Raw genomic sequence first — 141,792 nt, forward strand, 5'->3', positions numbered from 1 at the left:
GCCCAGATCTTCTTCCAGGCCGTTGCACCTGCTGATGGGTTGCAATCAAGGGTATTTTTTGAAGGAAGGAGAGGAGGTAGCTGGGAGCTGTTTGGGTCAGAAAGCAGGTCCTTGGGATATAAAATGTGCTGATGGCAGCACCTCACCTTCCCACCTCCAGAGCTTTGTGGTCCCCAGGGCCATGGAGAGCCTTGCTGGCAGCAGCAGCACAAGGGGTCACCTCTGCATGGATCAGGAAGGAAGGAGTGCGGGCAACAAGGAGATGAAGTGGCTAAAATGAAGCTAGCACTTCATTTTAAAATCCTGATATCATTAATCCCATCAGTTTCAAAAAAAAAGTTTTTTTCTACCCTATGTTTGAATTTTTGTTTCCCTTTTCTCTTCTAAGTGTTTCCTCTTCTAAGTGTTTTCTCCCCCTTTCACCATCCTGTGCCTTGCTACCAAAACACTGTACCCTGGAAAGGATGAAAGCAAGACCCCAAAACTGCCTTTTCTTCATGCCAATTTTGTCAAATTGGAAATGTAAAAGATAAGCTTCTCCAGGCTCTTTTCCCCCTCATTTAACCAAAGGCACTGTGGCAGGGGAACATCCCTCTGAGCAGCTGTGCTTCCAGGCTGCTCAGCGTGTCTCCTACCTGTGGAAGCAGATGGAGGCCCATGGCACCTGTGAGGCGTTCAGCTCCTATCTGTTGTTCTCTCTCTTTTTCATGAGCATCATGTGTTTATTCCCTCTTTCAGACTCCCAAGTCCCACTGGAGCTGCCCCATATTTTGCCTTATTTTGACACTTCCATTTTTCCCACATCCCATCCATATCCTGATATGAACTCACGCATCAGCAGATTGTTCTGTCTAGGATTTTTTCTATGGGCTTGTTGTTACTCCCTTACTAAAATTCCCCCAGGTTTTCAGCTCCACACTGCTCAGAGTGCTTCTCTTCCCATGCTTAAGCTGCCACAGCTGCTCCCAGACACAGTCTCTTGGAAAGTGTCTGATCTCCGAGCACCTCCTAAAGCTCATCTCATTTTGCCCTTCCCACACAGACACATCATATTCCTCTGGATTATCAGTGGGAAATCCCTGCTGGACACACTCCACAATGCCATGAGCAGCCACAAGCTCAGCTCATCACTATTTTTCCCCTAAAATAAAGAGCTCTTTAAAAAAGAGCAATTTTTTGATTTTCAGCCACTGCATGAACACTACTCCAGTGTCTTCTCCACCACGAGATTCGGGTCAAAAAGGGACCTGCCCTTCCCTGACCTGCTGAGGACCAGGGGAGTTTTTCTTTCCTTCACATCAGGAGCACCCCTCACCTCCTGCTCATCTGGCTCATTTCCCTAATTTTTGGAAAGCAGGAGCAGGAACTCAAGGAACTGGCAGTGCCCATTCTCCTGCCTCCCATAGGCTCCAAGGCTCCATGTTCAGCATCCTGAAAATCTCATGTCTCTGGCACAGTTGGTGACACTGTAATAAACACTGAAACTAATAGCAGGTATTTGTGAGCCATGTTTTGTTCTCTGCAAAATGTTAATAGAGAAAAATCTGCAGCACCATGCCAGGAAATCTTTTTATATCTTATTTCCAGGCTACCCTAATATCAATTTATATCTGCAATTCAATTAATGTTCTGGGAGAGGCAAATTAGCATCCCTGGGTCCCTCCTGTCTCAGCAAAGCAAGTTCCCATGGAGAGAGAAAGTCTGGCACAGCCTTTCTCAGGGGCTCAGAGTGGATCAGTGCAAGACCCCAAACACACAGAGATCCCCCAAATAACCAGGGGGTAGCTTCAGACATGCCCCAAAACACCTTTTGTATCATAGAACAGCACTTAACCCCCCCTGAAGCTGGTAGTGGGGTGCATGACGCTTCACCTGTAAATCTGCCTGCTATTAAGTGCATCGTGTTTGAACTCTAGAGATTTTAAAATATGATTTAGATCAGATGATGTCACTCAGCTGTGCATGCATCCACTGGATTTTATGCTCACAGAAGCAGCAGGATGCTGCAATTTTAATTTAAGCGGAACTAGGGAGCTGGTCTTAAAAGATAATCAGGGCCCATTCTGAGCCTTCTGAGGACACTGCCTCGAGTTGTGCTAGGGGAGGTTTAAATTGGATTATAGGAAAAAGGGTGAAAGGGTGGTCAGGCATTAGAACAAGCTGCCCAGGGCATTGGTGGAGTCACCATCCCTGGAAGTGTTCAAAAAATATGTGGATATGGCACATGGGGGCACGTCTGAGTGGTGGCCCTGGCAGTGCCACAGTCCGAAGTGTAGGGGATAGGAAAACCCCACCTCCCTTCAAAATCCCTACACATCACAACCCACTGCAGGCAGGGTGGGACCCTCTGCTCCACACTTTGGGCAGAGGCAAAGCCCTGGAAATTAAAAAAGCTCCTCATGCAAGTCTCCTCAGCATGCTGGCAGCGTCCCGAGGAGAGCGAAGACGTTACATAGGAAAAGCACTTTTGAAAGCAAACAGCTCCATTCCATACTGAACAGCCCGATCTCTGATCTCCGAGTTCATGTCCTGAAATAGCCCCGGAGCCATTTCCCAGCAGGATTGCACAGGAACCTCCCCCTTTCTCCAGCACAGTCTCTGTGCTCTTACCTGTATTGAAGGGCAATAAATAACCCAGCGACACATCTGCAGGAAAACACAGGGTGCCCTGGAAAACGCTCCAAGCCCAGGAGCTGCCCATGGCCCCCGGTGCCCACGTGTGTGGGAGCCGTGTCCCAGAGAGCCCAGCCACCCGTTAATAATCGTAATGAACAACTCACAAATTAATTCACCAAAATGATTTTCCAACCGGCTTCGAGCTGAGCACGCAGTCAAGGATCTGCTGCAAGTGGTGATGAGGAAAAGGCAAATGCAAGGTGGAAATTGTTGCCAGCTGATGCTCCAGGGAGTGGGCAAGTTGGGTGGGAGCAGCCCTGCTGCACCATGGTGGTGCTGCTGGAGCAAGGAGCCTGCAGTGGAATTCGAGCACTTCCCTGCAGAAGAGCAGTGGAATCCAAGCCCTTCCAGCCCCACAGGAATGACCAAGGGCTGGTCCTGCTTTCCCACCATCACTAGGTATAGGATCTACCCACCACAGAGAAAAGGAAAATGGCTGAGGTCTCTTGACCTGGGAGAAGCTCATCACATGCAAATGGGAAATAATTCTATTTCATTTAGAAGACATGAATGGGCTGTGTGGCTATTTCTGAAAAAAAAAAAAAAAAAAAAAAAAGACAAAAAACACAGAAGGACTGCAAAAATGAAAGCCAAAGTAACTGTTAGAGACCACTTACTGCAACTTTTATGTGTCACAAGACTCACCCAAACACTCTCTGCTGAGCCCAAAGACTGTAGTGAAGCTGAATGTTTCAATCTTGTAAAACTCAGCTGTCAGAAGAAAGGGACCAGCAGGGCCACTGGAAGGGGTGGGATCCACCATGATCCCCCCCCAGATGAACATGGTAAACCACATGCTTCAAGTGAGATGTAAGCCCTTCAGGTCCCTGTCAGCCTGAGGAGCAGGTTCCTCCCAGGGTTCGTGCTCCATTAAAAGACATAATAGATAATTCAGGGCCAGTGGAAACTCTCTGTCACAGGTGAAAGCTCCATACTCCACCATGCTCCACCATACTCCAAAGCTCCATACTGCACCTCTGGGTGGGACAGACCTGCAATCATTTGGAGAAAGGAAAACGCAGAAAGGCAGGACAAGTGTTTCTGCAGATACAAACAGAAGCTCAGTGTGTGCTATTTAAACGTGATCCCTGCTCTAGGGCAGGAACTCATCTCTTCAGCCAGGATCAGTGTGAAGGGGGAGAGTCCCAGAGTGAGAAGCTCAGCTTCCCTGGCCCCAGTTCAGGCCCCCCCTGGCACTGACATCTCTCCCCTCTCTGCATCATCCCTGTTTTCATTCCCAGCCCCTCCATCTCATTCCAGCTGCTTCCACACGAGCGGGGCACACACCATGGCAAAGATCCTTCAGCTTCCTGTGCCAAGCATGAAGAACTCCTTGACCTCAAGTCAAGGAGGTTTTCTAGCCCTCAAAAGATGCTTTTTTTTCCAGCTATCTTTGTGCTTCTACAAGCCCTGTCAGAGGCTGACAGCAGAGCTGCCGTGTTGTTCCTGGAATAGCTTTTCCAATGCCGTGTGAAGGATCTAGGTCACTCCTGACTCCTTGCTCTTCCCCTTTTTATAAACCCAGTGTCAGGCAGATACATAGAACAACTCTGAAGCTGCCCTGAATGATGCTTTGTGAGACAGAGTCTCTCATCTTGGGGTATGCATTTTCCAGGCTCTCCGGGGTGGATTGGTGGATGGCTCTTCAAATACAGCGGCTGGACTGGGGCTATTTAACAGTCCCAAGGGTTTGGCAGCCATAACCTGCCCTGCTCGGGATTTTTGTCACCTGCAAACCTTACTGTAGATTTTATGATTGTCATCATCTTTACTAAAATTACTTCACAGCTCTGTCTTCCTAATTTCCAGTCCCAGTAGGAGCAGCACCTCTCCTTCATCTCAGTGCGTTGGCGTTGGTCAGAGGCTCTGTCACAAAGCCAGGCACAGCTGATATTTAACATGCCTGGTTTACAGCATTAATGATTTTCTTGCTGGTGCTGGTTCCTCAGGGATTTGTATCCAGCCTCCCCAGTCCATGGTGCTGCCAAGGTGCTACTTAGAACTGCTCGGACATGACCTGGACCAGTGTGGATATTTTCACCAGCCCAAATCTTTCACAGCAAAGCTCACGAGTCTGTCCAGCCAGAGCGACTTTCCATACCAAAAGCCATTAACTGTGCCAGTGTGTAGCTGCAGGAACTCAGTTATCCCTCCTACCATCTGATCTGGGTTTGTGGCTTCCTTTCTCAAACCATTATGACAATTGTGTAGATCCCCAGTCCTCTGGGATTTTCCAGGTTTTCAAGGCTTGCTAAATCTCATGGTTCCCAACTCAAGCAGCTTCCCCGCTGACGCCTTTGTGTATCCCAGGTTTAGACTTTCCAGAGTGTCAACCTGAAAATATTGATGTCATTGGGCTTCCACCCTCCTTAGTTCAGCATGACAGATTTTCCAAGGAAAACCAGGTGAACCGGAGCAGTATTTCATAGAATCACAGAACCACAAATTGGTTTGGGTTAGAAGAGACCTTAAACGCCATCTCATTCCAACCCCCTGCCATGGCAGGGACACCTCCCACTGTCCCAGGCTGCTCCGAGCCCCAGTGTCCAGCCTGGCCTTGGGCACTGCCAGGGATCCAGGGGCAGCCACAGCTGCTCTGGGCACCCTGTGCCAGGGCCTCAGCACCCTCCCAAGGAACAATTCCTGCCCAAGATCCCATCCAGCCCTGCCCTCTGGCAGTGGGAAGCCATTCCCTGTGTCCTGTCACAAAGAAAATCTTCCCAGGAAGACACATACAACTTTCAGTCACATGTGGACTCTACATTCTGGTTTGTTGATTATGTATTCCTTCAGTTAGCTAAATTAATTAATATTATTTTGCATTCTAAAGGGATATTCTGTTCTGAAGGGAATAGAAAGCTGCCACACTCGCTGGAGGGTGAGTCCAGCCAGCAGCTGATGAAGGAGGTGTGAGCTATTGGCCGTATGTTTTAGGAGCAAAATTTAGTCAGAAAAATTGAATGGAGATGGAGACTTCCTGGTGAAACTTTTTTTCAGGTACTCAAAATGGTCACATCATTGTAAGGAGAGCAACAGCTGCAATCCATCCTATTTCACTGGAAAAGGAAGGGGGAAAATAGTAAATTGATAATCCCAAATTGAGATGTATGTGTCAAAGAGCAGTAAGGGCAAACAAATAGCAAGACATATAAATAATAACATTTTATATTGATCAGTGAGTCCAAGATGACCCTGAATCTGAGCAATGCCAGAAATTCAATGGGTGGTTTGAGAAAAGATGACTCAAATTGAATCAATACCTTGAGCTCTTTCCTCTGCCCAATAGTTTATTACGATCCTGAAAAATCTCTTGCTTGAAATTTTTTACAGTAATTCAAGAAGCTGAGCAGGTGCTGTGTTGGAGAAAATGGCAAAAAGGAAAGAAGGGAGAAAGCTCAAGAGGAAGCCTGAACGTGAGGTCTTCTCAATTAAATTAAATTAAATTAAATTAAATTCCTCAAACAGTTGGTTTCAAAGTTTGGGTGGGAATGGAAAGGTCAAAAAGTGATGAGAATTTTCTCCCAGCTCTGACCTGCTGGGTGTCACGGGACAGGACTTAGGGATGTGATTTACACTCTCCCACATGCCTTGGGAAGGTTCCCTCCACTCTCCTGGCACGAACAAGGCACAGTCACTGGATACTGAGCAGTGAGTGCCCAGCTCTCCCATGTCCCTGCTGCTCCATCCCCTCTGCCCCCACCCCTTCCCTGCACCCCAGTGCTGCTGGCTGGGAGCCCACCAGCAGCCACCACGCTAATGACCTATCACAGCAGCTTGTCAAGTCCCGGGGAACGGCGTCTCCTTCTGATATGTGGATCAAAGAGGACTCTGGAGCCGTGAATCCCTCCGGGAGGATGAGAGGTCGGCTCGGATTAAGACGTGCAGTAATTTGTGAAGGGTACGAACAGAAGAAATGAGCTATTAGGGGAAGGATTCGTGGCTGGCAGGATCAAAGAGCACCAGTAGGAAATGTTTAGAAGGCGCTGGGAACAAAGGGAATTCAAGCCCATATGAGTCTATTAATAGACACAGGAAATTTATTAACAGCAGCAACAAATCAAGTGTTCAATAACTTCCTGAATTCTGCTTTTGCAGAGAAACCAGATCTTTTTTCATAAAGCTGATGAAGGACTTGCAAGACTGCTATTAGCCAAGAAATTTAAACAACATATCTCAAAATAAACTGATATTTTACACCAATACCTGGATAACCCAAACACAATCATCCTTAAAGTGTTGACAGAGGTATATAGCAGGCTTTGGAAATACCAGACAACTGCTGAGTTAGGACTGAGCTATTGTGACAGTCTGAAATCAGATAATTATGGGTTGTATATTGATATTAAATAATAATAAGATAATAATTTCATATTAGAATAACAGAAGGATTATAAATATGTACCCAAGCTTGGTGAGGTGCTAAGCAGCAAAGGTGGGGTGGGATCAAGAAAGCAGCAACTCCGGGAAGAAGTTCAGGATGAGCAGAGCAGACCTGAACTGCAAGGAGTGACTCTGTAACAGAGGGGGCTTAGCTTAAATTTGGGTGTATATACTGACAGGAACAGGCATATTTAACCAGGACAGGGGGTGCGAGCCCTGGACATGGCACAGTGACACCCTGGCACTTTGGACCCAGTCTTGGCATCCACCTGGGATGTGGAAAAGAGAAATAATTGCAAAGAGCCATGAGAAACAGGAGAAACAGATGTGTTATGATGAGAAAATATGTTCTTTCACCTCACAAGGATATTGGGGGCTCACAGGGGTCTGCAGCGGGCAGCTTCGTCAGAGGGTCACTGTGCAATTGGACAGGGAAAGGCAGAACTGCCTGTAAATGTCTGGCACATGAGGCCAGGAGATTTCCCACTACCAAGAGAGCGTTCTGGTATTCACAAAGGTGATTTTCTAGGCCATGAAGTCTTCAGAACAAAAATGGGCTCTTTGGGGCAGACAGACCCAAAAATTCAACAGCTGGTCTCAATATGAGATTGCTTTGGGAAAGGAAACTTATGGCAGGCCCTGCAAAGTGATCTGCTGATTGTTGGGGCTTTAATCTCTGTAAATAACCTTTTCCTCTGCCTTTTTGAGGCATGGGGAGGAGCTTCCCACCTCCCCTCCCCAAGAATGATGTCAGGTCAAAGAACATATCTATGAGAGAACCAGGAATACTGGGTGCACATGTTCCTTTAGATCTTCCTCCTCTACATCCATGCCTGTGCCCTCTTCTTTACCTTTTTATTAAGTATCGTATTCAGGATAAAAAGGTCATGGACTAGGGGACATTAGGCTTTTTCTTTCAAGTAGAACATGCTTTATATTTTCATCCATGCCAGACTGAGGATCAGTTTGTGACAGAAAACAAAGTTACTGATGGGGACACTGCAAAGAGTGGGATCCAGCCTAGGAGGATATTTGGTGCCAGATCGCTGCAAGGCACTAATGGGGGAGGAAGAGGGAGGGGAGAAGGGAAGACAGCAGGAGATTTTCTTCCTTATATCACATTTCCTTATATCCCACTCCACCCTCTCCTCCTGCAGGCCCTGCTCCAGTGTGTCCAACACCCCATGCATCAGGGGGTGCCCCTGTGAGGGAATTCCCTCCCAGCCGTTCATCCCCAGGAGCTGGCCCAAACCAGGCTGCAAATGTGCTGAGCTTTTCTGGCAACACTTCAGAATAAATGGCAAATCATTTCTGCAGCTCGTTTCCATTGTAGTATTAATCAAACTGTATTCCTGTGGTGCTCATATGGATGTCATATGTAAATCCCACTGAACTTGGCTGCTGCTCATTCCACATTAAAGCCAATGGGGAAATTTCACTCCTGTCTCCATCTTGCATCTCTGAGCTCTTGCACATTTATTCCATTCATGAAATCCTGACTACTGTGGACATGAGGGAATACCAGAGTTGATGACATCCATGAGAAGCGTTGGTAATGCTTGGGAATTTATAGAGAAGGTGCTCAGGTGCAAGGTTGAAGCAAACATTCTTCCATGTCCTACCTCAACCAAGTACTCCTCATCTTAAAACAGAAGCCCTCACCAGCATTTCAAGCTGTCCATCCCTCAGTGTGAGTTTTTCAGAACAAGAGGCTTTCCAGGCCAGTACTGGCCCTCAGTAGTGGCCAGTGCCACCATTCAGAAGAAGACATGAAAAACCTCCAAACAGCAGCTCTGGAACAGTTTCAAAGAGTTTTCTCTCCCACTATTAAAAATCCCACCCTGTTTGATGAAGTATATGTCTTTCTTTATAATTTTTTTTTGTGGTGAGAGACAGGCAAACACAGGTTTATTTTGCTCTGAGAGTACTGATCCATTTTTTCTCTCCTTGAGAAGGGGGTCAAAGACCTGTGGACTAATTGCTGGACCTCAGAAGCTAGCTGCCACTCAGGCAGAAGCCTTGGGCTGGACTTTCAGCCTTGCACCTGCTGAACCAAGTCCAGCATCTGAACTAGGACAGAGTGAGCACCTACAGGGTGTCTCTTGACTTCAGTCCAGCCATCAGTTTCAGTCCCTTGGGAGCACTGCAGCCTTCAGCCCATCACAGTGATGCCATTCATTTCCCAGAGGAAAAGGGAGGAACACAGGAATGGGCTGAGGTGCTTCCAGCCCTTCCTGAAAGGCTGGGTAGTGGTGGGAAGGTCCCACCCTGGAGCCCTTGCCCACCCTGTGCTCCCCTGGCTGGCATCAGATTTGGCAGTGGGCAGTGAGCAGATGACTCACGGCTTGGCCTTCTCTCTGTCACTGACAACAAAGCCATTTACTGCAGGAAGCCACACATATTGCAGGGCTTTCCAGAACAACCTTTCCAGACTCCAGCAAGCCCTGTCCACACCACGGGTGTTTCCTTCTGATCTTCTGCCTCACTTTTGACCCAAGCCACTCAAGTTTCCATGTAATCCTCCAGAACAAGAAATCATTCAGGGGGAGACTCCTACATTAGCCATGTCACTACAAGTACTTTGGAAATTGTTCAGGTGCTTTCTCCCTGAGAGGACTTGTCGCACTTGTCTATGTCACTCCAAAAATACGTAGGAAAATATATCAGGAAAAAGCTATTCCCTAGGAGGGTGGGGAGGCCGTGGCACAGGGTGCCTAGAGAAGCTGTAGCTGCCCCATCCCTGGCAGTGTCCAAGACCAGATTAGACAGGGCTTGGAGCAACCTGGGACATTAGTAGGTGTCCCTGCCCATGGCAGAGAGGTGGAACTGGATGATCTCTGCCTCTTCCAACCCAAACCATTCTGTGATTCTATGGTGTCTCCCCTGTCCCAGTGAAATACCTGGGTCATGAGAAATCACTGCTACCCCAGAGGTCTTTTAGATTCACTGACCACTCACTTGAGTAGCTTAAAAGATGTGAACTGAATCTCCAAAACACAGGAATTTTGTTGGGATATTTTTTCTGGGCAATCCAGCAAGCAGAGCAAGGACAGAATCTCCTGCTCTGTGTCCAGCTGCAGTGTGACCTGGTTGCTATTTAAGATGAACAGCTTCCTTCAGCTGTGATCCCTACAGTGGAAGCAGGGTGCTCAGCACAGCAAACCCAGCAGCCAGGATACTGCACAGAGCAAATGGGAAATGGCATCCTCAGCTGGGAACCTGGAACATTGTGTCCCGACTGGCAAGGGTGGGAGATGGCTGCACCAGGCGTAGGGTGCAGGGCTTGGGGGGAACAGAGGGTGGGCTCTGCTACAGACAGATGTGTTGGTGAGGCGGCTGGGGGGGTGTTGGTGCACGGGCTAAAGGGATGGGGGGGACGACACTGGTGGGGGCTGTGGGGACAAAAGTGGCTCTTGCAGTAGCCCATGTCACACAGAATCACCAATTGTTTGGGTCAGAAAAGCCCTCTAAGATCAAATCCAACAGTTACCCTGGCACTGCCAAGGCCACCACTAACCCATGTCCCCAAGTGCCACATCTACATGTCTTAAATCCCTCCAGGGATGGTAACTCCACCACTGCCCTGGGCATCCTGTGCCAGGGCTGGACAATCCTTTCCATGGCAATATTTTTCTCAATATCCAATCTAAACCTCCCCTGGCACAACCTGAGGCTGCTCTTGTTCTGTGGCTTGTTACCTGGGAGTTCCCAAGATAGGGGGTGACAGGGCATGATTTTGGGGTACCATGCGTAGGCTCTGATTGTTCTACAGGACAGAGAAGGTCCCCAGCGAGGTCCAAGTCTGGTCAGGAGACAGCACCAAGGATGCTCATGGGGCCAGCTTGCACAGGGTTCTCTCCAGATGGAACCTGGAGATGGTGTGTGAAGGTAATGAGGTACAACAGTGGTATGAGGGATCATTTTAGCTTTAGGACTCCTTTAGGGAGTCACAGGGGTCTTACTCTGGTGGGGGGGGGAGGACGACACTGAGTCCCCAAATACATGTGTACATCTATGGTGTCTCTGGCTGGGATGGCACGGCAGGGAGAGGTCCTGCCCAGTCTGGGAGGCAAGAGAGTATCTGGGGGTTGCCTGTCCCAGCATTTGGCTGTGCTGCATGGAGTCCAGGCCAATCCTGGCCAGCCCCAGTGGGGAGCCAGACAAGGATGGACATGGCTCTGCACTACCCGAGGGGGTCTCAGGTGGGAACAGGGGGTCCCTCAGGTCACAGTGGGGCTCGGCCCTATGCCCAGAGGGTCCTGATTGGGCACTGGGGCATCCACTCCCAAGTGTGGAGATCATGGTGGGGGTCTGCCCCATGCCCATGTGTCCCGGGTGGGCATGGGGGGTCTATCCCAAGGCTGGGGCTCGTGGCAGGGAGCAAGTCTGTCCTGTGCCAAGGGTCCGAGCACAGGGGAGTCTGCCGCCAGGTTGGGGTTCACAGTTAGGGTCTGCCCCGTGCCCAGAGGGTCCTGAAGCATGGGGAGGGCTGTTCCCAGGCTGAAGATCATGGCTGGGGGTCTGCCCTGAGCCTGGAGGGTCTCTTGAGGGCACAGGACACTGAGGGTCTGCCCAGTGCCCAGACTGCGGGGTGAGGACAGTGGTCTGTCCCTGCGTGAGGACGAGCCCGAGCGGGCATGGCCGGGGACGGCCCGCGGGGCGCAGCGACGGTGCGGGGGATTGTGAGGGCCGAGCCGAGCCGAGCCGGGCCGGGCCGGGCCGAGCCGAGCCCGAGCGGAGCTGCGCCGAGACAAGCCGAGAGGAGCCGAGTGGAGCTGAGTGGAGCTGCACGGAGCCAGCCGAACCTCGCCGAGCCTCGGCCGATCAGCTGCCGGGCCCCGGCGCTGGCCGTGCCGGTGGCGGGGGCGGCGCGGGGCCGGACCGGGCCGCCGGTCCCTCCTCCCCGATCCCCCGCCGCTCCCCCTTCGCTCCCCCCCGTTCCCTCCCCGCCTCCCTGCGCAGCGCGAACATGGCGGCGGCGGCGGCGGCGAGGGACTGAGCAGCGCCAGCGCTCGGCGGCCGCGCAGGTGAGGGGGCGGCCCGGGGCGGGCGGCTCGGCTGGGCCCGGTCCGGCCCGGCGCGGGGAGGCGCGGCGAGGGTCGGGCGGGGGTCGGGCTCGCAGCCCGGCCCGGATCTCATCCCTCCTGTTAGCGCGGCCCGGCCGCCGCCTCAGCGCGGTGCCCGGGCCGGGGGCGGCTGTCACCGCCCGCACCTGCTGGTGCCCGTCCGGCACCGGCCCTCCCGGCGGCGGGGCAGCGCCCCAGGGGCGCCCCGGCCCCGCGGCTGCCCGGCCGGGCTGTGCCTCCCAGAGAAGCCTCTTCCAGGGCTTTGTTGTTCTGCCGGGTGTCCCCGGGCAGGGCCTCGGGCAGCCGCGGTCCCGCCTCGCCCCGAGGCCTCGGAGCGGTTCTTGAACCGGCCGGAGCCGCCCCCCTCCCCGGCGCCGTTCGGTATCAGCCGGACGCTCCTGGCAGGAAAGGGGAAGCGGGACCGAGCTGCCGGAGGTTTGCAGGAGGTGGCCCTCGGCTGCGGGCTGTGCCCGGGGGGGTTTTGTGCCCCTTCTCCCCCACGAGCCCTTCGGGGCTCGGAGACACCCCGTTGTCACTCCAGTGCGTGGAGCTGGTCCCCGGTGCTCCGAGCAGGACCCCCACGAGATCCTGCTGCTGGAGGTGTCAGGGGTGACCTCGGGGACCAGCCGGAGTAATCCCATAACCAGCATGCCTGGGGAAAAGCTGCGCCTCCTTCGCAGCCGCCCCGAGTCGAGTGCTGGGATAGAGCTGGGAGTGAGGCAAGATTTGAGCGTTTCGTGCACAGTGAGGTGTTTAAAAATAACCCTGGTGACGGCTGGCTCCTGCCGCGCAGGTTTAATCCGCAAGCTCTTTGAAGCTCCCGTGTAAAACTGTGGCAGCACTTTGGAGTCTGGATGACTGAAGGTAGAGCTGGCAAATCCGAACAGGTGGCTTGAGTTTGGGATGCACTGAGCAGCTTGGCTCCCTTGGGCCTCGGATTGTTTAGGTTCAGCAGCTGAACATGAAACTGATTATTTCGGTGGGGAAAGTTGGGATGTGGAGACCCAGCTCTGGGGTCCCTGGCTTTGATTTTTTGGCTGAGTTTCTGTTTACTGTTGTTGTTTATAGTAAACAGCGTGCACTGAGTGGCTGGGAACAGCCATGTGGTCGCTGCAGTTCGCAGCCAGTAATATTGGGGGAAAATGTTCTCCCACTTCGTTTCAACGCCTGAGCGATGGCTGCGGCAGGCTGGGCCTCCTCCTCTCGCCTTCCTCTCCTCTTACTCTCAGCTTCTGCTGGCCAGACTGTGTTGTCCATATGTGTTTGCTGGGAATATTTGGAGTATGGGATGGTGGTTTCATTCCTTGTGCTTCATCTCAGGCACTGGCCTGTGGCTTGGTGTTAATATAGGGAACAAAACTTGGCTCATGGGGGGCTCAGCTTGGGACAAGCTGCCATGGGATACCGCCCTCATGTGCTGGTGGGTAGTTCAGGATCTGCCCAGTAGATGGTATGAAAATGCAGATGGAAATCAGGGAGTCCCTTGCAATGGGCACAAGGGAAATGCAAATATTTCTAAGCTATTTAAAGTATTTATTTCGTTTAAAGTTTGAGTGTGTTTTATTTGAGAGAGTTATGCTGAGCCTTGGTCCTCCTGGTTTGGCTATTTACATCTTAGCAAGTGACAATTCTGCATCTTGATAATCTGCTTTTCTTGAGGCACTTCTGTGGAAACCAGATGACTTTTGCAGGACAATATGGAGTCTTTAAGTGAAAGATGCTGTTAGGGTATTAAATGATAATCTTATTCATAGAGTAGCTGTGCTTCAGTCTAGAGGTGAGTGCTCTGGGATCTGTATCCCTGCCCTATGTCTAATTTAAAGGAAACTCTGAAACTTTGTTTCATAGCCTCACACATTGAGGACCTCCAGAGATGTCCTCCTTGTATCCCATCTCTGGTTAAGGTCAGATAGACTTCTAAACCCTTCCTGAGTAACAGTTCTTTTAAGGCTCTTCCTGCTGGCAATTCCACATCCTGTGTAGCTGATGTATGCCAGCACTTAGGCCTCCTCATCATTGGAGAGACTTCTCAGGATGTTTAATCTAAATCTTTGTCTTGCAGTTTAAACCTGTTCTTTTTCTGATCTCCAGAGCACATGGAGAACACCCTACTCCCCACATCACTCCACTTCTTACATGTCTGCAGCTCAGTTTGAAGCATTTGAAGACTTTTTTTCCTCTCCCCGAGCTGACCAAGATCAGTTTCTCTGTTCTTCTCACATGGGCATGTCAGCCTAGCTGACCTCTGCCTCTCACTTGGGTTCTGCTTTCATTCATACTTCACCTAAGGCGCCGTGGTCAGTCAGGGTAGGACTGTGTTAGTGGGGCTTCTGCAGAGCAGTTGTAATAAGTGGGCTCAAATGACCCTATTTTGGGTATGTCTCAGCACTGTTATGTGACAAGGAGTGCAGATCACATGTTTGCATATTTGTGCTTTTAACTGTGTCTTTGTGACAGAGGTCTTGGCGTGCTTGGTGAGCTCCTGTTTGCAAGTCTGGAGTAGTGTACTAGCAACAGGCTAAGTTAAACCTTGGCATGTTTGGGGCTCATGTCTGAGCTGTAATGTTTGCATCTAGTACCCTGTCTTTTCTCCTTTTCTTTTCCTTGCCTGCAACTGAAACTCAGTTTTTGCAATGAGACAAGCAGATTCTGAGTCGTTTATACATCCATTTATGTTTGAAAAGTTTCCTAACAAGGAGGGGTCCCTGAGACATGCAGGAAGTTGTATTGAGGACAGAGCAGCAACTCTGGCTGTCAGCTTCTCTTGTGAGGTGGTTAATCTCCTGCATATCTGTAATTCAGAGACATGCCAAGGTAAAAATCGTCTCCACAACTGAACTCTCAGTGTAGCAGAACTGTAACTCTGGCCCTTCCTTCATCCCAGGTGTAGCACCTGCACTCCAAGCTGGGACATGAACGTTTCATCCCACTTCGTCTGCAGAATAACAGAGCCTAATCCTAAAGGAAATGTTTTTTCTGGGTTTAATGCAGTTGTAAAGAACTGCTTTCTTACCCAGCTTAAATATCTACCAATTGAAGCTGTTGCAAAACATTTGCACAACGTTTAAACTGATAGTGCAAATCTGAGAGCAGCAGGAAGCACAAGAAAATTTCCCTGTGTATCACCAGGTCTCACTGGGCTTGGAGTGAACAAGTACAGTGACCTGGACTAGTGGTATCAGAATGGTATCTGCTGGGGGCACCTGAGCCCTGGAGATCAGCACCTCCTCCTCTTTGCAAAGTTGTGCCCTGTCCTGGGTGGCACTCTCCCTTAGCAGAACATTTCAGAGGTGGTTTCAATTGTGAGCAGAAGAACAGATCAGTACAGGGACATCACTGCAGCCTGGTTGGTGCTGAAAACACTTAATTCCCAGAGATCTCTATCTTCATTCAATTCCCTTTAAAAAACAGTGTAATATTTAGCTCTTTTACCGAGGTTTCTGACACGCACCACCTCTAGCACATTTAGACACTGTGATATACTGTTTGTAGTCTGCAGGGTTCATTCAGGCATCTACAAAATGTTTCTGCCTCTCTGGCAGGGATTTAAGCAGAGTTTGTGTCTGTGCCTCTGCTCTTTCTGGGCTGAGTCTCACACTTTTATGCAGACTCATCCTGAACAAAAAAATCAAGAATTTGGCTGAGAACTGAAGGAAAAGATGAACGTCCGTTTCGCTGCCTCTGCTGTTTGCGTGGCAGCCTCGTCCAACAGGCCAGATGGACGGGTGATGTCTGAGCTGCTGTAGAGGAGTCTAAAGCACTTGGCTTCCTGAGAGCTGACTTGATCAGAGGAGGGAAGTCACCCCTGCAGCTCCACTGTCTGGTTGGTAACAGGTCACTGGAGATAAGGAAAAAGAGCAGAATTGATGTGGCCATTGCCAACACAAGGGAGCTGACACGGGAGTTCAGAGCAGGACTGTTTTTCCCTGGGACCAGCTTGTGTTTCTGCCCCTCTCTATTTCTTGCTCAGAAGTTTTTCTGTTTGTGTTATAAATTGACTGGTGTTATCACCAGTCAGAAACTAAACTCCTGCTGGAGGTGCCTGTTCCCAGCCGATGTGCTTGGAGTTACCCAGCTCCAATTAGCTTGTACATTTTCCAGACTGCCACAGCGGGAACAGCCCAGAAACCTCCCCGTGGCTCGGGTTTGTTTTCAGCAACGGAAACTGTAGGAATAGATGCCAGTGGAAATTTGTGATGCTCAGTCTTTGCCCACTGAGTTTCGTGCAATTCCAGTTTCACTGGACACTGGGCCGGGTCCTTTCTCCTGGGTATCGTGGCAAGGGAACAAGTTTGGTTCTTCCATTGCTGGAGTGACATCTGCTGCAGTTTGCTTGGGGATGGGGGGAAGTAGGTGCACCCTTCTGATTCCCCAGGGTGCTGCTGATGTTTGACTCCAGGAAAAGGTCCTACCATGAAAAATGGGATTCGTGCCTGGGGGTAGCTGGAGGACACTTAAGATGTTCGAATTCAGTGTTGGCAGAGGCTGCGCAGGGTGAAGCCCAGCTGTGCTCCACTGAGTGAGCCATGGTCCCATCAGCTGCCACTTGCAGTCACCTCCCTGTTGCCCGCCTGGACAAGGCAGTGCTGGAACTCCTGCCACCCGCGCCTGACCAGCTTTCATCCCCTCTGCCCTCCCCGTGCCACTGCTGCACCGTATCCCTGCTCCTGGGCCTCCCTCCCTTCCCGTTTGGAGCAGCCCCTGCCTCCTCCCCCGACGCTGAGCCCTCAGCGGTGGGATGCGCATCCAGCTGTGTCTGCAGTGAGCGGGAGGGCAGCCTGTGTTCCATTCCCCCTCGCTCCCTCCTGTCTGTGGGAGCCTCCCTGGGCCGCTGCCAGGGCCTGCCTGCCCTCCCTGCGTCCCTGCAGCTGCGGGGAGGCCAGGCCAGGCCAGGGGGCCGGGCTGGGCTGCACACACCATGGGGGACACAGACGAGCAGCACTTTGGGGCAGGAACCCGGGCTTAGCTCTGGCTCCTGGTGGCACAAAACATCCCCACAGTGCAGCTGAATGTCCCTGAAACCAGCTGCTCTGAGAGGTGATTGCTCAGGGTGAGGGTGGCTACCCGAGCTCGGGCTGAACGCACTGGGGGGACTCTGCAGCACGTTGGGCATCTCCCAGCAGTGCTGTCTCCCTGCGGTCACTGCCGCAGGGCCCCTCCCTCCCCACGTTTGCCTTTCCTGCCCAGCTGGCACACATAAGGTAGGAGAAATTTCTGCTCTATACTCGTTAGTTAAGTGAAGGCGTAGTGAGCAGGCAGAAGAGCTGATGGAGTCTGATGTGGACCGAGGAGGAAGTTGTACCAATTCCACTTTCTAAAAATAAGTTGAGTGACTTATTCATGCAGCCTGGAGACTGCTGCTCTCTGTACGCTGACTGTACGCTGTGGTTGCTTTTATTTTTTCTTTGTCTTGTTGCAGCAAATCTTAGATGCACAGTCCGTTAAAATTGTGCAGTGGCTGTGTGATCAGAGAAGTGCCTATGGAGAAAGTCTTGTGGTTTCAGTGTTTCTAGAAGTGACCTTGAAGGATCACCTATACATAATGTTTCCTAGCGGTTTCTCTAAGGTGTTCTAAGATTTCCAGTGATGGTGATTCTGAATTTCCTCAGCAATCCACTCCGGTGCCTGACTATTCTGAGATTAAGGAGCTTTGACTGATTTCAGGCTGGTATTGCTGCGCTTTAACCCCATCATTTTGACATTTCACCTTCTGGCAAGCTACCAAAGAGAAGAAAAATTCTGTAAATGTAAAAGTAATCATTATGTAGGGTTCAATCTTCTTTTCTGCCTTTCCCTTCTGTGCTCAGAGAGCATCTGCTGGCTCTTGGGCAGTGCTGTGGATTTAATGACACGTGTGTGGCAGCTGGGCAGCCCCAGTCCCACCTCCCCCTGTTGTGTTGGCCATGACTAACAGTTCTTGATCTGCGCTGATGTCACTGAAAATAGGGTGCTTGAGGTGGCATGGGTTTTATTAAAATTGTATATCATGAATTCCTGAGTTGTCTTACACTTCGGTAGCAAAATCTGTGTCTCGAACATTTTTAAAGAGTTTTTGGTTAGTGGTACATTTTATAAAAAGCAACAAGATTACATTAAAAGTTACATTATTTCAAAACGTGTTTTGTTGCCCAGAGAAGCTGTGGCTGCCCCCGGATCCCTGTAAGTGTCCGAGGCCAGGTTGGATGGGGCTTGGAGCAAGCTGGAATAGTGGGAGGTGTCCCTGCCCATGGCAGGGGTGGAACCGGATGAGCTTTAAGGTCCATCCCAGCCCAGGCCATTCAATGATTCTGTGTGTGCATATGCCAGCTCTCCAGACCTGTGAGATTGGTGGGAAGTACCAGGCAGGGGCCCAGCTCCCTGTTTTTTGCTGGTAGCAGGTCAGTGTGAGGCAGCGCTGACCCAGGAGCCATGGAGCTGTGTGCTGCTGCCTCTGGGCTGAGCAGTGCTGATTGCAGTTGTATGATTTCAGCTCAAAGTTTCTGTGCCTGCCTTGAAAAAGACCAGGGAGACATTCTTATCATCAGCTGGTGTCCTAAGTTTTTACTCAGACTCTTACAGAAAATAACTCTTGAGGTAGTACAGCATCATTGAAGAATGTTTTCAGGTGTGGTGTCTGTTAGAGTATCAGCTGCAAGTGGAGTACTGTAACCTGCTGATGTGGTGAAGGGCCATCAGCCACCAAGTGTTGTGATTGTTGTTCCTTTATATCCGTTGTGTCAGGAGTGGTTCCTAGTTCAGAAACAGTGTGTCATACATGGTTCCTATGTAGTTCCCTAGGTGATAGAAGTTTAGCTCTTTCAGGTTTTGGTCCTAGCTGTATTTCTGTCCTTGTGTGCAGATTACTCAGTGAAATGTCAATTTTTTTCCTATAGCTGAATACCTGCTGTACCTCGTTATGTACAGTTGACATTATCTAGCAGATATTGGCCACTAATGGGCAGCAGGTATCAATTCTAGCCAGCAAAGCCACCACCTTCCTGCTCACCTGTAGCCCTTAACTCCTACCACGAGTGGTTTGAGCGGAGTAAACCACGACAGCTGGGCGACCTCCTGGTTTGCCATGTGACTCCAGAGGTGAAGTCCATGTTGTCATTTCCACAGCCCCAGGCTGGAGGGCTTTGGGTGGCTGCACAATGCCACTGTCCCCAGCATGGCAGGAGGTAGCAGCTCACTTGATGGCGAATTGCTGTGCCTGGAGAGGGCAGGCAGAACTTGTTTCCTTTGGGCATTATCCAAGCCCTGCACTGTAGATCTGGGCGGTCCCACTGTTGTTCCAGTATTATGGTGGGGCTGAGGGATGGCTTTTGAATCTCAGCTCCTTTTCCATCACCGTGAGCTTTGGTCTCATCTTGTACACTGCTGGCAGTCTCCAGTTGCGTTAGTTGTGTGTGTGTGTGTGTGTGGTAGTATCTGTTCAGCATTACCTTGTGCCTGACCAGAGTACTCGGTGTGTTCTGGAGCTGCTCAGTTATTTCATATTGTTGTCAGCTGGAAAATCTGTAAATGCCCTGTGATATTTTATGACTTTATAAGCTGTACAAAATGTCCAGCAGGTACTTGAATGTCAAGCAGATACAGTCTGTAAGAGTGCCTTGTTTTCATTAGCTCCTTGGCAGACACTGAACATACTTGCAAAGCTGCAGGATGGACTTTTGGTTGCTTGTGGTCATGGTTTGGGGTTTTTTTATTGGCATCTACCATGTGTTGTACAGAAAACAGTGAAGGGCCTCACAGTATATTTTTTAGTTGTCCAAACTCTTGGCCCTTCAGGAATGTAAAGCAGCCTAACAACTTTTTCTTTACATAATTAACAGCAATCTGTTCAGGGTTTCCTGCAGGAACTGGATAGTGATTTTTCCTCTCTGGGAGTAATTCTCCTGAGCTAATATTTCTGTCCACGTCTAGACTGCTCTTTCTTTTGTTATTAAAATTGAGTATAATCTTGATGGGCATGTTAGAATTTTTCTGTATCCAGACTTTGTACCCAGTAGAGGATATTTCTTCTATTTGAGTAGATACATGGTTTTGAATCCTGGGATTTTAGCTTCTTAAGTCACAGACGAGACCAGAGTTATACGCAGGATAAAAATAGCAAGCAGTAATTAATACCCATCCTCGGTGAGCCTGGCTCTTCTGGTTTCTCTTGACATGTTGCTCTGTAGCAATTTCCTTTCTTTTTCCTAAGAAATAGATGAATTAATATCTCTCTACATGAGTGAGAAAATAAAACAAAGATGCTTGTTTCCTGCCTTAGCAGACCATTCCCTTGGGGTACAGTGAGTTTGTGGGAGCTCTTCTCCTGGGCAGCCCTTTGCCTTGATTGGGCTGGAGCACTCCAGGGCCAGGCACCAGGAGGAATGGCACAGCCTCTCCCTTCACTCTCCCAGACATCCCTCTTCCCTTCTATCAGGGCTGGATTATCTCTGTCTCAGTGCTCCAAGCAGCAGAGACCAACTCCTCTTCCGCTCTAACAGGGGTAAATCCAGGTTTTGTGGCTCTGCTCCATACCCTGAGGGTTTGGAGATTTTATCTTTCTCATTTTTTTTAGCAGATGGGGCAGATCAGTAGGAACTATTTCTCATCTGTCCTTTGTTTCCACAAAAACAATCAGCTGCTGGAAGTGTTGGAGGGGAGTCTGGCTGTGCTGCATGGCAGGGAGACCCTGAGTTTTGTCAGTCTAAGGGTAGATTTTTATTTTCATATATATATAAAGGGATCGTTTCACCTTGCCTTCTCTGAGAGAGCAGGTTCAGGAGGGTGGAGAGAGTTCTGTTTGGAAGGTTTGGGAAGATTGACTGTATGGATGCCAGGGACAGGGATTTGTATATGGATCTATGAAGGATTCAGCCTTGAGTGTGACTGGAGTCATGTCCACCTTCTGTCAGTAGGGATGTGTCTGTGTTGGTGCTGGACCCCAGGAAGGTAAGAAATACTTAACTCCATGGAAGGTCATTCCTTTGTGCTGGATGAGGAAAGAGAGCACTTTAGGCACTCCAGTAACATGCTCAGCAATTGTTTTGATGCCACGTGAGGCTTGAGGGTGAGTTTTCATCCAGTGTGTTTTCCCAAGGGATATTGCTAAGCATTCCATTTAATTGTTAGGATTGGTTACAGAAGGAAAGCAGAAGGAAAATGCAATTGTAGGTGTATGTAACCATCATCATCCCCCACGCCTCAGTATTTAGCTCATTAGAGAATGGTGATTTTGTCCCTCATCTTTTCTTCTGGACTGGTTTGTTCTCCTCAGCTCCCTGAGCTCTCGTCTCCTTCCCTGCCATTTCAGTGGAAACCCTTGCCCGTGTGTCTCTCCCTGGAAATCACCCTCCTCCTTTGTGAGATACAGGGTACTTTAAGGGATTGGGTCATCTCCTTCCCCTCTCTTTCCAAGGTTTTCCTCATTTACATTTCTGTTGTGTCCCCTAATTACCATCCCTTTGGTTTTTTATTCCCCCTCAAGCTGCCTTTCCCTGTTTATGGTCTCCTGAGGATGTTCTGCTGAAACTTTATCAAACTTACATTACTAGAAATAGTTAATGCAAAATTTTCTTTGAGGAATTCTCACATCCTGCTTGCAGCATCACTGCACAGTCTGTCGTGAGATTTCCAATAGAAACACAACTGGAATTTGTCCTTTCCTTCTGGATTGCCTCCTGTTTCCCCTTGCATAGGGACATAGGAATACATTGTCCTCCCCTATCTTTCATCCCATAAAGAGTTTATTTTTTAATAGAGTCCAGTAGAGAATTAAGTATAAAGATTAAACATTTTATATATACACGTATCTACTGGGTGTCAGCCAGAGACCCATGAAGAGTGTACGCACTGGAGCCCGTTCTGGGGCCACATACATCACATATGTAACTGCTGTCTGGGAAAGCAGCCATGGCTGACTCTGCAAGGGGGGCTGTACTTGCCTGTCTAGGTGTGATATGGAAACCATGCACTGGTTTTTAATGTAGCCCTGTTTAAATTCTTATTTAAAGGCTTTGAAGCATCCTATTGTGTGCTTTTGTGATGGGTGACTTTGTAATTGCCTTGGGCAGAATCCCATTTCAAGGTCTCCTGTAAGCCATCTGCTTTCAGTAACAGCTCTTAGCTTTGGCATGTGTCTCAGTGCAGGCTGAAATAGCCACATTGCTGCAAAACTGTCTTTACTGCCTGCACCGGTTTGGGCTCCCCACTGTGCCTGTGCAGGCTGAATGCAGCCTCGGGGTGTTCTGCATCGAGCCTGCCCTTGGGGTGCACCCTCCAGCTTGTCCCCAGGGGAGGGGGGCCATGACCCAGCACAGGAGTGTGGGGTGCACAGTCCTGCACCTGTCTGTGTTCTGGGATTGCCATGTAAGGAAACTCAGGTGCTTCCTAAACTGGCCTATGGCCTGGTTCCCAGTCACCGGGGTGTCAGGGTATGATCAGAACATGCTGGGATCAGGCTACAGAGCCCCCCATCTGTGATAAACCTTCTGTACTTGCAGATGTCCTCAGTGGATTGGGTACACTGCTGTGCCAATCTGCAACCCAGGCCATTCCTCTTCTAAAGTCAGGAGACTTTAACTTTTAGCTATGGGAGTCCTGCTGACACAAAGTAGCTGTAACACAGCTGGTTCAGTGTTAGAAACAGCAGCCTTAAGCACAAAGATTCAATTCCTTGCTTTGGCATGTTCTTCCCATATGGCACTGAAGTCCATCAGTTCTTTGCTTTTCTATATGTAACAGGCACCTTACCTGCCCAAAAAGCCAGTCTCTGTGTTAAGTTTTGTTACAGTGCCTTTGGGAGAGCTCCATGGAGGTACAGTGGTGGTACAGGTCAGAAATGTCTCTGCTTAACACCCAGGAACAGAGATCTGCAGCTTTTCCCAAAACTCCTTCAGAACACTTATGGAGAGCAATGGTAGTGGTGGCATCTTTCACACTGGGATGTGGGACACAGGCATTGCTCACCTCAGAGGCAGAACCTCAAAGTGACTTCAACAGTAGGACCAGCCATGAAGGATTTGCTGAAATAATTCTGGAGCGCAGTGAAGCTTCCTTAACCCCAGCTGTTATCACAGGGGGTTTGTATGATTAGCTAAATCTGTGCCATATCATCCTGTGTTCATGGTGGGCCACTCGCTGTCCCTGGAAATGGGAGGCAGCCCAGGCCTTGGCTCCAAGCCTTGAACATGGTACTGTCTGGGGAGGAGCAGCACAGGATCCTCTGTGTGCTGTGAATCCCTGCCTGTGTCAAGGGGGTTGGAACAAGAGGATCCTTGAGATCCTGTCTGACCCAAACCACTCCATGATTCCATGTTACCCTGCATGGGAAGGCTTTAGGTTTGGCACTGTTACCTTTCTATTTGAGTGGGCAGAGGTTTCTAAGAAACTAATCAATACCAGTCTTAAAAGCAGCTCTGATTTTTCAACAGTGTGTGGACTTACAGTCGAGCAGCAGCTGAGCCCCATCTTCCCAAGGAGGATTTGCAGGGCTGGAGTGCTCACCCCCCTCACTACAGAAATGGCAGCCACGGAGCTGTAACTCCCAGCTCATCAGTAAACATGTCTGTATTGAGAAAACTCAGTCTGTTAAGGGTCTTCCTTTAGCAGACTCAGCAGATTTAGCAGATTATTTTATTTGGCTTTTATTTTAAGCCCTTTCATCTCTCCATTTCTCTCAGCCTGGGTATCCTGTTCCTGGAGTGTGCCAAATATGTTGTCTTTATTGCAACCTCTTCAGTCTTCATGGAGAGCAAGATCTGCTCACAGTGATACATGTCAGGATGTTTTTGGTTTGATCCAAGGCCCATGCTGGTTTTGTTGGGTTGTTTTTGGGGTGGATTTTTTTGGATAGGGAAGGAAACCTTCATTGAAATCCTGCAAGGTTTTATTTCATTTCCTCCATGATCATGAGCAGTGGTAACTGTTGTAGCTTTGCTCACGGTGGTCCCTGGTTTTCATACTCACCCTGAGGGTGATCTCTTGAGCTTGACTCAGCAGTGTCTGATGGTCCAGCTGCCATTTCCTGGGAGGATGACCTATCTCCTCTCCCCAGCAACCTGAAGGTGTTCAAAAGGAAGTCATGAAGTCAGTATTTTCATTGTAGAAACATAGTCTATCTGAGTTTTTCACGTGTTTTTGTCTTTTAAAATATGTACTCCCATGAGACTTGGCTCAGGGACTGAGGAAGTGTGTTACTTGTGATCACATCTTTGAGACACCTCAGTGTGTTAACACAAGAATGTGTTTGTGAGGAGCCTGTCACAAAGTCTGGAGTTTATCAGTCTACTTCTTACACTGTAGAAAGATAAAATTAATTCCAGAGAATGAGAGATGTTGGAAATGACAGAATATCCTTCTGGTAGAAAGAGGAGTACTGGTTTGCAGCCATCAGGTATTTCAGATCACACAAGGGGATCAGTACTGCAGATGGAAATACCAGCATTCATTGTACAGTGTTACTTAGAAATATTCCCTGCTATGAATGTCAGGACTCTCTAGACCTGATGAGGGGAGATGCTTCCAGAGGTGCTGTTTCTTCATCAGCCTTCGTTTGGAGCTGCCAAAAATGTGACTTTGCACAGACAGGGAGAAATAAAACTCCAGTCTTGCCCAGGAGGATGGTAACAGGGAGGTGGAAGGAAATAAAATCATTGGTTAAGATAAATTCTGACTCACCTTTTCAAACATGGAAGCTGCTCACTCCCAAGAGTTTCCTTCAGGTCCCACGTAAGCATTCATTTGGCATTTTGGTCTAGGACTCCTTGCCTGCATGTCTGGCTCTGAGAAGGCTGGTGCTCAGTCCTGGGAGCTGGTCTTTGGCTTCTGCCCAGGAAAGGGGTCAGTCAGCCAGCTCATCAGAGCATGCCTTGAGAGAAGGAACCGTGCTTTAGACCAGCAAAAGTTCTGGTGTCCACAGGTCAGGCAGAAATCTGAGGAGCCAAGTCCGGTGTGAAAACCAAAAGCAGTAAGAGGTGTCAGATCGTGCACTGACAGCCCTCTGATTTCTCAGGTAGGCTTAAAGTGCTTTTCTTTCTCCACCATAGAAACTAAAAATGGCAAAAAATATATTAAATGAGAAACCAGGCTGAGTTCAGAAAAGGTTCTTCCCCTAGAGGGTGGTTGGGCACTGAACAGGCTTCCAGGGAATTGTCACAGCTCCAAGGCTGCCAGAGCTCCAGGAACATTTGGAAAATGCTCTCAGGGACAGGGTGAGATTGTTGGGGTGTCTGCAGGGCCAGGAGTTGGACTCAATGATCCTTATGGATCCCTCCCAACTCAGGATATTCTGTAATTCACATAACGTGCTCATCACATGCCTGGTTTTCTGATTGGGTTGAGATGCCACTGGATGCTCCCATGGTCACATAGGGGCTTCCAGAATGGAGCTGAAACACTCCAGCAGAGAGGATAGAATGGCAGCACCGCCATCACCCACAATAGGAGGGAGCTTACAGTGCTGCCCTCACATTTCCTGAGGGAATTTGTAAGGGACAGCTCTTTACTGCTGGAAACATTGATGGTGTTTGATGGAAAGATAACTGTGAAGAAAACCTCAACTGAAGCAGGGGTTACATGGAAGGGATTTTTAGTGGCTGCAGTGGTCATGGTGCTCCAGACCCATGCTTTTGTGGGGAACAAATCAATGACTGCAGGCACTTTGCGTCGTGAGAAACTGTCAGGATTCTCTTGTGGCAGCCCCATGGGATTTCCAAGAAGCGACATTCTCGCAGTCCTCTGTCAATATGCGGAGTTTCCTTTTTTTCCCCCCAATCCTAATCTGTGGAGTATGTATCCAACCTAATAAAACCATTTTTCAGCTTCGCTGTTGGTGGTTTTCTTCCTCTTCTCTCTGAAATCCTCTGGCCTGCTGGCAGCAGCATTGTCCAGCAAGGTTTGAAGCCTGGCATGCTGTCAACAAACCTTCACATTCCCTTTCAATCAAACATGGTAGTGCTGAGATCCGACTTGGATTCCATCCCAAGGTTCACCATAATCATCCTTGTATAATAGGAAGTCCAAACAACCCCAGGAAATAATTCAGATGTGACTGGTGCCCTGAGTGGAATAAAGAAGTGCCTAGAAGAGACATTAAGAGCGTCAGCTCTTAACTCTTTTCATAATTATGTGCTCTGAAGGAGCGGAGGCTTTGGAGATCAAGGGATTACATGCATCTCATGAGGTCTGGAAAGATGGGACAGCATCTTCCATCCACATTTTCTCTTTTTTGTTTTACTGATATTGCAGTTGCCACATTTGGTGGAAGAATATTGCAGAGCAGGCTCCCCTCTAACCCTGCAGTTCCCTTCCAATCTGGCTCAGGTAAATTGAATCCGTCTGCCCTTAGGGATGAGCTTTTGGAAGAGCCTGTTGGCAAGAGCAGTGGGGGGAGAACTTAATTAGATTAAGATGCATTTCTGCAGTGTTTGTGCTGTGGGCTGTGCAGTGCTGGAGGGAGCAGCGCTCGGAGCTGGGGCTGCCCTGGGATGCTCTTCCAGCCCTGGCTGCCTCTCTGCTGCCTGAGAAAAAGGAAAATGCATCGGAGGTGTAAATCACAGTGTTACCCAGCACAGGGCTTGCCAGGGTGTGAACAAGCCCTGTCCCGAGCTGGTGTCCTGCCCCTGGCCGTGAGCCGGTGTCAGCAGCCTGGCAGGAGGGCAAGGGCTCAGCTTCTCCTTGCCACAGCACAGCAGCTGAGGCAGTGATGTGCTGGGCCTGGTCTGGCTGGGCACCCAACCTTCATTCAGCTCTTGCTTGAGGCCTGGGTACCGATAGCCCATGGGTCTCATACTTTGATACCTGTACAGATGCTGGTTTGCTTTTCAACGCCTTTGTCATTTCTAAGGTTACTTGTTTACTTCCCTTGACAACTTCCTCCATAAGGAAGTTGCACGTCTGTTAGTTTCCAATGAACATTTCCTTCTCCCTGGTATATACTTGGCAGTTTTTTAGTTTTGTAGGTTTGCTCTGCTGCACTGGGAAGGGATAATTTGGAGTCCCCAGTTCTCTCTTCATGCTACTCATTATTTTATATGCCTCTCCTGTGGTCTCTCTCCTTTTCATTACTAATCAGGTCTAGTCTTTTCAATCCTCCTTTGTGTGATAGTTTCATTTTACAAAAGCTGAACTAGTTTCTATCAGCTCAGTTGATGTGACCTTACTCATATCAAAGGTGTTTAACAGCCGCAGTCCCGTGTACTCACTGCAAGCTGAACTTAAATTGTGTCAAGTTCTGTGCTGCTTTGCAAGTGCAAGTGGGAATGTTTGTTACAGCTGTCTTTAAATTTAAATTTGGATGTTTTAAATGAATTAAATATGAACATGAATAATGCAGCTGGTAACATAGGCTTTCTGCAATTAAATGCAAACTTTTTCGTTTTGTCTCTCTGCTTTCAGGTTTTGCTATGCCGCAGTGTTTGTACTGACTCTGCTGTCTTGTAGGAGTGATGGGGAACTAGAGCCCATGACAGTTCAGTGGAGCCCTTGGCACTTTTGATATCTTGGTGAGTGAAAGTTGTTTGAAACTCTAGGAGAGGCGCTTCATCTGCTACTAAAGGCAGCAAATCAGTTGGTCTTTTTACATTTTTAAGGTAGGATCCTACTGAAATGAATTTGCACATTGATCTGCCCTTTCAGGTTATAAATTCTGGAAACCAACACTCCATAATGCTGTAGTTCATGCTTGGGAGATTATCTTGATCTCCACAAGCAGGAGAAACACAGCTTTTGAAAACAAGGGGAGTTTTAACTCTGATGTGCAGCTCCGTGCAAGTGTCAGGCTCTGGAGATGGAACACTGCAGCAGGTGCTGGGCTGTGGAAATCCCAAAGGCTTTATGTGATGCAACAGTAAGATTATGTCCTTTGTGCCATGGATCAGCCAACAGGTCCTCATCAGGGGCATGTTTGTGTCTGAGGTGGTTCTGGAAGCTCTGTCTCTGTGGATAGCCCATTTTTCCCCCTTGGATACCGGACTGTAGCTTCTGCTATTTATTACTTTCACATTTTTTCAATCTTCAGTCCCTGAATGGAGTAAAGGCCACATCCATTGGTACTGCAGTGCTTGTGTCCTGCAGTGCCTGTGAGCTTGTCTGTTCTGCTGTTGGCTTTCTTCTCTCTACACTGAAGTCTCCTTACAAGGCATTTCAGCCTTGTCAAAACCTATAGAGTGATTCCCCTTGCCATCCAATCCGTTGTCAGTGAGATAAAGTCCCCGGGTGTTTCAGGTTGGAAGGAGCTTTTGGAGGTTGTCTGGTCCAGTGCCACATGCAGGCAGAGATGGGCTGACTTTGAAGTCAGACTCAGCTACAAGGTTAGATCAGGCTGGCAGGGGAGGGAGCTGGTGATGTTTGGAGTATCTCCAAGGGTGGAGATTTTATAGCTCCTCTGGGCAACTGTAAATTACAGTCAGTGGAAATCATCAATTCCCAAGCCCTGTGTTAGTAAAGCCCAGGGGCAGCAGAGGGGCAGCTCCTATTTCTGCTCTCTGTGACCAGGGACAGGACCCAAGGGAATGGCTGTAGCTGTGTCAGGGAGGGTCAGGCTGGCCATCAGGGAAAGGTTCTTCCCCCAGGGAATGGGCACGGCCCCAAGCCTGCCAGAACTCCAGGAGCGTTTGGATAATGCTGTCAGACACCCCCCAAGTGGGATTGTTGGTGTGTCTGTGAAGGTCCTGGAGTTGGATTTGGTGATCCTGTGGGTCCCTCCCAATTGTGATTGTACCACTTTCAGGAGGGCTGGGGTACACAGTGTCTGTCTCCATGGCTGAAGAAGGGCATCCCTGCATCCCAGGGCAGGAACTGGTTCCTGGGGTGCAGTGAGGCTGGTGGCTCCCATCGGGCTGTGTAGGTCCAGCTGCCCCTGCCGCAGGCAGGCTGATGCCGTGCATCATGGGGTTTGGTTCTGCCTCTTCTCTAGGCATTACAGGACTCTGAGCACACTAATTGTTTTGCTTTTTTTCTTTTCTTTTCTTACGATTTTGCGGGATTTACCCACGTGTTGCTGTCCTGTGGTGTGAGACGTACGGGAGATCTGGGTGGTGGAGGCTCGTGAAGGCTGGCAGGAGTCCAGCAGGGGCTGTTGCATTTGGGCAGTTTCTTGGAAGCGTTTTTTGGAGTGCAATGTCCTTGAGCTGGCACTCATGTGGCTCTCAGCAAAGTGGGACTCCCCATGCAGCTTAAGTCTTCCTCCTTTGAGGAAGGGTCACCATTCATTTATTAATTTAAATAGGACATTTACAACATCTGGTTCTTTTCCATGACATGAGATCTTGCTGAGAGCCTGCTGCAGTGTTGGCTGAGGAATACCAGCAGAGAGCTCTGTGCTTTATCAGTATCACAGAATTATAGAATTATTAAGGTTGGAAAAGACCTTCAAGATCATCAAGACCAAACACCACCATGTCTGCTACAGAGCACCAGTGCCACATCCAGCCATTTCTTCAATACACCACCACCTCCTTGGGCAGCCCATGCTGACAACGCTCTCCATGAAGAGATTCTTCCTAATGTCCAACCTGAACTTCCCCTGGCACATCTTGAGGCCATTTCCTCTTGAACTGTCCCTTGTTACCTCAAAGAAGAGACTGATCCCCACCTGTCTGCACCCTCCTGTCAGGGAGCTGTAGAGGGTGAGAAGGTCCCCCGAGCCACATTAGGGTTATTGCCACTGTGAGGATGGAGGGTGCAGAAGTGCACCCTTGTCCTGGGCCACAACCGTCCACAAACCCTGTCTGAGCAGCTCAGACACTGTCGTAACTTTTTTTCTCCCAATACTTCTGCAGGGAAGTAGTCACACATCCCTGCCAGCAGGACTGAGGTGCTGAGGCTCAAGCAGCTTTTCAGAAGCCCTCAGAGGGGCACAGGAACTCCTGTGCCAAACACATGAGATTTATGTGTGGGGGTACTTGAGAAAGTCCCACACACACCAGAGGGGCAGAGCCAGAGATGGAGAATGCTTGTCTGGTTATATATAAATGCCTTTCAGCCTGGGTTTTAATGTCTAGGGCACTTTTCCTGCCAGGACTGCTAGACTTTAATAAAAATGACAGAAGAAAATTATGAAAAGAAGCTTTAAAAGTTGTAAATAACCTTTCACATGTAGGTTACCTTCTGCTATTGAAAGGGAAACCAACTTTACTCCTTTCACAAGTGTGTACAGACACACACGCTATTTAGGAGAGAGGCAATAAGTGACTACTGTGCACCTTTTGATTTGGATTAAAAAAACAACCAGGAATTTCTTTTCCTTTAGTATTTAATACTCCTTCAGTATTTTTCTTCTCAGAGTATTGCTCAGTGTTGCATGTAAAAGGACTGTAGTTTGTAGAGCTTTTATAGAAAATTAAACTCTATTTCTCTCACATTTAGAAAAAGCCTGGTTTTTAAAACCCCAACTTCTTGCCAAGTTGGATCTGTAAATAACCCTTTAAGCAGCGACTCAGTGCTGTATCCTGAGACAGCTTCCTCTTCCATCCTCCTCCTGACTGCCCCACTGTGAACAAAATGGAATTATATTGATACAATTAATCTTTCATTAGTTAGTGGAGTGTCAAAACATGCTATTCCTGGCTTTCCCAAGGGCCTGTTTGTGGCTCAGCCATTCATTTGGATGTTTTCTGGCAGGGCTTGGCAAGGCTGGGTGGGTGCAGCAGGCCCTGCCCTGTGAGAGTGGTTGTCCTGGAGCGCTGGGTCCCTATGCATGTCCAGCATACATCTCCCAAGAGCTCTGATTTTTCAGGAATATTTCTTTATAACAAGAATGCAAATGCCTTTGCTTGTTGGGGACAGTCCAGCCAGTTTTCCTCCAACCAGGAAAAAAAAATGCAGTTTAACTTGGACACTCGTGGCAGTAATAACAGCAAAAGTATTTCCTGGGTCATTGTCCAGTTTCTCATCCTTATTCCCCAGAACTGCTGTGAGCAATTCGAATTGTAAGTGGCAAGCTGGGGATTGCTGTGCTGCTTTGCCAGAGTTAATGTTATGTTTCCATGTGTTTTCTTTCATAAATTCCAGCTCTGCCTCCCTTTGTTAGTGAGTGGGAGCAGCCCCTCCTTCCACACACGCTCCAGACCTGCTGTAGGGTTAGCAGGGAGACAGGCATGTGCTCCTTGTGCTTATTTATGCTGCTTCTGCTGCCATGAATTTGACGTTGTCCGCAAATTGGAGAAAGTCTTGTAGTTTCAGGGGGTGAAATGAGCTGTGTGTGTTCTGTGTTCTGTGCAACCCCGGGTGATGGAACATGTGTTTCCCCCCACTGTGTGATGAGTTAATGATGCAGATGACTCTGTGCTCCAGAATGGGGAATTTTCTCATCGTTATTTCTTTTGTCCTAGACATCTTCAGTTCTGTAAGAGCAACCCAGTCCCAGGATAAGGACAGCAGCAGGTGGTAGAATGCGGAAACCAGGCCCTCAGAAAGGTGAGCAGTGATGCTTGGCACAGCCAAGGGCCCTGCAGTGAGCTGGCATGGCCTGGAGGGCCAAGTGCCTCAGGGGGCTGACAGTGGGGTGGGAGCTGAGGGGGTGTGGTTGGAAGGCCAAAACAGTTGTGTGTTTCTCCATCAGTGTGCACAGAGCAGTTCATCAATCCACCCCATGGCGGGAAGAGGAGAGTCCCTTTTTGGGGCATCCCTGCAGCTCATGGGGCACAGTGTCAGCAGCGAGGGTGCCCTGCGGAACCCACAGCACCATCTGGCAGAGCTCCCAGCATGGGGCAAACTGGCTGTGCTGGCACAGGCCTCCCCCCTCTAATGAGGCGTGAAAGCAGAGACCAGCCTACCTTGTGGAGAGGAAATCTGTCAGGAGGTTACCACTGCCACCGAGTCCCTCGGCCCCTCACACAGCACGTGCTTCCTGGGTCCTGCATCCCCAGCCAAAAGGGTGAAGCCGAGCAGGCTGCCTGCAGCTGAGCTGCTCTGGCTTCTTGTACTTGACAAAAATATTGATTTCCTTTGGTGCTGTGCCATGCATGTGCGTTGGACTGGAGTGATCTCATCACATGCGCTCCGGAGGAGGGGGGAAGGGAGAAGCGAGAGGATGGAGCATCCTCTGCAGCTCTTTGTTCACATCTGCTCCACACTCCCAAAGTTTATTGCAGGAGATTTCTATGCTCGATTTCTCTCCTCCTTTTATTTTTTTTAAATGTCTCCTTTGCTTCTGTCGTGGTTCATCTTACAGCGGCATTATCCTCTTCCTAACACTGCTTGTCCTTTAATGAAGTGAAAATAAATGAAGGAAAGCAGGGAATGGGGAGACCCTGCTGCGAGGCAGCTGGAGGGCTTGGCAATAAAGGAGGCCGGTTGATTAGTCAGCAGCGTGGCTGAGGCCCGGGCTGGCTGGATTCAGCCTCACTCACAGCTTGTTCTCTGTGCTCCTGGAGCCTGCAGCCAGCCTGCCTCTGTGACCTGTGCTCGGAATGCCGTGCCATGGGTTGCAGAGGCAACATCTGCACTGTGCACATGTGGGTTTCTGTCCTACTTACCTGCTTTTTTAATAATGCATTGAACTTTCACTCTTTCTTTATTTGTCTGCAGAAATTCTTGTTTCTCTCTCTCTGCTGCTTTTGTATCCTCCTTAATGAGGATTTTTGCATGTTACAGGTTAAGAACAAAATGTACCTTCACCTGCAGAGTATGGCAAGAGGCTCCTTTGAGTGCATGGATGCTGTTAGAGCTGTCCTGCAGCACCGAGGGGAGCCTTACCCACCCAGGGGGCTCTTTTGCTTCTGACTTAAATACTTTATGTCCTTTATTCTTGCTTTCTTAGGGAGATGGCACAATACTGTGCTCCATGGTAATGCATTTATTAGGAAGGGTGTCCTTCAATCCTTTTCATTCCTTTATGTCTCTCCAAGGAGGCTCTTTGTCTGGTCCATGTCTAGTGACGCCGTGGCCACACTCCATATGTCCCTCGTGTTCATTTAAGGGATGCTGATCTGGCATCCCTCTGTTGGGCTGGAGGCTGTTGGAGGCAGGGTGGGCATCCCCCACTTCTTGCTCTGTCACTCTCCAGAGCAATAAAACCTACATACCATCCTGTCCATTGTGCTGAAAAGAACAAGTCAGGAAGAGAAGACTGCAAAAATAATTGTCCAAAAGCAATTCCAGACACGTTAAGACACCCCAGGCCACTTTAGAAGCAGCTCTTAGCCTGCCTCTTCCAGCTACTTGTCAGGAGATTTCAAAACTTTTCCTTTCACAAGGAATTGCTTTTTGTGGGGGCAAGGCACATTTTGTAGGGCGCTACCAAGCTGTTGTCTGCAACAGCCCTAAAAATGCTCTGTAAAATAAAGGAGCTGGAGTGCAGCAGCACTCCCAGGGTGCCCAGCCTGGCAGCAGCAGGTCAAGGAGCTGGCTCAGGGTGAACTCTGCTGTGGCACAGCAATCTTCCATGTCTCCTTTGGGCTGGAGGCTGCTGGAGGCAGGGATGAGCATTCCCCACTTCTTGCTCTGTCACTTTCCAGAGCTGTCTTGAGAACTTTAATTTTTTTTTGAGCTCTGAGACCCAAAGCTGTCATGAGCAAAGACAGCTCAGGTGAGCTGCTCTGCAGAGCTGGTGCTGCTTTGCTGTGCTCTCTTCCGAGCTGCAAGGGACCCATGGAAACCTGGTGTTGTGCATGGAGAGAGCACTTGTGCAGATTTTCAGAGAAGTCCTTTCCCAGTCACCACAAAGGGTTGAGGCTGTTTGTGTGGAATAACCTGCAGTTGATACACAAGGAGCCATTCTGCACCAAAGATTCACGTGAGCCAATTTAGTGGCAGTTATGTTTGTTCCTCTCAAGCCCTTTTTCTCATAGCTGAGATGATGGAGCTCTAGCAGTTTGCTGTTCTTTGTTACTGCTTGTCACTGAGGGAGAGCAGTGGCTGGTGGACACTAAGCAGGGATTGAGGTGCAAATGTAGATACCTCCTGTCAGGTACCTGCATGAGCTGTGGGGAGGAAGGGAGCACGCCCCAGAGACAGAGGCAAATCATTTGTGTTATGGGGTCATGATAGGGAGGTCACTCCTCTCCTCTGAGTGCCTGTAAAGCAGACACTGTTGAAGGGTGCATTGTCTGGCTCCTTTCCCTGACACAAGTGCTCTGTTTCTTGTCTCAGCCATAGACTGGAAAGATGGTAAAAAGCACAAGTACAGCCGCCCGTCAGAGTCTCCCTCCCAGTACCAAGGTAAGAGAGCTCCCTTCTTCCTTCCTGCTTTTTTTCCCCCCACTTCTCCCTTTTTTGATTTCTTAAGGTTTTTTTTTTTTGACAAGTGCATGGTGCAGTGTCAGGATTGGCCATCATCTGGAAGAAACTCTGAGCAGCTCATCACTGCCCAAAGCTTGGGCACATCCTTGTAGAGTTTGGGCCTGGAGAAGAGAAAGGTCTGAGGAGACCATAGAGCTGCTTCTAGTGCCTCAAGGGGCTCCAGGAGAGCTGAAGGGGGACTGCGGACAAGGACCTGAAGTGACAGGACAAGGGGAATGGCATCACACTGTCAGAGGGCAGGGTTAGATGGGATATGGAGAAGAAATTCTTCCCTGTGAGGGTGGGCAGGCCCTGGCACAGGCTGCCCAGAGAAGCTGTGGCTGCCCCTGGATCCCTGGAAGTGTCCAAGACCGGGTTGGACCAGGTTTGGAACAACTTGGGATGGTGGAAGGTGTCCCTGCCCATGGCAGGGGGTTGGACTGGATGGGCTTTAAGGTCCCTTCCAACTCAAACCATTCTGTGATTCTACACAGTGAGGGGGTGAAACTGCAGCGTCTTTTTGGCACGGAGCACTCTGTAGTCCAGGCTGGAAGGATTTCTGGCCAAAGCTGCATTGGGACACCTCTGAGGAGAGCAGGACAGACCAGACAGCACCCTGGTGTTTCAGAGTTGTTAGTTTTGACTCACACATTGTCACCTTTTACTGAGCAGGACAGTGAGCAGTGGGGCTCACGTTACCGACTGCAGCTGTTACCGATGGAGCACATGCAGCTGGATTGATGGCTGAGCAAAGTGCCTGGGACTGGGAAGGGTGGGACAGGCAGGAGCTGTGCCATGCCCGTGGGAGGGCTGACCCCTCGGGAGGCCATGCTCAGACATCAGGGACAGCCACTGTCACCTTGGATCCGGGAGCCCAGACGATGTTCTGCTCATTTTCATACCGAGCTGGCTCGGACTGTGCTGCTTTCATGTGCTGCCTTGGTGCTCCTTAGCAGCCCCACATATGGGCTGCAGACTTTAGTGGGGAAGCCTTGATCTGGGTAGGGCACGTTCTCCTTCACAGATGTGACCTGAAACGCACATATATTGTTTCAGTTGGATTGATGACCCCTAGGGAGCCAAAATGCTAATGGAGCCCAAACCAGACTTCAGTTAAAGATATAAACAGAAACTCCATCTTCATTTAAATTCTGGGCAAAGGATCAATGTTAAATGCAACATGAAGAGAATCAAAACATGAGGGTGCAGAGCTGCATTGTTCACAACTACTGCAGTTTGACCCCTTGGGTGTGTGGAGTGTTTTGTTTGGAGTAAGTATTTTTGAAGGTTAAGACATCAGAGCCCAAATCTGACTCTTTGCCTGGAAGTAATATCTGCCTTTGGCGTGAGCACATGACAAGCAGCTTTCCCAAGGCAAGCACAAGTGACAGACAGTCACCCCAGTGGCATTTCCACAGCCAAGTCACAGGGAGTCACACGGGTTCCCAATCCTTGGCTTTTGTTTGGCTCACAGATGTAGTTGCAAAAATAGGGTGTTTCTCATTAAAGTGTCTTTCTCTCATTTCTTCCTGTGAAGAAGATCCAGTGTGCTGGAGAGAGCTGGAGAGGGACTTGGGACAAGGGCCTGAAGAGCCAGGAGCTTCCCACTGCCAGAGGGCAGGGCTGGATGGGATACTGGGAAAAAATTCTTCCCTGGGAGGGTGGGCAGGCCCTGGCACAGGGTGCCCAGAGCAGCTGTGGCTGCCCCTGGATCCCTGGCAGTGTCCAAGGCCAGGGTGGATGCAGCTTGGAGCAGCCTGGCACAGTGGGAGGTGTCCCTGCCCATGGCAGGGGAGGTGGCACTGGATGAGCTTTAGGGCCCTTTCCAACCCAAACTATTTTATTGATTGGTTCTGTTTATGTTACTTGGAGGAACGCAGTCCTCTCCAATGGAGATCCTTCCAGTGGTGTCCTCTGCAAGGCAGGGGAGGGAACATGAAAGAGCAGGCAAAGACCAGCTGATTTTAGGGCTGGTAGGACAATTTGCATATTGTTCTGGGAACCAGCAGCAGTGGAGCAAGTATTGCTTTCTGGTGCAAGAGAGGGTTTCATTCCCTACAGTCAGCTCCTGCTCCATCACCAGTAAAAAGGACAGTTTAGGACTGGCTGAACTTTTTTCACAAAGCAAAGTGATGCACTGACAAGTGGAGAAAAACCATCAGTGTTTTTTGACCAACACTCTGGAAACAGGGTTACCTGCCCAGGCCAGATAAGAAACAAGCATCTTGCATCCTAAAATGTCCTGTCACTCTAGGGTAAGGCATCCAATTTATTAATATGGATAAGAATATTGAGAAAATATAAAATACAAGGCCATTGGTCAGTGCTTAGAAGAAAGCCAGGTAAGATACTCTCAGTTTTGCCCTCTGGCCTTACGCCCTCCATGCCCAGTGCCTGTAGAATGGCATGAGCAGCACCCGGCACTTTGGTGTCCTGGCTCTTTCTCAAGCACAGAGCTCGGGGCTTGTGCTCTGCTCCCCCATTAAAAAAGCCCCAATGCATCCTGCTTTTCTCAATTCTTTGGCAGCTATCCCTCTGTTGTAAAAAAAACAACCTCAGCTTTTGTGTTGTGCCATTTTTTTCTGATTCTGTCTGCAGTTCTTAGGTTGAGGCTGATTGTATTTGGTAAAGTTTAAGCGTACTTTGAAATTCCTGCTTGAAAAATATTGCATCATGAGCTAGATACTATTACTGAATTAATTTAAACCCATTCCTTCCATTCTGTGTGGGATTTCCTCTCATGCTAAGGGTGTGGTGGCAGCTTCCAGCTGCAGTCTGCAGTTTTTACCTTGGTTTCAGAGTAATCCTGAAAAAGAAGTCCAGATTCTACCTGTGCTTGCCCTGCCATCTGTGTGTAAGGGGATGGCTGGTAGTGAACAGAGAGGGAGGGAGGGAAGGCTGAACACTGCTGTATCAGCTCTCTTTTCTTAGAAGTCTTTCCGCGGCTCCTGCTTTTCTTTGCAATATAAATCACCAGAACCCTTAGTCATAGGAATCAGAGAATCACGGAATATCCTGAGCTGAATGGGACCCACAGGGATCATCAATTCCAGCCCCAGGCCCTGCCCAGACACCCCAACAGCCCCACCCTGGGCATCCCTGGCAGCGCTGCCCAAACGCTCCTGGAGCTCTGGCAGCCTCGGGGCCGTGCCCATTCCCTGGGGAGCCTGGGCAGTGCCCAGCAGCCTCTGGGGGAAGAGCCTTTCCCTGCTCTCCAGCCTGAGCCTGCCCTGGCCCAGCTTCATGCTGTTCTCTCAGGTCCTAGAGAAGCTGCAGTTTTAGTGCTGTGTGTGTCTTCATACACAGTTGAATCCCAGCAGGCTCTAGAATTAATCTCAAATAAGTTCCGTGTCCAAACACTATTTTTAGATGCCTGCAGCTGTCTCAGAAATTCCCTGCTCCCTCTGGGGCTGTGCAGCGTGGATCTCAGCTGTGGGGTGAGCTGCTGCAGGGAGCAGGGCAGCCTCCCTTGGTGTGGAGGGAGTGAAAAGTGGAAAGATTAAAACCATGACAACTTTTAATAGCAATTCATTGAAACCATCTGAGGGGAGGGTTGGGTTTTGTTAAATAGAATTGCCAAGCACAGCTGATCCTGTTCAAGCTGCTGGCTCAGGGCCTGGGGCTGAGACTGGTACTGCTCACCTGGTACTGTCACCTGGGCATCCTCTGTGCTCCAGGGACAATGGCCTCTGAAGGGCTACCCCAGTCTGAGATGAGCCCAGATCAGCAACCAGAGTTAAGGGATGGGATGCATAAGGCATTTCCAGGCCAGGAGTGCCCAGCTTGCCTTACCTGGGTGTTTACTCCACGTTATTCATACAAAGAGTTTCATTGACAGAACCAAGTATGAAATCATATCTTCAATTAAAGCAAAAGAATTTTGGTTTTGTGAGAGCATCGTTGCAGTAACTCACTGAATTTCTTCATTCACCCAGTGTGAGACTGTAGCTGAAAGGAAAATATGTGCCAGTGGATGGAGCTGAGTGCTCTGGGACATGGAGAGTGCTGTCACTCTGTAAACAGCGATATTCAGCCAGTGTGGCAGTGGAACTGTATTTTTTCTGTTCATTTTCCCTATTTTTAACAGTGTACTAGTCATCTGCATGGGAGCTGGTGAGAAAGCAGCATTCCTTGTATTTATTTGAAGCTTGTAGATTATGAAGGCTCCTCTGTGCACAAGGCAGCACTGAAGCAATGTGTGCTGACCTTACTGCCTCAATTTTCAGAGGTGTGGTGTGTGCTGCAGTAGCTAAAATGGCTCTTAATATAGCTTTTATTTTGAAAATAGACTGATTAAGAACTTGCCTTGACTCGGGGAAGCAGTGGCTGACTTTAATTGTGCTGCCACCAATGCTCTTGAAAGGCCTTGAAAACAGTGGTCTCCCGGGAGCTGTTTGGATGAATGCAAGCGAATGTCATGCTGGAAGGTTCCTCTCCCAGCTGCTCTGTTTAAATGGCAAAAGTCATGATTTGCTCGGATCACAGGAGCTTTTAATTCCTCATTTAATAACAGGTTTCCCTGGGTGGCATATTGTTTTTACCCTTCCTGCTGTACATGAGGAAGGTGCAGGCAAGGATGAAATGTGCTTCCTGTGGCAGCAGCACTCAGTGGAAGGAGACTTGGTGTCGGATGTGAGGTGTTGAGCTCAGTAAATTCCTGTTTGGAGGATCCCTCCTCCCACCCTGCCCGTCCTATGGACTCCATGGCACTTCTGGAAGTTAATTGCTGACCTGTCCACTGATTGCTGGGGTTGGGCTGATCCCTGGCCCATGGGGTGGGCTCTGTGTGTGCTGGACCAGGGGGACTGTACAGTCACCACAAAGCAGGCTCCTATTCTAAATCCATGATTTAGAATCATGGGATCACAGAATGGCTTGGGCTGGAAATGACCTTAGAGATAATCTTGTTCCAGCCCCCAAGCTGGGCTGCTTGTAGCCCACGGTGACTGTTCGTAATCCCCAGACTGAGTGATGTGTTTAATGAATGGTTTTTAAGGGACAGTTGTCTGGAAGACTCCGCAGATTCCCATCTGTGCTGGATGTTTCCCATTAAGTTGTAGGTTGTTATCCTGACTCTGTGCAGCCCCTTCTCACAGCGCGGAGGCAGGAGGATGCCGAAGGCAGCTCTGGGCTTTGTTCTGCCTGTCAGTTGCAGTTGTAAATCTTCTGTGCTCGAAGACATCAGAGGTTCTTGATGAAAACATGTTGCCTGTGAGCACCTCCTCTGTGACAAGTGCAGAACTGCTGGCTCAGGAGTCTGGCCAGCTCTTTTTCTGAGAATTTTGCTCGTCCAGTTCCTAGTTGAATCCTTTTGTTTTTACTTCTCAGGTCACTTCACCTGGGAGAAATACCTGAAAGAGACATGTGCCATCCCAGCTCCTGCCCATTGTTTCAAGCAGGTAAGAGGGTGACAACAGGAAAGGTCAAGGTCTATGGTCCACTGGGGACCCCAGAGTTCTGTGCCTGGGATAGGCCTCTGGTTTGGCAAGGAAATTACTTAAGGATATTGGAGACTCAACAGCAAATTTAGAAGATACGTTTAGAGTAGCACAGAAGATTTTCCTCTCAAGTGTGCATGTTGGGAATATGAGTATGCTGTTACTCTGTCAAGCACAGGCCCTTGGAGAAAGTGTCCTGAGTAGGATAGGATCCAGCTTTTGGTGGATCCTGCCCAGTAAGGAGATTTTGGTCAGAATTCACCCTATTTTTGTGACAGAATAGCAGCCCCTGGGCAGCAGGTATTGAGCCCAGAGGTGGTTGTGCTGAGTACAGGGGGTGAAGGAGTGAATCAGTGTGGGGCACCTGGGTCAGGGCAGAGGGGAGCGGGGAGCATGAGTGTCTGTTGTGTGGGTCTGGGATTGGCTGGGTGAGTCTTCCCAGGAGAGTGTTAATCCCCTGTACTGGGCACTGATGGGGCTGCACATCAAATCCTGGGATCAGTTTTGGGCCCCTCACAAGGGGGCTGGAGCATGTCCAGAGAAGGGAATGGAGCTGGGAAGCGCCTGGAGCCCCAGGAGCGGCTGAGGGAGCTGGAAAGGGGCTCAGCCTGGAGCAAAGGAGGCTCAGGGGGGACCTTGTGGTTCTGCACAAGTCCCTGACAGGAGGGGGCAGCCGGGGGGGTCGGGCTCTGCTGGCAGGGAACAGGGACAGGAGGAGAGGGAACGGCCTCAGGCTGGGCCAGGGGACGGGCAGGTTGTATATCAGGAAAATTTCTTCACTGAAAGGCTGATCAGGCCTGGTGGAGTCCCCATCCCTGGAAGTGGTCAAAAAATTGTAGATACGGTGCTTAGGGACATGGGTCAGTGGTGGGCTTGGCAGTGCTGTAGGAACAGCTGGAATCGATGATGTTAGAGGTGTTTTCCAGCATTAATGATTCTGTGATTCCGAGAGAACAGGCTTTAATTGCCCAGATGATGCGGGATGGAAGGATGGGGGTTTGTTACAGACCCACCAGGGCTTGCTGAGCTGTCTGTGGTGCCTGTTCTGTGCTGTGCCTGGAGAGGCTGTCAGCCTTCAGTAGACTCCATTTGGCTGCTCTTAGTGCTGAAGCTTTGTGCCTGAGCTGGTGCAGTACTGGCAATCCTGAGCTGGTGCAGTACTGGCAATCCTGAGCTGGTGCATGTACTGGCAATCCTGGCTCTGACTGGCCCTCTGTTCCACTCTTTGCAGTCCTACACTCCACCTGCAAACGAGTTCAAGATCAGTATGAAACTGGAGGCCCAGGACCCCCGGAACACCACGTCCACGTGCATCGCCACCGTGGTGGGGCTGACGGGCGCCCGCCTGCGCCTGCGCCTCGATGGCAGCGACAACAAGAACGACTTCTGGAGGCTGGTGGACTCTGCTGAGATCCAGCCCATTGGGAACTGTGAGAAGAATGGAGGGATGCTGCAGCCTCCACTGGGTGAGCTGGAGTTCAGCTGGCCAGCAAGGGTGAAATTGATGGTGGGGAAAGCTTGGGGGTTTTTATAGATCTGTGCTTGGGACACAGGCCCATGTCCCTGCCTACTCTGGGATACATAAACCACACCAGGTCTGTATTTCCACACAGACACTGTGACGTGGACAGAGAGGTCCTTTAGGGTGTAGATGAAAGAGGTTTCTGCACCAAGGTGAGCTGCTTGCCCTGGTTGCAGCTCAAGCTCAGGATTGTGGCCCAGAGAAGCTGTGGCTGCCCCATCTCTGGAAGTGTCCAAGGCCAGGTTGGACAGGGCTTGGAGTAACCTGGGATAGTGGAAGATTGTCCCAGCCCATGGCAGAGGAGTGAAACTGGTCTTTAAGGTCCCTTCCAACCCAACCTACCCTGTGATTCTAGGATTCAATACCAGCTTACCTGGACAGGAAACATAATGTCTGAAAAGGCTCACAGTGATTAAAGTCCTGTCTCATGTGAAGGGACACTTGCAAGAATTCATACTTACTTATTTCATTTTGCTTGGCTACAACTTTATAAATAGCCTGGACAGTCTAACACTTCTTCCAGTCTTGTCTTCAGTTAAACACACAACACTTTCCATTTTCTTTGATGCTAGCCAAGTGACAAGCTGATTTGCTGGTTCCTCCCTGATAATCAGCAAGATTAACCTCCTGCATTCTGCTGCCTAATAGTAGTGTCTTCATAAATCTTTCTCTCCATTAGCATATCCCCAAATAATATTTTCAAGGCCAGGTTGGACAGGGCTTGGAGCAATCTGGTGTAGTGGAAGGTGTCCCTGCACATGGCAGGGGGTGGGATGAGATGAGCTTTAAGGTCCCTTCCAACGCAAACCATTCCGTGATTGTGCTGCCCACCGCTTCCCAAGCCCTGTCCCGGCTGCTCCTGTGCCGTGCCGGGTGTGGCCAGCAGAGGGCGCGAAGCGCGGCTAAAGCAGCCCGGGCTGTGCCGGGGCACCGGGGCGAGCTCGGGGACGGCTCCGGCCGGGCTGCTCCGTGTGCCCGGCCCTGGCCTGTGTCGCCTGCTTAACCTTACACCAGAGAGGAGGGCAGGGTTAGGTGAGATACTGGGAAAATTTTTTTCCCTGGGAGGGTGCTGAGGCCCTGGCACAGGGTGCCCAGAGAAGCTGTGGCTGCCCCTGGATCCTTGGAAGTGTCCAAGGCCAGGTTGGATGGGGCTTGGAGCAGCCTGGGACAGTGGAAGGTGTCTCTGCCCATGGCAGGGGAGTGGAACGAGATGATTTTGCACCCAGCATAAAGACAGGTAACAGAGCTAGTGCTGCAGTTGTCCTTCCTGCCTGCAGAGTGCAAGGGCTGAGAAAAGCCAGCAAGGTTTTTCTGTTTCCTGTAGTATTTTCCATGTGCACACATCTGCTGCTGCTCTTTCTTTACATAGATCATTCCAGTGACAGGACCCAGGGAATGGCTGGAGCTGGGCCAGGGCAGGCTCAGGCGGGAGAGCAGGGAAAGGTTCTTCCCCCAGAGGCTGCCGGGCACTGCCCAGGCTCGCCAGGGAATGGGCACGGCCCCGAGGCTGCCAGAGCTCCAGGAGCGTTTGGGCAGCGCTGCCAGGGATTGTTGGGGTGTCTGTGCAGGGCCTGGAGCTGAGCTGGATGAACCTTCCAGCTCAGGATATTTTATGATTTACATAAAGTCTTTTCTTTGCCACTCTGGGAGCTGAGCTCTCCCATCCCCTGCAGTTGTGGCTACTTGGGTTGGTTTCCAAGCTGGTCTGACAGAGTTCTGGGCTGGCAGTGCGACCTGTGCTGAGCATTGCAACCTTGGCAAAGTTTTGCCATGTTCTTGGTCCAGGTCCGGTGCCAGGATTACCTTCAAAACCCCACAAACACAGACCAAACACAGCTGAGCAGCAGAAATTGCCTGTGCAGGAAGATATACATTTAGCAAAGAAGATGTTCTGTGATAGCCTTCTGTTGGTTGTGTAGTCATAGTCAGTGCCATACATACTTCAGAGCATGTGAATTTGCTTTTTTTTTTCTTCCCATAAGCCCCCTCTTGTTATTTCTGTACTTTTTTCACAGCAGGTGTCAAGCCAAAACCTGATATCCTTCTCTGTAATGCTTAAATCTGTTTCCCAGCCAAGTCACAGGCTCTATTTCTTCAAAATAACTTGCCTGCAGCTCACACTAGAGGTGGAGGAGGCCACCCAGAAGCTGTGATTCCCTGTTGAGGAAGAAATTCCATAGCCTGAGTGTGCACTTGCTGATTCATGTCTCCCCTGCAGCAGGATCACTGGAGCTGCCAGCACTGATGCTGCACAAAGTGCTCTGCCTGAATTGTCAGTGGGTCAATGGGATTGTTATGATAAGTGAATATTGCAGTCAGACAGCTGTTTCCAGATGTTTCTTTTCAATAACACAATGCTTTGCGTTCAGAATATCTGGAAAAAGTCCCACCTGACTCCAGCATGGGAGGAGGGTGCTGTGGCATCACAGTTGTGTGAGTTCCCATCAGAGCAGACATGTGCTGCCAGATCCATTGACCTCCACAGTCTAAAAGTCTCCATCTCTGCTTCCCTCTCCTCAGGCTTCCGGCTGAATGCCTCCTCCTGGCCCATGTTCCTTCTGAAGACTCTGAATGGAGCAGAGATGGCTCCAGTCCGGATTTTTCACAAGGTATTTCACTGTTTGTGCAGATCCTTCTGGCAATGGCCCCTTCGCTGCAGAGCACTGAACTCAGAGCTGGTGTCTCATGAGAGATGTGCTGGTCCCAGAGGAGGTGACATTGCACAGCTTTGCCTCAGTGCTGCTCTAGGAGAGACCTGTGTCCTCTCCAGCTGTATTGTAGCAATGTCAAGATGCAGCCAGAGATCTGCCAAGGAAGTGCCTTGGGCTTCAGTGCTCGGGCTTGAGGCAGGAGCTGGTTTTTCACTGGAGCTGCAGGTGCTGCTCAAAGTGGGGAATGCAAGGTGGGAACGTCAGCACTGCTCTGAACGTCCCACTCCCTGGGTTTGGTCCAGCTGAGGGCAGAGCAGTGGGTAGTGGACTTTGCTGCCTGTTGATTAAAGGGCAGTGGCTGTGTAGCCCAGCCAGTGTGTACACACCTATTTGGGTCAAATCCAGCCCACTACCACCCTTCAGCTGTTCATGGAGGTGAGTTTGCTGGTGAGGGCACAGCCCTGGTGTGGGGAGGCAGTGGCATATCCCCTTTGAGCATATATTCCACTTCTTCTTGTAGGAACCACCATCTCCTTCCCAAAACTTCTTCAAGACAGGTATGAAGCTGGAGGCAGTGGACAGGAAGAACCCTCACTTCATCTGCCCGGCCACCATTGGGGAGGTGAGAGGTTCTGAGGTCCTCATAACATTTGATGGCTGGAGAGGTGCCTTCGATTACTGGTGCCGATATGATTCCCGGGACATCTTTCCCGTAGGCTGGTGTTCGCTGACTGGAGATAATCTGCAGCCCCCTGGTACAAAAGGTAAGGCCCACGCTGTTGCTTAGCTGTCTTTCTCCTCCACTCAGCTCTCAAAGAGCAGCAAAGCAGGCAGAGACTGGCAGCAAGGACATCTGGGTGCCCTGTCTGGTTTTTGTGCTGCTTCATGCATGGTAAAGGTACAGGTGATCAGATCTATGGCACTGGAACAGCCTGGCACCAAGGTGCTGAGGAGCAGCTATCCATAAAGATGAGCAGGATGATGGCTCGGGGGAGGGATGGTGCTGTACAACATTGCTGAGGTCTGCTCCTCCCCAGGAATTTCCTTGCAGTTTTTCCTGCGCCTTTGAACCACATTTCCCTGTGGAGTTTTTCTCAGAGGGACTGGACTAATGAGAACTGTGAATTGCAGGACTGCGCCTCTTTGTACTTTGGGCAGTTTTCTTGCTCTGCCTTATGTTGTGAACATGGACGAAGCAGGTGTGGAGCAGGTGGTACCTGCTGCATTCCCAGGACTGTGATTGCTGAGTAGGAGCAGCACTGGGGAGCTTGCTGCCTTGCAAAGGTGTGAGCCATGGCTGGTTTGATTCTCAGACGTGTCTCAAGCTTTCTCACATCACAGGTGTGTTTGGGCCCGGGGGGGCTGTCACTGTCCCCAAGCACATCCCCCTGGCATTTGTTGGCTGGCAAGCCCTGCACGTGCTTGTCAATGAAATGAGGGGCAGGAGAGCAACCTCTCTGCCAGAGCTGAAGGATTGCTTAGGAAAGGCATTTCTCTGATGAGACTGTTCCTCTTAGAAATCCCGGGTCAGCTCATGCTGCCCTGTCAGGCTGGCACTGCCCTGTGTCCCTGCCGTGGGCCAGGTCTGCGCTCGGGGCTGCAGGGCTGGTGTCAGTGGGCTGCCTGAGGTGATCTCCCATGACCTGTGTGCAGGCAGAGCTGTGGGCTCCCCTTGGGTGGGGATGATTCCTCTTTATCTTGGATTTCTTCATTTTGCCTTGATGTTCCCAGCATCTCCCTCTCTTCTTGCTGGTTGTTTGTGTCCCACCTGCTGCTGCCCTGCAGGCTCTGCAGAGCACTGGGGCCCTCTCGGCCAGTGCCTGACCCCTCCAGTGATGCCCTGCAGTCAGGGGCTCTCACCAGGCTCTCTCCAGGGTGCCTCTGAGGTACTGCACAGTGGCTAAAGACATGTTTGTGTTGTGTGGGAGCTTTCCTGGCAGTAACCTGGGGGTGGAATGTTTCAGGAGCACGGTGGAAGCCGCCTTCTCAGGAGAAGTGGGAACCTCTGTCTGACCCACGGCCCCAGCAAAGGCAGCTCTGCTCCTCCCCAGCCTCCCCTTGCCAAGGGCTGAAGTTGTGAGTGAGCAGAGCCCAGTCAGTTATCCAGAAACAGCATCCCATTGTGCCATCCTGGGAAGCTTGAGCTTTCCCCCTTGGCAGGTGGCACTGACAGCTTCTCCCTTTCACATTGGCTCCATGTACAATGACTTCCTGCTCACATACAAAAACAGTGACCCCCAAAAGCCACATCTCCCCACTCACAGGCAGAGGCAGCCCTCACTCTCAGGCAGATTTCTGCTCGCTTTGTCCTTTATTTTCAACTAGTGGGACAAGAGTAGGGGTTGACAGGGGTTGCATGAGCCATGCAAAAATGCCAGGGAGTTGAGATCAGCCTTGTCTTTGTGGCTTTACTTCTCCCTCTGTGACTGTCTGCTCCCTTTCCTGCCCAAGAATTTCTGACTTCCACTTTGTGGGTTTAAACCAAAAGAACAGAGTACTGGGAAGTTTCTCTTTTTTAATGAAATTCCTCCTGTGTTTCCTCACTCCTCAGCCCTGCTGTGGTGGAGGGTTGATCACAGTCCTCCCAGACCTGAGCGTGCTGCTCTTGGCAGGGTTGGAGGACACATCACCACAGAGGAATCGCCCTTTCCTCGAGCTCCAATAAACCTTCTCCATGTGCCAGCCTAGAGCCTGCAGGACTATGTGGTGGAGTCGGGCAGTTTCCCTTTCCTGGTAGGAATTCCTCCTAAAGAGCTCTGGAGAGACACGCAGGGGATCAAGTGCTGCTGTGCTAATACTGGTCTGTGCTCATATACTGGACTGACCGTGTGAGGTCCTTGTGGAATCTTGTGAAGAGCTAACTCCATGGAAAGTGAGGAATCCTGTGAAGAGCCAACTCCATGAGGAATGACAGCTTCCTGGGGCTGAGCAAAAAGATGCCTCGTGGGATGAGCTCACGTTCAAGGGAAGCAGAACTTCAAAGAGGGCAGGCGTGTTTATTTAACACTGGTAACTCCATTCAGCTCTAATCTGACTCTGCTGCTGGCTGCCAGCGGAGGTGGAGGAGTGCAGGGCTTCTCCCAGCCATGGTTCCTCTCCATCTCCGAGCCCTCCCACTCCCAGCAGTGTTTGTTTAGCTGGAGTGGCTGGGCAGGGAGCTGGTGGAGCTGGGGCCCAGCCAGCCACTCCGGGGAGCTTTCATGAGGGCACGTGTGTGTGTTAAGGAAGGAAAGGGAGGTCAAACAGCACCGAGGAGCAGCCTGCACACCCACTTGGTAATTCCATTGCTGCCTGCTGGCTGTGCAGCAGCCTGCTGAGAGAGCTCAGTGGCCAGATGGCTGTGGGCTCCCAGGCATCTCCTGGAGCTCCTGTCCAGATGCAGCACATCTTAGAGCTGGGGGATCCAAACCAGCACACACCACACAGGGAAAATGTAGTTCTGGGAGTGCCTTCGCCCGTGGTGGGTCCTGGTCCTCTCTCCACGTTGGCTATGGGCTGGGGATAGATGTTGGCTCTGCTGGACTACAGAGCAGGGTGGAATGTGGAAGAGTTCATCCTGTGCATCCTCAGCTTCTCCACCTCAGCCTGGCAGCCATTAGGGGAGGCAGGTCCCAGTGGCTGTCCCAAAGGGTGGGGAGTTCTGTGCGTGTGTAGCAAACTTCCCTCAGCATCCCTCCCACACCAGTGGGGTGCTCCCAGGGTTGTTCATTGGCCAGGAATCCCCACTCCACTCCTCATACATGGTGTGCAGCATCTTACATGTCTTTTCATGCCTCTTCTGCATGTGTTTTTTTACCCTTAAATACATATCTGGGCTTTTAGGAATATAAAGTGAAGTGGACTTTCTGTTCAGCTGAGCTCTGGCTGGGAGCCTGGAGCTCTGCTCAGAGGGTATAGAGTCAGAGAACATCCTGAGCTGGAAGGGACCCACAAGGATCATCCAGTCCAACTCCTGGCCCAGCACAGCACAACCACAATCGAAGCTGAACACCCTCTGCTATTCTTTCTCAAATGTTTTCTCCCAGGTACCTCCCAGGACCATCTCTGAGAAGTCAGAACAATGGGTAGGCTGGTTCAGTCACAGCTCCTGCACTTCCCTTGCTCAGGACTTGTGGGGTCACTTCAGAGTTTCAGAAATTAGGGGATTTTAACTGTTCCTGGAAGAGCTGCTTGCATGATTCTCTTACTGAGTCAAGCACTCATCCTAGAGAAGTACTGACTGAGAAATATTTATCTGTCACAGCACACAGACATAAACCAGCTGAATTAAGGTTACATGGGGCTTCCTACAACGTTCTGTTGCACAGTGGGGTCAGATTCAGAATAAGGGCAAAGCAGAGGAGAGAGAGATGTCTCCCCATCTTTAGATACTTCAGCACACAAAAGTGAGGCCAGAATACACTGTGTGCACATTGCTAACAACAAGGATTTTTGTCAACAGAAGAACCTGAAGGTATGTTGGGTGGAGAAGGAGTTACCCACACCTTCCAGGTGTGTGTGCTTTCCCACTGGAGTTAGATAGTGATCCAGCTGGCAGCACAGCAGGTGCAGGAGGTGGCTGATGTTCCTCAGGCCAAGAACTTCAAGGTTTAGGTGTTTGATGCACATAAGGAGTGCACGAGTCTGTGCACTGTAGCAATAGTTGGTAGAATGGTTGGAAGTGTAATTTGGGAGGGAAGCAGAGATTGAAGGAGGAAAATGTGTATATCAGGTGTGGTGGGTTGTCCTGGGAGCAGCTGAGCACCCCCAGCCACTCACTGCCACAGTGGGATGGGAGAGAGAATCAGAAGGGTAAAGGGGTGAAAACTGATTGAGGTACAGTTTAACAGGTAAAGCAAAAGCTGCAGGTGCAGGCCAAGCCAGACAGTCACTGCTCCCCACCACAGGCGGGTGCTCAGCACCCCCAGGAGAGCCGGGTCCATCCCATGGGCTGGGGACTGGGAAGACAAACACCCTGGCTCCATGCTCCCTTTCCCTCCTTCCCCAGCTCTACATGCAGGGCATGGAGCTGTAGGGTCTGGGGCATCCCTGGGGCAGTGGGGTCTCAGCTGTGCCCCCTCCCAGCTCCCTGTGCCCCCCAGCCCAATGCTGGCCATGGGAACAGAGCAGAGCTGGGCTCTGTGCAGGCCCAGCCCAGCCCAGCTGGCCCGTGGGGTGTTGTCAGCCCTGCCTGGGGTGCAAACCCCAGCACAGCAGCACCCGAGCTGCTGCTGCAGAAAGAGAACTCCAGGCCCAGCCAAACCCAGGGCTTTGGAAAAACTTTTGCATGCATTTTACTTCTTCTAACCATCCTTCTGCTTGGGAAGCCTGTGGGCTCTTAGGACAGGTCACTGCCATAAGTGGAGAGTGGATGTGGGAAGCTGCTTTGGAGAGTCCCTCCCCTTTATAAGCAGTGCAGAAAATCGATATTTAGGAGCAACCTAAAGAATAAGGGTGGTTGTTTAGTTACTTTAAATCATGGCTGGGGAGAAAGAGAGAAGGAGATGCACACAGAAATGGAGGTGCTGCTGCTGAGCTTCAGGGAAACAAAGAGGAAAATAACTGTGATAAAAATTGATGAGAAAAAAGAGAAAGAGATAAGAGGCTGGTTAATGATTGTAGTTTCCGGGGCCGCCTGCTCTTAGCAGGGAGGTGGGATGAGGGAAATCCCCCTCAGCCAAGGCGTGGTTCTGTCTGCCTCTGTAATTCATGGGAAATGTGGGAGTTCACAGCCGATCACAGACTAGAGGAAAGCTCAGTTCTTTGTAGTCAGGGAAGCAAGCACACATTGGTACAGGATCCATGGAAAGTTACTTTCCTTTCTGAAGTGGTTTGTGGGATGGAGAACTGTGAGGCCCTGGGGGAAGAGCAACTAAAGCAGCATCTTCTCAGGTACTTCTGCATGGAAGCTTCATGCTCTGAGCTCTTCACCTGAGGAGTTGGTGACTGAGGGGTCCCTTTCTGCCAGGTAAAGGCACGTGGGCTGGGAAAAAGGCCTGGGCAGGTGGGATCAGGGCTTTCTGCCTGGACATGTGATTGTGGGCTCAGGCATCTGAGAATTCCCACAGGATCCGTCTTTGTTCAAGAAAGGGCTCTTACTTAAACACCAGCTTTAAGCTTTGAAGAAGTGCAGGCATTTTTCTAGGGTTTGTGCCACAGTATCAAGGTCTTTAGCTGGGATTTGGTTCACAAACTGTGAGACCTTTACATGACCCTCTTACAGCTGAGTGCCAGTGGCTGTGTGCACAATCCCAACAGTGCTGCTGCTGGGGGAGGCTGTGGCAGTGACAGTCTTCCTGGCCCTTTGAAATCAGCTCATTTTTTCTGTCCTCAGAAGTCTAGATTTAATCCATACCTATGGAAGGACCTTCCCCACACACACACATATGGACACCTCTTTCTCTGTAACAGCATCCTTTAAACCTGCTCCCACGTTTCACGTGTTACTGCTGGAGGGCAGGGAAATACTGTCACCTTGAACACAGGGATGCAGGGACACACCTGCCCAGGGACACAGGTAAAGCCCTCAGTGTCTGTAGCTCAGAAGGTCCCTGTGCTGTTCCTCCATTTGGGCTGTGCCCTTGGCTGATGCTGAGTTGCTCTGGAGTTCCTCATGGGTTTGCTACTCCCTATTCCATCCTTTGGATGCTCTGTGACAGAAGAGGGGTGACTCCGTGCTGTGGGAGAGGGGCAGCAGTGAAAGCGTTAAGATTGGGCGGGCAGAGCTGGAAGCTGCTTCAGCTCTGGAATTTGGAGGACTGGAATTGCTGCCTTGGCACGAACCCAGCTGGCAGAGAGCCCCAAGCCCAGGCAGGCAGGGCAGAGCCAACACAGAGCTCGTCCTCTGCCACCGTGCCAGGGCTGGTGGGAGCTGGGTGAGGGCTCTGGGGACACTGGGCAGTGCCTGCCCAGGTCTGTGTGGGCTGTCAGACCCTGCTCGCTCTGCCTGGGCTCGGCTGCTGCCTCCTCTGCTGGCAGAGCAAGCAGATGTGAATAGTTGCAGATAGTTACCGTGGGGATGGGCTGAAGGGGAGCTCCATCCAGCCCGGGCTCACAGCTCTGCGTTACCTCGGGACCTGCCTGCAGCAGCTGCTGCAGTGACTCCAGGGGGTTACAAGATTCTGGCCCTGGATAGAAAGTTCATTAAGTTCTTCATTTCTCATCACCATTGCTGCCATGTGATTTATTGTTTAACTGCTTCGTCTCCTCAAAGGAAGATGATGATCAGCGGCTAGGTTTCCTGCCCAGGGGCAAAGGTAATGTGTATTTTTTTATTTTATTTTATTTTGGATATTGCCTGGTTTCTCTTCCTTCTTCAGCGTGAGAACATAGTGGTGGGAAGAGGAGTCTCATCAGGAATAGTTGGCAGGGTAACACTCAGGTGAGCTCCTGTGCTTTCCTGCTTGAAGGACATGGGAAAATACTAATTACTGTCTCTTCAGGACTGAGCTGGGATTTGGAGCTCCCACATCAAGCTGGAGGATGTTGCTTTGCATTGGCATGGCTGGTTTGGGGACCACACAGGTAGGGCTTATGTACCAACAGCAGCACGAAGGAGGGTCCACAGAGGAGCTCAGGTTTTTATCCATGAGTGTAACTCACAAGCAGCCCTGGTACCTGGGTGGTGCTGCTTCTCAGACTGCTGTTGGAAGATCCCAAGAAAAATCTCTTGAGCTGTTTGGAGCACAGAGCCAAGGGTCTTTGTAGTGATGCTGCCTCGGCTTGGATGTGTGTCCTGAAATATGTGTGGGGTTTGGAGGTTTGGGGCCTTGGATAAGGGAGCCCAGCACTGCGGGAGGCTGTGGGGTGCCAACAGTGCCTGTGGCTCAGCAAACACCGAATCTGTGGCTCAGTGGGAACCATGGCATGTCAGAGACCTGAGACTACTGTGTGATGTCTTGGGGCTGGCAGGAGCCTCTGAGAAGAGGAACTGATCTGGGAAAAGCAGTTTCCTCTGGTCCCCTGCCTGTCCTTAGTCTCAGTGTCTAGACCTTCCTCTCAACTTGACTTTTCCTTGTTTTATTTTGAAATACTTCATATCCCAGAGAATCTGGGTTTTGTTCAGGATGTTGCCTTCCCTTTTCCACCATGCTTCCTGGCCCAAAATGGGGTTTCAATATCTCGGGCTGTTACTGAGTCTTGGCAGGAGGTTTCAGTAGGACCCTGCTGTTGGAACCTCCCTCTCTTTGGTTTAACAGCACTGGGGTCATCACTTTATTTCTGCAGGATCTCTGACCAGTAACAACACTCCTGTTAACTGGGACATGGTGCAGAGCTGTGTCTGTGCAGGCTGGAAGTCTGAGTGCTTTCAGGATGGAATTGGACAGCCTCAAGGAAGAGTATTCCAGGGCTGTTATTTATGGTGGTCTAAAAGTGCCTGACTCAGGAGGTCCTGAGCTGCTGGTTGCAGGCAGGGCTGGTGGCTCTGCCCAACCATCCTGTGCTGGGAGGTTCAGAAGCAGTGAGCTTAAAGTATGCCCAGGGTGACAGTTTGTGTAGGACAACCACAGGAAGAGCAGAATTTCCCATCAGGATGAAAGGGTTTAAACACTCAGTACTATGAAGCTTCACTTCAAGGATTTCAGGCTCCACACCTTGTTTCTGCCTGTCACCATATTCCAGCCTTGATGACAGGAGCTTGGTCCCTTGTAGGGGTCCTGCTTCTCATGTGGGCACCTGCTGGAGAAGCCAGAATGATCGATCAGTCTCCTCTCACACAGGTCTGTAAAGGCTGCACACAGTGAGTCCTTAATCCCTTCAAGTTGGAAGGGACCTTAAAGCCCATCCAGCCCCACCCCCTGCCATGAGCAGCGATGCCTTCCACTAGCCCAGGTTGCTCCAAGCCCCGTCCAGCCTGGCCTTGGGCACTTCCAGGGATGGGGCATCCACATGGTTGTGGTGGTTAATGGGCTGGGTGTGATTGGAGCAAGGTGGGTGTAAATGGGAGAAACAGCCCCATTTTGGTGGGATTTTTGACAGTGATTCCATGGAAGCAAGAACATTACATCATCTTTTCATGACCTGCTGGGGAGTTTCTTCATTTTTTTGTTTCCTCCTCATTTTTTGGAGAGGGGAAGTAAATGCTTTTGAGCCCAGTTGGCTCAAAACCCTGGCTTTGGGGAACAGGCCTAAGTTGCCAGAGTGTGCATTTTTATGGAATCCGGGAGCTTCATGCTGAACACAGAGCCCCACTTGTTACAGAGAACAGACCTTTTGCAGCTTGTCATTGTTCTTCTCTTGATCTTTGGTATTTTTATAACTTCTGAACTTTAAAAAAGAACAGAAGTTGGAACAAACCACACCCAGTGAGCACTCTCCTCATTCTTTGAGCACTGATAAGTTGAAGGTATTCTACTAATATTTTACCCGGAAGCCAAAGCTAAAAAAAGAGCTTCAGAGAAGATCAGAGCAAGCAGAAACCCCAGGAACTGCCCTGAATAACCTGAGTAGGGCAGGAATACAGAGCCATTCTCAGTGTGGGGTTTTGGAAACCCCTGGCAGTTGCCTCCCAGGGGCAGAAGATGTGATCAGCCAGTGTGGCTGTAGTGGTCTCTCATGGCACATGCTTTCACTGATGAGCATCCTTGATACAGCTGTGTATAAATAGCAGCAGAGCCATGCAAACGTCCCAGGGGCTGCAAATCTCTGGAGAAGCCAAAGCTCTGTCCTGCTGCAGGTGTGGCTCAGGTGGGCTTGGGCATGGTGCCCAAGCTGAGAGCTCGACAGGCAGTGGGCTGGTTGCTCACTAAGATTTGGCTCTGGGGTCTTGGCGAGGACCAGACATGGCAGCCATCGCTGGTGCTTTTGATAGTGCCCTGCAGGGACAGGCTCTGCTGTGGCCTCTCTTGAAGCACTGAGTCTGGAAGAGCTGCAGTGATGGCTTTCCTCAGGTGTGGAAATCAGTTGGTTTTTGTTGTCACTGTCTGTGTCAGGACCAGAGGTGCCAGTTCTGCTCGTGCTCACTCTGCCAAACAGCTCCAGGGGTCACAGGTGGGTTCTTCTGTTGCTGCTGGGTACTCACTGTGTGCCCATGGGCACTGCCATGCAGGAGACAAAGCCTGGCTTAGGGGTAATCAAATTAAGCTTGAAGTTCAGATTTCTACTTGATTCTCTTCTCACTTGGGCATTGCTGTTTCTCTTGGAGCTTCCTGGTTGCCCCTCAATCTCTCCTTTCACCCACTGGTGCATCCCCTTGGTCAGGAGCTTGAGTTTCAACTCTGCTGATGTGTTTCTTAGGCTGGAGCTGCCCAGCTCAGTTCTCATCTCCTTTCTGTAGTTCAGAATATCTGTTTTAATTCCAAAGCTGCTTCACAGGTGATTAAAACAACACACTGCTTCAACAGCTTTGTTTTTGCACTGAAGAGCAGAAGATGAGGCTGTGATAGGGGGATCACAGCAAGCAAGAACCCAGGTTGTGTTGCAGCCAGTTTATTTGGAATAAGAAATGGTGGGATGGGACAGGAGAAAAACTGCTGATTTGGGATGAGAAGAGGGTGATTGTAGACAAACCTGGCATTTCCTTGCCCTCTGCATTTGAACCATAAGCTGCAGGAGGCTCACTTCAGCTCCTTGTTGTCCCACCTGGGAGCTGTGTGGGAGGAGGAACCGTGCTCCAGACAGGCTGGGGGAACTGGCGGCCCCTGTGTCAAGGAACATCTGGCTGGCCTTGAGAACTGGACCCAGAGATAAGTATCTGAGCACTGGAGAGGTAAAAACCAGTGCACAAAAGTGTGCAAGCTAAGGCCACCAGCTTTGTATAACTGGGCTGCAGTGGTTGCTGCACACTGGCTCCTACAGGTGAATGTTTCTCTGAGGGTGATGAGGACACTGTGCAGAGAATAAATGACAGCTGTGCTGCAGTCTGGGCTGTAATTCTGCTGAGGGCTGCCTGTGCAATCCACATGTGCACACTGAGTCCCTCAAGCCATCCCTGCTGTCCAGAACTGCCAATTTTCTCCAGGGTGTAAATGCCTGTGCCAGGTCTGTTCCCAGCAGGATCCTTCTGCTCCTTTGCTTTGCCTTCGGGGAGCTGGAATGGAGGCTGGCAGGGAAAAGAAGGGCTGAAGAAGCAGGAATGTGCTGCTGCTCCTCCAGGCCCCAGATGTGTAATTGGCAGCCTGAGAGGTCTGTGGCTGGTTGTGCAGATGTTCCACAGCAAATGTGCTGAGGCATGAGGTGCTTTGAGCTGCTGGTGAGGGAGAACTTGCTTGGCAGCTCCAGTGGTGGGACAGGAGGCCATTCTCCCTGTCCAAGTGCCAGACTTTGCAGGGGTTTATAGGAAAGATGTGGGTGGCACTCAGTTTCCCCATTCATTTCCTAATGCTAGCCAGTGGGTACAGTGCAGTTAAGTTCTTTCCTGTGTGGGGGAGAAATGAAGACTTGGGTTTGGGACTAAGGGAATCTGTGTGCTCAGCACAAAACTGAACACGACTTTTGCTGAGGACAACAGTTTGGGTATCCTTGCTCTGCACAGGCTGTCACTGTGTGTCTCTGATCACGAGCCAGCCACTTCTCTATGTTTATTTTGCCCTCAGCAGAGCAGGGATGGTGCTGACCCCGGGGCAGTTTGGGGGATACGTCTGTTGTGTGGCACACCCTGACACTTGCTGTGCTGTGTCTCAGAGCACTTCCCCTCACTGAGGAATATCTGCACATGGATGTTTATACCCTAAAATGCATCAATAACTGCTAAGTAACAATAAGAGTTACTGCCTCTGAAAGGATGCTGGAAACTGATTAAAACCATTACAAGATGTTGGATGTTGTGTGCAGAAGAGCCAAAGCAGTGTGAAGGAACTCTCAAAATGCTCAGTGTGACCAATGAGTTTTGATAGGACCAGTGAAGGGCAGTCTGGGGGGTCCTTGTGTGCAGCAGGCAAGGCAGAGCTGAGCCCTGGATGAAATATCCCCAGAAAGTCTGGAACTCCGTGGAAATGAGGATCCAGGCATCAGCTGCATGTTTGGAGACTTTTTGCTTGATTTGAATCAGTAAAACGAGGAGTTCTATTCAGTTGGTGACATCCAGGGTTCTGGTCTCTCATTTTTCCAAAGTGGAAGCTTTGTCTCTGGCTCTTTCCAGCCGCTGCTCTGCTGTTCTTGTTCAGTGAGCATTGCAGCCCAAGTTCTCTGTCCTGAAGGAGCACGAGGCAGCTCAGAGCCCAGGGTTGTGCAGCTGAAGGCAGCAGTGGATTTCTCCACACTCACTGCTTTCTGTTTATCACCTGCTGTGTTCTCTCCCTGAAACTCAGTCTCTGCTCATGGACTGCCACAGTCCTGCCTGCCCTGGAAGGGTGAATCCTTAGACTTTCTGAGCTCTCATCCCCTGATCAGGTCGCTCATGGATGAGCAGTGTGGATCCCGGTGCACCTCCCTGTATTCCCCACATAGATATCTCTCCTCTTCAAGAATGAGTCTTTGCCCCTACCTCTTGTAATCCTTGATTTATGCCTTTAGAAACCTTTCTTCTTATCCCATGGCTCTGGAGGTGTTGTCAAAGCCTTTGGTGAGGATCTTGGAGGTAGATGGGCTGTGTCACATCCTTCCATGTGGTCTCTGGCCAGTCCAGACCCCTCCAGGTTTCTGTTGCAGTAGCTGAACTGATGCTGCCCAAGTGGCTCAGATTCCTCTTGGGGGCTGTGTTATTGAGTTAAAGCCTCTGTTTTGTTTTGGAAAATGTTTTAGCAGATGTACCTTGTGCTTGGGTAGAATTATCTGCTTGGGTTTAGCAAATGTCTGGGTGAATGGGGCAGACCGAGATGCGCCAAGGGCAGCCTTGGAGATGGAGAGGTCTCTAGGGTCCCAAGTTCTGGTGTTAAGTTGTGCAAGCAGACCCTGTAGGTCCAGAATAGGTTTTTTGTCTTCAGCTCCAGTAGCACCAACTGCAGTCTCCAGCTCTCTTCTACGTCTCCATATGTGGCTACAATCAGAGGTGGGACATTTGGGACATTTGGGCTGCTTTGCAGTTCAGTGACTGCTCTGGCACTTGAGGCAAGTCACTGAAGCTTGGGTTGTCATGTGCTGCCCAACACCTCTGAGACGTGGTGCAAGGTGCTGGGAACACCTGCCAAGGTTTGCAGGGTCCCTGCTGTGCTGCTTCAGGGAGCACTGGGTGTAGTTGCCAGTACGGTTTAGGGCACACGGGAATGCTGCTGTGAGACTGAAAATGTGACTTGTGCAAATAACAAACAGCAGTCGCTGGTATCACTGTGACTCTTGAGACATTTTTTCCCCCAGTTGTTTTATTTTGATAAATAAAACAACTGGAAAAACAAATAAAACAACCCTAAAAAATGGCACAGCTTGTGCTGGGGGATGTACAGTGGCATCTGCAGTGACAGAGCTCATCCAAGTGCTTGCCAACAACTAGGAGAAGTGCTGCTCCAGACCATGCAGATTTCTAAGCCTTTTAGAAATGGGACACTGATGATGAATGTTCAGAGCCTGTCTCAGGTTCAATAAATGTGCAAGGCATTGCTTTAGTTTGAAGTAACAGGTCTTCATGTGCATGTGGATGTTCTGCCCAAAAAAGACATTATAATGCACCCCCATGGTCAGGATGAGCGGGATGGAGAGTTTTGGGGACTGTGGGTTTGGGTTTCTTTGTGTGCTACTGTGTAACCACTGGCCAGGGGATTAGTGGATAAAAGAACCTTATTTCAGTAGTCAAAACCTGCAACTAGACAAACCTTGTGTAAAAAGAAAGTGTATCTTAGAGAGCTGATCATGAGAACAGGTAGAACACGCCAAATCCTGCAGCACCTGGATCCCTGCGCTGTGGGGATATCTCCTCTAGTCTCTGCTCAAGCAGGCATTTCAGACTGGAGAGCATGAATCCCTGCAGGAAATACTGAATTATCAGAATAATTGCCTTCTCACCTTTAAATTCCAGGATTTGGAGTCATGTTCTTAATGCCTGTCTTTGCAAGGAGCCCATGTCTCCCCCCCCATGCTCCAGCCCTTTCTCCTGTGTTGTGTCTGCCACATCTGCTCAGAGCTCAGGACAGTCCATGTCTGGAGCCTTCCCAGGGCTTGTATTTCTGTCCCAGTTGTGCTCATGATGGTCAGTGATGACCGTCTCTGCTTTGAGAAGAATCACAAGGATTTGAAGCTTTCACCTTTTACTCTGGGACAGGCACTGAGCTCTGGGTCCTGTCCAGCTCCAGCCTTCAGGATGTCTAGGACTGAAATGCCTCATGCAAGGAAGGATTCAGCCAGATGTCAACAAGGTTTCTGGTCTCTGACAAATTTGCTTATCTTAAATGGGTCTCTTTAACCCACCTCTTTGAGTGCTGCTTCTGCCCATGAAGTGCTGAAGATGGGACAAGGGGCAGTGAGCACCAAAGGACCACTGGAGGGGTGGCCTGCAGGACATCCATCAGAGGGGCTTTGGAGGGGGCATGAGTGGTGTGCTCAGAAACCTCCCCCTGCACTTCAGGACGCTGCAGGGGCCACTACGGAGATCTCCAGGGAGAAGAACATGATCTATGGCTGCATCCAAGAGTACAGAGCCCTTGGCACAGAAAATGGGAATTTGGGATTTGTGCTCCTGCAGCTCTTGGTAAATGAACCTGGTAAATTAGAGAGAAAGGCAGAAAACCCTTCTGCAACTTCAACTTTTCTTTGTTCCATATTTTTCTACATGCTTTGACTTTGTAATTCTTGTCCCAAGGACATAATTTTGTCTTCTTCAAGCTGTGACAAGCCTGAGATAAGCTGAAGGGTGACAAATGCTGCTTCCTAGCATTGACTAATCCTCGGAGTGTGGATGGCAGAGTCTCCTATAAGTAACAGTTTCAGTCACAGTGTGGCAGGCAGCTGCAGGTGCCATGTATCAGCTGACAGGGGATATTTTGGCATTAGGAAGTAGAGCCTGAAATCAGGAATCCTCTGTCAAGTCTCTGTTTCTGCAGAAAGCTCAGAACTATTGTTTAAACTAATCCTTCAGGGATGAATGACATCATCAGTGGTGCTCAACTTCTCTTCAGCTCTGAGTTCAGCCGTGTTTGATCCTGCTTCTTCAGGGTGATGTTTCTCACTTTGGCAAATGGATCCGATGCCAGCCAGCCCAGCAAGGAGCCAGCCTCCCCCTCTATGTCTGCCATTGTTCTGGATGCCTGTGTGATCCAAAACAAGACAGTTCAGCCAGCAGAAAATTTCCAATGATTAGTTTTCTGTCCCCTTAATGAGCTGAAGTAACCATGAGTTCAGATCCCTGAATAATTCAGGTCAGAAGGGATCTCAGGATTGCATGGCTCAACTCCTCCAAAGCAAGGCCAGCTCTGGAGTTGGTTAGATTGCTCAGAGCTCAGGTGAGCACCAAAGCTGTGGCACAGAGAGATGCTGCTTTACTCAGCAACAGCAAATTGTTGATTTTTTAAGTAAGAGAGGCCCCACTTGATTTTCTGAAAATGTGGTTCCTCTCAGTAGCTTGTACAAGGAAGAAGAAAGTGAGAATGTCTCTGGCAGCTGCTCTGTTGGGCTGGCACTGTCAGCAGCTGAATCACAGAACATTGTGAGCTGAATGGGACCCACAGGGATCATCCAGTCCAGCCCCTGGCCCTGCACAGACACCCCAAATCCCACCCTGGGCATCCCTGGCAGCGCTGCCCAAACGCTCCTGGAGCTCTGGCAGCCTCGGGGCCGTGCCCATTCCCTGGGGAGCCTGGGCAGTGCCCAGCAGCCTCTGGGGGAAGAACCTTTCCCTGCTCTCCAGCCTGAGCCTGCCCTGGCCCAGCTCCAGCCGCTCCCTGGCTGCTGTCCCTGGCCCAGGAGCAGAGATCGGAGCTGCCCCTCGGGAGGAGCCGCAGCCCCCGCTGAGCTCTGCCCTCAGTGTCCTCTGCTCCAGCTGGACACACCAAGAGCCCTCAGCTGCTCCTCCTGTGGCTCCTCCTGACCTTCCAACATCTTTTTGGTCCTTCTTTGGGCACTGTTTGATAGCTTTAGATCCTTAATAATTAAGATATAATAATAGCAATAATAAGATGCAGTAAATGGAAGCTTTTGGCAGGTAAAGGAGACTTGGGTGCAGACAGTGGCTGGAGCTGTGAGATAATACTGCTTGCTGGGCACAGCTGTTTTCACCTCAGGAGCTCTGTGGGTGCTGGGGTGAATGCAGGCAGGGCTGAGTGCTGGGCAATGATCCCTCCACAGCAGCCCCATGTTTCTGGACCACATCTGCATGACAGCAGGGGCTGAAATGCTGCAGAAAAATAACAGGCACCTGAAAAGAAACTTCAGGCTCCTTTAGGAAGTATCCAGTCACTGGAAGTGGTGCCGAGGGGCTGAGGCAGAGTGTGGCCAGCTGTGTTTTGGGGGCTGCACCATTGATGTGCGGGTGCAGCTGGTGGGAGGACTCTGCCCTGGAGCTCTTGGTGTCTCCTCCTCACACAGCTCAGTGCATCTGGCAGGGCAAGAGAAATGTATTAACACAGGCTGGTGTTTGCTCAGATTCTGGTTCAAATCCAACAAAAAGCCAGGCAAGTCTGCTGGATCATGGGAGGATAAGACCTCATTTCATTAAATCACTCCGGGTCAGAAAAATTGCATTGCATCAGTCTGATGGAATCAGCCCCAGGGAAAACATCAGTGCCTGTCCAGGGCTGTGCTCAGGGCTGTGCTCAGGGCTGTGCTCAGCAGTACTGCTGGGCACACAGCACCAATCCAGGTCACAGTCTGTGTCTCTCTGTCCTGAGCTGGCTGCACATTTAGATGTAATTTAGCCTGTTTGGTGAACAGCGTCCCTTGCTGTGCCAGCTCCTCCATCCCTGCAGAAGCTGTGGCAGAGCTGGAGCTGTGCTGCCAGGGGCACAGGGTGGGAACTCCTTGGGGTGGCTGAATGACACAAGATGTCCCATCAAGGGATCTGCATACACCCAGTTATGGGCTTTTGTTCCTCAAATCCCAAAACCAATTCTTCAAGCCTGTCAAATTACTATTACCTATACTGTCTTTACAGCTGAAGTAGGCAACAGATTTTTCTTGCATTTATTTCACCAAAAGATGAAATAATTTTTTAACATAAAATTATACAGTGAAAGCTTGCACCCCAGGACTTCATCTGACAGCAGTCTCCTTTTTCCTGGCACAGGGCTCCCAGTGATGTGGTCCCAGCCTGGGAGCAAAGGGTGCAGTCCAGCTGCTCTGCCTACTGCATGCCAACTTCCCAAATGCACCATTCTGTGGGTTTGTTACTAGTAAAACTGACAGCATGGGTTTGCTTCACAGCTTGTCTGTAGAATTCTCAATTTCTCCTCCAGGTTGGAGAAACCTCACTGTGGCACAGCTTGGTTTAGACACTGAGCGTTGAGCAGATCTCAGATGAAATGCTTCCCTGCCCTGGCTTCCACATCCCTTGGATGTTTAACAGTTTCTTTGAAGTATGGAGAGTTTTAGAATCATGGAATCTGGAATGGTTTGGGTTGGAAGGGGCCATAAAGCCCATCCCATTCCACCCCCTGCCATGAACAGGGACACCTTCCACTGTCCCAGGCTGCTCTAAGCCCTGTCCAGCCTGGCCTCGGACACTTCCAGGGATCCAGGGGCAGCCACATCTTCTCTGGGCAACCTGTTCCATTTTATCTGTGTTTATTCTTGTTCTGTCAACTCATGGGATTCTAATAACGGGTTTAATACAAACATTTCTCTGCTGAGATCAGTCACTGCACACCTGAGGCCAGAGGCCCCACGATTCCATGATCAGCACCTGCCTTACATGAGCCATGCCTCCCTGCAGCTCAGTGTCAGATGTCACCTGGAGCAGGTGACACTCCTGGAGTACCATCACTTGTAAGAAGTGCCTGAGCTATCATATTCATTTTCTTACCAGCAAAATAATCTTGCTGTTAATATTAACAGCTCAGACAAGGAGTAGTAAAACCCTATTTCTCCCACATTTCCTGTGTCTGCCTGACACAAAAAAAGTCTTTATTTGAGAAGTCAGATAGATCCTGATGGCTGCGTGCTTCTTCCCAGCTTCTGATACAGAATGCTAATGCAAAAAAACAAGGAAATAAAATTAAAACTAAACCTTTCCCTGCCCACATGACAAGCAGAATGGGGATGGATCCTGGATGCACCATGTTATTTGGGTTGGAAGGGACCTTAAAAGTCATCTCATTCCAACCCTCTGCCGTGGGCAGGGACATCTTCCACTAGACCAGGTTGCTCCAAGCCTCGTCCGGTTTGGCCTTGGACACTTCCAGGGATGGGGCAGCCACAGCTTCCTTGTGCCAGGGGAATGAGTCCTTGCTCACAGTAACTGCTCATAAAATCCTCATTAAAGAAATCTTAATAATCTCTGTATATGCCCACAGTTGTGCCATCCTGGTATCAATCTTTTATTGCACTCTCTTTCCCTGGCTAAGACGTTTTTCCTTAACTACAAAGCCCCTGACTTCAAAAGTGTTTGCTTGGGTTTTTTCCTAATTCCTTGCCCCTGTGTTGAATACACATTGAGGTTTCCAGATATGAGAAACAAGGCATCCTAAAGATCACTCTGCAGTTTTCAAAATGCAGCAGGATTTTGTTTCTTTTGAGCAGAAATTTAAAACTGAAGGAAATACTGGCCTGCTAGGCTGAGCCAGCACATCTCTAGCCTTTAGCAGGCTTGGGAAAGATGATTGACCAAATTCAGGGGATTTGTAGGCAAGTATACCAGAAACCTGGTTTTGTCATGGAAAGAGTGAGAAGATAAGAAGGAGCAGACTTGCCTCTGGCAGTATGAGGGAGGAGCAGGGCAGCTGGTCCAGCTGAGATGGGCTGTTGCTCAGGGCCAGGAGCAGTAATCCTTGCAGGCAGCGAGGCTCGAGCTGGTCCCTTCCACTGCAGTTTGCTGGAAATTTAGGGATGGAACAAATTTGACGTCAGCCTTGAGAGAGGGGATTTCCAGTGTTTGCAGCACTGGCTCTGTGACTGTCAGACAGGTCTTGACTGATCCCTCCCTAGGAATGCTCTTGGAGCCTTTTCCGTGGTTGTTGGCAGGTCACCACTCGCACAAGGAAGATCTGTAGGTGCCAGTTATTTTCAGGAAGGAAGGTATGGCTGCAAGCATGATCCTTCTGGAGCTCAGCCCATCCAGGTTAAGCCCCAGTGTCCCCCAGCTCGAGTGCTGAGCCAGGGATCCATGTGTTGGGTTTTTACTCTGGCATGGAGAGCAGTCCCCCCGCCCAAGGGGCTGGGAGTACTCCAGGTTTTTCCATGTGACACTGTATAAAGATGGAGGCTGCTCTTGTTTTGATTCTCGCCTGATTTAATTACATTTGCTTTTTCTCTTTTTATTTCAGTTGTGATTCCAAAGAGCCCTTTACCTGCCTCCGAAGTAAACTCGGAGAAACCTAGCATGCACAGTAGCACAAAGACTGTTTTGGGGCATCAACAAGGGCAAAGGCGTCGCAAAACAGGGAAGAAGCGTGGTCGAACGACCAAAGCGCTAATCCACCACCCCATGCCTACACCCTCCAAGTCAGTGGAGCCTTTGAAATTCCCCAGAAAGAGAGGCCCCAAGCCTGGCAGTAAGGTAAAAGCTGATGCTGATGCAGGCGGGTGAACAGCAGGTGCTGCAGGTCCTGCCATGGGATGGTGCATGCGTGTGTTTGTGCACGTTTGTCTCAGCCTCTGGCTGTGTGACTGCAGCAAGTAGGAGACCGGAGGGGTATGTGGGCTGGGAGTATCCTCAGAGTCCAGCCCCAGAGCTGTAGAGAATGTCTGTGTCCTAAAAATCATTTCCATCAAGAACCCATGTCTTTGGAAGCACATTGGCTGTGGAGTAGCATGGCAGATGCTGGGAGCACAACAGGATGGCCAAAGGGTAGAATAAGCTCTCCCGTCCATTGTGTGTGGCTAGTCTGAGTCTAACAGAGGTGGCAGATCCCAGGCTTGTTATTTTTCAGGATTGTGGTTTGTAAAATACACACTTATTGCTTACTAGGTTCTTGAGACACCCCATCATCACCATCAGAAATGTGTCATGTTCCACAGTGCCTTGTCTGTTGGATGCAGAGGAGAGTGTAGTGATCATGGGTGGTAAAGGAGAGCAGGGGTAAAAGGAGAAATATCTCCTCTTTTTCTGCAGAGGAAACCTAGGACATTGCTGAACCCAGCACCCACCTCTCCAACAACCAGTACCCCAGAGCCAGACACAAGCACTGTGCCCCAGGACGCTGCTACAATCCCCAGCTCTGCCATGCAGGCTCCCACAGGTAAGGAGGGTCTTGGACCACAATCTTGACAGGATTGCACAGCTAGGAACTGCAGCAGGCAGACAGCAACACCCCAAGAGAATCCCGTTTCTTCCTAAGCTGGTAAACCAGCAATCCTTACCACTCAAGAAAGGCTGGCCTGAGACAGGCACATGAGTCCAGATCAGCTGCTCATTTCTCTCTCTGTCTGTGTGGAAATAATGAAGTAGGAAGATTGCAGGCCCACCTGTTGAGTGCAAGGACCCCTTTCCCCTGCATGCTGGTGACTCCACAGCTCTCCAGGGACACTTGTGGCCCTTTGTGCCCAGGGGCAGTCGGGTGTACAGCACCCCTTGTGAGCCTCGAGCATGAGCTCTCCCACACTGTGCCAGGCACAGCTGCTGGAACTGTGCAGGGGGCAGACGAGGTGCTGAAGGGCTGTGATCTGCCCAGCTCCAGCCAGGATATCAAGGCACAGAGATACAGGAGGGAATAGGGGAGGAGGAGGAGCAGCAGTGAAGAGTGTATGCACTGCTACAGCTGAGGATGAATCTGGCCAGGAAAGTCAAATGCAAAGCTGCTTTTGACATGTTGAGTCAAGCACTGGATATGGGCTGAACCCTCTGTTTCCCCACAATGTAATTTGCCAGTTTTCAGAGGAACATAAAGAAGCCAGTTTCCCTAAAAAGGAAAGGCTGTGGGAACCCCTCGAAAGTGGGGGCTGCATTCCTTCGTCCCCTCTGAACATCACAGCCACCTTCCCTGGCTGGCATGGAAACCACTTTATGGTCTGACTGCAGGGGAGAGCATGGGAGAAACAGCAGCAGTTTGGAAGGTGAGCATGAGACAGGAAGATTTTGGAGGTGATTCCCCTCTAGAAGCGGCTCCACTGTGAGGATGCAAGTCAGGCAGTCGTGGTGGATTCACTTTGTGAGCAGTTGGACAGTCTTAAAATCTCAGCATCTCTCAGGTTGGATTTTAGGCATCTGTTTCTCGCTTTCTTGAGTGGGTTAATGGCAAACACATTTCTCATCTTGGCAGTTTGCATTTACTTGAACAAGAACGGCAGCACTGGGCCCCACCTAGACAAGAAGAAAGTTCAGCAGCTGCCAGACCATTTTGGACCAGCTCGAGCTTCTGTTGTCCTGCAGCAAGCAGTACAGGCCTGCATTGATTGCGCTTATCATCAGAAAACAGTCTTCTCCTTCTTAAAACAAGGCCACGGGGGAGAGGTCATCTCAGGTGAGAACGGGCCCGCAGCACTTTGCCTCCAGAGAGGTTGTTGCAAGAATCCTCTCTTTGGAAGATGTCTGTCCTGAAGCTCGCTGCAGCCACAGGCCAGGGGCAGACAGAAGAGTTCTGCCTTCTCTTTCTTGCCACACATCTGTGTCAGTGAAGCAACAGCTGGCGGCTGACTCAGAGCGGAGCAGTTCCCATGGCCTGCGGGCACAGCTGCTGGAGCAGGCAGTGCTCAGTCCTGGCATCAGCCTGGGCAGCAATCCTGCCGCACCGACCAGCCCCCCACGCTGCCCCAGCCCTGGGAGGAGCCACAACAGGGGGGATTCCTCAACTCCTCACGGAAAGACAAGAAATACCCCGGGTTTTAATTTTCCTTTAAGCCCGTGCGTAGCCAGATCTGCGAGCGCAGGCCCCTCCTCGAATCCTTTCCGTTCCCTCGGACGTGGCTCCCCTGGCGCTGCTGCCCCGGCCCCGTGCTGGGTGCAGCAGGCTGGTCCTGGCCTGCCCCGGCAGCGGAAGGCAGTGGCTTTGTTGGCTCTAGACAGCCCAGCGATGCCGAGATCCAGGAGCTGGCTGTGCGGCCCTGGGCGTAGCCTCCCGCCTTCGCGGGGGGTTCACGTGTTGGGCTCTGTTTGTTTCTGTCTCCAGCTGTGTTTGATCGGGAACAGCACACTCTGAACCTGCCAGCAGTAAACAGTATCACCTACGTCCTCCGCTTCCTGGAGAAGCTCTGCCACAATCTGCGCAGTGACAACCTCTTTGGGAACCAGCCTTTCACTCAGAACAGCCACATGCAGCGCTCACACGAGTACGACCACGACAGGTATCTACCAGGTAGGAGCTGGGGCGGGGGCGGCACTGTAGGGACCCAGGTGCTCCGTGTCTTAACCCAGATTTTATCTCTATCTCCGGAGGAGGCAGGCCTGTGTTCCAGAGCCCTCTCACAGGGTTCATTACATCACACCCAGTGTTGTGCCCATGCCCACAGGGCTCTTGTTGTGCAGGATTCCAGTTGCATTTCCTGCCTGTCGGTTTGGTTTCCATCTCCGCTGTAGGTTACCGCTCATCCGTGCTGTCTCCTTGTCTTCCCTCCTCTCCTCATCCTGCAGTCCTTCCCGCTTCCTGTAATCTGATTATGGTGACTTCACAGAGCTAGGAATTCAGGTGAAAGGCTGCATGAGAAGGGAGAGTGATAACGTGCAGCAGATAAACTGGAATTAGAAATTAATTAAAGCAGAGGGGTTTCCACGCTGGCCGTGGATCTGCTGCCAGCAGCCAGTGCATTCAGCCCTCGGTGACAACATGGCCTGTTCAGGGGTGATGCTCATGCAGCAATCCGAGGCAGAGGTGGTTTTGTTTTCCTTGGCATGGCATTGAAGCAGCTCACCCCAGCAAGACAGTTCATGCCACAGTGCAGATTGTCAGGCTGCAGAACTGCTCTGAAGGAGAAGCAGTGGAAAGCAAGCCTGGCAGTTGCCCTGCAGCGCGGGGCAGTGGCAGCAAGCCTGGGGTGATGGCTGCCCCACAGGCTGTCTGGGGGCTCTGGGGGAGCTCCTGCTTCAGGAATGTCAAATTGTGGAGAGGATCAAAGCTGTCTGCACCCTCTTAGGTGGTTGACAAGTGCTGATCTCCTTTCCTGTCTTGCTTTCTTCTCCCTCTAGTCAGCAAATAGCTGTGGTGGTGTTTGAGGTCTTTCCAAAGTTAATCCTTTCCATAATTATGGCTCTGGCAAGAAAAGTGAAAGCTGTATGAATGTAAAAGGATGGGAACTTAGGAAGAACTGTATAAGGAGAAGTTGTTAAGCAGGAGGTGTGGGGACAACAAGCAAATGCCGCAGTGCTTCCATTCATTGCACCTCACAAAGCACCTTAGGCAGAGTCTAGAGAGCGAGAGGATCTTCCCATCCTCTGCTTCCTCCAGGGCTGAGCAGAGCCTTGCTGGAGCCAGCAGGGCCAGGAGCAAAAGCCGTGCTGTGCTGTGCTGTGAGAAGAGGAGCTGTAGGAAATGCAAGGACAGGAGCAGCATGACTAGTTACTGGCACTGGAGGCTGTCCCCTGAGGAACCCTCAAACAGAAGGAATCCCCTTGTTTCAGTGTGGAGGTACCCTGTCATCATGAGATAAAGCAAATACAGAGTGGGAGGGAAAGCACCCAGGTCTGGGCATGGATGAGAGGGCCCTGTAGCTCACACACGGAGTTTCCAGCCTCCATGAGAGGTCAGTGATGACTGTGCCAAGAGCTGGACTGCTGGGCAAGATGGAAAAGTATAAATCAGAATTCAGGGAAACTCAGGCAGAGCACCGGATCTGACACGATTCTGAGACCTGCCCATCCTGAACTCTGGTTCAGAGTGTTTGCAGCACTTAGAGAAAAATTAACCACAGTCCAAAGAAGTGACAGCACCTAGTCCTGCACTTCATCCTGATGTCTCAGAGCTTGTTGGGCAACACCTTTCTCAGGCACCTGAAAGAAGGTGGTAAACATTGTTATCTACACATTACAGTGGCTTCTGGTGAGGGCAGGGAAAGAGTGCCAGTGATTCTGGGTGGTATGGGCTGGTCATGGAGGAATGAGGGTGCAGTTGTACATCCTTAAATCACAGCAGATGTTAAGGCTGCTGTGGTCTCACCTTCAGCTCTACATGTCCTGCCTTGTTTCCTCTCCAGTACAGGAATGTATTGTATGGGGCTGGTTCTTCCTGTAAATGGCCACTGGTTAGGACTGGGAGCTGGTCTGAGTTCCCAGAGCAAGCTGGCTTTGCAGGAGCACCCCTGTGGGTGCCATGGAGAACTGGTGTGTGTGCTTGGGGCAGAGGGAAGGTCTGCAGCAGCCCTTAGGTCAGCAGTGTCCTGCCATTCTGCCTTACTGAGTAGATGGAAATAAGGGGAAACAGACCAAGTTGTACATCAGGAACAGCTGTTTGCAGGGAACTGGGCAGCTGATTGCTGTTCACAGCAACACAAACAGGATGTAACCTGGAGCCATCTGAAAACACAGGACTGGAGAGACCTTCTGGACCACTGAGCCCTGGCTCCTGCTGTTACAGCACCACAGCACACAGTGTTTCTTGGATTAAATCTGGAGTTGCCAATTTTGCTTTTCCACTGGAGACTGCTCCAAGGTTTTTTGCTGAGATTTTAGAAACTATGTTGTAATTTCCAGTCGTAATTTATTCTTGGGCAACTTGGTATCTATGTCTCCTGGTCTTAATATTGTCTTTAAGCTTAGCTTGGTTCTCTTTCTTCTGGAAGTAGTTGCAGAGCAGTTGTAGCCCTCAGAGAAGTTCATCTTTTGGCTGTACTTCGCTCTCCTCAGCCAGTGTTGGTTTGACTTAAACTTCATGGGGTGGCCAGAGTGCCACCCAGCACTCTGGGGAGGAGCTCACGGGGACCTGGTGCCACAGCACTGGCACCAGCGTGGTCACAGAAATGTCTCTGCAGTCACTTTTAGTCACTGTGTCCTTGTAACAGGTGATGATCAGCCTGTCCTGGTCACATACCCCGTTCTTCTCATCCACTGTTGTCACCTGCAGGTCCCCAACTCATGGGACAGTGCATCAAGTGCACATCTGGATTTAGCTGCTGGATTTTCCTCCTTGGTGGTTCTTGGTTCTATAGATATCCCTCCTGCCTGATTTTAAATGCTGCTTTGTCAGGCCCGACATGGGAAAACATCAGCAGATTTCATCAGTGAATCTCTAAAATTTCTGCCACAGCTGCTAATACAGTTATTAAATGACACTGGGCTCAAGGATGATCCTCAAGCAGATTCACTGTTTGCTCCCCAGTCTCATGTTCCCTGTCAGTGTGCTGCTGACAGCTTTCCCTCTCCAGTCAGATTTCTGTGCATAGAACAAGGCTCCTGGTAATTCATGTTCTGTCTCAGCTGGTGGCTCTCTGTACCTAACATCTTGCTGAATTCCAGGTATATGAGGTTGATTTCTCTTCCCTCATGTGATAGATCAGCATTTCCCCATCGCAGGGAGGCCGTTGGGTCGGTTTCCTCTGATGAACACCTGCCATAGAATGTGCCATGTGGATTTCCTGCCCTTTCCTTCAGAGCCTTGTGGTGCTGCTGAGGTCGGACATAGGCATTTTATTGTAAAAATGCTTTTTTCCACCTTCTTTTTCCAATGTTGGCACCACATTTCGAGTCGCTCTCAGTAATTTGGTGATGAGCTCTGTTAGAATTGACTGCGGCAGACCCAGAGTTTCAGGTGCACTGTCATTCTTGGCTTCCTCTGCACCCTCAAGTCTCCATTTTGAGGACATTCAATTGTTTGACTTAGTCAATGGTGGATTTTTTCATTCCATTCCTTTTTTTTATCCTTAGAGCCTTGCCCCCAGTGCTCAGCATGGCTGCAGCTGGAAGTGAATCCCAGAATGGTTTGGGTTGGAAGAGACCCTTAAAACTCATCTCATTCCACCCCCTGCTATGGGCAGGGACACCTTCCACTGTCCCAGGCTGCTCCAAGCCCTGTCCAACCTGGCCTTGGACACTTCCAGGGATCCAGGGGCAGCCACATCTTCTCTGGGCACCCTGTGCCAGGGTCTCACCACCCTCAGAGGGAAGATTGTTTTCCATATATCCAGTGTAAATCTACCATCTTTCACCTTACAAGTGCACTGAGTGCAGGGGGATGTCACAGATGCATCAGCACCTGAGCCAGGTGTGTAGGTGTGCTCTGCAGCCAGGGAGGAGGTGTCAGTGCAAGGTACATTGTCCTAAAGTAGAAGCCCTGAGTGGCCTGACAAGATGAGGTGAGTGATTGTCACTGCTCGTAAAGGCATCCATCCCCATGGCCTTGGGACGGCCCACAGCACCATCCAGGCAAGGCAGGTGAGCTGCTCTTCCTCCCACCAGCCTCCCAAGGCAGGGGAGGTGAGAAATCCCTTCCAACTGTCCTGTCATTTGGAGGCAAGGACAACCCTTTTTCCTTTTTTCTCAATCCTTACTTTTCTGCACAGCATCCCCTCGCTCTGTTCCCCTGTGCTTGTTTCTTCTGTAGCTGAAACCCGGGCCTGTCTTTGCCTTTGCGTTGTCTCAAAACACAGAATGAGTTAAAAACCTCCCTTCATCCCTGCACTCCCCATCCTCTGAGGTGCATGGCTCCATGCTGAGCAGGGCCTTTTTATCCAAGTAAATGATCTCCTTGTTGTCAGCATCCTTCTCAATGTGAGCATCTATCCACTGAGGTTTGGGGTCCTTCCCTCTCAGATTATTTCCTCTTTGATGATACACTTTCATGAGGTTTCTGGAATCTTTGAACTCAAGGCATTTTCTTTGTATTCCTGATGACCTGAATGCAGTTCTGTCTGTTACTCCATTTCTTTATTTTCTTAAAACTTGTCCTTTAAAACCAGAATTCTATTTGTGGTTTATCCTCCCATTAATTTACACCAACCTCACTTCTGATTCCCAGGATTAACATCTATAACCTGACCTGCTGTGTTTGCTTTACTTTTAATGTCAACCACTTAAAAAAATATAACCCAAACCAAACCCTGATGAAACCTTTGTAAAGCATCACCTTCTGTTGTGGTTCTGTGGCTCTTGGGTGAAGAAGGTCGTGCAGTTTGACACGGGGCTATCCAGAGACATTACCAAGAGCATGTGTTCCCCTCTCTGGGCCGTGAGTGTTTCTTACAGGGACTCATCCTGAGGATGGAATTTGTTTTTCTGGCAATGTCACAGTGATTTTTGGTCATACTCCTATGGAGTCCCAGGGCCTCAGTGCAAGCAGCTCTTTCATTTCCCTGAAGGATGTTAATTGAACAGGTACCTTCTCTACCTTTGTGTTTCCCCTTGATCAACTCAGCTGTGCCCGTCTGGTGCTTCCCCCCACCTGTACCTCCGTTTGTTGGGCATTTTGCATCTCCCTTGGTGTCGGTCCCGTCGGTCCCCGCCATACCTGCTGCCCCTCCTGCACATGTTCCTGCCCTGTGCCAGCTGTTGGGGCTGCTCCGGGCTGGTGGTGGCTCCTGGCATTTGTGTACGAGCATTGGACCCCTCTGTGCCCGCACCCAGGAATGCTGCGGGCTCTCACATGTCACCCATGCTCAGGGTGGCTGGAAGGGCCCAGCTGGGAGCTGGTGGTCTGTGTGGGCAGGGGGCAGCTGGAGGGTCACCTCAGCTGGGACAGGGTCTGTCACCCCTGTGTCACTTACCTGGCTGCTGTTCCCATCAGTGTCAGTGCTTCCATTCCTTGCTCACCCACCCACCGACGCCGTGTGTGCAGAGACGTCCCAGCCCATCCCAGCGTCCCGTCTGCGGGGTAGGACAGGGAGAGTCCCGTCCTTGGGCTGTGTTTGGAGAGGAGCAGCAGTGACAGCGCCTGGGGGGTTCACAGAGGGGGGAAGTTGAAAATTGGAGTAGGGTTTAATCCAGAACTGTGCATGGCACAGAGGGTTTGCAGATCATCCAAGGGTTGTTTGCCAGTCATCCAAGGGTTATGTGTGTCTGAAAGGTGATAAGTGGGGTGAGCAGGAATTGTGTGGATTGAGCCAAGGCGTAGAAGGAGGAGAAACGGAATTAAGTCAATTAGAGGTGATATTTGGGTGAAATATGGCAAAACACAGCAAAGATTCTTTGTTAGTTTTCTCACCACGCTTTTTCTGTGATAAAACCTGCAAATTCTGCTCTGTTGAGCCCTGGCAGATGTGCTGGATTGCAGCTTGAACAGGTGGTGGGTACCCAGGCTGGCGATGCACACCGGGCTCAGGGGACTCTGTCAAGACTGCATTTCCCAGGACGTCTCCACTCCTAAAGAGGGCTTGTTCTCTTTTCCTAGACAGAAGCAGTTCGTTAGACGGCTCTCTGCAGGGACCAGGCCGGGGTACAAAGCGCTATTCCCAAGATTCCCCTCCATACAGTGCTCCTCTCTCCCCCAAGTTACCAAAGAATGACCATCACCCTTTGGAAGGTGAGCACAGCGTCTCTTCCCAAAGCTGGCTGTTCCCAGTGCCCTGTCCCGGCTGCAGCAGGGTCAGATCTGCTGTGCCAAACCGAGCTGTGGCTTCAGGGAGCTGCTTTGCTTGGCCCTGGCATGGGTTGTGCTTGGTGTTCCAGAGGGGAGTGGATGAACTGCTCTGTGCTGAGGCAAGTTTCCTGCACAGATGTGTCAGGCATGTGGAATGCAGCAGGAATTCCTTCTAACCCTGACAGTCATCATCTCACACCGTATAATCTGGTTTAGCTTCCATCACTGTGCATGGGATTAACAGTGCTCAAACTGCCCAGCTGCCTCAGTCAATCTGCCCCCGGGTTTTTCCCTGAGGGTTTGCTGCAGCCTGTTGTCCAGATGCTGATGTGCAGCTGTATGGCCAGGAACCTGCTGCCCTTTCCCAGGAGCTCATCTTGTTCCTCAGAGTCCTCCCTAAAACCCCCATGGGGTCTCACTGGCTCCACCAGCACAGCCACATCATTCCCATCCCACAGTGCTGCTGCTTCCCAGAGTCCCTTGGGATACCATTGGTGCAGGTGTGCCGGGCCATGTTCCCAACAGCAGCTGCAGGAATGTCCTCTTTGGTGTGTGATCCACAGGTGTCCCTTGCATGCACAGATGGGAGATTTCCAGAAGGTCCAGGTAGCCGGAGGACTCCCTGAACTGAGTAATCTTCAATTAATACACTCCCACTTTTGTTCTGAACTGCAAACCCTTAATAATGCAGATTAAAGATTTTATCTTACTGAGGCCTTTTAATTAATGGATGGTGAAATCTGCCAAGGTGTTAGTCACAATTCTTTGTGACTGAAATCCCTGAAAAATTGCTGGAGACTCCTGGGTGGGCTCGCAGTTCAGTGGCTTCATGCTCTGTTGCTGTCCCTTTAGAATCCCTGTTTCCCTGGTTTTGCTGGGGTTGCTGATCCCAGATGTGAGTGCCGAGCCTGGCATCTGTGGGTGATCTTGGTCTGCATCCATCACTGTGTCCTGTGCTCTGCAGGATCACTGACCCTGCCTCTAAGCACAGCTGGTCTGAACTCACCCAGAGAAGCTGTGGCTGCCCCTGGATCCCTGGAAGTGCCCAAGGCCAGGTGGATGGGGCTTGGAGCAACCTGGAGTAGTGGAAGGTGTCCCTGCCCATGGCAGGGGGTGGGACTGTATTAGTGCAGTAAATATTACTGTATCCCACAGCCATAGGGAGGAGGAGAGAAATCCAACAGGCAGGAATTGTGCAGCAAGATTGATTTATTTAATTATTTTACAAACTCTTTTGTAGACATTTTTCTTCATAGTCTAATTGGACAAAGGATCAGCCACCCCCTGGGGCTATTGGCTAAAATCCTAAAACATCCATTGGCAAAATATTTTTCTACTGTACCATAAACAAAGCTCTGCAAGGTCTCAGGTGTTCATAGTTTATAGAACTCTGCTACTGTCTTCTGTGAGAGAGAAAAGTCTCTCACGGATTTAGAAAATAGCAAGAAAAATTCTTGCTACCAGCATTTTTGTGTCCACAGGACTGGATGGGCTTTAAGGTCCCTTCCAACCCAAACCTTTCCATGATTCTGTGATGGACAGTTTCTACTGACCTCATTATCTGCAGTGATTAAAACTGTAGGTTTGTCACAGAGCTGAAGCGAAGACAGAGGTGGTGTGTGGCACTGCCTCATCTACTCCAGCATATTGACAAGTTAAAAACTGTTCCCTGAGGCCCCTTCTTGTTTCTCACCTCCAAATGGGTGCTGTTCTCCTTGATTCCTCTCTGATGCATCAGCCACTGCATTTGGGTAACTGTTGGCACAGCCCAGCCCCTCCTCTTCCCCCAGCAGGTGGGACACACAGTGTTCAGCCTGTTCTTGAAGCACTGGATTGCTCCAAAGGTTCAAATGCCTTGTTTGGGTGGTGAATATTTCACACTCTGTATTGTCAGTGACAGAGAAGGCTTCCATAGTGGCTAATTCCAAGAAGGAGCCTTCATTAGGTTTCTACAAGATTGATTCTTAGTCTGCTTCAAAGTCTATTCAGTTATCCCTTGGCCTTCGAATGGGTTGTGCCATCTGGATGCCAGAATTCTCCAGCGTCTTCCAGAAAAACACAGACAAGTGGGCAGGAAGTGTGTCTGCGTGTGAGGGGGGTGATCCTTCCTGCAGCAGCTTGGTCTGGTTCTGTTCTCAGTCCAAGCAGGGAGCAATGAGGTGCAGTTTCAAATTCCATCTAGAAATTCATTCTTACCCCACAGCTAAAAGCTGTAATGAATACATCCTCCTCCACCGTGAAATTGAGGTGCAGGCAGGAATATTTGCATTTCACAGGATATATTTTAAGAATATGCACCTGAAATACTCAGATATTGAGTATTTCTTGAGCAAGGTACATCTTCCCATGGGGGTGAACTCATGTCTCAGGCAGCAGCTCCTGAACACTTCCCAGTTTGCTGTATGGAAGGCTGTGAGCAGCAGTGGGACATCTCCATTCACCCTGCATTTGGCAAGAAGCAGAGACATGAGGAGGGGATCTCACATCTTGTATTGTTTTTCCTCTTGCATCCAGTGGCGTTTGTGTGGCTTTTTGCTGAAAGTGCAGTCCCAGCACAGTGGGAACCTGCCTTCACAGCCCATCACTTGCTGGAAGCAGTGGGTGTTCAGGAGTAGTGCAAATCACATTTGTGCTTGTGGCCAAACTCCCGTGTTTTAGCAGCAAAATGACACCGTTGAGTCTATAGCACTATTTGTTTAATTAAACTTTAATTATCTGCTCCCTGCCTCTCCACCACTAATTGTGGTGTGTTTCTCTACAACGTGCCAACTGCCAGCCTTTAGTTAAATCCAACAGTTTGTGTAAGGAAATCTGCCTAAGGATCAGCCACCTCCTCCTCCAACACCGATTATCAAGGGTGAAGGATCGTGGATCGTGCCTGAATGCAGTTATGCCCTGCCACTTGCAGGAGCATCTTGTCTTCTGCTACAGATGATTCCCAGGGGCAGTAATTGTTCCCCTCTTGTCTCATCCCCGTCTCCCTTCCCTGGGGGTATCATTCATTGAGCAGTTCCCTGTGTACTTGTATTTTTAGGAAAATCCTCAATCTCTCTTGCACTGACCCTGCCACGAAGCCCCCAGCTCTGCTGCAGTGTTACAGCCCAACCAGGCACTCACCTGTGCAGGGATAGGGAAGCTGAGGATCAATGTGTGCCTTCAGTTTTACCTCCTGGTAAAAAAACATCGTGCCCCTAGGGCCTCACCCATGCCCTTGGGTGTGTGATCACCAGCATGTGAGAACAGGATCACATGTTTGCAGAATGCATCACAGTGCACTCCTGTCCTGACAGTGTGTTAATTGTTGAGTGAAGTCATTTCTGAGGGTGAGTTTTGGATCCTCAGCCTTGCACTGACAGGAACCTGTGCATGTGCTCTCCCAAACTGGGCCCTGAAATTCCTTCTGCTGATGCCAGTCCGTGCTGTGAGAGCTCTGGGGTTTTTGGGAGCACAGACACGTGTGTTTGCCTGACCCAGCACATCTGGGTGAGTGTCCCAGGACTTCCTGGCAAGCTGAAGCTCTCTGTCACCTCAAAAGGTGCTGGGTTTCCTTGGAGGGCTGAGATGCGCAGCTTTTACCTGTTCCCATGCCCACAGCCACTGTCCTGTGACAGCTCAAAGGGCACCCTCTCCTGCCTCTGCCCTTCCCTGGCAGTCAGCACCCTTCCCCAGATGTTCAATGGGAAGTGTTTTGGGCTTTAAACAGAACTGTCCTGTCCAACAGGAGACCAAATGTAGTTGCTTGGAAGCAGCTACAGTGGAAACCCATTGGTGTGAGTGACACCCACAGGTGGGTCTGGCTGGGCAGGGATCTCCACCCAGCCCAGGCCAGGGCAGCTGGCTCTGATTTGCATCCAGTCTGGGGCTGAAATGCAATGGTGAGAGTGCAGGAGGAGTTTGAAGTTATTCAGGAATAGCCATGACTCAGCAAACCATTTGTGCATCCAGAGCAGGTGAGAACACAGCTGTCCATGCAGGAAGCAAGTGATGTGTGGGCCAGCACAGGACAGGTCAGCAGGAGTGACAATCTTCACACCAGCAGTTTGTACATGAGATTCTAAGGCTGTGCTGCTGTTTCTGGGCACATCCCAGAGACCTAAAAGCAAAGAAAGGCAGCAGTGCCTCAAGTGCAGAGTGGCAAAGCCCCGGGTGGGAGCAGCAATTACCCAGGTGATAACCCCACACCAGCCACACTGGGCTGGCCAACAGCCAGACAAGGGTGTTTGTGTTCCCATTTTGTATCCTTATGATGTGAAACCCTGGAAGGTCGGGGCTGGACCAGCTGAACTGGCCTCTGGGGTCTCTGCTCAAACACAGACAGCAGGACGTGACACCAGAGATCCCAACTCTCACAATAGTGCCACGGTTCATAGAAACCAGAACAAATAAGGTGTAGCCAGGAGAGGCTGCCCCAGTCAATGGTACCCAACGTCTGCAGCACTTGGGAACCGCTTCAGGCTCTGGCAAGCTGCACTTCCCTTCAATGGAGCCTGGCAGCATCAGCTCAGCAGGGAATTTGGGAAAATCTCAACAGCTTTTGGGTCTCACAGGCTGCAGACCCTGCACGCTCAACATGATCCCAGTTCAGCACAGTAGGGCTGTGCTGGCTTCTCACCTGCTGCTCCTGTAGTCTGAAGTCCCAGGGAAGGAGCCCAGGGCCTGGCCAGTGCAGTGGCTCAGGCTTCTTCACCCTTGTCACCTGCCGTGGTGTTCAAGTGGCAGCAGCTCAGGGCTGTGAGCTGCCCTCAGGGTCCCTATGGATGCTGGTGGAGGAGCTGCAGCTCCCAGCCATGTGTGCTGGCAGGTCTGGAGTACACAGGCAATGCCCCTCACCATGGAGCTGCTTCCCTCCTTGGCAGGTGTTTCATAATAAAGAACTCAGGTATTTAAGGGTGGCTCATGAGGCACAAGGACCACCTGGGCTGAGACTCAGTTGTGCCATAGTAAAACCTACAAATGTGGCCCTGCAATGAAGCTGTCACAGTGTTACAGCAGAGGCAGACCTTGCTGGCTCAGCCAGCACAACCTGTCACCCTGGACAGTCTGCTCAGCCCCTCCATCCCAATAGTGCCACAGACAGCTGCAAATTCAGTGCACTTCTGGAGCAGGTGAGGAAGCCAGTAGTGCTCTAATACCCTGTCTGGGGAGAGCCCTCAGCCCAGGCCCTCCTGTGCATGTCCCAGCACAGGGAGTCAGGTCAGGCGGGATTAGCAGCTTGTTGCTTTTGGGGCCGGAGGACCAGCATGGTGTGGGAGCGTTGCCTGGCCTACAGCTCCCTCCTGCTCTGCATGTGTCTGACACCCCAATCCCAAACACCAGGACCGTTTCCTTGCACACTGATGCCGAGGATGTGCAGTGTGTGACCCCTCGGGGAGCGTCCCCTCCTTTCCCTGCTCAGGACTGAGAGTCCTGTGTCCATTGGCATCCAGATGGGACAGCCCTGCCCTACCCCGCAGTGCCCCTTGGTCAGGGAGGGGCTCAGGGCAGTCAGGCCACAGGGCTGGGCCACGGCTGGTGGTGGCATGAACAGAGTAGCTGAACAGCGGAGCTGCTGCTCCAGTCTGGGACCATTGTTGGACTGGCATGGGCAGATGGTGACACCGTTTGCAGATTGGCAAACTGGTGAACACCAGGGCTCCGGCAGTGCCTGCTTTGATCCCTGTGCTGGGGAGAGAGCAGCGAGGGGTCGCACCCGGCGAGCACTGCCGCTGCTGTGGCTCTGCCTCGCGTGGGAGCGTGGGGCCGTGGCGTTCGGGTGCACTGACTGCAGCTTGGTGCATTCCAGGTGAAACCTTTGTCCTGGGAGATGGCCTCCCAGGGCCCTTGGAGCCTCGCCTGGACCCCATGGACTCTGCCTTGAACTCTGTCAATTCATCCAGCCACAGCAGGAGCTCCAGAGACTATCGCCTGCCAGGATACAGGCACCTGCACCAGCCCTCTAGCCTCAGCCAGGGCAGCACCTCTGCCCTGCGCAGGCTTAGCTCTGGGGGTAAGAGCTCAGAACAGCCCTGCAGCTGTAAATTGGGCAATAAAGGGCTATTCTAACTCCAGTTACACCTTTCTGACTTCAGCAAGTACCAGAGGCTGGGCTCTGCATAGCCAACCAAGTCTGTTAGGTGTGATGGCACCTGGCAGGTGGCAGTGTGGACAAGTGACGTTGCTCCTTTGGCTGGTGACTCGGGGGACCTGGAGGTCGGTGGGGAGAAAGGAATAGGCAGGAGCTGAACTGTGTCCAAGTGATAAACGGGTGTCTGAGTCCACAAGAATTGATTGGGAATGTTTGGGCAGTCAAAAGTTGCCTGGTGGGGCTGGGAGGATGGGCAGATGCATGAATGGCATTTGTCTGTATGGAGGAAGAGGGGCAGAAGAGCTGAACTGCTCATTGCAGCATGTGGGGTTGCAAATAGTGTCATTTTAGGTGCATGGCATCAGTAAAAGCCTCTGAAAAGCTCAGGCTGCTGGTGCCTCCCCCACACATTTGCAGGCAGCTAAAACAAGGGGCTGTGCACGTTGGGAGCAGGACCAGTGCCAGCTCAGGCTGTGCTTTTGGACAACAGGATGTCACCTGTGGGTTCAGTCCATCAGAAGATGCAGCCAGTGAAAACATAAACCAGCTTTGCCGTGTTAAATGTGCTAAAGGTGTTGGGAGGGGAGGAGGAACCATGCGTGGGGAGAGACGTGGCAATGGCAGGGGGATGTTCTGCTGAGGTGGGAAGTGTCAGCCGATGGACAAGGAGGACGGGGAGCTGGGGACAAACAAGGGGAATGGGGGTTGAGAGAGGGGACAAGGGCTCAGTATAGAAGGCTGCCCTGAAAAGTCAGGCTAAGGAGAGGGAATAAGGCTTCAGTGCCAGACCTGCGCCGCAGGAATCTGGGGCACGACTGGGACGTGCCCCTTGCTGTGTCTCTGCCCTGCTGTGGGAGAGGAGCTGAGTGGTGGACTGAGGGACAATGACTGCGGGGCGCTGCCAGGGACCCCCAGTAAGAGCTCTGTCTGCCGTCCCCAGGGTCGGACAGGTACCTCGGCTCCCGGGACGCCTCCCGGCTCAGCAGCCGCGACCCCTCGTCCTGGACGGTGGAGGAGGTGATGCAGTTCATCCGTGAGTCGGACCCACAGCTGGGCCCCCACGCTGACCTCTTCCGAAAACACGTGAGTGCCACGGTTCATGTACAAATGTGTGTGTGTGTACATCTGCGAGGGGGCAAATCACACAAAGAAAATCCAGAAGTGTCAGAACACGGCAGCACTTCGGAACAGCTGGAGTTCTGTGGTTAATAAAAAGATCCTCATAAATCCTGGTCATGCCCTGTCAGGGCTTGGATCCTCATCAGAACCCCTCAGGTGCAGCCTGGGTGCATATGGAGCCTCTGCAGTGAATCCCAGTGCTGAAAACACAAACTCTCCTCCTCCTGGAGGCTAATACTCACCTTGTGGCACATTTCTTCTGGCAAGAAACACATTCCTAATGGGATTCACGGAGTGTGTTGCTGCTCAATTCCTGTAACAGGGAGTCTCTTAAGGCTCTGGTCCTTGTGCACATCTGTAAGTGTAAAACAGCTGCAGACACAGCATGGAGTTTGTACCATTACAGCTACAAGAGAGGTTTGGCAGCTGCACATCCTGACCCCTGCAAGAGCCATCTTCCCTCTGCCTTATTTGATTAAGTCCATGTTCTGGTGCTGCTCATGAAGAGCAGTGGGAGCAAACATGCAGTGCTGTGTCCTGCTCTGGGCTGGGCTGACACAACACTTCTGGTTTTAATTAGTTCTATTTTAGAAACACCAGTAATTGAGAAATGTTTGTTTTAATTATGCAAAAGCTGCCAAGGGACGGAAGTGCCCTGGATTGGCAATCTTGATGAGAATCTTGCTTTCGTCTGTGGAAGGGAAAAGCAGATCAAACCTGGTACTGGAGACCCCTGGAGATCTCACCAACCTGAAAGTAACTGAGCATTGACATAGGACAGGATTTTCTGTTATTCGAGGTCGTGATTTTTATTTTTCACTTTTAAGCCCATTAACATTTTCTTCATGGAAAACTGCCCAGCACAAAGCTCTGGACCCAGCCTGGACTGGGTCATGGGCAGGAGTGCTGCAAGGGACCGCAAGACTTCCACTTGCAAATGCCAAGTACAAAGCTGTTCTCTGGTTATTTTAAGCTTCATGATCCATCCCCTCCTTAGTCTCAGGAGGGACGCATCTGGCTCTGCTGTAAAGCATCAGATGCTTTGAAAGCTGCTGTGTTGGAATCAGCCCCAGTGGGGATGAGGAGCTCCACCACTCTCTGCCAGTGGCTGGGACTGTGCTGTGAAGCTCCAGAAATAGAACCACAGAAGCATTCAGGTTGGGAAAGCCCTCTGAGGTCATACAGTCCAACATTCCCCCAGCACTGCCAAGGCCACCACTAAACCATTTTCCCAAGTGCCACATCCATACATTTTTTGAACACTTCAAGGATGGTGATTTCAGCCTGTGCCAGTGCCTGACCACCCCTTGGGAAGAAATTTTTCCTAATACTCAGCCAGAGAGCACAGGCTCTTTGGGTTTCAGGATCTGTTCCCTCACCTCCATCTTCAGCTGTGACTTCAGGGCTCTGTGTGTCTCAGCAGGGCTGTCACCATCGACACATCCTCTGCCAGATTTCTCCTGTGCTGGGATGACAATGCCCTGGAGTGAGCAATTGCTCCCCTGCATTGCCACTGCCTCTGTCATTCCCCTGTCAGTGAAACCTCCCTTTTCCTTCCTCCCCACCTCCCTTCAGGATGTGCTGGCCCTCTGGAAATGGCTCCTGGGGGTTGATCACCCAGCAGAACTCCCATTGCGCACATGGGTCCGGGGCTGCAGCAGGGTGGATGTAGGGCTGCCTGCGCTGTCTGTACTGGAGTGTCCATACTGGGATGCTGCTGAGCAGGGCTCTCACACCCAGCCCTGCTGTTGTATTTTGGGCACGGCCTGGCTCGGGCAGGGCTGGGGCTCCCAGGTGCCATCAGTGTCATTCCCCTCCCTGCAGGAGATCGACGGGAAAGCCCTGCTCTTGCTGCGGAGTGACATGATGATGAAGTACATGGGGCTGAAGCTGGGGCCAGCCCTGAAGCTCACTTACCACATCGACAAGCTAAAGCAAGGCAAGTTCTGAGAGGACTCCTGGCAGGATGGATCCTGGAAGCTCCGCTCCCGGCCGTCCCCACCCGCGCTCACCTGCCGACAGGTTCGCATGCACACACCCCCTTCCGCCGCAGACGGACACTCCCGACCCCGCCCCGGCCAGGCCCCGACGGGAGCTCAGGAGGAGCCCGGCGCAGCTGGGCTTTGCACCAGACTTGAGCTGTGGGCGTTGGAAGCGGAGGGTCTCTCCCTGCTGCCCAGCCAGCACTTCTCCGTGGGCTCACGGTCCTGCTTTCCTGGGATGGAGCAGCGCTCCAGGCAGTGCCCGTGTGGACTGGGCACATGCAGCCACTCCTCTCACACCCCGTGGCTCAGCGCTCCCGGCCGTGCATGCTCGGGACAGCCCATGGGGGTGGCTCTGGGCCGGGGCTGGACGAGCCTGCCCAGCCTCAAGGGGCTCAGTGCCCCCAGCCTGCCTTCAGCTCTGTGGCACCGCAGCGAGCTCAGAGCATGGACCACCCCGCCCCGTCTTCTGCACTGGGGGAGCCCATCCACCTGGCTCTGCCTGCCCCCAGCTCCTGAGCTGGCTCCAGCTGGGCACACCAGGCCGGGGTTGGAGGCCTCCATATTTATTCCAGACTGGGGAGGCCGTATGGGAGTGTGGAGCGAGCTGGGAGAGCTGAGGAGCAGGGCTGGGCCTGGCGTGCCCCTGGCACTGATGCCCCTGGGCTGGTGTCGGATGCTGCAGAACTCGGCTGATCTTTCTCTCCTTTTTTTTTTTTAACTTTTTTTTATTTTGGATTTTTTTTTTTTACTAAGGAGTTGTCTGTTTGAAACGATGAGATGATTTTTCTACCTGTGTTGAACTCGCAACTCTTGGTGATTTTTAGCCAGAGCTGCTAAGGTTTGTCTTCCCAGGGGCCCTCCTGCTCCTCTAGAGTTTCGGTCTGTCCAGCTCAGCGTGTGCGAGAGGGTTTTGGGTCTGGCCAGAGCAGCCCGGGGTGGTGACCTGTCCCGCCATCGCTATTCCTGTGAGGGCTTTGCCCTGCCCGAGGCACCTGTTGGTCTCAGGCAGTTTAATGTATTTATTTTTGATGGCACTTGAGTGGTTCCAGTGGTCCCAGACATGTTTCTGCAGCTGCACGAGGAGTGTCAGAGTGGAGCCACCAGCTGTGCCACCACGGTGTCCCCTGGGCAGCAGCTGCCACCTCAGGGCTGCCGGCGGGGCAGGGGCTGCCCGGACCCTGGAGCATCACTGGCACCAGCCTGGCCTGAGCTGGGACAGGGCTGATGGGGCCTGGCTGACAGGACAGGGCTGACAGGACAGGGCTGATGGGGCCTGGCTGACAGGACAGGGCTGATGGGGCCAGCACGGGCTGTCCCCAGTGTGTGCCCACACATGCACCTCAGCACGGACCCCCCCACACACACACTCCCTCTGCAGTGACCAAAGGGCTGGGACGGAATCTCCACTCCAAGCACTTCCTTCTCCTGTCCTTAGCTCACCCTCTGCATCCGGAGTCGCAGCTCACACCCTCCCCAGCAGCCTGGAGGGCCTGGCCAGCAGCAGGACGGACCCCTGTGGTGACCAACCCTCCAGGCTCTTGCACTGAGTCAGGTTTACCCCTAAGGGGCAAAGTTTCAAAAAAAAAAAAAAAAATACCCCAAACCCCAAAGTAATAAAAAGGCAAAATGGCTTTTTGTCCTATAGCGCAGCCTGGCTGCTGGCCCGGGGCTGGGGGCTCTGGCTGCTCTCGGAGCCCCTCGCTCACAGCACGACCAGGGACCCCTCGGTGTGACCCAGCGTCGGTGCCGCTGCAGCCAGGCCCCGGCGGGGTCAGCCAGTGCTTTCCTCTGCACTTATTTTACGTTGATTTGTTTATAAATAAAAGGATACCAAGTTCCTCGCCGCTGTTTGTGCACTGATGGCAGCGCCGGGCTGAGCCCCGGCCGTGGGGCAGCACAGGGACAGGCGGTGGGTGCTGTCCCGGGACAGAGCCGGCCGTGGGGCAGCACAGGGACAGGCGGTGGGTGCTGTCCCGGGACAGAGCCCGGCCGTGGGGCAGCACAGGGACAGGCGGTGGGTGCTGTCCCGGGACAGAGCCCCGGCCGCTCCTCCGGGCAGGGTGGGAGAGCGGGGCCCGGGCGGGGCTGAGGGAAGCGACACTCGCAGGGTGACAGCACGGAATGACCCGGGGCTGGTTCGTGAGGCGGGCGAGGCACATCGTGTCCTCCCTCTGTCCACCAGCCCCTGTGGCACCCCCAGGCTGACACCCCCGCCTGCCCTTCGTGTGCTGCCTGGTGCTGACAGAGGCTTTGGCAATTCCTTGTTCGAGTCTGGAGCTTGAGGGGGGTGTTGGGGCAGGGGCAGCCCCTGGCTGAGCCCCTGAACCCATCGCTGCCCACACCCCTCAGAGCCCTTCCTGGGGCCCTGGGGCCGGTAAGGGAGGTGGGCAAAGAGCCCCTGCAGCCAGACAGGGGTGGGAGCTGAGTCCCCCACACTGCTCCCCAACACAGACCACTGCCGTGAGCCCAAACCCACATGAGCCCCTGAGGGCTGCCAGGGGCTGCTCCGTCCCACAGGGAGAGGGTTCCTAGCACAGGATGGGCAACCCAGAGGGGCCTGAGGCCGAGGGGGCCTGGCCAGGCCCCACACCTGGGGCTCAGCAGGGCTGGTCCTCCATGACAAGGGTGATGAGTGAGGGGCGATGGGTGTCACCGCCATGGGCTCTGAGCCGCGGGTTTGTGTCCCAGCTTGAGCTGCACCTGGAGCACCTGGTGACATCCTGCAGGCTCTGGTGGCAGGAGAAGGCAGGTAAGGGGCACCCAGCCCCAGGGAGGGCAGTGAGGTGGGCACTGGAAAGTCTTGGCTGGTCATCGAGGTCCAGCCCCAGGTGAGGGGGCAGAAGCCCCCAGGTCTCTCCTGCAGGCCCAGCTCTGCTGCCCCCGGGCTCCTGCCCAGGTGACTCACCTCTGGGGCCACTTGTCACAGCACAGGGACCCAGCCCAGGCTCACGGGGTCCTTGGGCTCCACCGTGCCAGCACCGTCCCCCCACAGCGCCATCTCCTTGGGGACTGCAGCAGACGCAGCTGTGCCCACGGCCCCTGGCAGCAGAGCCTGAGGGCAGCTGGATCTATGGTTTGGGCTGGGACTGTGCTGTTGGGGCACAGCAGCGCTTTGGTGAGGTCCCAAAGCCACCAAATGCCCAAACCTCTGTGCCAAGCCCCATGGATGCCCAATTTATTAGTAAAATTTTGCCACATCTTTAACTGCTCATTTCTGTTGCTGTTCCAGCTCAGGAGCTGAAGTGCAGCAGCTCAGGGTGGGCACCAAAACAGAGCTCCCCATCCCACTGGGGTGGAGTGCCCCAGCCCCAGTGGGCTCAGGGCTGCCGTGGGACCAACAAACCCAGGAGCTGGACAGTGGGAACAGCCCAGTCCTGCCTGGGCTGGGCACCTGGAGGTGCTGAGTCCTGGTCAGGGGAGGCTGTGCCATCACCCCAGCTCTCCCTTGAGGACCCTGTAACCGGGAGATGCTGAGGCAAAGGCAGAGCCCTGGGAGCAGCCAGGGCCCAGCAGAAGCGGGGAGACAGCCTGGCCCCAGTGCTGAGGATGAGGAGTCAAAGGGGAACAGCATTTCCCCCTCCTCATGGGAAGTGGGGACAGGAACCACAGGGTGCCCCCTTGGGTGACAGTGCTCCCAGGACTTGTCCCAAGGGCGTTGGTTACTGAACCCAGAGCCAGGGCTGAGGCTGCTCTGGGGAGAGCAGAGTGGTGGGAGTGACAGCCCCACATCACCCAGGGACACAGCTCTGCCCATGGGCCTGGTCCTGCAGGGGGCAAGAAACACTGTGGCACAGTGGGGGACAAACCCTCCAGGGGTAGCTCGAAGCCTAATTCCTCAGGCTGAGCCCAGGTTCCCCACGTTTCTCCACTGCTGGAGGGAAGCTCCATAATTTCAGACTTTGGAGATCCACATCTAAACCCACTGTGAATACAGCTCACAAGTTTTTGCTAGCTTAGAGGGGATTAATTCAAGGTCAGGCACTTTTGTGCTCCAGTCCTTTCCCTCCCTCCGAGCAGGCAGAACAGAGTGAGCTCAGGGCTTTTACTCAGTTTGTTACAAATGAGCATTTAATGACCGAGTCAGTTGCACGGTTTTGGCCAAAACAAACATTTCAGGAGAAAAAAACACAGTTGTCCTGCAGCTGAGGGAAGATCTCACCCTGCCCCCAGGAGTAGCCAGGCCAGGGCAGGCCAGGGCAGTAGCAGAGCGCTGCAACTTGATCATTCCTGCACAACAGCTGGAACTGGCACACGACGAATGCTCGAAGCTCTCCGGGCTCACAGCAGCTTTACAGGGAGTATTTAAAACAACTGAGGACTAAAGCATGGGGGGTGGGGAGGAGGTCACTGAGGAGGGACAGGACAGGGTTTGGTTTCATGGCTCAGCCAGGTCTGACCGTGCAGCTCTCCCCAAACTCCACCGAGCTGCTGGATTCTGAGTGTGCGACATCTCAGACAGCAGAGACACTTTTCTTCCTTTCCTCTCAAACACCAAAGGCCACACAGGGCATTCCAGGGCAGCAGCAGGCAGGGAACCAAAGGAGTTCAGCCCCCTCAGCACTGCACAGCTGGACAGCAACACCCACCACCCAACCCGGGTAACACCGAGGGGAGGGCGAGCCCCTCCCTCAGGAACAGCCCTTGGGAATTGCGGGAGCACAGGACACACAACTCCAACGTGGACAAAAAGGCAACGAAAGGCTCCACTTCAAATCCATGAAAAAGCACCAGGACCTGCTGTGTCCCAGGGCAGGGACACGGTTCAAGGCAGCAGTGGAAGTGGCTCAGTGGTTCACTCTGTTCTCACCTCCCCCTTGATGCAAGGGGTCGGAGTTTCCCAGCTCCAGGAGTGCTGGCACAGGGAGGGCTTGCACCGACCCCTCGGGTCAGGGCTTCCCTGGCAGCTTTGTTCTCCTGCCCCCCCAACCTGATCCCAGTTAATCACATCCCTGCAGGGACACGACAGCCAGAGCTGAGTGTGTTCCAGAGTAACACAATTCCAGGAAGATTTTCTTGGTTACAAGTTCATTGTGACAATGAATGCACCAAGAGCACCAGTGCCAAAGGTTTGTAAATACTACTGAAAAAAAACCCAAACAGAAATCATCCCCTCCCCCTTTTGCCTGAAAAAAAGAAAAAACAAACCAAAAAGGCTGCATGAAGCTGCCCAGAGCCTTCTCTGCAGCACAGCCCAGCTCAGACACTGAGCCAGCCCCCAAAATCTCGTGCCATCCATAATTTCACCAGTAAGCAAAGACTGAGGAGGGAGCAGGAAGACTGGAGAAAAAACGCCACTGTCAGTGTCCAAGGCACCCTGATGCCAAGCACTCCCTGCACTGGGTAGGGCATGTGCCATGGGATTCCCCTCAACACATCAAATCCCACACCCCAGTTTGCTTTGACCTCCAAGCAACTGAAGGAACTGAAGGAAGTGTGGAGGGGCCTCTTGTGAACTTTCCTCCACAAATAACAAAGATCTACATAGAAAATAAAGGAAGGACAGAACAGCTGAGGAAATAAGGGACAGGATCTCAGAACAAAAATTATAAACCCATAAATTAGGAAAGCCCAAAGCTGAGGGTATTGAAGCTATTGCTGTAAGAACACCTGGAAAACCTAACAGAGACTCCTCTCTGCAGCAAGGACACACCTGGAAAGGGAGAGAGAAAAGGAGCAGGAATTACTCACAGGGAAGAGCCAGAGGCTGGAACTGCACAGCCCTGGAGGCAGAGTCTGACACATGGGCCCTGGCAAGAGCCTGTGCCCAGCTCAGGGGTGTCTGCCAGCTTTACAGGGCACTGTGGCACCACCAAAGGCTCCCCTGGACACGTGCCCCTTCCACACACCCACATCCACCCAGAGCACAGGGAGCGAGCAGCGCTCAGCCAGGACCGAGCCCCTGCTCTGCCCAGCACTGCCATGGCAGTACCAAAGGCACACTGTGCTGCAGCCCGAGGAGAGCTGGGCTGAGACAAGCCCCAGGGACACTGCCACCCTCCCCACAGCTCTCTCACGTGGGGACAGCCTCAAAGCCACCAGACCTGCCACATTAGGGAGCACATGGGATACTGTCAGTGAGACCAAGGTTCAGAGTATCTTTAGGATAAAAATTTACATGGAGAATTCTTCAGCTCTTGCTGTTGCACCAGCTGTGGAACAGCCCAACACCCAGAAATCCCTGCATCTGGTCCCAGTCCTGTGCCCAGGGATGGGGAGCACTCCTGTGACAGACTGGGGCTGGCCCTGCTTTCCCTCTGCAGTTCACTCTGGAAGTGTCTGTCACCCAAAGGGAAGGGGGAGGAGGGAAGGGCTGGACCTCTTCAGTGCCCTGGCACTCAGCAGCAGAGCCCTGCTCTCACCCCAGAGCTGTATGCACAGATGCTGCTCAGCTCCTGTAAAATCCCCACACAAACCAGTCAGAGCAGGGAAAGTCACATCCATGATCACCTACTGCACAGGGGGATAACTCAGATTTAAAGTCTGCCTGTTCTCCTGGTGCAGTCTGAGTGCCAGGTTTTAGTGTCTCCTTCCCTGGACTGTGTACATCCACTTTTCACATCCCTGTAACACCTGCAGCCCTTAACAGACCAGAGCTCGAGCCCCAGGTCTGACAGGAACTGCTGTCCCAGGAGATGGACACAAATGGATACTTCCAAAGTATTATTTTACAATGGTGAGGGACTACAAAATACTGCGTTTCCTAAACCCAGGAACCCCTTGCTCAGCTCTGTCCCCATTTCCAGGAGTTTGTGCTCCACTGGTGCTTTTATCTGAATTTAACCCCAAACTCGTGTGTATTTGTATTTTATTGTGGGTCAGTTTGCTAAGGGGACACCCACCCCCAGCTGTTACACAGACAGAGGCGCTACCCAGCCCTCAGCACAGCTGGAACACATGTGAGCACCAGCACATCTCATGGTGTGCCAGCTTCCTACCAAATATTGTGGAAGTCAGATGCCAGGAGCAAAGACTGGGCAAGGAATTTTTTCCAAAAGGAAGAGGTTGTGAACATTAAACATTACCAGGAATCAGTCATGATTTGCTGAAGGGAACTTCAGCTCTGTTATCTCCAGGTCAGGGGAGCTGCTGCCGCTCCGGTCGCTGTAGGTGTCCCTGCAGGAAGAAGAGATTTGGAGATTTGGGGTTAGGGAGCACCAGTCCTTTAAGGACTGATAATTCTGATGTGGGATGCTGCAGCACACGGAAAACTTCAGCTCCTCCGCTGTGAGGAGCCATTTCAAACTCAAATGTGCAAAAGCAGAAAATTAAAATATCCCTCAACCCTTGGAGGCATTGAAATGAGGGTCCCTCACACATGAAACTCTTCTGGACCACACCTGACCACTGTGATGTTAACACTGACACAGGAATCCCGTGGCACAGCTGCACTGCAGCTCAACCCACAAAGCCAACACGTGCCTTTTGGCATTGCATTTGCCTGGGTTTGATATAGGCACTGCTAATTCTCCCCTGCATTTGGTCTGGTTTTCTTTTAGTGCCTATCAGAACTCAGCAACCCCTCCAGGTTCTCTGTGAGGAGAACAGGTCAGTACCAAACTGTTGTAATTTGTTGCACAGTCCCAAGTGCCAAACAGAACTGCAGGCACTGGGGAACAGCAGCACCAAGTAACTGCATCATTAAATCCACCCAAAACACCACTTGCTTTGCAAACTGAAACAAAGAAAGCTGAAGTCAGCAGAAAAAAATATGAGGCTGCAACCACCAGGCCCTGTTCTTTAAACCAGCAGCAGGAACAAGTTTCTTATGGACCTGCCTGTACGTGGGACTTGTGTGAGGAATGTGGGGAAAAGCCCATGAGGTCTCCAGCCATGTAAAAGAGCAGGCCCAACCTGTTTCCCCAAACATCCTGACTGACAGCACAAGGCTGCAGATCTCCTCTCCCTGAAGCCAGGGCCTCTCTGCAGGACAGCTCTGTGGCCCCACAATCAGCCTCAACACGCCAGACACGAGCTTTCAAAAAAAGAGTGGAAAGAAGAGGTGCTGCAATACCAAGTTATCCCCAGGAACTCTGAGCCAAGAGGATGCTCCAGGTTATCCTGCAGGAAGCAGCACTGCCTGTGGCAGCTCTGACTGGGGTCTGTCTTAAACCCACCTGGGTGAGAGCCTGCAGCCCTTCTGTAGGTAGTGGGTGAGTCTCCCTGCAGATGCCAGGAGGAGCCCAAAGTATGGGGGTGATGGCTTGATGGGCCTGGAGAGGAACTCGGGGTGATACTGAACACCAACGAAGAAAGGGTGCTCTGAGAGGAACAAACAAAACATTCACATCAAGTCTCTCAAGCTTGTGGCTGAGCTGCAGGTGAAATCCCGATTCTGCTGAAGCCGTGATGACAAGGGAGTATCGTTTCCATGCCTTTTGTCCATAAATGGACAGGGACATGGGATTCTATTTTTACCATCAGTTTATGGATAGAATCATTCTGGGACAGTCTGAATGGGTCCCACACGAAAACCTGCTCCATTACCCTCCAAACACTTTCCCTTGTCCATCCCACACCCACAAACCAGCTGCTTAAGGACTCACCTTCCAGCTCAACCACTTCCATCCGCTCTCCCTCCTCATCCTGCCCCACAAACTTCAGACCTTGCTCTTCAAAACACTTTTTCAACTCTGGATTGACCTAGAAAACCGTAAACAAGACAAGCCATGATCTTTTGAGTCTGGATTACACAGGAAAGCTCAATACCTACAGGAGCATTTTTACCTCAAATCTGTGTCTGTGTCTCTCTTCCAAGAAATCATGATCTCCATACAGCTTCCCTGCACCAGAAGGAAGATGTTCCTTAGAGCAGTGATCACAGCTTTTAACACATTCATTTGAACAGCATCCTTCAGAATCTGCCACTTCTGGAGAGGATCAAATTTCCTAATTCCCATTCCCCACCAGTCCCCACCTGCCATTCAAGGATGCTTCAACAATCCCAGGTCTCACTTCCCCATACCCACCATACAAGCAAGCCATTCCCAGAAAAGATTTCCAGAAGAGGGAAGAAGGGCCTTACTCATGATTGAATTCTTGGTTTGGAAGAGTGTTCTTCTCTTGCCAAGCCTCATTGTCCCACCCATTTGCCCAGGATTATGTTCTGGCATGTCTATAACCTGTGGAAAGAATTCAGAGGGTAATGGGAATCAGGGAGGAATAACAGTCCCAGGCAGACTCTGACACATTAAAGGAAAAAATCCCACCAACATTCGTGCAAAAAACCAAGGAAACCAGCCCAAGGAAAACTGTCTTGACAAGGCAGAGCAACAGAACCAGGTTAGCTGGCCGAGCTGTTCTAGTACAGCCTGCACAGAACATACAGGAGGTTTGTGGATATTCAGGAAGCTTTCACATAGGAAATGGCCTCAGTCAGAGTCTACACAAATCACACCCACCAATACTGTGCTGTTTTACTGAACTGCATGTGAAACAAGCACATTTATGGAAACAAAATCCCCAAATCAGAATTGCTTACTCTCAGATAAACAACATCATAAGCTGCTTTTTGTTAACCTCCTCACTTTGAGTAGCATTTTAAATTACAGCAGAAGCCAATCATTATGTTCCTGGACAAGGAACACAGAGCTTTCCACAACCATTCCCAGGAATTCAGGTCTGTCTGTGGCTATCATACAACAGTTCAAGTTGGAAGGGACCTTAAAGCCCATCCAGTGCCACCCCCTGCCATGGCAGGGACACTTCCACTGTGCCAGGGTGCTCCAAGCCCCATCCAACCTGGCCTTGGACACTTCCAGGGATTCAGGGGCAGCCACAGCTTCTCCTGGCAACTGTGCCCAGGGATGTGCAGATAAGTCTGGTAAGGATATCACAAGAAAGTCACCATAAACTCACCACTGGATGAGAAGTTTTGGGGTCAAACTCTGTTGAGTTGGCATCTGCAATGTAACGTTCAGCAATCAGAAACATCAAGTCTCTCAGACCATGACATCATCACCTACAGGACCTGCCCCGGGTACAGCTGCTTCTCATCCCCAACTGTGCTGAACCCTCCCAGGCACAGAACACCCCAGGCAGCAGGAAAAGGGCTGTCAGCACCGTTTGGTATCAATTTCAAAGGATAACCCACTCTCGTTCAGGAAAAGCCCACATTCAACAGCTTCAAATACAGAAGTAATGGCACAGAGGGGGAAGGGAGCAGAGTGGTCTGAGAAACTCCTTTTTTCTCACCCTCACTACTGCTGAGACTCAGTCAGGCTGAGAACTCCATTTAGCAATCTCTGAAGGGAGTTCTGTTAACAGGGACCTGCTCAATTCAAGCAGTGGGGCTCAGAAGGTAACTCCACCCACTGAAGGAGCTGCAACTGCTGGCTGGCTGAACTGGTTTTTGAGCTTCGTTCCCACTGGCTGCAGTGGGAATTTGGCATGCCCAGCACATGTAGGCCACCAAAGTGTTTCATTCAAGAGCTGAACCTCATGTTAAGCAAGAGGAAGCTTTCTGTCATTATAAGCATGACTTACTCCATTGATTTTTATTTAAATATGATAAGGAAATTTTTACCTTGAATTAGCAAAAGAGATGAGGATTTTTACAGGTCTAGGGAAAAAATTAAACCTACCTATAAAAAATGTAAAATCACAGGTATTACTCAAGCAACCCAAGAAATGACCAAAAGGCAGGAAGGGTTTTGTGCAATTACCTTGCCAACCAAGGACACTGCGTGCAAACTCCACCACTGCCAACTGCATTCCCAAACAGACTCCTGTGGAAGGAAAGGCAGGACACGGATCAGGTCAGGACAAGGACCTCTGAGCCCACGGTGCAAAGCACACACACCTTCAGAGAGTATCCTGAGTCAGAGGAAAACCTGGATGAGGCAGATCTTTGACTGGGATTTAGGGGTCTGCAGTCCTGACAAGCTTTACTTCCCTCCCTTTCCCATCCCTCTGCTCACACACCAGTTCAGTCTCTCACCACAGGCATTTCATAGAAATGTACTCACATATTTCTTGGTGCCAAGAGCACCACAGCCTGCTCTGAAACATTCCCAGACTGCTATCCCCTCATTACAGATTTCTTGTCAGCACATCCCAGCCAACTCTGACCACTTCAGAGCTAACCAGGGATGAGGCTGCATTCCCAGCTCAGCTGACCATAGATCACTGCCTTCCTCAGCCAACTGCCTGCAAAACTGCTCATCCCAGGCACCAGTGAAATCCAGGGCAGCTCTTGCTGCAGACCAGTTAGGCTGTTACTCAACCTCCTTTCCTTTGCTTTCTTTCTTCTCATGGGTGAAACATGCTTCTCACCTAAGAAGGGTTTTTTCTGTTTTCTTGCCCAGGAAATAGCTTGAATTTTGCCTTCTGTCCCTCGAACACCAAATCCACCAGGAACCAGAACTCCGCTGCATGAGGATGAAAGGATTCCATTCAGCATGGCTCCCCCAAACCACATACCCACATATCACCTCCCAGCCATAAAATCTTGGGCTTGCAAGACCTCTCTCCTGAAAAGGGCTCTCAAGTAGCCACGTGGCAAGGCCTGGCTGCAGCAGCTTCCACATGACTTCACATGAGCTGTCACACAAAGCAGAATTTACAGGGAAATATTTTATAAATGCCAATTTTACCTTCCCAAAGAAAGATCCCAAATACAATGCAGGTTACCATATTGAAATGGTTCATGCTGTGGGACTCACATGCCCTGCACCAAACACATTTGCAAACACATCACCCAGCCAGGCCCACGCTGAGGAAGCCTCTGGCTACAGTGTCAGGTTGCCCTAACACCAAAATCTGCAGGAGGTTCTTTCTTCTGATCCTACCCAAATCCTGCCACCCTGAGGGGTAACAGGCCCTCATTCTTGTTTTTGTGCTAACTCTTGGCCCTCCTCTGCATACTAACACTTTTCCCCTTCTCACACTTTATTTCTAAAGAACTTGTTACCCCATACACACCTTCCATTCTCACTCTGGCTTTAACAGCCTCTACCAGTACCTTTCCTTTCTTCTGATTTCCTCTCACTGTTTCCACCTGATCATGCAGGTGTGCATAACCTCAACAGCATGATCATTTCACCCACTACTCCCTTTCACCAACTCCCTCACTTCTTTAACAATTCTCCATTTAACATCTTATCCTAAATCCTCCTGAGAGGTGTCTGGGGCCTTGTCAGAGTGTGCTGACAGTGGCTAAGAAAACAAGTCTCCAGTGAGGCCCTTAACTCCAAAGCCATCAGCAGCAGCAGGTTTATCAGACATTCTCCAAGGAAAGGGCCAGAGCAGAACTTACTCAGCACCACAGAGCTTCTGCCATGCCTCGTGGTACCGCACAGGCTCCTCCTGCAGAGTGTCTGGCTCCAAGTCGGCAGAGTCAATGTACTGGGAAGAAATCCAAAAAAGGATGAGATGAGATATTGCTACAAGAGTGTACAGGATCTCGAATTCTCATTAAATTAGGATAGCATCATTCTTCCTGGATAGCTCTGCATTTTTTTCCTAATGGATACTTAGGTTTATTTCTGGGCTGATTTCCCATCTGTTAGCCAACAAAACTGCTTTCCTCACCACCCTACTATTGGTGCACAAACAGAACCCATGATTCCTCCGTCCTCCCCTCTCTGCAGCTCGGCTGTAACATACACCAAGTCCACGAGCCCCAGCCTGTAGCACAGCAAGGTGGGAACATGGGGCTGTGCAGGCACAAACCACCACAGAGAGAGATAAAAACCTACCACTCTCTCATCAAATAAACATCTTCTTCAAGAGGCACTGAAGAAGAAATAGGATATGGTGAGGCTGCTGTAATTAAAGGGCCTTATGACAATGGAAAAAAACCCTGCAATTTTTCCATTTTCTCATCTCCAGTATTCCAGTACCTCTGAACTTCGGGATGTTCTGGCAGGCTGCTAACCCTTTAAAATAACCATTTTGTCTTTTTTTGTTGTTGTTTTTTGGAGGTTGCAAAACTACCCATCAGTTCTTTAACTAACTACTGTTAGTCTGTTCCTGAGCATAAGATCTCCATGCACAAGGCTCACAGAGCTCACTTCACTTCTGAGCCACTCAGACACAGCTGTGCCAGGGGCTACCCACAGATGCATGTGCAGGGTTTGCACTTCACCTGTCTTTTCTTCTACTGATTTTGGAAGTTGAAAGGTAACCCAGACTTAGATCAGTACTGTTAAAAAGCAACCACCTCTTTCCATGACTCCCTGACATAATGAAACTGCTAGACATTTAAAAGTCTATTGAAATGAATATAAAATTTCTGGCAACAGGTATATATTTCACCTCTTCAGAGCATCCAGCTACGACCAAGACCCCAAAAAGCACCTGTACAGCCAAACCAGCATGAAAACCTTAATAAAGCCTGAGGCAGGATAATCAAAAAACCTGAGTTTTATGATACACAGCAACAACCCCAAAAAAGGATCACTTGCAACAACTGTCAGAGGAATTAAAGCAGAGTGCCCTCCTCCAATCCATCTACCACTGTCACAGCTCAGCACACAATGCTGAGCACTGAGGAGTTTCCGTCCATTGCAGACACCTCATACAGATCACAGCATGAGAGGCTGGTTTGCTCTGAAGCTGCTTTAGGCCTGGTAACAGCTGTTTTGATGCTGTTATGATCAAAGCAGCTGTTTGGATGCAAGGACAATTCGGATGTTCACCGGCTGAATCACTTCTCCCTTTCTGCCTATGGGTTTGTGAAAATCTGAATTAGGATGGGCAGCACTGTAGGTGGAAGGAGCATGGAGGGAGTTTTTTCCACACACAGACAGACCTATCCCTACCTTAATATCAAGTTTGTGGTTGATGGCCAGGGCAGAGTGCTCCAGGGCTTTGATGACAGATGCATAGGAGTCAGAAAACTTGGTGTACTTGCCCACGAGTGCAATGGAACATGTTTCAAGTAGACGGTCGTACCTACAGAACAGCAGAACACACAGGTTATTCCAGCAGTAACAGGAGAGGGATGGGAATCACATTCTGTTCAGCTTTTCAAGGAACAATCAGCTGTGCTCTTCTAAGTCTGTCCAACAGAGCTGACATCTTTGGAAGAGTGACCTTTCATAATAATTATGCTTTAGAAACATCAAAGGAAGATTAAAACCAAAACAAAGACCAAGGAAAACAGTTGCAGAAAGCCACATATAAATTAACTCATCTCTCCTGATGATGAAAAGCCATTTTGAGCAGATCCAAACTGCCTTTTCAGGAAGCTGTATTAGATTCACAGACTGCAGTGAACTCCTAGGAGAGGATCAAAGCACAGCTTGGCGTATGTTTGTACTGCACAGCATCTTCCCACGCTGCTGCTGACTGAGTTCATTTCAGCAGCTACAAACACAGAAAGCATTTCTGGAGTCCTAAGGATGTGCTGCCTACATTTTCAATCCCCAGCACCTGGCAGCACGGGATTCACACAGCATTCCTGGCTACAGCCAAGAGTTTGTTTAAAGTTTGTCTCAGAACTGCTAAATACCTTCAGCTCAGCTGGGGACCAAGGGCTTTCCCCATCAAAAGGAAATGTTACTGACAGGGCTGGCTTGTGTCAGGCACACAAATAAAAGAAAGCATCTACATCTTGACATCTCTTAATTTCTTATAAGAACAAACACATTTAACTCAAGTCAAACATATTGACACTCAAGTCTTTTCTGAAAAGACTCTATTCACTATTTCCCCATGAACATTGAGTCTATTCCTCACAAGAAAAAACCCCAGTGTCCAAGGAGTCTCAGAACAGGTACCAAGCACTTGTCTCACTTGCCTGAAAGCACACGCAAAAGTGCCTTTTATTGACACTCCTGACACCTCCATACAGCTACAAAAGGATTTTAACACTTTGTAATATTACTGAGAGGTTTTTTTATAAAAAGGGAGGGCAGGGCTGTCCAGCTTTTAATTACTTCAAGCTGGGTTTGACACAGACAGTACACTTCCAACACAAGATAAGGATCTCACCAAGTTTATCTCACAGGATTTTATGGAAGAAGGCTGAGGGAATTGGGATGGTTCAGCCTGAAGAAGAAAAAGCTCCAGGGAGACCTTATGGCAGCCTTCCAGTAAGAGGATTTATGAGAAACATGGGGACAGACTTTTTAGCAGCATCTGTTGTGCCAGGACAAGGGGTGATGCTTTTAATCTGAAAGAGGGGAGATTTAGACTAGATATAAGGATGAAATTTTGTACAATGAGAGCGGTGAGGCACTGACACAGGCTGTCTACAGCAGCTGGGGATTCCTCAGCCCTGGAAACATTCAAGGTTTGGATGGGGCTCTGAGCAAAAGGAAAAAACAATGTGAGCATATAAGAACACCTGAGAACAGGAAATAACACCCATCATCTCACACAACCAGCAACCAAGAAGATGAATTAGTCTTGAAGTGTGTTGCAGTGTGCCCAGCAGTGCAGCTCACCTGTCAGCCATCTCCTTCCACTTCATGAGCATCCTCCTGGGCTGCCTCTCAATGGGAAGGTCCAGCCTGTGCCTGAAGTAGTCCACGACTCCCTGCTCCTCTAACAACAGAGGAACCCGGTAGATAGAGGAGACATCATGAACACAAATGACCTGTTCATAAAAGAAGGATGTCATGAGAACACAGGCATCCAGTGCCCATACAACCATTTCTACTCAGACATTCAGTGTTCCTGTCTCTAGCAGAAAAGCACGTGACCACCTAAACTTCCAGGCAGTAACATGTTGAATAACATATCAATAGTTTAACACAACATATCAATAGCTTAACACTGCTTTCCTTATGCTTGAAAAGGCCATTCTTCAGTACTTCCAAGGCACTACTGATCCCTGGAGCCCTTGGGAAGGGCTATAACACAGTAACCCAGCAGCAGGAAAGTCAGCTGCCCAGCACATTATGTGAGCAGCACACAGCAAAGTTCAAAGAACACTCCAGGGAGACTCCTGTGATACAGAATCCCACATGAAGCTACAGTCAAACTGCCACAGGCACAGCTTCCCCCTGCCCACCACCGTCCTTCCTAATCGGGGCTCCCAGTCTGATTGAAACCCAGGGAAATCTGTGATCACAGTACAGCAATACACTTTACAGGGTGCCCCTCATCAAATTTAGGATTAAACAATTATGAGGAAAGAATTCTTAGGTCAATGAGGAAAATCTACATCAACAGTTCTAGTTCAGTGAAACGGGAAAAGATGGCTCAGGACAACTGTCACCTGTCCATTAATAATGAAGCTGTACTTTAAGGATCTAAAACACACTGGCACAACTTTTTTAAATCCTCCTTTCTACTGACTCAACTGAAAGCAGAGTTCAACACTGCACCAGTCAAACCTCCTTGGCTGCACATTTTCCTCTTTTACCCTCAGTGCTGTTTATTTCTCAATCCAAGTGCAAATGCAGTCAGAGCAACAACTACATAGAACTGCATTAAACTTCCTGGAAAGGGACAAGAGCCAACTTATTTTGAATTCCTCGCCAACAAGAGGTAGATATTTTACTGATGACACATCAACATTATTGCCAGCAGTGCAGTGCTTGAAATTGCAGGACTCAAGTTTGGTCTTGTTGTAGAGCAAATTAATAAAAATTGCTTGACAGAACCTGGGATTGTGCAGTGATACTCAGTCTTTCACAAAAAGACAACATTTTTCAAGCTCCAGCTGGATCAGAAAGTGCTAACATTCAGCCTACATACTTTTGACTATTTTCCAAGGTCCCCCTTAGACTGTGTTATGAGTCTCAGTATAGAAAGAATCATGCTAAAATGGAATTTGTGCATATCACAACTTTCAAGTGAAGCAATGCTTCTCCCAAAGCTTGGGCAGAAAAATAATACTGTGAAAAGAGCAGTGCATGAAATACAGTCATATATCTGTTAAACCTAGCTTGGGGCAATTCTTTCGCCTCTAAATACTAGAAAATCTCATTCTTCTATGTCCACAGAAGGAATGTTGAAATATAATTAAGGTCAAAACAGTGCTTCAGAAAACATCTTGGATTCCATAGGATTCTCTAAGCTTACACCAACTACCTTATAAGAAAGCCTGGGTGCTGACACAGAAAGAATTGGTTTAGCAACAGGTTCATGTGTCAGGAAGGTAGGTGAGACAAAACAACAAATGATTTATGCAGCTACCAAAACACAGAGCTGGAACTGCTGCGCTCAGACAAAAGTCCCCTCAGCAGCTGACAAAGAGCTCCAATATTTACTGCAAGGAAGCAGAAACAGCAATCCTTACCTGTTCTGGTTCAACATGACAGAACATGGAAATCTTTTCTTTTACTGAGGTATCCAGTGGAGTGGAGCACCTGCAAACAATCTAACAGAGCAGCAACATCAGGGTTGTGATGCAAAACAGAAATACTCAGGCATTCATAAAACAGACCTCTAAAAAGAGCTATCTTTGTGCAGTCTCTGTGATTTGAGAAAAAAAACCCCACAACTCAGTTTCTTTTCCTTATTTATCACCACTGTACAAGAGGTCTCAACTGAAGCATTACTTAGACAACACTGCTGTTGCAACATGCCAGATTTTTACACTCAAAGCAACACAAACCTTACCAGATCTGGTGAGAGCCCGAGACCCCTGAGCTCACGAACACTGTTCTGGGTGGGTTTGGTCTTCTGCTCCCCTGTCGAGCTTGGCTGGTCAGAGAAGAGCAGCAGTTGGTGTATCAGATTATGATCAGCAGCAGTGATTCAGCAGGTTAATCAGGACTCTCATCCATCTCGTGAAAACTTTGACTCAGTTCTTGGACAATTCACATGAACCTCGTGTACCCCATTTTAATCCCCAGGACTGCAAGCAACCAGCAGGAACCCAAATTCCAATCTGCCCACTAGAGTGCAGGAAGGAGAGGGACAGAGAGCCTAAGGTTTATCCACTGCTCCCCCCAAATACCTAATATTTTATATTTCTACCTTTTCTCTGTAAATCACCTGGCCTGAACAGAAGGGGAAAAGGGGAGAACAAAGATTGATCTGCACTCTGTAATTATCAATTTGCTCTGTCAAATTCAGTTCAGCCTGGCACAGGGAATGCTCATGCTGCATTTCTGCAACTCCCGAGCCTTTATTACACATTTATACACTTTGAAAAGCTCCTGTTCAATTCCTGTGAGACTTTTCAAATACAAAATGATATAATCTCTGCACTTCTGCCAGAAGTTTATATCCACAGAAATACAGAAGTAACAACATAGAGATACAACATTTCAGAAGCACCTGCTTAGGAAGCAAATTTTGGATTGAGGAAGCCTCTGACCACCACCATGTTTTGGGTCCTTACCTGGGGAACCAGACTGACGTGAATGTTACAGAAATTCTCTCTTTTGGCTTTGAACTGGAACTGGCGGAAGGCCTCGATGAAAGGCATGCTCTCGATGTCACCCACTGTGCCCCCGAGCTGGCAACGCACAGACAGAGGGAATTAAAGTTACTGCCAAAACAGCACCTGGTGAAGCTGTACACTAAAGACATACAAATACACATAACAACACACAAACATCTTCCCAGCACATGCCTCTGATTGCCTAAAGGAGTATCAACACTAACAGAGCTTCCTCCTGAGGGGCACCACCAGTCTCTGCTATGACCCAGGACAAGACCCCAGGGAATGGCTGGAGCTGGGCCAGGGCAGGCTCAGGCTGGAGAGCAGGGAAAGGTTCTTCCCCCAGAGGCTGCTGGGCACTGCCCAGGCTCCCCAGGGAATGGGCACGGCCCCGAGGCTGCCAGAGCTCCAGGAGCGTTTGGGCAGCGCTGCCAGGGATGCCCAGGGTGGGGCTGTTGGGGTGTCTGGGCATGGCCAGGAGTTGAACTCTATGATCCTTGAGGGTCCCTTCCAGCTCAGGGTATTCTGTGATTCTATTCTATGCAGAACACCAGCATTTGCCAGCTGTATGCACTCCTTCCACAGCCTCCAATCTGTTCCAAGTACTATTCTACCTTCATAATTTCCCCATAAATCAAAAAGCCACAAGAAAAACAGCTTTACATATGGGCAGCACCTCTCCAGAAACATCAGCTTTACCTCTATTTTCTCTTCAGAGAAAGACTTAGATGTTAAAATTATGATTTATGAACATTAGGTGGCACTGAGAAGCAAAATTTCTGTTCAGTTTTAGGAATTATATAGAGTGGACACATGAAGGAACAGAGACAAGACAATACTTGGAGCCTCCCAGGCCCAGTCAGACAGTCCCCCCTCGGTACTTCAGATCTGGGCTTGTGATGCTGGCACAGAAACTGGCAAGCTGCAGGCAGAGTCCAAGTCACCATGACCTGGGCTCTGTGACAAGCTCCCTCTCCTGTGTTAGCATATCCCAGCAGCCAGCTCAGCAACATCAGAGCCTTCACCCTGCTCCATCTCCTTTTGGCAGCAGAATGTTCCATAAACACACGGAAAATTGCCACCACTAACTTGTGCCATCCCCTATCACATGTCTGTGCTTGAACTGGTCACTTCAAGGCTCCTTTTACTGCTGAGGAGGAAAGACAACTGTTTCCAGAGTGGGGTTTACCTGCCCTCCCTCCAGCCACCAAGGAAGAAGAGGGCACAGCACGATTAACTCAGACTGGCATATTGAGTTACAAGAGCTAAAAAATTAATTCTGTAGGTTAATTCATAGAATTTCCTGAGCTGGAAGGGACCCACAGGGATCACCCAGTCCCACCCCTGGCCCTGCACAGACACCCCAACAACCCCACCCTGGGCATCCCTGGCAGCGCTGCCCAAACGCTCCTGGAGCTCTGGCAGCCTCAGGGCCGTGCCCATTCCCTGGGGAGCCTGGGCAGTGCCCGGCAGCCTCTGGGGGAAGAACCTTTCCCTGCTCTCCAGCCTGAGCCTGCCCTGGCCCAGCTCCAGCCATTCCCTGCGTCCTGTGGGGCTGCTCCTCATGAGGCAGCTGTACTTTGCAATTCAGAAGAATAGAGTAAGTGAAGTTAACAAGGGGAATTTTTAACTCATTCAATAACATGCAAGTTGAACATTTCTGTAAAGAAATATGCAAAATATGCATATAGATCAGTATACTGCATACAAGAACCAAAACTATCTACTTTTTAAAAGTTACAAACCTCAATCACACAAACTTGGGGTTCGATGCCATCTTCATCCACAGGAATCCGTGCCTGCCTCATTACCCATTCCTGTATGGCATCTGTGATGTGGGGAACAACTGGAAAGGAAACCCAGGCAAGGGTTAAAGCACCCCCACATGTTTCTCCCCCTTAACTCATGACAGAGCAAATTACTGACAATCACTAGCCAGTGCTTCCCATAGGGCTTGAGCAGGAATTTATGTCTTTAAAGAACTATGCATTTTTGAAGTGATTATTCTTGGCTGTGATTTTCAAGTGCCTTGGCAGGAAATGGAACCCTGCCTCAATTTAAACACATGTAAGCAACATTTCCTTTAAGCTGAAAGATTCAAGCACAAAGTGTTCTCTCTAAGCAGAGAGAGTCACTCTGTTTTTAACTGTCCATAAAAGTCCTAATGTCAACCAACTGTGGAGAATGGTTAAAAAGGGAAGGGACTGATCTGTTACTCACAAATCCTTTGGGTTTTCTAATGACAAGAGTTAACAAAAGCATTAACCATTTTAACCAGCTAACAAGCAACCTCCAAGTGTATTGGTCCGAAGTCTGTTCACTTTCATCATTGGCTACATTTGACAGCTGGACCCAAGTCCAGCACAGTCCAAACACAAGCAGGATGGTGCAGAGCCTCAAGTGAAGATGAAAGACAAAAGCATCCAGCCAGGACTGAAATACAGAATGCATTTCTAAGCACCAGGAAAGAAGTTTTGCATCACCTTGGACCGTTTTGCCAAGATAATCTCCCTTCCTCTCCTTGTTAATGACATACTGGTAGATCTTCCCAGTGGTCAGGTTGTTGTCTTTGGTGAGTCGGATATCGAGGAAGCGCTCGTAGTTTCCAAGGTCCAGGTCCACTTCCCCTCCATCATCCAGAACAAACACCTCCCCTGCACACACAGAAACAGGCAAAAGCACACATAGCAGGCATGTGAAAGAATTCAGTTTAAGGAAACACCTTCCCTGATTGCCACAGCAAGTTTAGGAGTGGCGAATAAAACTAACAGCCTTATATAACCGAGAGGACCAGTGCACTGGAGACTGAACCCCTCAGGGCAGCAGCAACAACAGTCCAGAGCACATCTGTGCTGGGGGCACAGCAGCCCCACCAGCCAGGCCGGAGTGCTGGCAGGCTCAGCCTGCGGGGCCCGCAGGCAGGACCAGGCACAAAGGCTCGTACAATGGAAATGATTCACTGCAACCCAAGGCAGCCCCGGGGCCACCCGGCAGACGCCGATGCTGAGCCCGCGGGGCACTCACCGTGCTCGTACGGGGAGAAGGTGCCGGCGTCGATGTTGATGTAGGGGTCGATCTTGATGGAGGTGACATGCAGCCCGCAGGACTTGAGGATGGTGCCGATGCTGCTGGCGATGATCCCCTTGCCGATGCCCGAGATCACCCCGCCCGTGACTAGGATGTACTTCATCTGCCCCGCGCCTGGACGCGACAGACACCGGCTCCGCCTCACCGCGGGCTCTGCGAGGAGGACGCGCCCCGGGCCCTGACATTCCTGACAACGACCCCCAAGATGTTCCCCCGACCCCCAAGATGTTCCCCCGCCCGCCGCCGAGGGCCGGTGCCCGCTGTCGCCCCGCCGCTGAGGGCCGGTGCCCGCGGTCCCCCCGCCGCCGAGGGCCGGTGCCCGCTGTCCCCCCGCCGCCGAGGGCCGGTGCCCACTGTCGCCCCGCCGCTGAGGGCCGGTGCCCGCTGTCCCCCCGCCGCCGAGGGCCGGTGCCCACTGTCGCCCCGCCGCTGAGGGCCCCTCCCCTCCCTGCTCCTCCCGCCAGAAATTCCCGCCATCGCCGCGCGGAACCTCCGGCGCGCCGCCCGTGTGCCCCCGCCAGGCCCGCGGGATCCGCGTGGTCCCGCTCTGCCGCCCCCCCCCCCGGGCTGCCCGGATGGTCCCGCCCGCCGCCCTCACCTGTGGCCGCCGGGCACGCGGACGGCGCGCGCGCGGGGGGAACGGGCGGGAGATGCGGAGCGCGCGCGGCGCCGCTCCCGGCCGGTTCGGCTGGGAACCGCATGAGGCCCAGCTGCCCCTCTGCGCCTGCGCGGGGCGGGGCGGGCCCAGCGCCGGGGGGCGGGGGCGTGGCCGGAGCCCGAAATAGCCCCGCCCCCTGCCCCGCCCCCGCCGCCTCAGCGCCTCACGGAGAGCGGGAGCGGTCGGGTGCCGCCGTTCCGCTGTGCCTGCACCGTCCCCGCTAAGCCGTGTTCCCGAGTGCCACATCCACACCTTTCTTGAACACGTCCAGGGATGGGGATTCCACCACTGCCCCGAGCAGCTGTGCCAGGGCTGGACAATCCTTTCAGTGAAGGAATTTCCCAGTTATCCACCCTGAGCCTCCCCTGGCCCAGCCTGAGGCCGTTCCCTCTCCTCCTGTCCCTGTTCCCTGCCAGCAGAGCCCGACCCCCCCGGCTGCCCCCTTCTGTCAGGGACTTGTGCAGAGCCACAAGGGCCCCCCTGAGCCTCCTTTGCTCCAGGCTGAGCCCCTTTCCAGCTCCCTCGGCTGCTCCTGAGGTGGATTCTGTCACTGTTGGTCTCCTTTTCCAGTGTCCGTGCGTCCTGCCAGCACATTTCCCCATGGACGTGGTCCCCTGGGTGTTGATAGCTCTGTGGGCAGAGATGTCTCTTTGTTTTCCTGTGGGCTCGGGCTGTCCCCTCGCTGCTGGCACATGGTGACCCTCCACAGGAGTGCACAGGAGTGAAGTGCCTGCTGCCTTCTTGGAGGAAGCATCTGCTTTGAGAATTGCCTGGCCATGCTGATTTATTCCTTTATGAAGGGCTCTTCTTGCTTTCTTCTTTCAAATAGCTCCTAAGTGGGAAAAAAAAAAATTCCAGCTTTTCTGCAGAATGGTGGTGATGGGTGTGGTGGCAGTGAGATGGGTGACAGCAGACAAGGGCTGTGTGTGCTCAGGCTGTCAGTGTCACTGCCTGGTGGCACCGCCTTATGAGCACAGGGATGCTGAGCTCTCCCAGGACTGGGTTTAGACAACCCAGCTTTTCTCATTTCATGAGTGGGGCACAAGACATGCGTGCTGTGGCTGAAGGGAAGTGCATTCTTGGGGAGATGTGTGTAACCTCGATGTGAGCGTTAACTTTGGGACACACGAATTCTTTTCTCAGTGCCTCATTAAAGGCCTCAGGGGTCGGACATCCCGTAGTGCTCAGGAGAGAACTGCACTCAGTGGGAGCTATTGTGACCATTAAATGGTGTGGAATAACAGTGACCCAGAAAAGTCAGATCACAAATATCTCAAGTTATGCAAAATTACATCAACTTTTTTCAGAAGTGGGTGAAGGTGTGTATGGGTCAGTGTGTGTTTCACCCTTAATTTTGCCCTCAGTAAATTTTGCCCTCGCAGTGCCTTGTTCTCAGCTCTCAGTAAAATACAGACTGAATATTTTCCTTTCAGAAATGTGAAATGAGATGAAGTGGATCTGCTCTGTTTATTTAACAGGATTTGATTCACAACAAAACAAATTAACTGTAAGACATTGCTGGGAGGACTGGCATAGCTCTGAGAAATGTTAATATGTTACTGGGATTATGCAAGGAATGAATAGACTGGAATCCTCAAACACTGATTTGAACTTCCTTGTAGTTTAGAGGCTTATTTGTACAGGAAAAAGCTTACTGTGATGTTACATGTATATAATATTAATGACAGTGATAATAATAAATTATATAATATGTAAAGTGCATATGCAGTTACTCCAGTCAGGACATTCACAGCCTCCTCTTAGCATGGTCCCTCTTGAAGGTGACAGTATGACCTGTTGCAACAAGACTTTGAGACTGAGATACCAGTTTCAGGCAGTGACTCTTTATGACCAGTGAAAGAAGTGGCTAAAGATGGCCCTGCACTGGAATGTTCCTGACAGCGATGGGATACCCAGGAGCTTGCAGACCCTGTGGGGTCTGGCAGCTGCGCAGGCTGGCTGCCACCACACCGCTGGGCAACACTGCAGAGAAAACACTTTGTCTTTATTGTTACCAGTGTTGCTTAAACGTCACAGGTGTCTGATATTTACATTTAGCACCTGTCTCACTCATATCATGTTGGGTGGGTGTCAGCTCATGCTCTTCTAACTGATGCCTACTCCAAATGCCCTGCACATGCCCCAGATGGCAGCAGTGTGGGTGAGGACATCCCTGCCACCATCCCCATCCACCCTGACCCCATCCCTTGTTAGCAGCAGAGGGCTTTGCAGCAGAAGTCTGGTATCACCAAGGACAGACTGGACGCTTGCAATCACAGAATCCCAGAATGTTTTGGGTGGGAAGGGACCTTAAAGATCATCTTGTTCCATCCACTGTCATGGGCAGGGACACCTTCCACTGTCCCAGGTTGCTCCAAGCCCTGTACAACGTGGCCTTGAACACCTCCAGGTAGAGCATCTCATGAGCTGCCAAAGTGCCCTGGGCATTTCTGCCTCTGAGTACTTGTGAAAAGCATCTTGGCTGATTTTTAAGTACAGAATATTGCAGATAGCTAAAAATCAAGGCATGAGGGCAATTGTCATCTGCCCTACTCCAGATTCACCCTCACTTCTTACTCTGTGACTGCTGAAGGGGTGATGAAATAGTTCCTGCTGTGATCCAAATGTCTTCTGAAAGGTTTCTTCAGTGGTTTGGGGTGGAAGTTCTTTCTTAGCAATGCAGGTGTGTACTATCTGAGGTAGGATGTTGGACTTCCTTCTCTGGAGGTGACTGTAAAAATCCCCATTTTTAAGTTCTCCTGACCAACTCCCATCAGCACATGGATCAAAGCCAGGATCCAGTGCCAGCCAGGCCTTGGAACACACTGGGGAAGCTGTTCTACACTTGGTTTCCACTGTGTGCTGATCACTGGGTTTCACTTCATGATTAATATAAACTTCACAGGGGTGATGTGGAGTCACTGGCAACTGCCAGGCACTGTCCAGTCCCATTTCCACACAGCAGGAAGGCTCCCTGTGAGCCTTCTGTATGGCTCCTTGAGGTCTCCACTTGCAGGATTAATCAGAGTTTGTGTAAAATGCTCAAATCCTTTTACAAGTCTACTCTTGTGCTCTGAACTTGATCAAGTTTTCATCTAAGTGCAAAGTAAACACGTGTTACGCTGAACACCCAAAGGGTCTGGGCAGATCTTGAATAAGATACAAAATAATGTAGGAACAAGAGCTGTTACTGCATGTACATCACAGACATTGTGCTCTGGAGCACAAGTCTGATGAGGAGCAGCTGAGGGAACGAGTGGCAGGGCAAGGGGAAATGGCCTCAAGTTGTGCCACAGGAGGTTCAGGTTGGATTTTAGGGAAAATTTCTTCACTGAAAGAGTGGTCAGGCATTGGCACAGGATGCCCAGGGCAGTGGTGGAGACACCACTGGAAGTGTTCAAAAAATGAGTAACGGTGCCACTTCATGATGTGGTTTGTGAACATGGTGGGATTCAAGTAGAGGTTGCACTTGATGATCTTGGAGGTCGTTTCCAACTTTAGTTGTTCTGTGGTTCTGTGTTCTGTGGCAGCTCTTGCCTTCTCTCCTTGCTGCACTGTGTCCTCTCAGAGATCTCCACTAGATGGTGGAATGGACCAGTAAAAGAGTTTGTGCGGTAACAAAGGGATGCGGTCAGGCTGTGGTGACACCCGTGGGGACCTCAGAGCTGCTCTCAGGACCAGATCCTGGAGCACCACACGTGCCCTGTGGGTTAGTGGCCGCACCCCTCTGCATCAGCCTCTGCAGTGCCATCCCAAACTCACTGGGACTGAAGAACTGTGATCCTTCCTCATAGCTCTTGATTCTTTCAGGCAGGGGGGTTTCACCTTCAGGCCTCTTCCTCTCTACTTCTTTTTCTCCATGGAGAAGAGCTGCCTTTTTCCTAGGAGGCAAGGAGCAAACCCACTGATATGCTGCAGGGCTCATCCATGCTAGGAAGGGAACGTTTTTGGCCAGAGAATGAGAATGGGACAGTGTGTCACCAAAGGAGGGGGTGGGGCCGGGAAGAAAAAGTTTTGCGGGTGCAGAAGACGTGTGTGATGGGGATTAAAGCTCTCAAGTCTGTGTGATGGAGACAGTGCTGGCCTTGGACAGAGTGCTGAACTGAGACCAGCTCTCGGTCCTCAGCCCTGAGAGGTCATGTCACAGTTTTGTGCCTCAGTTTCTCCTGTGTAAGATGGAGGGAAGGATTCTGACCTTGGACAGTCTTTTGTTATCTACAATGAAATGGGCGTCAGAGCTCTCTGTTTTCATTACTGACTCTGCTGGTGACTTGTGGGATTGTGTCCTCTGTACCTGGAGTCACAGGGAGGTGAGGCTTTAGCTGCACTCATGACACTGTCCAGGGTGAGGGGCTGAGCCTGCACTGTCCTGGTTCCCTCATTTCAGTTAGAGCTGCATGTCCTGCACACAGCAAAGGGAGATGTGCCAGAGCCAGCTGCTGGTGAAGGGGTGACGGGTGCTGGTTGAGCTGCTGTCACTCTTTGACCAGCCTGGTGAGGGTGCAGGCCTTCATGTCTGAAGAAAGACTCATGCAGATTTGGTGAGTGGAGAAGCTGTAGAAATAGGGGTTTTCCTTTAAAAAATGAAGTTTCCTTCTCTGAGGGGACTGTGCTGGTGGGGGTTTTGCCAGGAGATAACCTGGTCTAGGGGGAAGTGTCCCTGCCCATGAGGGTTGGAATGGGATGACCTCTAAAGTTCCTTCCAACTCAAACCATCCTGTGATTCTATGATTCTACGACACCTTTTTTTCTGAGGAGAGAAACCACACAGACCATCTGAAGCCTAAGGAGTGTCCTCAGCTCCTCCAGCACTCTGTGGGAGTGCATTTCCAGCTCGTGCATTCTGGAGAGGCCAGGCCAGCTGCCACACAGTGTGTTACGAAGACGTGCAAGGACAAGAGGCAGAATTATCAAGAGCTCCTTCTCTACCTGCGTGACTGAGCAAAATTTAATTACCTCTGCTCCCAGGAGAGCTGCCTGGCCCTGGTGCATGAACCATGCGATTTAGGTTTCTAACTATTTGCCAGCTCTGTGAGCCCTCCAGCTTGTAAAGTGCTTCTAGTGCTAGAGACCAGGGAAAGCTGGGACAAGGACTTTGTACTGAGTCATCCAAGAAAAAGAATGGTGTAGGAAAAAGAGACATGCTACCCACAGGAAGCATGCTGGTTGGGTTTTGCATTCAGTCATCTGCCTTTAATGTTTTTAGCCTGTCATATTTCCATAGGTCCATTTTCACCTGCCTCTTTAATGCTGTGACCTTGACTGTCTGCGGGATTTCTCTGGTGCCCAAATCTTCATTCACTGACTGTTGTGTTTGTATTTTCAAGTCTTAAATTTTATCTGCTGCCAAATAACTCCTTTTGTTCTTATTGACCAGGGAGATTAATTGTTCCCTTTCTTTCTAGCGAGCAACAAGCAACAAGGAACCATCATAAAATTATGTCACAGAGCTGCTCTTCAGTCATGGTTGTGGAAATGAACCAAGTGTTCAAGAAGAGGCTTGGGCCAGAGAGCTGAAAGAACAAGGTCAGAACGTTTGTTGAGATGACCACCCTGGGATGTCAGGGTGTGCCTGTAGGTTCTACAAACAAACCCAAGCCATCCCTGCTACTTGTGACCTTGTCAGTCATACTTGTCTTGCTGTTGTGATGAAGTGCAGGACAGGTTGCCTGTCCGGGCATTTGGTAAATGGGCAGAATTGCTGTGGTGGGACCTGCACGGGGGCAAGAAAGTCACTGCCAGGCACAGAACAGGGTCTCAGTGCTTTGAAAAATAATGCAGTCACCCAGGGAGGGTCAGGTTCAGCAAACCTGAAGAGCTCTGCAGGGCAGGAACACTGAGCAAGGCACTGAGGTGCCAAGAGGCAAAACAGGTTTTGGCCTCACTATTTGCTGTGTACAGTACATAAACAGAGTGTGGCCAAGGTTCTCTTTAACACCAGCCAGGTGTGCCAGGCCCAGGGCAGGAGATGAGGCACTGCACAGACACATGGGGAGGGGTCTTGTCTCTCCCAGACAGTTCATATCCTCAACAGAAAAGTCAGGGAAAAGAATAAATGTGATTCTCCATAATAATTTTCCTTAAATTAAAATACACACCAGGGTCACTGTTCCCCCAGCACCTTTTTGGCTCTCAACACATCTCACTCAGCTTTGATCCAAGAGGGACGTTTTCAGATACTGTATGACAAAGTCCAGGACAGAGCTGAGCCCTCTCCCCACACAGGGTTGAGAACCATCTGCTCAAGTACAGGTTATCTCACACAGAGGCCGCCATGGCTAGGAAATCAGGTGGGACCATCCATAGGAGACTTGTGTGTCACAGCAAACCACTGTGAGGGAGCACCAGAATCCCAGAGGAGTTTTGAGGATGTGAAATTATACCCATCCCTAATCCAGGATGCTTTTGTGGATATGTCAAAGACTGGAATTTTTTTAAAATACTGTTTCTCTGCCATGACTGTACATTCAGCTCACTCACCACAGGAAACAGCCCAGCTGGAGTTCATTTAAACCTCTGCTCAAATGCTTCATTTATCTGTCTTTAAACCTGTACTGACAATATTTGCATTGTAATGTTTGAACTCTGATTTCACCTCAACATTTGCCTGGTAGCAAAGGTGATTTCTGCATAACCAGAGAACATCTGAGTCTTCCCATTACTTTGGGAATGGTCTCACCTCTATTCAAGGCATAAGGGAGCTGCTTTTTCCCAACACTACAGGGGAAGGTTTGGAGCTGCAAACAGGTGCCAGGGTGCAAGAAGTACATTTTAGAGACTAGGATCAGCCAGGAAGCTCTGGGAGAATGTTGGGTTCTCCCACAAGTTTGCAGGTGCCTCTTTGAAAAAAGAGGGAGGAGGACCTTTTATACCGGCAGGTGGTGATAGGAGATGAGGAAATGGTTTTAAACTGACAGAGGGAAGGGTTAGATGAGATATCAGGAATGAATTCTTCCCTGTGAGGGTGGTGATGCCCTGGCACAGGTTGCCCAGAGAAGCTGTGGCTGCCCCTGGATCCCTGGAAGTGTCCAAGGCCAGGGGCTTGGAGCAACCTGGGATAGTGAAAGGTGTCCCTGCCCATGGCGAAGGGTGGAGCTGGATGAGCTTTAAGGTCCCTTTCTATCCAAGCTATTCCATGGTTCTATAGTTCTCCGACCTAGGGATGAAAGCACTCAGTGTTTTGCTGGAGGTCCCATAGGATTTCTGCCAGAGTTAAGGGGTGAGAACAGATCTCCATGTTTCATTCCACAACACAAATCTGACAAGATCACTCTCATGCACAGAACAGCTGACACAGACTCTCACCCAAGTTTCCCTTTCCCTCAGTTTCTTTTTTTTGCCTGTAAAAAAGGTGGGATCCTTCCATTTTAGGAGCAGAGCATATGTGATCACCAGCAGAAGAGAGTGGCCACCAGCACAGTGATGTGTGGGAGCCATGGGACCTGGCCTTGGCCTGAGAGCAGCAAAGCACAGCTCAGCACAGGCAGAAGGAGCCCCACTGACAAAGTGCTAAGCAAACAGAGGTATTGGTGTGAGGAAGGCAGCATGAGCAGAGGGTTGGAGAAATATGGAGCAAATATGCAGGCAGAAGAGTTTCCAGGCCAGTATTGCTGGCTGAGAAAGGTGAGGTCCCACAGTGTCACTCCTGTGAGTCTCTTCCTGGCAAGCTGGGTGAGAGGAGGAAAGACACAAAGGCTTCAGAGAGAGGATGAAGGAAATGCAGGTTGACACAAAGCCCTGAGTGAGTAGGAATGCCCTGGGGGTTCCCTGGCTGGACTTCTACAGAGGCGAAGCTGAGCTGGCAAGGAAACCTCATAGGGCAGCTGAGCTCATGCTCTGCCCAAACCACGAGCAGGTCTGCTGTGCCGCAGGAGAGATGGCAGTTCCATGGGCACACCATGGGGTCAGCATCCAGTGGGGTGTTTTCTGTCAGTGTCCAAAGTCAAAGAAATCCAACAAAAAACTTTGCATCTAACAGCCAGCCTCTGGCTGCAGCAGGTAACAGGAATAGAGTATCAGCAGAACTGGGATGGTTGTTCCAGGAGCTGGATGGGCTTTGAGCCACCAGATCAAACACATAAAACCCTGAGTAAAACATTTGGGTGTGTGCACTGCAGGTGCAGTACAATACATGGTATGACTGAGCAGCACAGCCCCTGAGAGCAGCCTGTCACCACCAGAGACATCCCTGTATCCACTCTGAAGGGACACAACAGCTCCACAGTGCAGGGATGTGCACTGGGATCCACAACGGTCCGAAAAGTCGTTTACTCCCTTGCACTGATTTTTTTGGAGTCTTGCACTTTGAACCTGATTCTGCAGGTGGCCTCTTCCTCCTGCTGTGTCATTTAGTTTCTAATTTTGAAGGGGCAAAAATTTGAGGGATTTCAATCCTTTTCTGAGTGCATACATGTTTTGTTGGTTCGTAGTGAGAGAGTCACACAACCAGTGTGAGATGTCTCAAAAGGCACTTCATGGAAAAGGACAAATCACTCATAGTTCATGCAGCCCTAAGGACACCAAACCCTGCTGTAAGTGCTCTTTAAAATCTTTATGAAATGTGTGAGAAATACAGTGACATTCAGTTAACTCAATTGCAGGATAATTTGAACTTCTACTTAATTCAATCAAAACTCCTGAAATAAAACCATTTGTATTCTTGACACAAACCCATTTGCACTCTACTTCTGCTGGGCTGATGGAGATGTGATGAGTTTTTCACTTAGAGGCCACTTCACAGCTAATTTTTATACAGTTTTTGCTTAACTGACAATAAAGAAATACTCACACACTTGCGCTACAAATTCCTGCCTCAATTTATGTCATTTCCTTGCACAAAGTGAGTCATTACAGAAAAACCCTCAAGTGCAGTCAAAGGGTTTGAGTGCTCTCTCCTGCTGTGCTACAGCCAAACTAAAGCTTCCAGCTCATTTTGTTGAACATTCCTGCACACGCAGACGGGACCTTGTGATGTGTGAGCTGGTTGTAAACCCAAATCCTTGCCGAGAAGAGGCCAACACTGTGAAAGGAGGAGCTCAAAGGGGCTGAAGGTGTGGAGAGGCAGTCCCTGCGCGCTGGGCTCCCACACCAGGCAGGGGCAGTGCGAGTTACACAACCCTGACAGAGCTGAGTGTGGGGGGTAACAGGATTTATTTCTTTCAGTCAGGAGTGGGAGGAGCTGGGTCAGGAAGAGAGGGAAGCTCTGCACAAGCAGACATGGGTTGTTTGCATGTATAAACGGGTGCCATCCATTGCCTGTGTTTCAGGAGAGAGGGAGCAGTGAACAGCCCTGGGAGCACTGGGAGTGTAAAAAAAAGCAATATCCACCTCACGGGGAAGCACTTGCCAGTTTTATTTGTTCTCTCCCTCTTGATCTAGCATAAGGCTGAGCATGGCGTCAAGAGTCCAGCAGTGAGAAGGGGATGTGCCATGAGGGCAGATCAGGGAAGCTTTTGTCTCTGCCATCACCCTGGGGCTGCGGTCCTGCTGTGCTTGCACGGGGGCAACTGGATGGGCCAGAGGAATTTTAATCCTGAATGATTTCCACATTCCTTCCAGCCTGCCAAAGGATTCTGCTGAGGCATCAACTGCCTTGTCCAGCTCAGCCTGTCCTGCATCTGATAAGTTAATTGAGGACTTAATTGAGGAATTAATTGAGGCATTCTGCTGGTTACCACAACATTATCAGTCAGCTTCCCAGAGTTGGAGCTTTCCAGTCTGTTTGGACTCAGTCCTGTAAATAACTAAATACCATCAACCTCCTCCAAAATCCCTGGAGTGGTAGCTGCTGGAAACTTGAGGGATCGGTATCCTCTTTGCCAGCCTTTCTTTGAGTGCTGTTTTGCTCAGCTGCAGGGAGAAAGTTCACTTTGGAAGCAGAAGTGCTGAAAAGTCTTTTTTCCTTCGTGTCCTGGTTCTGCAGCTGCAGCTGGTTGTGCTGTTCATTAGCTCTGATTCTGGCATTTGTCTCAGCGGTCTAGGAAGATGTTCAGCTTTTGTTCTGAAAATCATACAATACCCAGAGAGATTGCCATCTCTGTTGAGTGCATTTGTGCACACTGGAGATGTAAGATGTAATGCAGCTGGAAGGTAATAACAGCACTTCTGTTAAATCTGAGCTCCTGAACTATAACATTTTAAACCGAAAACTTGACGTGATTATCTCTAACCCTTTGGGGCCCATTCTGGCCTTACTCAAATTGGTGTGAATGGGAATAAGGTAATGGGATAGTCATGGGACAAGGAGGCAGAGGCAGCTCTGTGTTTTCACAGAATCACAGAATCACAAAACAGCTTGGGTTGAAAGGGACCTTAAAGCTTATCTCATTCCATGGACACCTTCCACTACCCCGGCTTGCTCTGAGCCCCGTCCAACCTGGTGGTGGATGCTTCCAGGGGTGGGGCAGCCACAGCTTCTCTGGGCATCCTGTGCCAGGGCCTCAGCACTGGGAAGAATTCAGGAATTCAGGGAACAACTCCTTCCCAATATCCCATCTATCCCTGCCCTCTGGCAGTGGGAAGCCATTCCTTGTGTCCTGTTCCTCCAGGCCTTTGTCCAAAGTCTCTCTCCAACCTTTTTGTAAGCCCCCTTTTTTCCCCTTTTTATTTGACTTTTGTAGACAACTGCAGAATTTTGTTCAAAACAATTTTTAAATCTTTGCTTTCCCTTTTTTTCCCTCATCTCTTAATTATTAATAGTGTACTCCAAGGAGCCGGAAACAAGGAGCAGACACTTGGAACTTACCAGATCTCTGCCATGGTAACTCATCTGTTTAAGATGAAGCTGACCCCAGGGGTGTTTCGTCAGCATTAACAAAAATCTCATGTCCTTGTAGAGAGTACATTATTCAAAGTGCTAACAGGCTTTTCATACCTAAAGCTGTGTTGTCCTTCCAGCAACATAAAGGTCTTGCTGTTTTTGCCACAGATTGAGACACCATCCCCAGCTTCATGAATCTGAATGATCCAAAACATTTTGTCTTCCAGAAAGTGGGAAATGGAAATTAAAACCTTGACAGGATGTTTGTGGGTTCTTGCTGTGCATCTCAGCTCGAGTGATGAAATTATCAGCCTCAGCCTTTATGATTTCTAAGGGAGTGACATAGGACTTGGCTTGGAGCTACTGAGGGTGAGACCAAACTTCTCGCCAGATCTCCAAGATGAAGTTCTGCATCTTTGTGTCAATGATTGTGGACACTAAGAGAGATCCCACTGTTCAGATCCAGTAGAAGTGGTACTTCCTTTCAATTCTGTACTTAAACTGGAGAAACTGGTTGTCAGCCTGATCTGTTGTAACTCTTTCTCAAGCCTGATCTCACCAGAAAACCAGACTAACAGTTTTATAGAAGCAGAGCAAAAGTAATAGAAATATTTGTGACCTTGTTCACAAGCCCAGACACTTAACCTGGCAATTATGGACATCATATATTTTATCTTGCCAAATAATAAACAATTAGATTATCCTTATCAAGAATGTCCCAACACAACAACCTCCACCAGCCTCTGGACTGTTGTTCTCTTCCATGTTTCTGTTATTTGTTGTCAAGAGAGCCAAGACATGGGCAAATGGGACTAGACTCCTCAGAGCTAACTTTCCATGCACAGTCAACACTTCTATGCTCTCCAGAAAATGGCAAGTACCAGGAAATTTAGGAGGGTCAGCTCCAAGCAGAGGCAGGGGTCTAGACTGCTGTTCCTCAGGCAGGTCTGGATACCAGGATCCAGCTGGTCCAGAAGTCAGAGCACCCAGGCCTGTCCTATTTTGATAGATGGTTCTGTGTCATTTCCCTTCTCTGCCTAAATGGAGTATTGCCTTTCTCTCGTAGCTGTGACCTTATCATTGCTTCAGTTGAAAAGTTAAACTAAGTGGATTTTTTTTTTCTCTGAAAGGAAGTGAGAAAAGTGGTGGCATGCCAGGGAATCCAGGCTAGCACTCTGAATGCTCCAGCCATGGCAGAAGTTTCACAATCCTACCAAGACATCAGAGAATCCACAGTGAGCCACACTATTTCAGGAACCAGGTGCTCCTACAAAAGTGTGAGTTACTCAGGGTCCATTCTACAGGTAACCATGGGTCCTCAGCAATTTTAGCTGAAACACCTGGTGTTTTTCCTGTTGCCCTTTGTAATACTGTGGTATCTCAGGCTGGTTTGGATTGGTAGGGACCTCAAAGCCCATCCAGCCCCACCCCGCCTGTGGCACACCTTTCACTATCCCAGGTTGCTCTGAGCCCTGTCCGACCTGGCCTTGGACACTTCCAGGGATCCAGAGGCAGCCACAGCTTCTCTGGGAAACCTCACCACACTCATCTGCCACCAGCAAAAAGATTTTGGCTCTGTTGTTCTTGTAACTGCAATTCAGGTGTCCCCACGCTGCCATCAGGTTGTCCCTTATCCTTTCATCTGGACTAATGCAGCCTGGCCTCCTTGGCCTCTCCTTGTTGGTCACATGCTGCAGGCCCTGACCACCTTGGTCTCCTTTTGTGGCCCCTCTCTGGTTTCCCCACACCCCTCTCCACATGGCAGCCCTGCGCCAGGGGCAGCATTTCAGGCATGGCTTCAGCAATGCTGAGGCAGGGGTTGGTTCCTGGGCTCTGGAGCAATGGCTGTGTTGCACTAGGGTGGCACTATGGTTCCCTTATCTGCAGTGAGAGTTCAGCATGTGGGGGTCACACCAAACTTCATGTCCACCACAACACCCAGACCCTTCCCAGGCTGCTGCTCCACCAGCTGGGTCTGCACTGGGCTCAGGGATGGGATTATCCTGCTCCACAAGTTTGCACCTATCCCTAGGTGGGGTTTCTGTCAACTCACTGCAAGGTCCCAGTGGTTGATCCCATCTCATTTGACACAACAGCCACAACCCCAGATTCTGTATCATGCATTTGCTGGGGGTGAGATCTCTGTCACAGTTCAGGTGTTGAAGATTGGAACCCCGCTGTCCCCCTGGAGACACACACTTGTCACTGCCACCAGCTGTCCGTCTGTGCCGAGGGCTGTTAAGCCCAGGGGTCTGGCTGGTTTCCAACCCCCCACATGCAGGTTTGCCCAGCCTGCAATGTAGCAGGTGAAGACCATGAAGGTGCCTGAGCATGATTTGCCCCTCAGTAAACCTGTTCTAGCTCTTCATGGTCACTTCCCCATCCTGCACACATTTGGATAAGGACTCCCAAAGGATGTGCTCCATGACCTATCTTGGCATAGACAGGAGACTGGCCAATAGTTCCCAGTCCTCTTCTTGCCCCAGCTGATGCAAATCCAGCAGGAATGTAAAACCCTGCCCAACTCTGTCCCTAGGCATTTCTTCTGGCTTCAAATCATAAAGGAATGCCACTCTGATGAACACAGGCAGAGTATGGCCCCAAAGCTCTTTTGGGTCAGAGGTGCTTTTCAAACCAACACTCCTGTTGCTGTGCCTCTTTCTCTTCAGCTGAGCAGCTGCTGCAGCTGTGCTTGTTCCAAATTGCAGCATGATGTTAATTTTCTCAGATCTGTCTATCGAGGAGGATTTCATTTCAGTTGGCCAAAGACAATGCACTGAAACAGCTACAGCCAAGACAAAGATGGAAATTAACATTTGTAAAGGAAGAAAGGGACAAAAGAAATGTTGGTGACAAGGAAGAAAGTGAAACAAAAATGAAATCATTGTCATTGTCTGACTACAAAAGAGAAGGGGTCCAGAGGTGAAGATTCCTGCCATGCCAGCCTACTGCCTGGGACTCATTCCAGAAACAGTTTGTCCAGGAACAGGCCATGGCTGTGAGCGCAAAGGGCTGCGTCTCCCACCATCAGTCCAGGAGAAGGGATTGCTTTAATGATCGTTCCATGGTACTCACCATCAAAGCTGTGCATTCCCCATGTTAGGCAGGTTGTTTTAAAAAGTCCCCCCAGGAAGAAGGAAGATGCCCCAAATGACTGCCAGGTTGGGTTGCAAGCTTCTGACTGATCCTTAATCTTCACCCGTCACTGGTGATTACTTGGGAGCAGTCCTAACCCCTCAGCTGGGAAAGGTCACTCCTACCTTCCACTGTTGTCTGTTGAACACACAAATTCCTCCTCCTTTTCTTTCCAGGAGGTCTCCAAGGGGGCTGTGGTCCCACTGATATCCCTAAAGTCACATCCATGGCAGGCAGCCGTGATGGCACACACCAGAGGCTTTGGCACCCTGGCAGGATGGCTTTGGCACTCCTGCAGGTCAGCACTTAGGGCCCTTGTGCTGGTGCAGCTCAGAGCCTCTGGCTGGAGTCAGAGAACAGTCAAATTGGACAAGTTCTAGCAAAAATGTAGGTACCATGCCTGGAACATGTGAGTGTCTACATGTACAGCTATTATGCTGAGTGACTCCAGGCCAGGAGTTGATGGGTGAACTAACACCACCCATGAGGGCTGTCTTGAGAGCTGCAGATACCCAACACCCTTGCTGAATACCTGCCCTGAAATGGAAAAAACTCTTCTGGAAGGACTTGGCTGTTTCCTAAATGCTTCTATGACTCAATTCTCATATTCCCTGGGCAGGTACCATCCTGTCTTCATATCCCAGTTCCTGGCTGGCCTGGCTGGTGCCCTCCCAGTGCTGGACATGCCTTGTGCTCATGCTCTCTGTGGAGTCCATTTGCTTGTGAGAACCTTCCACGAGGTTATTTGCTCTGCATTTGTGCCTCAAATGTCACCTCTGTGAAGTCTGAGATGGGCCCGGGAAGGTAATCCATAGAGTCCTGCTTTGGGCTGGTTTGTGTCTTGTGTATCATCTCTCTGAAGTGTTAAAAATTGAGTGCTCCTTACCATGACTGTCTCATTCTTCACAGAGAGGGACTTGGAACACAGGCATGGAGTGACAGGACACAGGGGAATGGCTTCACAATTGCAGAGGGATATTGAAGAGAAATTCTTCCCTGTGAGGCCCTGGCACAGGTCGCCCAGAGAAGCTGTGGCTGCCCCTGGATCCCTGGAAGTGTCCAAGGGCAGGTTGGACAGGGCTTGGAGAACTCTGGATAGTGGAAGGTGGGTTGGAATGAGATGAGCTTTAAGGTCCCTTCCAACCCAAACCAGTCTGTGATTCTGTGATTCTCCAGAAATTTAGACTCTGGTATTCTGAGGGGAAGAGTGCACCAGCCACTGTGACAGATGGAAGGGTTCTCCCTGATTGCAGCTCTTGCCATAGCAAGGGAGCTACCAGGGAGCAGCAAAAGGGGTGTCAGTTCCTCGACTGGATCTTGGGATTGATTAAGCCCTAGAGACGAGGAGCTGCAGTGTTCAGGGACCTGCCCACACCCACAGGAGTCTCCAAGACAGGAGTTCAGTTTGGGGCACATGGAGGAGGCTGTGCATGTCCTGCTGTGGATAAGTCACACAAATCCGGGTGAGGCTTTTCCATCTCAGAGCATGGTGACTGGTCAGAAGAAGCCAGCTCTTAGTGGCCCTCCCATTCCAGCCTGCTCTGCTGTTCTGGGTGACAGGAGCTCATCATATGCACTGGAGCAGGTGCTTCATCTGTTCCAGGAGAAACACCCTGAAATTTGGAGGTTTGGTGCTATCTGCAACAAAATCCATTTTTTCTGGTCTGGGTTGGTTGTTGTCTGTCCATCTCAGGCGACAACAGTCACTGCTCTAGTTCAGAGGTGATGCTTAAATTCCTCTTCCTAGAGACAAGATCGGGTTATCCCTGAGCACTGGTGGTGTTTTGGTGTTTCAGTTAGGGGGAACAGTTGTGGGCCAGGATCCACACTGGACACGAGCGGACTGATACGGGGATAATGGTGAAGTGCAATTGCACTCTGTATTTCTTATTCCCATCTCCCAGTCTGGAGCTGACTCGAGGCTCTGCCCTGGAGCTGTTGCCCAGCAGGGAGCTCACTTCACAGCCCCAAAGTCAATAGAAACTTTGGGACCTCCAAAAAAAGGTCTTTTTTTCAAGATGAAACAGTTCTTCAAATGGCAGCTAGTACCTGTAACTCGGCGACTGTTTCCCCAGTAGCAGGCACAGGCTCGAACAGCGAAAGCTCAGCCAAAGGACAGATCTAAGGGTTTTGTGAGGCTGGGAATCAGCTTTGTGGAAACCGCAGGGACTCATTTACAAGTAATGAATCATGAAACAGCAGGAAGCGAACGAGCCAAGAGAAAGTGTGAGCTCTGCAATTAACTCCGGAGTGCTGAGGTGAATAACAAAGCGATGCGATACCAGGGCAGAAAGCAGGTCTCCAAGCTGGGAGTGTTGCAAGACTGATTTCTGTAAACCACAGTTTTTCCAAGCAACTTTTAGTCAAAGAAATTGCTGCTTTCTCTCGAACTGAAACAAATCCCATGTGCGTGTATTTATCAGGCAAAACAGCTGACAGCTTTTAACTCAAATTTAAATTTATGAGTGACCCAGATCAGCAAAAACCCGGAAACCATCTCCTTGAATAGTCCTGCTGGAGGTCCTGTGCTGAGCCAAGGTGAGCAGCAGGTATCAGATAAGCCCGTGGGGCAGGGGAAGGATGGGTTTCCACTGTAAGAGACACTGGTGGGTTATCAGTTTACAATGAAGATGAAGGAAAACGTGTGTTACTAATTTTCCCCTGGATATGGAGAGAGGTTGGAAGTGCAAGTGAGAAGGCAAAGGACCCAGGACAGCACAACTGGTGTGTGACAGAGCCACCGTGAGTGGGACCCGGGGCTGGTGCACAGGAGAGTGTGTGCTGTTCCCAGCCCTGTTATGGACACATGTGGTTACACACTGCCTGGGAAGGGAGAATTCTCTTTGTATGGATCCTGGAGATAGAGACAAAACTGCCTTTTCAGGACAACTATCTTTTATTAATGTCACCCAGGTCGGAGTAATCCATCCTCTTTGTCTGAGGCACTGTGCCAGGAGCAGCCGTGTCACAGCAGCTGGCTCCCCTGCAAATCCTGGTACAGTCAAGTGGAAGTGAGGAAATTCCAGCAATCATGAATTACAGCTGATAAGCCCGTGTTTTGTGTTCCTTTCTCCCATTTTATGTAGCCCGAGAAATACAGATGAGCATAAACCACACTGTCACCTCTCCTGGGTAGGTTAAAGTTCAGTGTTACCAAACTGTCTCTGCGTGAGGCACCAGACACCATCACCCTCTAGACAAAGGGATGGAGACCAGCAGGGACACCACAGCCTCACTGGATCCAACAAAGATCCAATGGATCCAAGAGTGTACCCCTGCTATCAGTCCAGACATGGCCCAGGGCTTTACCTGCTGTCCCTTTCCTCCTGTTCTGTATCCCTGGCATTTGGGTCACCCTGGCCCTTCACGTGCCCCTGTTCACCCTTCTGCTGACAAACATCAGAGGAGCTGCTCTCCTTCCTTCTGTGCCTCTCATGTGGAATAACTGGAGCAGGCACAGGAGGAGCAGAGACTCTTTCTTTTTGTGTCCCTGGTGCAGCATCCCCTCTGAGAGCTGCCAGTTCACATGCGCAGCTCCAGTATTTGCCTGGGCTCTGTGAATAACCACAAATGCCACTTGGCTGGAATAATTGCTCCCAAGCGTGCAAAGGACGGAAGGCACAGCCAGAGGCACAGCTCAAAACTTGTTGGAAGTAAGTGTTCAAGAGATTTGAGCAGAAACCCTGAGTGGAGTCAGCATTTGTGGCCTCAGCTGTGCAGGGGTGGCAGGATTGTCACACAGAGTCCATCACACCAGCTCGTGCTGCTTTTGCACCATCTCTCTGCCCCAGTAACCCCACCGTGCTCACTCCTGATCTGGTGACTAGAGCTGCTGCAGGACAGGCACTGGGGGTGGGAAATGCCCTCTTCCCTTTGGATTGCTTTCAAAGTGGCATCCATGAAAAGCAGTGATGTCCCATGCCTGGCATCTGGGGACCCTCAATCCTTTGTGTTTGTTTTCTCTCTCTGCTTCTTCTCTGACCTCTTTTTGTTTTCTTTGCACCCCTTGCTGGTTTCCCAGACCCATGAGGAGAGCAGATCAAACAGATGGGTGCTCTGGGCTTGTCTCCCAAGCATTGGGAGAGCTGAGTTAGGCAGAGTGGGGAAGGTGGTGCCTGTCAGCGTGAGGCACCAAACCTCTGTGCAGATGCTGTCACTGAGCAGCAAAGCAGCACTCGCTCCCTGTAGCTTAATCCCCTGACCCCAGACCTGTACCACTGCAGCCGCAGGAGTAATTCTTGGTGTTTACATGGGTCAGCAGCTAGACAAGGACTTGACTGGGATTTTCCCAGCGGGTCACACGGCTATTTGCTAATCAGCAGTAGCATAAACACTGCCAGGCTCCTCATGGGTCACTTGCTAGGGACAGGCTAAACAAACCATCGCCAGAAGAAAAGCAGCATGGCTGAGTGGATGAGATTTGAAACAACTGTATTGGAGTCCTGAGTCTGTGCCCTGGAGGGGTTTCAGGGCTTGTGAAATGGAGAGGTAGTTAGCTGGGAGGGTTGGATCTCAGCCCGAGTCCTGGAGCGGGCAGGAGGGTTCACATGAGATGGGCCCCATACGAGCACATGAGCTTGAACCCACCAGGGATGGCAAAGAGCCTCCCCCTCCCTCAGGCTCACTGTGCCAGGCAGTGCTCCAGGGAGCTTGGTCATAGCAGCTTCAAAGCAGCTGCTCTGCTTTGCCCCTGCCATGTGTGTCTGTTTACCTGGAGATACAAGCTATCCCTGGAAATCCCACCTCAGCTGCACTGGCAGAGGGCAACAGTCATGGAGGAGTGAACTCCACACAACAGCAGCACAGAGGAGACCTGGGCTCCCAGATGGCAGCTGCAGAAGGCGATGTTTGCAGTTCTTGATGTGTTGTTCCCTTCCATCCCTGTCCTCAGCCATGGCACAGCTAAATACAGGAGTGAGTCTGGCACAGAAGTCACTGAGCTCTGCGGAGTGTGACACCTCCTGGGATGGGGTGACCTGTTACTGGCACCTGGAACACAAGATTGAGGGCACAGCCTGGGCCAGGAGTGTGTAAGATTTCTTGTTAGAGCTCCTGGAAATGTGAGACAGCAGAAAAGTCTGTTCTCCAGAACCATATGAGCAAGACCTTTCCCACAGGCATCCTGCTCCAAGCAGGGACACTCTCCTCACCCAGGAGCTGAGTCTCAGGGCTGTCCTGCATGTTGGGGCAGGGCAGTAAGGTGGCGAGGGAGGAATCTGCCTTCCCTTCACCAGTCCCCACTGTCAGCCAGAGAGGAAGGATTCAGGATTCAAAAGTCCAGAGAGAAAGGGAGTAAAAATTAAGAGCGTGATGAAGAAAGGGCTCTCTGTTGAAGGGGAAGTCCTGCCTTCCCTCACTCCCCTTACATGGAAGCAGTGAGTTGCTGTTGCCATCAGCCCTGAGGTGATGTGCAACGTGGCAGAAAGAGAGGAGCAGAAGTGTGCAGGAAATTGCCCTGGAGGAGATGGATGGCAGAGAAGGCCTTGCATTCTGATGCCATCTGCCATCACTTCAGGGTGACAGTGATGACAAGGGGACATGCACTGCTGCCCAAGCAGCCATCACCTGCCCAGGGGCTGAGCCAACCTGGCTGGGTAGGAGCCAAAGGGCTCCTGCCTGGACCCTGCAGGTTTTTCCAGCACTTGGGCTGTGTTTCTCAGCCAACCAGCCAAGCTGGCTGGGAAGAAAACTTGCTTCTGGTTTCCAGAGCAAGCACCTTTGATCTGGAAAAGTCAAAGGGGTGCTGCCAGCTTCCCAGGAAGTCATTTGCATGGAGTCACTGTGGGCAGGCCCAGGGTGAGCCTCCTGCAGGAACCAACCTCGCTCAGTGCCCAGCTGGGAGGCCACAGAGGCTGAGCTGATAATGCAGGAGGGAATGACAGCACGGCCCAAGCGGAGCATGGGGGGTGCTGAAGGACACAGGAACGAGTGTCACACAGGGCATGTCAGGTGCCACAAGGCTTTACCAGCACCTGCTGAAATGGGAGGAGAGGATGGGGGTGTGTGCACATATGCACGTGTGTGTGCAAGAGGGGCACAGGGAGGAGAAGTGACCAGGATTCAATCTCTGTGGTGATTTAGCTGGGGGGTATCAGCATTCAGTTCCTTTTCCCCCATGAGGCGTGGCTGTGCTGCACTTGCCCAAGGGGTTGTCACCTCCTGGTTGAATGCCCTTCTGAATGGGACTGCTGGGAGCTGCCTGTCTGTCCTGAACCTGACCCTCACCAACACAGATCTGGGAGCTGCTACCATCCCAACAGGTTGATATGATGCTATTATGGACCTAGGAACCAACATGTTTTATCAAAGCTGTGTCCAGTGAAGGACCAGTTCTGCTCTCCACTGCGTTCTGGAGAAGCCAGGAAGGATTTCATTGTAGTGGGTAATGGACTCATAGAATCACAGAATGCTTTGGGTTGGAAAGGACCTTAAAGCTCATTCTGTTCCACTCCACTGCCATGGGCAGGAACACCTTCCACTGGACCAAGGTGCTCCAAGCCCCGTCCAGCCTGGCATTGGACACTTCCTGGGATGGGGCATCAGCAACTTCTCTGGGCAATAATAACCTCCGTAAGAAAGAATTTCCTCTTTTCCTCCCTCTGCAGCTGCTTCATACCTTCATACCCAGGGATTTAGGGTTTATCTTTGTATATTGCTGTCAAATAAAATGTGAAACATGTTCAGAGTATGTAACATCTTGATTTTACCTTCTTTCTGCAAAAGTCCTGGGATCAGTGTGGTGGGTGGTGATGGATCTTTTGGCTCTCTCTTCCATGCTGATCATTTCTGACCTGTCCTGGTTTTGCTGCATTCCTTGACCCACTGCGGTACTGTGCAGCTCATCATTCTGCCACCAAGAGCTAACACAGAAGCAAAATGCTCCCAAAATTCAGGTTTCTGGAGATGATCCCTAAGAACTCTCCCAGAATATCTGTGATATGAAGGAAACACAGAGCAGGTGAGCGAAGCTGTGGCTAAAGCAGGCTGTGAGCTCCCACAGGGCTGGCAGTGAGGTGGGAACAGCAGCGTTAGGTGCCCTTGTGAATGGCTGCAATGTGGGTTTGAAGCCAGATCTGTTTTGCCTCTCAGTAAATCTGCCTGTCTGGGGCTGAGGAAGCAGGGATGTTATTGGGGGTGGAAAGCATCTTAAGCAAGTACCACAGGGCCCCCATACAGACCCAGAACCAGCTGTCCCTATCCTGCGGTCCAGCCTGTCCCTTCCTGCCTGCCAGGCCCTGCAATCTGCAGTGCAGGCAGACCTCAGGTTTGCCGGCTGAATCTACAAGGGCAACGTTGACCTAATTAGTCTCTGAAACAAACAGGAGAGCAAGACTTGCTGCCGTATGTTACAGAATGAAATCCTCTCCCTCTCCTTTTGCTCTCCTGGCCCCGGGGATTCATCCCAGGCAGGTGCATCTTTGATTGCAGCAGGTTTTGAATCCTCTTCCCTCTCCTCGCGGGGATGCCACATGCTGTCTTCTGACCTCGTTAGCTTCTCCTCCTGTTCCACTTCCCCGCTCTGCACTCCCAGCCCCACCGATGAGCTAATTACCACAAAGCAATCTGCAGGAACGCGCTCCTCGAAGCGGGGAGAGGAGGGAGACACTCTCAGAGACTCATGGAGGGGGGAGCAAACTGGGGGAGCAGGAGCTTAGTTTAGCAAGGCTGATGTTTGAGCTCGTACCAGGCTGTCCCCCTGCACAGGTCAGTGCCAGGTGTGGCACAGGGGTGTGCAGGAGACAAAGTGCTCCACATGGAGGTCTGCAGAGCGGGCTGTGCTGCCTGCCCAAAGGGCCAGCTGGGGCTTGTGTGGGCAGGGGCTTGGTGTGCCTCAGCTGCATCCAAGGCATGGATGTGCTGTGCAGGATAACCTGAACTTCCAAGGCTGATATTCGCCAGTTAACCATCTTCCCTCAGCTCCACATTTCCCTTGGACCGACTCCTGCAGGCCGACAAGGCAGGGCTGCACGCTGTCCTTGGGCAGGCCTCGTGCCAGGTCCCTTGGCCCACGCTCTGGACAGGGCACTGGTCTGGGCACTGCTGCTGCCACATCGTGCTGCCAGGAGAAGGCAAGGTGTTCACTCTAGGAATGCACACCCACAAAATGCACTTAATGGGCTTCCAGTTTTCAGCTGACTTGTGCTCCACAGCAGAGCTGGTGTGTTCTTAGAGCATGGGCAGAGGTCCATTCCTCCAGTACTGGTTGATAATGAGGAAACTGGAGGGGGCTGGAGTTTGGGTTAATTTTGGCCAGACGGAATGACAAAATTTTCCTCTTCTTTCTTAATCAGTGAGAGACAATTCAAAATGGAGAAAGAAAAAAAAATGGCAATTAAGCAAACAACCAGATCCTGATACCTTTTGCCTTGTTGTAAATCTAAAGCAAACCTGTCACAGCTGGTGGAACTGTATTTATATTGAGCTGATGTGAGTGAAATTAATGTCAGCTTCAGTAAATTAAAAGCAAGACAAAGGATGAGAAAAGCCAGTCCCTCTGAGTGTAGCTAAGGAGTGAATTGAGGGAGAGGGACAGTAGGTGATTCTCAGGAAGGACATCTTCATTGTGAAGTCTGTTTGGGAGTGAGGGAAGCCATAAGGTGCCACCTTACCCAAGTGCAAGGCCATGCTGTCACTGAGATTGTGTCCGTGGGGTCTGACCACTCCTGCACATTTCCATGACTTGTGTGATCCCAGCTGATGCCTCTCTCTTTTTTCTGATTTCAGATATCGTCAGGATCCAGATCAGCAAGGCATCAAGTGCACAAAGAGCAACCACAGGGCTCAGCTGGGGTGTCTTGGGGTGACTTGATGTTGTATTCCCTATTGCTGCACTATGCCCAGAAATTACTATATATGCCTTTCTATGCCTTTAAACTGAGCCTGAGAGGGGAGAGAGAAAAGTGTACTTTTTCAAAGCAGTTTGTTTTCATGTTCCAAGGTCGCAGAGATAAAACCTGTCTGCTTCTGCAGAGCGAGGGTGGGGAAGCAGCCTGCTTGCCTTCCAGCCAGCTTTAGGCCAGTTTTTCAGCTCCTTTTCCTCCAGAGAGTTGAACTTTTGTTTTCCTGGGACTCCGATTTTTTCCCTTTCTCTCTGCTGGACTGTTTCAACATCAGAATACATTGGGAGGACCTTCCACCAAGGCCTTGGCCCTGGAGGTGGGCCCACCACCCCATCCCAATTCAAAGGAGGAGAAGAGAGAGATCTACGGAAGGACTCTGAAATTTTCCCAGGTTTTTCTCTCCACGGCAAGAGGTTTCATTATTTAGCATCATTATCCTTTTCCCGTGTGTTTATTAAATAAATAGTTTTTATCTCTTTCACTTTCCTTTGAGGAAAATTCAATTTTCCCGAACCTGGTGGGGGAGGGGTGGTTGTGACCTGCCTTCTCTCAGAGGATGTATTTCTAAATTTGGCCAAACCGGCACATGGGGTCTCACATTTTCCTGGTGCTCCTTGGTTTTGAGCTGCAGAAGTTCCTGGATAAATTCAGCCTCAGTTCCTCTCTGAATTCACCTCAGGGTACATTTTGCTGGGTGTTTGCTTTCAGGGTTGAACCAGCTTTTAAAGGAAGGGCTCTTGCTCTCTGCTGCTATTCAGTTTCCTTGTCTTTCAAAACTTTCCATTGCTCTCTCTCTTCCCTTTTTTCTTCTACTTGAATTACTTGGTTAATGGAACCCCCACCAGCCTCTACCCTTCTTAGACATTTTTGTGTATCACATGCAACGTGAAAAGCAAAGGTTGCTCTAATTGCTTGCATGTACTCATATTTACTTCTCACCTCATTTATTTCAGCTCTAGTTTTCTTTCTGTTCATTTTTATTCTCTCCTGTAGCTTCAAGACTGCGGGCCACATCCGGCAGTGGTACAACCAAGCCTGACCCACTGGTGCACAGTTGCTGAAGGCCTGGCACTCCATACTGGTTCTCAGCTTTGCTCTTCTTGCATCTTTTATATTCTGCAAAATAGTCTAAGATTTGTGTCATGGTGCTTGCTTGGGATCTGAGCCTCACACTCCTGACAGCAATTCACAAGGGACTTTTACACCTTGGACTCTTTTTGCTCATCCCAAAAGCCATTCAGCTACATCTTCCCCCAGTGACTTGCTCAGAGGTCACTGAGGCCACCGAGTCTCTTTCTCGTGGCGTTTTGTGCCTGTTCTTACCTCTGTCAGTACACAAACAACCAAGGAAATCCTGCAGGCTGCAGAAGCAATGCAGGAGGCCAAATCACACATCACATCTCTCTGGTGACAGGTTATCATAAGGAAAAGCCTTCCCTTAGTCAGTAACAACATCCTCATGCTCTTGCAGGGTGGGGGAATGATCACTGGGGCTTTGGATCCCCCAGCACACCTGTTTGCTCAGGTGGGTGTGCTCTCCTCTGTGGCCATGTAAGCTGTTTCCAGGCTGACTCCTGGCCCAGGGTGCAGGTAATAAAGCCTTTTGATCCAGCCCGGATTGCTCCAGTGCTCCTGAATGCGCCCCTGGCAGAGGTGTCCTGACAGGGCTGCTGCACTCAGTGGGTCAGGGTTTCCCTCTGTAAACCCACAGACCATTTCCAGGGGTTGTGTCCAGTGACATGCCCACACAGCAGATGCTGTTCCTGGACACAAGTTCAGGCTGTTTGAGAAGCCTGGCAGCAGCAGTGTCCACAGAGCAGAGCATAGGCAAAGTGAGCTGGGAGCAGACCTGCAGATGCAGGAGTGGAAATGCACAGGCTATTCCGACCTTGGAGGACATCTCCGTGTCCTTGCCAGACACATCTTCACCTCTGAGCTGTGTCCTCTTTACCTCAGGGCATCTTCTCTCCTCCCAGTCACTGGGACTCCCCTGCCACTGCAGTTGGAGGTGGGTTTGCTCCTCACCTGAGGAGCCTGACCAGCAGTCAGCGCCTCTGGCAGCCTTTGGTCCTTCCTTCAGAGGCTGGAGATGCTGAGAAGGCCACCAAGGCCCTGTTAGCCTGAACCAGCCTGTGTTCAGCTGCCTCACAGGCAAGCCCAGGCCCCCAGTGGGCACATCGGGCACCCCAGGGCTGCCTGCTGACTTGAAACTGGTCTCAGCAGCACTGGCTTCATGTTCGTTTTAGTCCCCTTGCTTCCCCTATTAACCCTTTCAGGCTGAGAGTATCAGAGAGGATCAGAGATCGTGCAGGTCTGCTTTCCATGGCCACCACACTAATGTGAGCCACTGTGGGGCTGTGGCTACCTGTGTCCATGGTAGCTCTGCCACCCAAAGCTGCTGGAAGGGGCACAGAGACCCACGGCCAGTGGTGAGCAGAGCTGAGCAGGGAGCACTGGCCCCAGCTCTGAGACATTCCTGCAGCCTCAACCCCTGAAGCACAGCCAGGTAAGATCAGCTTCTGGAGGGGGCACTGGGTGCAAACCACACTTAGCTGGAAGATGTAAAAGTGTCTCGCTTTCTCATGATGCTTGAGGAGGAGGTGCTGCTGCAACACTGATATTTTTGGCATGGAGTAGCTTTCATCTTCTTTCCTACCAGCTCATAATGACTCAGCTTTGAAGTCCACACTGTGCTGTTGCTTTGTGGATCTTCTGCCCTGGCAGAAGAAGGGGAGTGTGAGAGCTGCCCGCTCAGAAGGCAGCAGCACAGGGTGCAATTGCACCACCGTCCATCATCACCAGTCCATCCCACAGCAGGCATAGACCCTGTCTCTCTCCTCACAGGCTCTGGAAAGAACCCAAACTCCAAACATGACCACAAATTAGGTGGAACAAATGCCTCCAACACTTCAGCTTTGCTCCCATCAAAGTGTTTATCTGTTGTTGTTTTACAGCCATTTTGGTATTTGGATGCACAGGAATGGGAGGTGACTCAGCTCTTCCTCCCCAGGCTGTTTGCAAAGGGCACATCCTTGCGTTGACAAGCTGATGGTAAACCCTCCAGGCCTCTGCAGGACACGATGCTCCTAAATTCTTCTGGAGCATGTTCATGTGTCAGAGTGAGGGCAGGAGGCTTGTGAATGGGCATCTGACTAAGTGAACTATCAAGACTGGGTGGCAGATACCTGCAGGGGGATGCTGGCACACTCTGTGATGCAATCATGCACAGGGAGATGCCCCGTGTCACCCAGCAGGTCCCGTTGCAGAAAGCCAGCCCCTCAGTGGGCCTGTCTGAGGAGACCTGTGTAGCAATGAAATCCTGCATTTCTAAGGTGCGTCCTTCCCCTTGGAAGGGCAAAGTCACCCGTGGTGGTGTGTCAGAGCCAGCAGCCTCCAGCTGCTGTAGGACTCTTCTGCTTTAGGGGCTTCAGGTGTGCAAACCTCTGATGCTGATCCTCAGGAAGAGCTCCAGCCCATCTTTGAGCTCTGAAAGTGTCCACAGGACATCACTGCAAGACAGAGGTGAGGCCATGGTGCAGGAGGTGTGTGAGTCTTTGTGAGCCTGCAGAATGTCCTGACTGCAGAGCGAGGTGCCACCATCACAAAACATCAGAGCTCTGCGGGTGCCATGGCCTCCCCTCTCAGGCAGCTGCTACAGACAGATGTGGTCACACATCTGGCCACACTGACAACACGGAAACCCACTGGAAAACCTCACCCAGACATCAGCATCCATGGGATTCATGTGGAGTGTTTCACAGCACTGACCACTCTGCACATCCCTCAAGGGATGGGCTGATGGCTTTTTCATCTGGCCCAGACCCCTTCTCCCAGCTGTAGGGCAAACACAGGAAAGTGTTTGCTTCACCATCAGCCTGACCTTTGTGAACATGCTCCTGTTAATGCACACACAAACAAACAAACAAACAAACAAACTTCTTGTCCTCTCTCCCACACTGGCCAAATCAGTCACCTCAGGTATGTGCACTGGGTTTGGCTGGGCTGGAGTTCTCTTTCTGCAGCAGCAGCTCGGGTGCTGCTGTGCTGGGGTTTGCACCCCAGGCAGGGCTGACAACACCCCACGGGCCAGCTGGGCTGGGCTGGGCCTGCACAGAGCCCAGCTCTGCTCTGTTCCCATGGCCAGCATTGGGCTGGGGGGCACAGGGAGCTGGGAGGGGGCACAGCTGAGACCCCACTGCCCCAGGGATGCCCCAGACCCTACAGCTCCATGCCCTGCATGTAGAGCTGGGGAAGGAGGGAGAAGGGAGGATGGAGCCAGGGTGTTTGTCTTCCCAGTCCCCAGCCCATGGGATGGACCCGGCTCTCCTGGGGGTGCTGAGCACCCGCCTGTGGTGGGGAGCAGTGACTGTCTGGCTTGGCCTGCACCTGCAGCTTTTGCTTTACCTGTTAAACTGTACCTCAATCAGTTTTCACCCCTTTACCCTTCTGATTCTCTTCCCCAGCTGCCCCTGGGACAGCCCTTCACAGAGTGGAATTTCTGCTCCCTTGACCATGCCCTGCACATGCTGAGTCTCTGCATGATGGTTGCAGGGTGCTGACAACACCCTCCGATTTTTATGAACACACAGCTGCATTTAAACACTTTTTTTTTCTTCTTGTCTCTCACTTGTAGGTTTTTCCTTTCAAATATTCACTTAATTTTCCTTTCCTTTTCCAGCCAACCTGTTTCAAGGCATGGATAAGAAGCTCCGGGGTCCCTGTGGAGGTGCTGGAGACAAGCACTCCCAAAACAGAGCCTGTCATTGCCTTTGGGTCATTTGTCCCACATCTGTGTGCAAGGTGGGAAATGAGTGACAGCTGTGCTGCTGGAAACTGGGGAGATCACAATGCTGGGTTTCCCCATCTATTGTAAAATTTCCTTGGATTCTCTGCCAAACACCTGGGCTTGAAAAAATCCTTGAATGAGAAATTCACAGCAGATCCTTTTGTAAATGGACAGCGGGTTTCAGTCAAAAGCAGGAGGATGAACCTTTGGTGAAGGAAAGCAGTGGGAACTGAAGTGTGCAGGGTCCTCATTTTTAAAATGTGTCCTCACATTTTGAAAAACACCTAAAAGACACAGATGCTTTAACTGAAATATGTCACCCTCAGACAGTCAGACCCAGATACTCCAGCACAAGGGGGTGAATAATTCCCCCTTAGCTTCACAAGGCTCAGTGGGACTTAATTGCCAGGATAACTGCTGTCTCTAACACTCATGTTCTCTGCCACCACAAAGCCACCACATGTCCACCACTGGAAGAGCAGAAAAAAAAGCCTTGGATAAGTGAAAGTACTGCTGAAGTCAGGACTGGAGCTGTGGTGATAACCAGGGCATCCAGGGGAAGAATTTGGCAGTGAGCAATTGGTTAACTGGAAGTTTCTTGCCACTGTTCCCTTCTGCAGTGAGGCCCAGATGGGACAGCTGAGTGTCCTCCCCTTGGACTGTCTTAGCTGCTGTTTGGCTTCCAGACAAGTTAAGCTGGGACACTTTAGCCACTTCAAGATTACAAATGTTAATGACTTTCTGTTCAGGAACACTGGCATAGAAGCCAGTTTGATGACCAGCTTTCCCCTGGGCAATCTATGCAATTTCTTCAGTTAATCCCAGGGACATGCTGGATCACACACAGGCTCTTGGCTGCCCCATCTCACTGGGGCCAGGCTCCCGTGACACGCAGGATTTGTGTCCCAGTTGTGTTGTCCTGCAGTGGAAGAGGCACAGGAAAAGAGAGGCACATGTTGCCACAGGGCCACAGACCATGGGGAAGCAACTGTCAGTGCCTTGGAGGTTTGGCTCCCTGGGCCAGCGTGGCTAGAGCATGGATGATGACCTTGAAGAAAGCTCTTGGGAAGAAAGCTGGAGCCTTCAACAATGGCTGAACCCCTTTCCTCGGGAGCTGCCCTCAAACTGGGGTCTGACCCTTGTGCCCAGACTGAATCACGACACAGCTGAGTCACAGCCATGCCCACCCTGGCCATGGGCCCCTCTGAGCCAAACCCTGACCTGAGAGCTCAGCATTGCTCCATGAGTAACTGGATGGGGCTGATGTCTCAGCTGCATTGACTCATAACTCAGCTCTTCAGACCACTTGACATCTCACCCCTTGATGTGATGTCCCTTTAAGAATTTTTTTTTTCACTTTGAGTCCTCTGCACTGCCATGCCATGGGCACACAGATCCATCACTGCAGGACAAGTTGTACCAAGGAATGTGGCTTTGCTATCCCTGGTAAGTCACCAGCCAGGCAGGTTCCACCACAGGGGACATTATTTGTGACTTGGGTTTTGTTGGAAAAGCTCCAGGGCAGTCAGGAAGACACCTTGGATGTTTCATTAAGAAGCATCTGCAGCTTATTTTCCTCACATAGGTTTTGGCACCAAGGAGGAGGAGATGGAGGTGGGGAAGTGTTGGCATTACTCCCAACAAGGCTTCCCACAGCTCAGGGATTTTCAGCAGGTTTATGGAGCTGAATGTCTGTGTGTCTGACACAGAGGCAGAGCAGCATTGTGCTCAGCAATGTATTGATTATTTTTTCCATTGACAAAATGATGATTTCCTTATAAAGGCTATGATTTTACTTGTAGCCAATGATTCCCCAAACCACGGAAATATCAAAATATTTGAAATTGTTACTGCACAGTTAAAAGAAAAGGTGACCCATCATTTGCTGCTTATTTTCCAAATAGCAATGGAGGGGTGTATGCTTGGAAAATTCAGGATGAGAATTCCAGGAAAATGTCTTCTGCTTAAAAATTATAAAATTTGCAACTGGGGATGTGAACACTGCCATTGGAGAAGCTCTATCCAGTAATTACTGGAAAATGGGAATGAATATTGGCTTCACACAGTGCATAGGCACTGCAAAACACACAAAAAAGTTACCATTTGATTTCCAACGTTTTGTTATGCCAATTTTTCATCTGCTTTTCTTATTTTCCCAAGTTCTTCAAACTTCCAGAATTTACTGTTACAGATTAAGATTTTTACAGACTTACATTTAATTTTACAGATTTAATTTTTCAGACTTTAGCACATGGAAATCGTAGAATCATAGAATAGGCTGAGCTGGAAGGGCCCCATCAGGATCATCAAGTCCCACTCCTGTCCCTGTGCAGGACACCCCGACAATCCCACCCTGTGCCCGTGCCTGAGAGCGTTGCCCAGTGCTTGTCCAACGCTGTCCAAATGACCACAGCCATTAGCTTTTTCCAGACTATGACACTGAAAAGCTTTTAAATAAGTTTCTCACTATCACAGCATTGCTTTATATTCACCGAGTCTTGCCTAGTCGTGGTTTTGCTGTTTTAAAGGGTAACAAAGATGAGAATGATGGAATTTGGTTTACAGGGAGCAATTTAGATTTCTTTGTGTATGTTCCACTTCAAACCTCTGGTCTTCCCCTTTCTTTTTACACAGGGACCTTCTTGTGTTCATTCTCATCTCAAGGAAGGGAGGAAATGACACTCCCTTGTCAGGAATGCAAACCTGTTCAGGGTGATTCAACTAACACCAAGATAGGAATCAGACACAAACCCACTGCAGCTTGGAGTTTTATGAATTAGCTGAAAAATAAGTTCTCTGAAATGTAACAAACTGGCATTGGGATACATTTACAGGAATACATCGAAGCCTGACATAATTTAATTGTATTTCAGTCCAGTGGCAATACATAGTTGAGAGAAAACCATGTGCTGCATGAGGGATTTTTGCTCTTCTGCAATGTCTTGTGGAAGAAGAGGCAGCACTTACCCTCTTTGAAATTGTCACTTATTTCCAAGAGTTACTGAAAGATACCTTGATTTTTCAGCAAATATTTTACTTCTGATATGTTCCTCACCAAGAAGAGAAACTGTCACCTCTGAAGAGCTCAAGGCTTGTTTATAAATGCCAGCTCTGCTTCAGGCATGGAGATGTCAGGACTGCTCCAGAAGGAGTTTCTTGCCCAGCCACCCTTTGCAGGGGCACAGAGACATTGAGGTATACCTGGCTTATAGTTACTCCTTTCTGCCCTGCTTGGCACCAGAGTTTATCCAAGAAAAACCTTGATTTTATTTCCACAGCACCGTTGTGTCTGGCAGAGGGAGTCTCTGTGCACAACACCTGCAGAAATTCCTGTCAAAGCAGCGAAATGCTGCTGGCAAAGCTGATCCCGTCCCTTAATGGTCTTTGTAGGGATCAAAGGGTCCTTTGTTAATGGACCAGAATCTTTCTCCTGGGCCAGAAGCAATGAAAGAAATGGCAGAACCGTGTACCCTAAGAAGAGGTCGTGCTGAATAAGCTCATCATGCTCAATGACTCATTAAACTCTTCCAGCTCTTCCAGAGGATCTCGGTCCTTCAGCACTGGGCTAGTTCCGTCCAGGACTGGATTAATTTCTGCAGTAGCCGGGAGGAGGCACCGTCAGGACCTGAGGTTATGCTGTACCACTTCAGCTCATTGCCGGGGGCGAGGGATGGGAGGCTCTTCCAAGGAGAATGGGCTTCTTCCAGGCGAGAAAACGCCGGGGGAGACACGGGTATTGTTATTGGCCGGGGAGTATTTTCATGTGAATTGTTTCTTTCCTTGTACCCTCTGTCATTATTGTTGTTGCTGTCGCTGTTCTTTTTGTTAGCTCATTGCTGTTTACATTAAATTGTTCTAATCTCAATTTGTGATCTTTAAAGTTTGCGCCTCCAATTCTCCTCTCCAATCTGCCGAAGAGGGGAGGGGGAAAGAGGAGAGAGCCGTGCTGGTGGCCCTCGCTCATCCCCAGTCTCCCTCGTGTGATTTCTCCGACCTTGAGTGAGATTTCTTCCCCTCTGTGCAGGTGTGATTTAAAGGCACTGGCTTTGCCATGGCCATGGTTACAGTTTTGCCCAGTTTTAAGCTCCAAGGTGCCTGAGTCACCTTTGCAGGTGCCAGGCAAGCATCAGTCCCTCAGGTGGCTTTGGGAATGCTTCTCCCAAAGTTAGTGCAGAAGGCAACAAGCACTGTCTTGCTAGGGCGGGCCTCGATTCCGCCCATCAGCTGAACAGAAAAAGCTTTTGGCTGTGCACAACAGGAGGAGGAAGAAGTGTCTGGATAGGGCAGAGGACCAGGGAGAGCAGCACAGAACCTAATGTGGTTCAAGCCTCATCTCCTCATCTCCCAGCCCATCTCTAGTCCCCATGGCTCTCTTCTAGAAACCTAGAGGTTTTCTATAGCCTTATTCCATAGTTTTTCCTATAGATTTTCTATATTTTTTTCTGTATTTTCCTCACTACAAGAAAGACAGTGAGGCACTGAAGCATGTCCAGAGAAGGGAGCAGAGCTGGGGAAGGGCCTGGAGCCCCAGGAGCGGCTGAGGGAGCTGGGAAAGGGGCTCAGGCTGGAGCAAAGGAGGCTCAGGGGGGCCCTTGTGGCTCTGCACAAGTCCCTGACAGGAGGGGACAGCCGGGGGGGGTCGGGCTCTGCTGGCAGGCAACAGGGACAGGAGGAGAGGAAATGGCAAGTTGCACCAGTAAAGGTTTAGGTTGGAAGGTAGGGAACATTTCTTCATGGAAAGGGTTTTCAAGCATTGGAACAGGTTCCCCGGGGCAGGAGTGGAGTGCTCATCCCTGGAATTGTTCAAAAAATGTATGAGGGTGGCACTTAAGGACATAGTTGAGTGGTCACCATGGTGGTGGTGCTGGCTTGATGGTTGTACTCCATTATCTTAAGGATCTTTTCCAACTTAACAATTCTGTGATTCTATGATTCTTTAGACACTGTTCCAGGATGCACATTCCCACTGGGATGTCTGGGTTACATGGGGACATCTCAGCGTGGGGGTGGTGCTGCCATTGCTGCTGGTCAGCAGCAGCACTCAGCAGCACTGCGTGGTCTGTCAGCAACAGCCCCTCACAGGAGGAGACAAAGCTGGAGCAGCCAGTGACACCTCTGATAAAAATCTTCAGAATGAAATAATGCATCGGGCTGACAGGAATAATCCACACCTTTTCTCCTGGGCAGGTGAAGCTCAGCACAAACTCGCAGCCTCTCCTCCCTCCGTTTCTGTGCCCGGAGCCCGGTGTGCCACATCCCGTGAGCTCTCCGGGACAAAGAGCTCTGTCATCGCTGGGTCAGTGTGTCTGTCCTCCCCCAGAGCTGGCACCACGTTCAAATGCTGCAGCTGGGAGGTTAATCAGCAACTGCAGAGGGAGTTCTCAGGGAAAAACACATGTCCCTTTCAATTAGGTTTGCTCACATCCACTGCAATGAGTGGAGGGCTGTAACACTCAATTATTCCTAGCAATCAAATTGAATTTATGCTTGTCATTAAAGAGTCACCATTTGCTGCCTCTTCAGGAGCTCTGATCACCACTGTGTTATCATTCAGAGGTGCTGAATGACTCCTTGTTCATGCTTTATCCACAGCCAATCTTCAGAGACGTCATTTGTGTGCTTTTTAAAGCCATTCTCGTCATAGGACTTGGAAAATACCCCCCAGTCTGATGTATTGGAAAAATGGCTCAGTGCATAATGTGATTCATAGCCAAGAGGAGAAAATCAAAGCACTCCAGCTTGTTTCCTCCTTTTGATGCCAAACCCAGTAACTTCAAGTAAGCAGGAAGGTCTGAGTGGGCTGCAGTGTGGGGACAGCACCCCAAGGACCCCCAGGAGCTCGGAGGGGATTAGTTTGTGGTATAGCAGATGTGGTCAGGTCAGAGATGTCAACACCTCCTTGGTTCTTCAGCTTGGCAAAATGTTGTGTTGGAACTTTTAGAAAGAAAGTACAGACTTGGCAACACAAATTATTTGTGGATATGCCTTATTTTTGCCATGTTGATATTTTAAAAAATTGAAGCCCAGTGTCCGAAGGAGATGATTTCCTGCAGGGATGTCCTGTGTCTGCGTGTGAACCGACCTTGGCAACCACCAAGCCACAGCTGAAATGCAAAGAGTAGATTTATTTCATTACCTTGCTAACAACCCTGGGTGGCAGAGGCAGACAGGGACACTGCACACAAAGGGACACTGCACACACAGAGGGGACACTGCACACACACAGGGACACTGCACACAAAGGGACACTGCACACACACAGAGACACTGCACACACACAGGGACACTGCACACACACAGGGACACTGCACACAAAGGGACACTGCACACACAGGGACACTGCACACACACACGTGGACACTGCACACACAGGGACACTGCACACACAGAGACACTGCACACACACATGGACACTGCACACACACATGGACACTGCACACACACATGGACACTGCACACACCGGGGACACTGCACACACACAGAGGGACACTGCACACACACAGAGGGACACTGCACACACACAGGGACACTGCACACACAGAGACACTGCACACACAGGGACACTGCACACACACAGGGACACTGCACACCCAGGGACACTGCACACACAGAGGGGACATGGCACACACCCAGGGGACACTGCACACACACAGAGACACTGCACACACACAGGGACACTGCACACACAGAGACACTGCACACACAGGGACACTGCACACACACAGAGACACTGCACACCCAGGGACACTGCACACACAGAGGGGACATGGCACACACCCAGGGGACACTGCACACACACAGAGACACTGCACACACACAGGGGACACTGCACACACAGAGGGGACACTGCACACACACAGGGACACTGCACACACAGAGGGGACACTGCACACACACAGAGACACTGCACACACACAGGGGACACTGCACACACAGAGGGGACACTGCACACACACAGAGACACTGCACACCCAGGGACACTGCACACACAGGGACTGCACACACACAGGGGACACTGCACACCCAGGGACACCGCACACACCCAGGGGACACTGCACACACACAGAGACACTGCACACACACAGAGACACCGCACACACACAGAGGGACACTGCACACACACAGGGGACACTGCACAAACACAGGGGACACTGCACACACAGAGGGGACACTGCACACACACAGGGACACTGCACACACAGAGGGGACACTGCACACACAGACACTGCACACACACAGAGACACTGCACACACACATGGACACTGCACACACCGGGGACACTGCACACACACAGGGACACTGCACACACCGGGGACACTGCACACACATGTGGACACTGCTCACACACAGAGACACTGCACACACACAGGGACACTGCACACACATGTGGACACTGCTCACACACAGAGACATTGCACACCCAGGGACACTGCACACACAGGGACTGCACACACAGGGGACACTGCACACACCCAGGGGACACTGCACACACAGAGGGGACACTGCACACACACAGGGACACTGCACACACAGAGGGACACTGCACACACAGACACTGCACACCCAGGGGACACTGCACACACACAGAGGGACACTGCACACACAGAGGGGACACTGCACACACACAGAGACACTGCACACACACATGGACACTGCACACACACAGAGACACTGCACACACCCAGGGACACCGCACACACACATGGACACTGCACACACACAGGGACACTGCACACACACAGAGGGACACTGCACACACAGAGGGGACACTGCACACACAGAGGGGACACTGCACACCCAGGGACACTGCACACACCCAGGGACACTGCACACACACAGGGGACACTGCACACACCGGGGACACTGCACACACACAGAGGGACACTGCACACACCCAGGGACACTGCACACACATGTGGACACTGCTCACCCAGGGACACTGCACACACACAGGGACACTGCACACACATGTGGACACTGCTCACACACAGAGACACTGCACACACACAGGGACACTGCACACACACCCAGGAACACTGCACACCCAGGGACACTGCACACACACAGAGACACTGCACACACACAGGAACACTGCACACACACAGGAACACTGCACACACAGACACTGCACACACACAGGGACACTGCACACACCCAGGGACACTGCACACACACAGGGACACTGCACACACACAGGGACACTGCACACACACAGAGACACTGCACACACACAGGAACACTGCACACACACAGGAACACTGCACACACAGACACTGCACACACACAGGGACACTGCACACACCCAGGGACACTGCACACACACAGGGACACTGCACACACACGTGGACACTGCACACACACAGAGACACCGCACACACACAGAGACACCGCACACACACAGGGACACTGCACACACACAGACACTGCACACACCCAGGGACACTGCACACACACAGAGACACTGCACACACACAGGAACACTGCACACACACAGGAACACTGCACACACAGACACTGCACACACCCAGGGACACTGCACACACCCAGGGACACTGCACACACACAGGAACACTGCACACACAGACACTGCACACACCCAGGGACACTGCACACACACAGGGACACTGCACACACACGTGGACACTGCACACACACAGAGACACCGCACACACACAGAGACACCGCACACACACAGGGACACTGCACACACCCAGGGACACTGCACACACACAGAGACACCGCACACACACAGAGACACCGCACACACACAGGGACACTGCACACACACAGACACTGCACACACACAGGGACACTGCACACACCCAGGGACACTGCACACACACAGGGACACTGCACACACACAGACACTGCACACACACAGGAACACTGTACACACACAGGGACACTGCACACACTGGGACACTGCACACCCAGGGACACTGCTCCATCGGGCTCAGCTCATCCCAGCAGCGAGAGACACAGGGACACAGGTGCTTGTGAGAGTGTGTTATCTCTACACAGGAATTCTACTCAAAACAGGCAGAGAATGAACAATACCAGGCACAATAGACGGAGTTCTCCCACACATTTTTAGCATTCTTAGCTGCAAGGTCAGCTCGAGCAAAACTATTCCCTTCTCCTCACCAAATCTTCCAGATCTAACTTTTTCCTCCCAGCTGTCTGCTTCTTGTCTTTCTTCATATAATAACATTTGGCAGTTTTGGCCAACATGGATCACATTACACAGAGAAGTCAAAGTCCAAAACATGAAATTTCTACATGAAAATTTGTATCTGCAGGAGGCGAGTATCCACCAGTTTTCCTCCAGTAAAGGCTACATTTCAAACAGACATTCATTAACACTTTAAATTTCTGAAACAACAGTTAATTGATCATTTTCTACTATTTTCCACTAGGAAAATTCATCCAGAAGTTGAAAAATGGCTATTATTCTGGGGAATGTGTTCATTTTGTGAGGAACTGTTGTGTGGTGGATACCTCTGTGTACTAAGAAGAGATAAGAGCTAGGAGAAGGTTAAAAAATGACAGCAGATTCTTCCGAGGTTAGGAAATATTATGGGTATCATTGATCTTCCACCCAAACCCAAAACAGACTAGGAAAGGATGTCTTTTATGAAAGTTCACTCTCCTAGCTTCATGTAAGAGTAGTTGTTCTTAGGGTACCCAGGGATAGGGAGCAGAATAAATCCCATAACCCAAGGGGAAGTGTCAGGGACCTGCTACACCATTTAGACACACAGAAGTCTCTGGGGCCAGATGGGATCCAGGCAAGGCCGCTGAGGGAGCTGGCAGCGGTGCTCACTGAGCCACTTTCCATCCTGTAGCAGCACTCCTGACTCATTGTGCAGGTCCCAGTTGACTTTAGGTTTGCAAATGTGGCGCCCATCTACAGAAAGAGATGGAAGGAGGAACCTTCTCTCTCCCTAGAACTCCCTGAAAAGAGGTTGCACCCAGGTGGGGGTTGGTCTCTTCTCACAGATGAAGAACAATAGAACAAGAAGAAACGACCCAAAGTTGCAGCAGGGGATGTTTAGATTGTATATCAAGGAAAACTCATGGAAAGGGTGGTCAAGCCCTGGCACACACTGCCCAGGGCAGTGGTGGAGCCACCATCCCCAGAGGGACTGAAAAGATGTGTAGATGTGTAACCCAGGGACGTGGTTTTGTGGGACTTGGCAGTCTTAGGTTTAGGGTTGAACTTGGTGGCCTTAACAGTCTTTTCCAACCTAAATGATTCACTGAAGTCCACTGGGTCTGGAGAGGTTTCAGGAGAAGTGGGTCAGGAAACTGATTCAGCCGACCCGGGGCAAAACCTCTCATTTCCAGGGCAGACGGGGCCATTTGGCTGGGATCAGCATGGTACAGTGCATTTCAGCTATGCCAACAGGCCTGTACAAGAAAAGGAATCCTTTCTTCTGAAGAGGTTTCTAACTGCACAATCTGGACAAATTCTGGCTAAAAGGTACTATGATCTTTCCCTGGCATGTCCCTGTTAGCCTTTGCAGTTGCACAATCATTTAAACATATATATACTCACATAATCATAATTTACTCTGTGGTTTATACTAAATTCATTGTTGGATGCTAACAACAAAAGTGCTGTCATATTGAAGTGAATTTTAGGGAAGTTGGACAAGAAGGTTTTTTCAACTTGTGTTTTTTCAAGAAAATACATATTCATAGTAGTTTGATATACCAGCTCACATGAGCAAGTGTATTTGCATAAATACTCAAATGAGAATATTTGCACGAGTAATTA

At 50.6% G+C, this 141,792-nt stretch overlaps 2 protein-coding genes across 11 annotated transcripts; one reads left to right on the forward strand and one right to left on the reverse strand.

Moving 5' to 3' along the window:
- Nucleotides 1-11,998: 11,998 nt before the first annotated feature.
- Nucleotides 11,999-83,300, forward strand: SCMH1 (Scm polycomb group protein homolog 1). 9 transcript variants are annotated; one of them, XM_069035777.1, is made up of 16 exons: nucleotides 11,999-12,083; nucleotides 27,489-27,595; nucleotides 31,424-31,508; nucleotides 34,185-34,253; nucleotides 39,642-39,712; nucleotides 40,983-41,217; nucleotides 43,794-43,882; nucleotides 44,445-44,688; nucleotides 63,184-63,416; nucleotides 63,972-64,098; nucleotides 65,119-65,319; nucleotides 65,965-66,150; nucleotides 72,106-72,237; nucleotides 78,077-78,280; nucleotides 79,299-79,441; nucleotides 81,302-83,300. In XM_069035777.1, the coding sequence occupies exons 3-16, from the start codon at nucleotides 31,484-31,486 to the stop codon at nucleotides 81,425-81,427; spliced, it is 2,085 nt and encodes a 694-aa protein (XP_068891878.1). In that variant the 5' UTR covers nucleotides 11,999-12,083; nucleotides 27,489-27,595; nucleotides 31,424-31,483; the 3' UTR covers nucleotides 81,428-83,300. The 9 variants fall into 9 exon arrangements, with proteins under 9 accessions (XP_068891878.1, XP_068891880.1, XP_068891882.1 ...); XM_069035779.1 differs by having other exon boundaries at nucleotides 44,478-44,688; XM_069035781.1 differs by lacking the exon at nucleotides 72,106-72,237.
- Nucleotides 83,301-85,512: 2,212 nt separating this feature from the next.
- CTPS1 (CTP synthase 1) lies at nucleotides 85,513-103,536 on the reverse strand. 2 transcript variants are annotated; one of them, XM_069036098.1, is made up of 19 exons: nucleotides 103,431-103,536; nucleotides 102,770-102,946; nucleotides 102,229-102,399; nucleotides 101,491-101,591; nucleotides 99,704-99,820; nucleotides 98,977-99,060; nucleotides 98,654-98,734; nucleotides 96,852-97,003; nucleotides 95,223-95,355; nucleotides 93,716-93,804; nucleotides 92,734-92,828; nucleotides 92,124-92,186; nucleotides 91,318-91,361; nucleotides 90,485-90,581; nucleotides 90,187-90,242; nucleotides 90,006-90,102; nucleotides 89,577-89,721; nucleotides 88,485-88,575; nucleotides 85,513-87,112 (listed from the first exon to the last, which is right to left on the reverse strand). In XM_069036098.1, the coding sequence occupies exons 1-18, from the start codon at nucleotides 103,531-103,533 to the stop codon at nucleotides 88,491-88,493; spliced, it is 1,890 nt and encodes a 629-aa protein (XP_068892199.1). In that variant the 5' UTR covers nucleotides 103,534-103,536; the 3' UTR covers nucleotides 85,513-87,112; nucleotides 88,485-88,490. The 2 variants fall into 2 exon arrangements, with proteins under 2 accessions (XP_068892199.1, XP_068892198.1); XM_069036097.1 differs by having other exon boundaries at nucleotides 102,770-102,985.
- Nucleotides 103,537-141,792: the final 38,256 nt, after the last annotated feature.

This window comes from Aphelocoma coerulescens, chromosome 23 (genome assembly GCF_041296385.1).
Source record: "Aphelocoma coerulescens isolate FSJ_1873_10779 chromosome 23, UR_Acoe_1.0, whole genome shotgun sequence".
NCBI classification, from domain to species: Eukaryota; Metazoa; Chordata; class Aves; order Passeriformes; family Corvidae; genus Aphelocoma; species Aphelocoma coerulescens.

Coding starts and splice junctions, on each gene's coding strand:
- SCMH1 (XM_069035777.1), top strand. CDS start 31,484: ATGCGGAAACCAGGCCCTCAGAAAG. Junction 44,689..63,183: donor GCAGCCCCCTGGTACAAAAG/GTAAGGCCCACG, acceptor TTTTTATTTCAG/TTGTGATTCCAAAGAGCCCT. Junction 63,417..63,971: donor GCCCCAAGCCTGGCAGTAAG/GTAAAAGCTGAT, acceptor CTTTTTCTGCAG/AGGAAACCTAGGACATTGCT.
- CTPS1 (XM_069036097.1), bottom strand. CDS start 103,533: ATGCGGTTCCCAGCCGAACCGGCCGGGAGCGGCGCCGCGCGCGCTCCG. Junction 99,061..99,703: donor ACGTCAGTCTGGTTCCCCAG/GTAAGGACCCAA, acceptor TTCTCTGACCAG/CCAAGCTCGACAGGGGAGCA. Junction 90,243..90,484: donor AACCAAGAATTCAATCATGA/GTAAGGCCCTTC, acceptor CTTCTGGTGCAG/GGAAGCTGTATGGAGATCAT.